The following is a 119,880-nucleotide window of genomic DNA, read 5'->3' on the forward strand; positions in this document are numbered from 1 at the left end:
AGGTATATATATTATAATTAATAATTTTATAAGTTATAATTTTTTAACATTAATACAAAATAGAAAGTAAATATGTTTATGTATTTAAACTATATATATTGAAAATATATATAATAATTATATTTTTATAAATTAATACAATATATAGAGCATATATATTAAAAGATATTATAAATTAATTAATAATCATAGTTTTATGAATTAATTTAATTAATAATATAAATTTATCTTTAATTGCATAAAATTAAAAAAAAAACATAATTGGATTTGGGTACCTAAGAGGTGATACTCGAATTCTACTCGAACTTGATACGGGTAGTGATATTATTACTTGAACTTAATTATAGGATACCCTAACCTTATATAATCGAGTTGAGTATCTACTGGTACCCTATAACAGGATACCTATTACTATCCTTACTTCTGATGCGATGACCCTTGGTTTTATATTTACTAATATCCATCCTAACTTTTACTAATATGGGATTTGTAACATTCTATTCTACTCAATTATGAAATTCCTTCATTGCGCTAGCTCTTTGCCCATAATGGAGAGAAACTCTTACACTGGTTTGAGTCTACCTCGACCCTTATAAATAAGAGAAACTCTTACACTAGTTTGAGTTTATCTCGACCCTTATATCTCTCATGGTTAGTGAGGATTTGAATCTGCTTTTATACTAACTATCACGAACCCATATATTCAATTCAAAAAAATACTTGATAAGTAAAGGAAAACCCATGTCTATATACTCAAAACTTACTTATCTTTTACTGACGTGAGATCTATGTCATTTAACTTAAGCAATTACTCCTTATACTCTATCAAAGTATCGAATTTAGTCATTGAATAATAATTTGTTTAAATCAAAGTTTATACTTTTCCAAATTAACAATATTATGTAATCGCGAAATAATGTTAAAATTTGATTAAGTTGACTTAACATTTTACTAATGCGACGTTGAATGTAGTAACATGATATTTTACTAATAATGTAATTTTGGTGCTAACTTAGTATTGACGTTATTTTTATTTGACATTTACATGACATTGATTTGATTTGATCAATACAATAATTTTATTTTTTCTCTCCTCTCATTTTTGTTCTCTCTCCTAATCCCTTTAATAGTTGAATCTAGCCAATTGACGATCTAATTTTTTTGATCAAGGTCGATGTCAATGTCAGTTTGGGAACAAACTTTGACGTGAACAACTCAAATTTGCCTCAAACACTTGAACTACATTAATAACTATTCATAGAAATGACATAAATTAAATTAATTAAAAATAATTAGTTAATTTATTGACTGTAAAACTGTATTTGATTTAAAATAAAAATAAACGAATTTAATTAAATATAATAAATAATTAAATAATTAAATAATTTTTTTAAAAAATTAAGTATTATGCCGTGATTGTTTTATTATTGTTACACTCCACACATTCATTATGTGGGTGGAAGAGAAACAAAAATGGTTTTTTGAAATAGTGAGACCAATAGAGAGAAGGAAAGAAAAAAAAGGAAAAAATTAAAAACAGAATTATTTTTCAAAAGATTAAAACTTTTATTTTAGAAATTTTGCTTTTTTTTTTATTTTTAAAAAATAGTTTTTTTAACCAATGAGATTGTGCCAAAATTTTTTTTCCGTTCTTGTTACTTGCTCTGAAATTAACCATGTCAGACGATTTCGAAACTTGTTGCCATGCATGGGATGTCGACTGGGAAGCCCCCGAGGATGAGTCATTCCCTTGTGCTACGTTTAGCATCAACATCCAGGCCAGGTTCACATCGGTTTCCGTCGACGACGACGACCACGAAGAAGAAGAAGACCACGAACCCTGTTTTACGGAACCTGAAAGTGTTGTCTTTGAGAAGACAGAGGAGGTGAGTGTCGACCGTTTGATGAACGAGAACGACAACGTCTCCACCGTGAGAGACATGCTCGTCTCCATGGATGTTCCTGTTCACGATTTCATGGTGGATAAGATCTTGGCCTGCGCTCACCGTATGGCGACGGCTCAACGGTACAGGACTCGAAAGGTTTTGAGAATGCGTGTGGAGATCGAGGCTGTCGTCGATGAACTCCCGGATCATGATGATGATGACGAAGTAGAAGAATACGAATCAGAAGAATCAGAAACGGCGGCATTAGTGGCGGAGATGCTGAGGAAAGTTGTGGTTGACAGGCCAAATAGTTGTTGCACAATCTGCCTGGAAGATTTCTTGGTGGGTTCGGAAGCCACAAGCATGCCTTGCTCTCATGTTTTCCATCATCACTGCATTCTGCCATGGCTATGCAAGAAAAAGCTTTGCCCGTTGTGTCGTTCTTGGTTATTTTAGTTGAATTAGGATTTTTTTATTTATATTTTATTTCTAGTCGAATTAAGATTTTTTTCTTTTTATTTATAAATATTTTTATATACCATGAAAAAGCAAATAAACTTATTACATCATTTTAGATCAAAAAAATATCCATACTGTCTGTAAATAAAATTACATTAATACTAATTAATAGAGAGTACTTTTATTTATATTTTATTTTTTGAAATTGTTAATATTTCTTGATAAAGATTTAATGAAAAACAAAAGATAACTTTATGGAGAGTAAATTATAGTAGCAAATTGATATATGTTTATTGAAATAAACACTTACAAAGAAATAAGGAAAATATATTTAAAATTAAAAATTAAAGTTAATTTGATTTAAAATAAATTGAATTGTAACTTATTAAAGACAATAATATTGGACATTTAAAAGAGAATAAATGTAATTAATTTAGACAAAATAAATGTAATTAATTAACTTATTAAAGTTTATCTTTTATATTAAAGTAAATGCTCCTAATTAAATTTGATATCACAAGTTAAGTATCGTAAATTCAAGTAATAAAATTATAAAAAAAAGTAAAATAGTAATTATAAATACTATAAAATTAAAAATACTTACAATGTCCTTTTATCTATTTTCTACAAGTCATATTTTTATTTAAAAAATTACTCATATTTTTATGAGTTTATATTTGATACAAAATTAGTGTATGAATTTTATACACTATTCGTGAATTAAATGTTATTGTCTTAGTAATAAATAAAATTAAAAAATTAAAAATTTTCAAAAATAAATATTTATAATTTAAAAAGACTTATTTTAGTTTTTTTAAACTTTTACTTTACATATTTTTAAAATGACATTATGTGATTAAATGATAGTTTATAAATATTATACATGGACAATATACTAAATATAAATAATTTTTATTTATAATTTCTCTCTCTTTTTTCTTTTAATGTAATATATTTTAATGTAATCGCTTAACTACGAAATATCACTTTTCATAAATGCATAAAAATAAAAATTTAAAACTTTCAAAATAACTTTTGTAAAAAAATTTTAATTTTTAAATTTATTTATTAATGAAATAACTATATATTAATATGTAAAATTTATGATAATGCAGCAAATATAAATTATTTTTCTAATAGTTTTATTTTTTTTCTCTTACATCATGCCGGTGGGTTCCACCGAGAAGCTTTGTTTGTTGTACACCTGGTTTAATGCGAAACTCCGTCCGTATAAAATCCTCGAAGAAAGAAACAGAGGAAAGGCTCTGTTTTTCTCTGTCTGTGTCTCTGTCTCAGGTTGAAAACCAACATGTTTAGGAAGTATTATTTCAAAAGAAACAAGGAAGGAAGAGTTTATTTTGTTTGGCGCAGGGCAGCAGCGATAGTTTTTAAGACAAACTAGCTGTACATGAAATGTAATGGCGGATTTCACCAAGAATTTGATAATGTCACGGTGTTCTCAATCTGTTCCCCTCTCCGAATCTGCTGCCCTTTCGGTGCTTCCTCAAAACTCCTTCCTCTTCTCCTTTACCTCCCTTCCTCTTCTTTCTCCTTCTCTTCTTCACCATGAGCTCTCCCCAACCACCTTCTCAGGTACTTTCTCTCTGCTTTGGGACTCAACTTCGCTACACTGACTTTGCTTCTTACTTCTTTTGTTAATTGTTGAAGTAAGATAATATATGTTAAATTTGGTGTTAGCATTTTGTTCATTTGTTCATTTTAAGTTAACTGTATTGGTATTATTAATTACTCTTGTTTGTGAAATGTTTGAATCCCGATTATGTTGATCTAGAGGTTAAACCATACTATGTGGTGATAATAATATGATGTTTTAGCTTAGTGATTGCAAAAAAGTTTTGGGTTTTTTACTTGCATGATATAGAGATTTGTACACCTAATGATTTGGAGTTTTTAATTAAAAGGATTAGAGATGGAGCAATTTTGATTTATTGGAGTCAATCTCCATGTGAAGAGCCTAAGTTAATCTTAGACTCTTCATGTCATGAATCTTAAACCTTCAGTGGGGGATGAAATTAAAGATCTAAACATCTCCTTAACTGCTCTTTCCTTTTTCCCAGGTAGATTTTTTTCTATGTTATAAATTCTAATTATTTGCTTTTGGCTCACAGGAATCATATATTCGTGCCCCAGAGAACCCTTACGTCAATGGCCTGTTAGTAAAAGATGGTGCTTTAACGGACAAATCTTCTAACTTAGAGTTTGGAGGAATTTTTGATATCCAGAAGATTTCTCGGTCTACATCAGATATTGGTAACTCAAGGCACAAAAACATTGATTTGGATGTATCTGAAAAGTCCATGGGATCACCATTAGATGACTCAGTCTCTGATGTTATTCATCAACCATCAAGCCAGGTGTCATATGAGATTTGGTCAAATGTTGTAAAACCAACTGCATCTGCATTCCCAAACATTCAGCCAGAGTCAAGCTCTGATTTCAGTGATCCAAGTGATTCAATCAAGGACTCCAGCACCAGGACCTCTGAAATGGCTGATTCTTACCATTCTTTACCTTCTCTGATGAGACCTGGAATTGAAAAATCATATAGGGTTAACAAAACGAAAACAAGCTTGTCTAGAATTCCACTTCCTGAGTCTGCAGCTTCATTTTATAATGGACACTCACCACGAATGGAAATTGTAGAATCATGTGAAATCATTAAGAGTCTTAATATGTTTCTGAAGTCAAAAAGGGATGAGGTCGATGCTGGTGTTCCAGGAAGATTCCTTCATACTGTTATTGGGCAAGATGTCTCTGGTAATCTCTGTGGTCTGCTCTCATCACGATAATTAAACAAAGTTTTTGAGTCTTAATGTCTCATTTCTTTGTTTGATGCCTATTACTTTTTCCACTTTATTTGCTTCTAACCAAAGACTCTGATTGAAGTAATTTTACTGCCTGTTTGATTTGTTAAGCCTAATCCTAATACTTTATTATGTGCATGAAGCAGTAGGTGATCATGTAACATAAGCTTAGGCCTCAAACATTCTTTGGCATCATTGTTCTTGTGACTGCTTTTAAAGTGGTTTCCATTCTTCACCCATATTTGAAGGTCCCAAATTTCTGTGAGAATTAATTAATGAATTATTGTTATTATTATTAATGTTAAAAAAATATTTGGCAAATTCATTAGGATACAGTATTTTTTCAGTGTCAAGAAATTTAAACTTTTGGAATGAGTAGAAAATTTGACTTCCACGATCGTATTCATCTTCTTCTTGTCATGAATGTCCTGAAATTCTTTTCACAGATAGCACCAACTTAAGGTGCAAGTTGGTTTATCATTGTGCCAATTTGCAAGCAGCATTTAATTCATAAATGATGCCAACTTTTCAAGATTATAGAACCACTGGTATAGATTTATCCTAAACCGTATAAATTTTCCAAATATGTAAAGCATCCATAATTTACATAACTTCTTTTATTTGCCATTTAAGTACTTATTTTACAAGTTTAAGAATAAAATCTTTGTCTTGGTAAAGAAACTGAAAAGTCAGAATATTATTATGATAAAGATGCTTGGGTTCTAAGTATGATTGGCAACCAAGTTGCAAATGGTCTATAGTGAATTCACTAGTCTAATTTCATATTTTTCAATTTCAGATGTTGGATCTGTTGCAGCGGTGATCATGTATGCCTTCTACTTGAATGGAATGCTTGAAAGTCAGCAATTCTGCACTGTGCCTGTCATCAACATGAAGAGGACAGAGCTGAATTCACATGCTGAACTAAAATGGTTGCTGGATGTGTGTCAAATTGATCAGTCATCCTTAATCTTTATTAATGAAGTATGTTAGATTCGACTTGTGAAACTCCTAGATTAACATTGATCTGCTTCAAATTTGATGGCTTTTAGAAAAACTTAATTAATTAATTCTCAATATCTAATCTGCTCAATTGGATAAAATATCATATCTCACATTTAGTTTATATAATTCCTATGACTGGCCCAAAAATGAGTGCATAAAACGTTTCTTACAAGTGCTAACAGCTATTAGATGCATAGGTTAAAATATCTGAGTAAATGGTTTTATTCTTTCATCTGTAGATCATGTCAGGCATACCTGGAATTTAATATAACTACTATAGACTAGAGTTGTAAAAATTTCAAAATATGATTAAAGTTTAATTGTCAGCTTTAACTGAGAATTTCTTTCTTTTGATGGTGAAATCCTGAGCAGATTGATCTATCATATTATGACTTGTTTGGGAGTCTTAAGTTAGTTCTATTAAATGGTCCCAAGCTCCCGACTAAACAAGAGGTAACATTTCTTCCAAAAGTAACTTTTACCTGTTGACCATCAGAAATGATGTATTTAGCTTCCTTGTACAGGCACTAAAAGAATCCGTAATTGAAATCTTTAATTGCCCAAAGGTACATAGACAACTCAGTTTGGTTAACATTTCATGCCTTCTTTTTTTTCTGCAAATTTGAAAAAAATCGAATAATATAGATTTCACTTCTATTTACAGGGTGAACGTGTGTATTCTTGGGTTGAGAAAGTTACTGCAGGGCAGGTATGCCATGAGAATTTACATTGGGTTGTTTTTTAAAGTAATTATTATTTATTCATATTTTATCCGGATCAATTTCTGGGAATAAGTATTGATGCCCTTTCATTTTCTTGATTTGTCATACCCATGTTCTTGAGTTTTGTGATGTCATATTATGATGTTCCTGGGATGTGGCTTTGAATATGGAGAATTACTAGAAGCTGTTACTAGACTTTAGTATACAATGTTCTTTTCTAGTTATCGAACTCGCCAATTTGATTAGAATGGAACATTTGTTCTACCTGTGATCTCTTGAAGTCATATCTGGTCAAGAAATGGATATAAACATAAAAAGGAAAAAAAAGAGAAGGAAAAAGGAAAAAAAAAAACAAATGATATTTCTCAGATATGTGGAACAAATGTAAAGATTGCTTACAACAATAATTGGAACAATTTTAACTTTCAACTGTAAAGATTGAGTTGCATTAATCATTTATCTGAATTGAGAGTTGGCTCATGGCTGGACATGTTTAGATTGTTGTGTTGCCTTTTGGAATTATTATTTAATTAAAATTCTTTAAGTGTTGCATAATTTATACATGAATGGAGTTTTGAATTTTTTTTTTAATTTTTATTTTAGAAAAGTAACAATTCTAGAAGTTTAAAGCTGATGACAATGAGATGTTAAAACCTAGAGTTAGGGGTTCCTATGTGCAGCTGGATTTATAGGATATCTAGTAAAGTTACTATAGTATCATTGAGATAGCATGCATTCAAACTATATTTGATTCATATGAGGCCTTATTGCAGATGTTAAAACATAAAGACACCTTTTGCACATACATTCAGTTCAAAATGTTGTTAATATTACCTGTTATTTATAATGATCTTGTTTTTTGGAGTGTCATCATGTTGTCAGTATTTATTGAAACCTGCACCTGCTGTTCATAGTGTTGTACATTTGAGTCCATTGTTCCCTTAAGTGTTATAAGGATTCTATTTCCTTCTTCTCCTTCCCCTTCCATGTGGAAACTAATGCTAGGAAGGATTCTTCTATACTTGAATGCTCTGGAAAGCATGGCGCAATTGGAGCTTATTGATCCAATCAGTTCACCCAAGTTTATAATAGCTTGCTTGGTTAACTCTCTTCAAGAAGGATTTTGTCAATAAATTGCAGTTTACGGTCCTGGTCAAAACATTGTCATCCAAATCCATCTTGTCAAGAATGTGCTTTCCAATCTCCACTGTTAACTATGCATCATCTGAAACTCATGTTGTACCATGCTAAAAGAGAGTTAGGTATGAAAGAGGACAAACAATGGATCTTTTTATAGTCTTGCCAGTTTTCTATGTTTATCTTTTTTTACCCCTTTTTTGCTTTGTTTTCAAATCTTGTTAGTAAAGAACAAAATTGTTATGGAATTGTCTCATAAGTCTTAAAGTACAAAACTAACGAAATACATCTAGCAAATCAGGCATTTTGGAACAAAAAATAACAGAGCATAAGAATATATTAATTGTAAAGATAAATACAATGCATTATTTTTGAACTATGAAAAATATAATGTACTTTTCATTCATGCATTCATAATGTATTAACTATAACTTATAAAATATAATTTTTATTTTGTAACTTTATAAAATTTATAAGTAGCTGTTGCCTTTTTGGTTTTTTATATATTTAAATAATTTTTATATCATATTAGTTAGTCTATATCCACTTTTTATTTTTATGCTGTATTTAAATTACATAATTATATTGGTTGAAAATACCTATTATGTATATTATCTCTTCTTTTATAATCATGTTTTATTATATAATTGTATGTTTTATTTCATGTAAGTATTTGTTATTATAAAAGAAAAGTATTCACAAGAATAAAACTGCTTATATTCAAGCATCATTTAGTCTCTTTCGAATTGTGTAAGGGTGGAAATATCCTTTTTGAAAGCAAAACAGTAGAAGTTCTTGTTTCCAGTGATATCCTTTTCCTTCTTAAAACAAAAACACATTATCAAACACATTTGTTGATGTTAAAGAATGCGTGAAAAACAGAAATTAAGAACATAAACCTCTCAAAACAACACCTAAGAAGTTGGTTTTTTTTTTTCCTTGTCAATCATCATTGAGCACACCTAAGAAGTTGGTTTTTGTAATCTGTCGTATATGTATTCATATAAAGTTTCTTTTTTCTTAACTTTTAAATCTATTCTGTGGTTATGAAATAGTCATGGGATCTTGTTGTTTTACACATGCATGTGTGCAGGAGTGCTCACCTTGTACACTTATTGCTGAAAAGTTTGCAATGACCTCGCCTGAGATTTTGGCAGGACAAGGATTCAGCCGACTTTTGGTACTTACTGCTATTACTCCTGAATTTTCAAAATTCTTACTTCTTTTTCCTCTCTTTGCCTTTATGGTTTGCTATATGCTATTAACTAATCTTTTCCTATTTATGTGTCAAATGATTCAAGAGTGATATACTTATTATGAAAGCAACTAGCATGTATAAATAGAGCATCCACTTGCACTTTGCAAGCAGTTAAATAAAATGTTGCCTATTATTTCTGGTTAACATAATTAGCCGTAAATATTTAATTTCTAAGTTACTTTTTAATAAAACTAAAATGTGAAAGTTAAAATAACATTAAGCACTGAAAATGAAAATGTCATCAAACAAAGTCAAATGATAAGCAGCTGAAAATTCAATTGCATTACCTTTTCAATTTTTTGTGCAGTTAGCTGGCATCCTGCTAGACACTGGGAATTTATCAAGCCCTCAATGTACTTCCAAGGATAAATACATGGCTACATTGTTGATTAATGGTGCTGGTCGTTTTGGATGCAATGGCCTGTACCAGATATGTAAGTGCCTTTTTGTCAATTTATCCATGTACTCCCTCTCTCTCCTAAAAAAAAAAACGTTATTCCACTCCATTCCCTATTCCAGGTGTTCTTTACTCTTGTAGGCTAATATTTGGATCTACAATTCATGATTTGCAGTGCGATATAAACTATATGATGTCTCTGAGCTGAGAGTAGCTGATATTTTGGGAAAAGATTTCAAGAAGTGGACAAGAGTAGGTGTGCACTTGCCTTTTAACTAAATTTATTTGAATTTTTTCCACAAAGTTTTCTTAGAGACTCTTGGTATTCAGCTATAGTTTTTAAGTATCAATAGTACAGAGTGAGAAAATGTTCTAAAGGTACACTAATGGAGTCATCATAAAGCTTAAGCTTCTGAGCAGTTTTACCTTACTGAGGAAGAAGATATTATATATTAGGGCATTTATTTTTTGAGGTAAATTAGGACAATTTAATGGTCAGGAATTAGAGAATTGATTTACAGGACTCTAGTAGGACTGATAACATAAGTAAGTTAATCTTTATTTCTAGTTGAGCAAAGTTTGGGTTTCAATTTTTCAAGTTTTTTTTTTTTAAAAAAAAGAGTTTTGCCTGTGTGTACTTGCATGCAGATGATATAGCTTGCAAAAGGCCCATTCACAAAAAACAGGCATTTGCATAAGCTGTTAAGCCCTTTTTTCAAAAAATAAAAATGAAATAATCCTACAAACACCCTCATGAATTTGGAATTAAGAATGACAAAGACAATCAAAAGATTAAGAAAATCATGAATAAAGATCAAAAGTATCTGGAACTGTTGTCTTTGTTTAATGTTAATTGTCCTTTGGACAAGGCTAAAATAGCTATATCAAGTTGTCAAGAAGTATTATATGATGTAGACAAATTTGAGGAAGTACATCTACTTTAGATTCTAGTGGGTTAGGGCTAGAAAATTTGGGACTTTGGTGCTTCTGGATGAGGTAGAGATTGGGATAGGGTTTGGGAATTAGCATAAAGTAGGGTTTGATTCAATTGAGAATTAATCTAAAAAGAGGGCTGGAATTTTTTTGTTGATGAAGAACGCATAACCTTAGCCTTTGGCTTCTAAAGAGGTCAACTTTATCCAATCTGTTGATGCATCATCACTAAAATGCTCCTAATTGCTCACATGTTGCAAGCATATTTGTTTTTACAGTGCACATGGAGTTATACATGTAAATTTAGTTCTACCTGTTGCTTGGCTTTTCCTTGAAATACATAATATTTTTTGAGAATATATTCCTTTTGGATACATGGAGCTTTGTCCTGTATTACCCATTCAATTGGTTTTTGCTAATTTGGAGTTATTAAGCCAGGCAAGCTAGACAATGCTGGTTCAAGGTTAACGGTTTCACATGTTGGGATGAGTTCTATTGGCATTTCAGTGCAGCAGCTTCTTGCACATGGCAATGCCTCAACTCGGGAAATAAAACTTTTTCAGCGTGAGTTATTAAATATGAAATCAATACTAATTTACATTTTTGGTTGCAAGAACATTATATTTGATACAGTCTTTACTGCTTGGCTGCTACCACTTTGGGAACTTGAGGGTCTTTACTTCAAGATTCTAGGTTTAATAACTTGCTTTTAACTAAACCTCTGAGGAACCTGTCATTGCTGATTCCATCTCAGATTTTTTTCGACAAAAACATTTAAGCATCTACATTTTCCCTTCATTGTTTTTAGTGTGGAAAAGACCTCTAACCTTTTTTAAATCCTTGCCATGAAATCTCAGAGATGGAGAAACTTCGTCTGCTCATGATTGTTTCAGGCTATTATGATCAACAGAAGAATTTCAAGGTTTGGATTCTTGTAAAATCATTTCTTTATTAAACTTTTTCTAGAGAGTTATTTTATTGGCAAGCTGTCACTCTATATCTTGAAATTGGAAAATTTTAACCTATAGTTAAGAATTTGTGAGAGATGTTTTTGAGTATTATGATCTACTGGAGAAGTTCAACTTCCAAAGATATTCATACAAATAATGTGTTTAATTAATTAGATTGGCCAGGTAGTATTTCCAACAGATCAGTTAATGTGACTGCTGGTTGAGAGCTGCAATGGTTTAACTCCTTATGGACTATGCTAGAAATTTGCAGATATTTGTCTGACTGAACTGGTATGCAAATACTACCATTAGCAAAATAACAATGACTGATCAGATACAGTTGTTAACTTTACAAATATAGCCATGATCAGATATTTGATCAAGATCTTATGGTGGTTGGGATTCTTTTCAGATTAGAGGGTACAAATAATCTTTATGATAACGATAACATGCAGAAACATCTTGGGTCCAATACTTTTCATGCCTACTATTGTTGCCCTTTAAGTCTTGATTTGAGAGTTCATTCGTGCAAGTCTCCATCCTTAATTATGAGGAAAGTGGCTTTACTTAACTATAGCTTATGTCTGGTTAATCTAGAGAGAAATACTAGTCTCAACCGAATCTGTGGAGGTCATGAAGAACTTACTTTTCTTCCTCAATTCGAATGCTTCACAACTGCCTCTCAAAGTTCTTCATCAACCAGGTCAGTTTTGCTGCAAAAAACGCTCTATTCCAATGAATTTTTACAAGACTATTAGCATAATGACTCACATATAAACAAGACTATTGGTGTATTCTTAGTTCTATCTCCTTAATAAGTCTTTAATTTGTGGACCAGCAACCTAACCTACTTGCAGACAACACACAATTGAAATATCTTTAAGGTGATGCTTCATCGGTTTTGGACAATACAATAACATGACCTTGACACAGAGCAGACGATTGTTCTTATATCAGACTAATTCGATTTCAGCATGCTGTACTTTGATAGAACATGCACAATAAGCTTAAGCTGCATCTATTGAATATTGATGCTTATTTTTCTCTTTTTCCCAACTTCTTCCTTGTGGCCATGCAGAACTTGGAGAAGACATGAGGGCCTTTGAGATTGACAAGGTTACTTCAAGGAAGACCATAGAGCGCCTCCTGCAAGAGTTTGGGGGCACAGCCAAAGTTAATGTAGCTTCACGACCAAAAGAACATGAATATTATGGAGATTGAAGGGTACAAAAAAGGCAAACCTTGACTGGAAAACAGAAAAAAGGGGCATGAAATTCAAAACAACAAAGATCAAAGGTGCATTTGGACACTTACTTTGGAGGCAAGGAATTTTGATTTCAAATTTAATTTAAATTGTGCAAGAACTGAACAAACATCAAGTTTAAAGATTCTCTTAAATTCATAGATTCTTTCGAGTGTCTCCCCACATTCTTAGATCATGAAATTACTATCTAAAATAACTTTCCAATGTGTTAGCAATCCAAGAAAAAAAGTGATTGGGTTTGAAATGTTGTTATTAAATATAAGAGGTTCTTCTGATAAAAGAAGAGGAAATGCACTGAACACGATAGAAGAAAAGATAGTAGCAGTCTACTTTGTGGCAAGAGGTGAGGGATACAAGTTAGGAAACGGGTAGAGAAAATGTACGGTATAGCACGATGGGAAGAACTTAGAAAAAGCTTATAGAGAGGAATTTCGTGAAATTTTAATTTTTTTTCCTTTGTAAGAAAGCTTTCTTAAGAGCAGTAATTATGCAAAGCAAAGAGATTATAAAATAATTAATCATTCATTCCATAAATTTTGTGTGTGGAATATGATATTAATACTAACATACAACAGCAATAGGTTTTTGTCCAATACCAACAACACAAAACAAGAAAACGACACCGCTTTTCTGATTTGATTCTATTTAACTCCATGTATACACACGGTCACCAACAAACTAAAAATTTGTCTAACTATACAAATAATACAAGCTCTTCCCACCCACCAACCACTCCAAAAATAACAAAAGAAAAAAAAAACTCCAATAATAATAATAATTATTATATAATTAGAGTTTACAGCTCAGCTCGGACAGCACATCGACAATTTTATAATTTATCTCGAGCGGCAGCGAATGAATTCCGTAAATAAAAATCTTCTGTCTTCATTTGAGGTTGCTTTTCATAATTTTAAGGTAAGTAAAATTATGAAAGAGATATCGAATAAGACAGGGAATTGAGGGTGTCAGCATGAGGATTGTGTTGACACGGTGGTGGCGGAGGCCGATGATGTTCTTGGTGAGGATGATGCTTGCGGTTGTTTCAACACCACCGTCGGCAGGATGCTTGTTTTCCTCCTTTCTTGCTCCTTGATCAACTCACCGCCGACAATCTCTATTCTCTCCAAGTTGGTCACCTCACTCATCTTCTTCCCCTGGAATAGGACTGACTCCACGTTTCTCTGTGCCAGCATCTCTTTGGCAATGCTGCTCAATGCCTCCCCAGTTGCACTGCTTTTGGGGATGACCCCATTTCCCTGGATCCTCACATAGTTGCTCTTTCGGTATTGTCCGAATGCCATGGAGACTGCTTGATCAACCTGTAAGTTTAACAATGGAATGAATTAGCCCCACAGTGGATAACTAGAAGTGGCAAACTGTAAAAGGTGATAATTAGAGAGGAATTACTCACCATATCGGAAGCTCCTTCGCCGGCTATTCGAAGGAAGCTCCTCTGCCGCGGAGGAGTAAGATTGCCGGAACCGAAATCCGACTCTCCGTTCCCCAAAGACAGCACCAAGAGATCCTCCACGCCATTGCAGAACGGAAACTCCTGCTTATTGTTCAGCACGTGTGTCATCGCTGCTGCCGTTGGGTTGTTCATTGCCACCCCGCCTTCAACGGCAACGATCTTCGTCCTCTGGTCCACCGATCTCATTTCTACCGGCCCTGCCACCGTCGGTTCAGCCGACGTAGCGAAACAGACGTCCTTCATCTTGAAATCGTAGCCGTCCATTTCCAATGCATCAGCGCGGGAAAACAAGAATGGCGCATGGGTGGAGAGATCGTAGCAGGGAATCAGAACCGGCTTCAACGTGTCTTTCAACGTGAGCTCCCCGAATGTTTTGCTCAGCAGTTTCTCCACCTTTGATGGACGGAAAATTCGACCGAATATTCCTTGAGACGATGTCGGAAAAAGTTTCCGACGATTTTTTACAAGGAAATCAAGAGCTTCGTGAGCAGAAAAAATCGGAGAGCCATTTTTACCGCGAGTAAACAAAAATGCTGCAAGGATTCCACCGGCTCCGGAGCCTGCAACGACATCGAAATAATGGGCGACGTTGGCATTTGGATTTCCTGATTTCCGACGAAGAAAGTTCTCGAGACGAACCAGGGATTGGGCTGCCAATATCCCATCGGAAAAGCTGCCGCTGTCGATGGAAAGGATTCTAACCTTCCCAGTCACATGTTTCCCAGATTTCATTTCTTGGAGTTGAATGCTTTGATGGGGTTTTGGTTCATCGGCATCGACATTGTCGTACCCAAACAGAAACCTGTTTTCCAGGATGGAGAAGATTTGGTTAGTGAGGCTGTCGTCGACTTCCTTCAAAAGAGCCATTGATTCTCTCAAACTATCACTCTGATGGAAAACGAAACCTGCTCGCCACAAATCACAGAATCAAGAAATGAACAAAGGGTTTCGTTGGATTGGGATTGTGAACAGAAAAGAGAGAATGGAGTGGGAATTGGAACTAGAATTGGATGGCGACGAAAAGGTGACTGGAGAGCTAAGGTATATATAGAGACAGAATAATAAAAGTAAATTAAATTAATAAATAAAATGTGAATTCGATAAGAAGAGAGTTAGGAATTCGTGCATGCGATTATTATTAAATTAAATTAAATTTCATGAACACTTCAGGAACATTCTCTATGCCATTGCTGACGATTAATCGTCAGACAGGAGACGAGTTTTTGCATCCATAAATTAATAAATTACTTTATTTCAAATACTGCTAGTCTGTTTTGTTAGTACTGCCTACAGTTCTGTCCGATTTTAAATTGAAAATTTTGTGCGTTGCATTTGGACTGTGCTTGTGGTCACAGCTCGGCGGGCCACATCGCCAAATCCTTGCCATTTACTTTTTCTTTTCTCTTCAATTTATTCTCTTTTTCTCCCCTTTCTTTTGGTACTATTATTTCTACCTTTCTTTCATTCAATTCCCCCTCCCGCCCACATTCAATTAGTACTATTAAAGTCTTATCCATAGATTAAGTTATTAACCTTTTCCTTTTGGTATCCATAATTCGAATTTCAGAATCTGAGTCTTTTTTTTATTAGGGATAAGATTTGCCTGATCTAATTTGAAAATTTTATGTTTAAATGATTTTAACATTGACGCGTAGAGTAAAAAATATAACGTAATTATATTATCGTTCATTATGATATATTAATCCACTATATCAATTATAAATAAAATTGAGATTTCACGTTTGATGACAAAATAATATTTATAAAATAATTATACTATAAATTTAATATTTATAAAGATAAAATTTAAAAATTATAAAAAATTAAGTATAAAATATAAAAATTTAAAACTTATGGAGGGCAAGGGCATATTAAGCTCTTTCCCTTTCACCAGTCAACGTCATTTAATATATAATAATAAATAATATTTTAATTAATAATATTTAATTAATTATTAAAATTTATTTAATTTAAAATAAAATTATAAAAGTTTGATTAAATGTAATAAAATATAAAAAATTTAAAATCATTTTAGATATTATACTTAAATTTTAACTAACAACCTTACAATTTTACATAATAAACTTCATTTAAATCTTATTTCATATGTCGAAACATTTAATTCAGTACTCGTTTTGACAATTTTCCTTTTTACCATAAATTTATTTCAAGTGATCAAGGACTACCCCATGGGCATAGGTGAGATATTAAAGGATCGTACCCTACAAAGTTAAGGCAGTGGTGGTCAAGAGAAAATCCGAGTAGGGCCATGGAAGATGTGGCGGTCTAACCCAAAGTGTAAGGCTTTTCCCATTTTGCTTTTCCATCTTCACATTTCCTTTTGGTCGAGCAAAGATCATCTGATGGTGCATGCGGGTGCCATGTACGGTTGTACCGACACTTTCTTACTATCCAAATTACAAATAAAATATTAATATAAATATCTCGTATTGTCGATTTTCCAGTTGTCAATAAATCGATACGATAGAGATATCATATATAATTGTTAATTTAATGTAAATATGGCTCATAGCTGTAGCCAAGACCACAGGTTTGACCCTTCCTTTGTCTTTGGATACATTCATATCTTAATTTTTTTATTTATATAAACAAATGTGAATACATTTATGATTTTTTGTCCATGTGCAAATTAAAACATTATCCATAGATATGTCATGTACATTTTTAGTAATAATAATATTTAAAAATTACAGTGTACGTTAATAAATATCTTAATGCTTTCGTGTATAAAGATTCGGACGTTATGTTTGCGATTTTATTTTTGAACAATTTGTTAATTTCAAATTTAATGTAAAAAAATTGAGTACAATTAAGAAAGAGTCATTAAATAAATGAAAAGCTTTATTTGAGACAAAAGCTTTAACAATATTATAAATTCATAACATAAATAAATTAGGGGGGAGAAACCCTCAAATTATATTTAAAATCACATTTAACTTCTTTGAAGTATGAAATTATCGTTTCAAACAAAAAAAAAGTTTGCAATTATAAAACATGTAGCATTTCCTAGATACTCAAGACTCACTTTTCAATTGTAAAATAATATAAATAAATAGATGTTGCTGTCACGAGCCTTACTCGTAAACTCAAGATACATTCCATTCCATCTCTTACTAATATGAGATATGTGACATTCTCTTTAACTCAACTGTATAGCACTCTTATTATACCGGGCTCTTTTCAGTAACAAGCTAATCCACCGTTGTCGTAAACCTAGAAGCTGATATTAGTGTGACAAAAACAGCAAATTTAATGGTTTAATTCAAATAAAAATCTCGATTAAACAAAAATAATATTTTTATAGGAGTGATGGATCATATGACATTCGGTATACTTTAACCTCCATTCGAAAAATGCTTACAACATTGTACATATTGAATCACTCATATTCATTGTGAAGGCAACTAAAACTGTAGACTTTCTTACCGACCAGGGCCATTCACATCAAGGAATTTAAGGTATTCTTCAATGCGGAAAGTGGGCTGAATGGTATTCTAAAATTAGAAAGAATTAATTTACCTCGTGTTAGATTTAAACATATAAAAAGGAGTAGTTCATGTCTTCATAGACATTACGCAAAGGAAATAGTACTTCCAATAAAACTACTTTCTTATCTCCTTCATGTAATTTTAAAGGTAAAGTTTATGTTTCCTCCTTAATGTACTTGACGTTTCTATATTTTAATCAAACTTGAACAAAGTAAAAACAATACTTTGGAGAGTCAATAAGATACAAAAGAAACCACATCTACTAAAAAGCCTACACATCCTTTTAACTTGATAATAGACAAAAGAATGGGTATTTAATACTAGTAGGTTAAATTTGGGGTCAAATGCAATAAATAAAATTGAAAGAATTCAATCAACATTCTCTTTTGGACCCAAAAAATAAAAAAAAATTGATAAAAAAAATCTTTAATTGAAGCATGCAATAATAATAAATGAGAAGTGGTCCTCTTCCTACTCTTACTCCTCACACCTGCATTATTCCTCAGCTGCTCTTCTCCTCTTTTATTTATTTATTTATTTATTTATTTTCTCAGACGCACTCCCACTCCCGCCGAAGGGTCCCAAAATCCAATGGCCCCCGAAAGCAAAAGGGAAAAGGAAAAATCTAAAACTCGGCGATCTAAACACACTTTCGTCGCTGCTTCTTGGCAGTTCCACCGACGCTAAGGTTCATGCTCCTTAACAATTTTCTATATGCAAATAAGCTTTAATACTATCTCTCATCCCTATATTTTACTCTATATAATCTTTTTGGTCCTTATAATTTCAAGCATTACACTCTTATCCTCGTGGTGTCTTTTTTTTTTTTAAAATTTTTTTGTTAATTGAGCCGGGTAATAAGGGTGTCATCGAGTCAACTTGGTCTAATGTAGAACTCAATCCGATTAGATTTGATTATCATTAATTTAAGAAAAAAGTTAAAATTCTATTTGAATTTAAATTAAAATTCAAATTATAAATTTAAATAAAAAAATATAATTCACAAAGTATTCAAATTGGATATTATAAAACTTAAACTCAATTCAACTTATTACTCGAGCAATTTGAACTCGAACCTGTCTCAACTATGATTAAGTTGAACTTGAGTATGTATTATGTTGAATGCAAACTTACGAACTAACGGTATAGACGGAAATCCAAACATTACAAATGCCATCAACTAATAAGTTATTGACAGAATAAAAGGATATATTTGATAGAAACTGAAAGTTTGAGGGAAGAAATGGTATTTAATAAAAAGTTGGAGGGGTGATGTAAATTTACTAAAAAAAAGGCCAATTAAAAGGGAATCAGCAGGCAATATTTGTGTAGGGGCGAGTAGGGACACCGCCAAATGAAGCGGTTGGTGAGATATATAGAAGCAAACATTGGTGCCAACCACTGTGGTCGGACCACTCTTCCATTACCAAACAGTTTACCCATTAATTTACTTACAAGACATGCTCTGCTTATTTTAATCCTGTCTTTTAATGTCTTTAATCATTTAGGTTAGCATTATTAAATAATACGGTAAACTCCTTCTTCTATGTCTTTTTTTTCTCTATTAGTCCTTTATGGATTTCATTTTTTTAATTAGCATATTGTAAACAATTTTTATTCTCGAATTAAACGGTTAAATTTACTTAACAAAATTATGAAAATATCTTTCAGTATGAACAAATGAATTAACTTTGAATCAAAAGATTTTAATTATTTTATCGAGTTAAATTAATAATCTAATTTTCTTATGAAATCGAAGCTATTTGCACAAGAAACTGCTTCCCTTGTGATTCAACTTTTTTGATATTGTATCTCATATTTATGTAAATAATTTTTATCCTCATCAAAAATTATATTTTTATTTTTATAATTGAAGGAATAAAAATTCGAAATCTACTATTTAAATAAAAAATTAGATACCAATTGTATTTGGAATTACAAAAATATCTTTCAATGATTTTTGTACTGGAAGATGGGGTTCATGATTTTAAAAACAAAGGTCGGTTTTGTCTCATTGTGTGGACAGTCAACTGTTGTTGGGTGATAGTAATCTTAAACCTAAATTTGTGCTAATTATTGTTCCTTTTTGAGATGAGTTGTCTGATTTTGATCTTGTCAGTGGTGTTGTATACATGTAAGTAAGACCATTAAATACTTCTTAATTTATTTAATTACACGTTAAATAAATTATTTTCTCTCTGCAAAATTGGATGGGTCGCTAGTTGGCCTTAACAAGAGACCAAAACAAATCTTTAATTATCAATAAGTTTTGTACGGTTGTCGTTTAAGAGAATAGGGTTTTTTTTTAAACAATAAAAATGCTAACTAATCATGACATTTTATCTGAATTATTTAATTAATAATGATTATGTTTAGGTCAAAATAATGTGTTTTCATTCATATTTTGTGTGCTTGTAGGCTATTGTATCGTGTCTTGTATTGGTTTTCATCATACTTAATAAAATAATTATCTTTGATTGAAAAAAAAAATAAAAGATCAAAACTTTAAGTAAAGAATTGTACTCCTTTTTTTTTTTTGATTTAACGGCTCATAAAAAATTTATATGAAACAAAAAATTCAAACTTTATATAAAAAATTATAAAGTAATAACAAAAATTTAAAATTAGGGATACAATGGTTTCACATGTATTTAAAAAAAAAAAACACTAACAATTAATCACATAATTTTTTAAATTTTCTTCCATTAAAAAAATCATCAAAGGCGAATTATTATATGACATGTTAGCAAAAAAATAAGTGTAACCTCGAACTTAAATCCTATTTTTAAGCAAAAAATCATTCATGAAATTCTAATTTAATTATATAATAGATTGATTAAATTTGGTGTATTAAGTGATACTAACTCAATTTATTTAAAAGTTAAAAATAAAGTAATAAAAATATTAGAAAATTAGAATTTTTTTTTCTAAAAAAAATTAGCCGCTAATCACGTCGTAACCAATTCAACCCACCAATCTTTTTTATTTTATTTTTCTTTAGTGTCAAAATGTAATGATAATAACGTGTTACAAAAATTAAAATGTAAGTGAACAAGGCGTGTGGGAACATTCATTGTGGTACTGAAAGCACAAGAATCGGAAAGAAGATTTTAATAGGACCAAAAACGGATAACACCCGACAAAGTACAACTCATGTTTGCCTTTTTTAATCTAAGTCAAAATCTTACTCCTCGTCACCACAGGAGATTTCAAAGGAGTCAGAGAGCCCGTGCAAGTCTCTCATACTGGGCTAATGGATTTAACTTTCAGTAATTTTTTATTATTTTTTGTTTTTAATAAATTGAATAAAATAAAAATTATCATTTGTAATTTTATTTATGATTTTATGTTTATATAAAATTAACATAAATTTAATAAATAAAAAAAATTACATAATTATATTATCATGTCACATTAATATATTACATCATTATTTATTATGATATATCAATGGACTACATTAACATCACGTAATATCAAATAACAAGTAATATGATAAAAATTTATTTAATTTAAAATAAAAATATATAGATTTGATTTAACATAATAAAAATAAATTTTTAAAAAGTTTTTAAGATAATTGAAGAACTATTTAGATATTATGCTTTTATTTAATATCATTCGGATTAACCAAGATATAAAACAAGTAATCTAAAAAGATAATATTAATACAATAAATTTGGATTTTAGTTATATTTTTTAGGTAATATATTTTTTTATTTAATGAATTTTATAAAGTTAAACTATTTAATTTTTTACTTATTATTATTTTTTTCATATTTAGTAGCAATATTAAAAGCAATAGCACGACAGAAGTTAAGGGCAAAATTCAAAGAGTAAGAGGGGGAGAGCTTTCACTTCTGTAGAGAACAGCAAGACAGTTTCATGGGGGAAAGCCTAGAATTGTTGACTATTATTAGAACTCTCATAAAAGCAATACTGGTTTAAAGTTAAGGACACCCCCATTTTTCCATAGCCTAACCACATAGAGTGATACAAGGCATAAATGATTGGAACTCGACTCGGAGAGAGTTCTTCCATCATAGCTTCCTATGTTTAGTAGTTCAAAGTGCAATCATTGTAAGGTAAGGTGCAAGGGTGGAGCTTTTATCAGGGTCCATGTTGTAAAACTACGGAAAATCATCAGTACGGTGGTTGATGTTCCATCCGATGATGCCGATGATGCAGAGTTCAATGAGAAGCACTCGTCCAACTCTAAACCAAGGTCATGAACATGCTACATATTGTGTTATGAATGCCAAGGATGTTAACAAGATGTCATCTAGTTCAACAACCAAAAAGAGACGGGGACATATTGGAAGCTTAGGACATGCAAGACATTCTATTTGAAGGGGGAACAATCCAGTAAAAAGCACATTGCAAACAAATGCCCTCAACTCTAAGAAGTCTAAGAAGAAGAAAGAAAGAGCAAACACAACTATAATGAGTGATGGCTACCCTTAATCTTTTCCAAATGGTGGTTTGGATGATGACATTAATCACCACGGAAACTATTCATGGATGGCTCCATTAAAACCTAAATAAACTACATAGTATAGAAGGGGAAAAGAAGAAAACCAAAACATAAAAGATTGTTTAGACAATTTCTGTGGATGCAGCATAATCTTTTACCATCAAAATCTCGCCACATAACTTCCGAGGCACTTGGTCTAGTTTTTTACCTTCCTGCCATGCTTGCCCCACCAAAACACCAGGGCCGATATGACGAATGTATATCACAACCTGATCACTGAAAGGATATGGATGTTTCACTGCAAAAAAAAGAGACATGTTAATAAATTAATAGTAAGTGTTGTCCATGTTACACTGCCTGAAACAAAAAAATATAAGTGGCAAAAGATAATATAGAGTGTTCTCATAGCCTCTATTTCTGAGGAAAAGCACTAAAATACTAACAAAAATTAAATCCAAACCCTTAAAATAAATATAATCTCAACCGTCCACAAATTTTTCTTTGAACACCACTCATGAGATGTTTATAAGGTCTAAAAGATCAAATGTTGAAACAAGACAATGAAAATTTTATGAACATCAGACATTCATTTGTCTAATTCCCATACTTAAAACAAACTGCAGAATTTACTGTGACTCATCAACCAGGAAATAGGAACAAAGACAATACAAATTTCATCAGATAAAGGAGATGTTTTAGCAAGATATGACCAAATTCAACTCTCAAATTGATCATCATAATTAGCAACATAAATAATCTTCACCTGGTCTTGGGAATCCAGCTGGACATTCATGGAGATCTAAAAGGCCATCCCCAAATTCATACCCAAAATCACAGGGCTGTTCAGTTGACATTACTTCCTTAAGCTGAGTCACCTCAAAATACAAGGGACTAAAGCAATTTGCAAACTGAGCCACAATTGATCCGCCTAAAAAATCACAGGGTTACATTAGATTAACCTCTACAAAGGAAAAAGAGTGACAGACTATAACCAACAAGGAAGAAAATTTTCACCTTTATTCCTTCTATTTATAAATAAAAAGTCAAGTATCACATAATTTTCTTCAAACATAGCATTCAACCATCAAAGCAGGAATCAAGTACAGAATCTAATTTAGCCTTCTTAAACTTGGTTAAAGTAAATCAGAACAAAGCCTTCTTAGTTGAGAGTGAATGTTCTAGTAAGAAATGGCTTAAATACTAAGATTTCAACATTCCTAATCAACCCATGCAAGATAACCTAATAGTAAAGATGAAAAACCTCTTTTACAGTTGAGAATGAATCTTCATATATAGATGACAAAAATACTAAATTAATTATATCTTCCTAACTACCCCATGTGAGATTGTGAACAGGGAAGATTTAAAACAAATACTTCCTTTAAACAGACAAGTTTAAACAATAAAGAGAATTTCACACATAGACAGATATTTCATTTGAGATGAACATACTTACCAATAAAACGTCCATATGTCTTCCCATTACTGCCACAAAATATAGTCTGATAAGAGATCAGGCAATTCAGACAGTTTATGTTAGCAACAACGTTGCAGAGTGAGAGAGAGAGAGAGTATAAAAATATAAAGAAATAAGAAAGATTAGTATGGATTTAAGATTCTCATCATGAGTGTAGAACTGACCTTCTTGAAGATATTGATCCAAGCAATTGGCAATGGGCCTAGTTGAGAGGGTCATACTATTAAATCTTCGAAAATTAGCCCAGCCTTAACATTTATTATTGTTATTTTTTAACAAATAAGAGAGAAGACATTTTCAAGAAAATACTTATGAAAGACAAAAGGGGACAAAAACACCATCATGCTATCATATAACAAAAACAACATATAACCATGATTACAGGGTAGCACTTTGTGAAATTGAACAGAAAGGGATAACTTGACAATCTTATAAAAGCAAGATAAAATCTGAAATGAAAATAAAAATGACAGTTGTAACATGCATTAGGCTGAATAGTGGAGGTTGGGCTCCACTTTGGGCGTACTTAATATCTTAATGGGAGAGCCTTATATTAATGGAATTCACTTTAAGAAGAAGAAAACCCATTTAATCACCAAGAAGCTTACTTAAAAATGTGACATGGAAACAAGCAAAGTTCACTACTTGATTGCTCTTCAGAGGGTTCAAAACAAAATGTTGGAAAGTCAGACCATATGAGTCAAGAAGGTTTTTCTAAAAAATTAAATAATTAAACAAATAAGCAGACTATATGCTTTAAGATGATAACCAGTGAAACATACCCATCAAAACTTCTCTAAAGGAGTTCCAAACTTTCAGCGACTCTTGATGCATACTCAATTAAGAAATGGAAAATAAGACTTGGGAATTAACATTGCTTCCGTATAAATAGTGTTATAATGTGTAATGTGTTGCAATTGTAGTGTCATCTTTTGTACCTTAAGCATAAATGCAGGAGGCTACAATAGGGTTAGGTAGGTCTCATGTTCCTCCAGTCTATTCTAACTGTCTGCTTTGGCAAATAGGATACTTCAACTCCCATTCAAAACGATAAACTCAAGTAAAAGCCAAACCAGAGCCTGACACTCCACATATACGCTTCACCTCATTGCTCTCATCTTGCTTACAGAAACTACCTACTTCATAACTATCAGACAAACTGGATGGGCAAATGAGGTTCACAGGTTTATGATGCAAGAGTTTGTCAAATACACAATACCAATCATATTACATTTAATTGTAACAATCACATTTTAAACACTCTGTACCATATGAAAGTGAAAATTTCAGCTGCAACATGTAAAATATTGATTCTTATTATTGAAATATACTAAACATTGATCTCATAAAAAGACAATGCACTCGAAATTATTTTTATTTCTATGTATAATAAGAGATCCTTATGGTCTCTTAGGAATTCAGAATTTGATTAGGAACTTGGCTTTTTCTATTTTTTAGAACTTAAAAAGTATTAAGTGACACCAAGCTATTAGCCATAACTCAAACAAATTACCTCCACTCGTTCTGCAGTTATAAAATTCAGAGGGAATTTCACCATCTTTATTTGACAGCAAGTTTGATGCACTTTTCTTCACCAATTTAGGGTCATCGTATCGTGTGCCAGCTATCTCCCAAGCTCTTGATATAAGCCTGCATTAAGTTCATGCCCGCATATCAAATATTTCCTCTAATTCAACCCATAATGAGAAATTTTCTGGGGAAGCACTTTAAACTATTTGTACAGCTGACCTCTTTCTTTCTTTTCTCTCCCTATATATCTTTTTCGTTATGGTTAGAAAAATAAAGAGAATTATGTGGCAATGCTGCATTTTTTGAAGATAACTCAATCAATAAGCTTTTAAAAACTTGAGACGGAAGAAATAACCTAGGATTGAGCGATTGCAGCAACCGATGACGCCTTTCCTCAGGAACATCTCCAATCTTTTTCCTGAAGAACAAAAGAAAATATTGTTTTAAAAAAAATATAGTAACAATTAGTATCAGTATTATAATGAAGGCTTAAATAATAGAAAAGTCCCTCAACTATGTCGATTTATGCAGCTACACCTCCATTTTTTTATTGTACTCAAACAAATTCTTAATCTTAACGAAAAATTAACAACCATCAGACCTAGTTTCAGCTTGTATTTTCTATTCAAGAGGTATATGATGTGGCTATGCGATCCATCAGCTCACATTATTATTAATTTTCCATTCAGAGTTAAGAACTTGTGCAATACAAATTAAAGGGTAAGTGCTTGTTTAGATATAATAAAAGAATAGGGCCTTAGTAACGTAAATGGATATGCTTCATAAGCTTATAATAAACAAGCATCCTTGAATTCTATCTAACAATTGAAATCAAAGGGTTTACAAATCCATAGCATGCTGAGATGGATGAAAATCAAAAACAAAAAGCAATTGATGAATGATAAGATATACTTAAAATACTCTTACTAATAAATAAAATGGAGAGAAGAGAGAGCAGAGTGACCAGAGATAGGCAGCTGGATTATAAGAAGTAGGGTCTAAAGGAATCAACTCCTTGGGAGGATGAAGAAATGTGATGATATCCATTTCATCCAAGTAGGCCTTTTCCCCATTGGGAAGTACTTCGAAGGGCTTCTCATCCCACGCCGACGCCGTCCCTGAACCATGCGGTCTCTCCCCTCCATAAACCTCTCTGATTTCACAACAACCACAATTAGTAGAAGACCTTGCTCCTGCTGCAAGTGCAAACAGAAACCTCTCACTCTACCATCTACTAACTCTGATTAAAGGCTCTAGCTTCAGCAAGTAATTGAAAGAATTGAATTGACCTGGATAAGTAGAACGGTGTAGTCCGAGAGCAGCCGGCGGCGGGAAGCTGATTCGGCACCGTGAGTTTGATTGAAAGCAGCAGCGAGTAGCAAGCGTTGGAAGAAGAGTCTTAGGATAATTACCATAATTATTCGTATAGCAATAGCTTCCTGGCCCCATCTCCAAATTGGCAATGGCAACCAGTTTGGTCCTAATCTAAATTTGCTTGACTGTAACTCCTTCTGCTACGTACTTATGCTTGTTTGGATGCCCATGGAAATGGAGTTCTAAAAGTTCAAAACCAGAGAAAGACTACAAATAGTAATCGCAACCGAAGGGGCAAGGCATATAGCCAAATGCATTTAATAATATAAGTCAAATTTTATATTTAGTTTTTTATGTTCCATCAATAACATTAAATTTAAGTTTTAATATATTTCATGTTAATCAAATTTATATATTTTTGAAATTTATTAATATCAATACCATCATTAACATCATTAAATTTTTTCGTTAAAATTATTAATTTAGTATTAATCATAATAGCATGACATTAATTAAAATCAACGTCATAATAATAATAATTATGACGTACTTAATGGGAAGTTTTCCCCACAAAATGTAAGTGAGTCGTTGGACAATGACTCACCTCTTTTGGACTGTCAAGGCCCAAGACAGAATGGTTGAGTCGGGTCCAAAAGAGTAAGGCTCGAGTTGGGCGTGTGAGTCGGGTCCAAAAGAGTAAGGCACGATTAGTTGGTGAAACGTTATTGGGAAGGACGCTTTCAAAACGACGACGTGAGAATTGATTTCAATGATGGAGAAAATGGATATTCCCTTCCCCCCCAAATTTTGTAGCTTAAAGCAAACTAGATTCTTCCTTGATAATGATTGAAACATATAACTGTACGACATTTAAGAAGACAATGGCCACGTGGATTCCGTCCCAATTAATGATTTATATTCTTTTTATAATTATAATAATAATAGTTTATAATAAAAGAATTGATAAAAAAAATGTAACAAAAAAGTTTGAGATTTTTATGCATTTTAGAATATGTAATCAATTAACAAAAAAGTTCACATATCATGCCACATGATTAATAGTTGACCATATCATTTAATTTAATAATTAAATAATCACATTATTAAGGGTTAACGTAGTTTTTAAATAAAACTTTAAATGAGTTTTATTTTGTTATTATGATTATTTGAGTTTTTATATTTTTAATTTAATTTAAATAAATTTTTATAATTAATGATTAATACCATATTATTAGTCAAAACACTTTCATACATTTCATGTCATAATGTAACATTAACATATAATAAAAAAAAATTATATAATTATATTATTATATCATTAATATCATTATTTATTATCATATATCAATATTATATTAAATAAAATAATAAACACTATTATATATTTCATATTATAAATATATAATATAAAAAATATTACATAATTATATCCTTATGTCATTAACATCATCTGTTATTATTACATGTCAGCTTACCCAATTAATAACATATAATATAAAATAATAAAAAGTTTTTAATTAGATAATTAATTATTATTTATAAAAATTATTTAATTTAAAATAAAAAAATAAAATTTATTTAAATAATTTAAAGATACTTTTAGATATTAAAAGTAGATTAAAGTTACTTTAACCAGGTAAAAATCTAGCTACGCCGCCCCCAAGGACTCTTTTTTTTTTCTCTTTTCTTTGCACCCACCTGCTGCCTTCCCACCAACTGTGGTTCCATGGCTGGACTCGTCTAAAATTCCCAAGCTGCCCTTAGATCCATTTTCCTTTTCTCACTTTCTCCATTTCAATCCCAATAATTGCCTTTGCCTGCCCTAAAGCCTCATTTTCCGATCTGATTTCAGTTGACGGCAACATAAGACCCAAGAGGAAAGAGGAAGAGAAATGGCGACGGCGAAAACGGGACGGTCCACGCGAGCGACGGCGGGAGCTGCGAAAGAAAACGGCGCTAAAATCGAGGAAGGCCTGAACGTTTTCAAATCCGATAAGTTTGACGCCGATGCTTTTGTTCAGTCCAAGTGTTCTCTCAACGACAAGGTTTCTCGCCATTTCTTTCTTCTTCTTCTAATCTATTTATTTACTACTTTTTAAGTTTTTTTAATTCAAAATTTGAATGTTAAACTCTGATTAATGATTTAATTCTGAATAGGAAATAAGGCAATTATGTTCTTATCTATTGGATTTGAAGAGAGCTTCTGCTGAAGAAATGCGTAAAAGTGTATATGCTAATTATTCCGCGTTTATACGGTAACGTTTTGGCCTTCCTCTAGTCCACTATATTTGTTGTTGTCGTTGCTAATTAATTAGTTAATTGTTGTTTAATCATGATTATGGAAACTTGAAAAAGGAAAATAATAAATTTATTCGATCATTTGCATTTCCTCTACCTAGTAGTTTGTCCAATGCTAAATACTAACCTCAGCCATTAGCATTTGGTCATAGTGATTGCCTGTTTAGGGTATACGATCTCCGTTGTAATGTTCATAATTAGTGGTTCTTATTGACCCAATTTCATTTGATTCTTGCTTATTGCATTTCAATTAAGGATTCGTCTCACTACATCTTGTGAAAACAAGAAAAATGTCCTTCCCACCAAAGATGAAATCAGAAATTCTATGTGCATCAAATGAAGCACAAAACCATTGGTGGATAAACCATGCGGGCTTTATCTTGTTTTGCTACTTGCTTTTCTTGTGTGCGTTTTACTTCCACCAAATTTTCTACAAAGTAGAAGCAAAGAGTGCTAGGCATAATTTTATTTGATTGAAAGTGAACATATGGCTCAAATGTAATGTTGTTCAAACATAATTTTCTTATGCAAATAAAAGATCATGCATTTATGTTATCTATGAAAGTTAAATTTTTGTTTTAATTCTTCAAACATATTGGTTGCTTTTGAATCCAAATGTACTTATTGCTTTGTTAGTTGAAGCAATAAAGCTAGCAGCAAAAGTAACAACCAGACAGAACTTTAAATCTTAAGCTTTGGAGTTTGGGCCAAAGACTGGCTGAGCAAGTAATAATTAAACCTTTGCAGAAGTACACCCTGGATTGAGTGCAGAGGAGAGAAGTCCTTTGCGTATATGATAAAGTCACTCCATTATTGCATCTTCAGCTGGTTTTCTATGCATTTTAATTGTGAGAAAAATCATGGAAAGTATTATTGAGTTATCTGGTGTGAGTATCCTGGTCTGTACTGCATATGCGCCTGATGTGTTGTATGCTTGCTAGGCTGGATCAAGAATATGCAAAAATGTAAATTTACTAGTAAACTGGAAATTGGAAGCAGAAAGGTTGTTTTCTATCACCCTACCATTTGTTTTGAAATCCTACTTAATGCTATGGTATTTGATAGAATTCCATAGATCTAAGAACCTCACATCAAAGGACAGACAGAAGTGTAATTCCACAAGAGGTATGTGCTTTAGAAGTGAGCACATGGATTTCAGTTTCTTGAAACTCAGACTACAGATATATTATTTGCACATGGATTTCATTTTTCTAGGGGTTGCTGGAGGTGCTTATGTGGTAATGGCCTAATACTAACTTTAAACACAATGTGTAGGAACTATGTTTGAAATAAATTTATGTAGTCTGTGGCCTTTTTTCCTTTTAAAAAAGGGAAACTATATGCTAAATCAAGTTTGAAGCTTTATCAATTCTGTTGGCTTTGTCTGTATGAAGAAGAAAGTTTTCCAAAATTTTTTCTTCTCATTATTTGCTATATTATGTTGTTTTCTGTTGGTTAAACGAGAATCATTGTTTTGTCAGCATTGCATTTGTTTTTATATTCTCTCTCTCACTGAAAATTGTTCTGTTAGCTGAAATTCAGTGCCTATTGTGGACACTTCATTTTATACTCTTTATTTTTGTCCAAAGGGATGCAGTTTATAGATGTAGAGGTTGCCATTGATTTTATTGAGATTACTAGAAAAAGGTATTGAAGACAGTGTTTGAATGTTTGTTGCATCTAGCAACTAATTAGTTTTTTTTTTTTTTTCTTTCTGTTTGAATTTATGCGGATTTTTATGTGTTCTCAGTATTAAGAGACCAGTAATTTGTTTACATTCATAGAAGTTGTAGAGGTCTGAAACTTCAGGATCCAAGTGGGGTTGGGGAGTTGTAAACGTAGAGGTGTTGAAAGTAAAACTTCTTTGTTGTTGCCCCCGGAAGGGAAGGGGGATGGGGTGTTGATAAATTTACCTGCTATTGATGATATTAGTCTTTAGAAGCCGCTGTCATTGTTTAAAAACTAGATGGATTTTGGATTTTAAGACATGTGGGCTTTGTTCTTGCAGCACGTCTAAAGAAATATCCGATTTAGAAGGAGAGCTTTCATCTATAAGAAAGCTGCTTTCGACGCAGGCAACATTAATTCATGGTTTGGCTGAGGGAGTTCATATAGATTCATTGTCCCCCAAAGCTTCTGAAGGCCCTACTGCTAATGGCTTGTTGAATATTGAAGATAGTGAACCTTCAGATCTGGAGAAATGGTCAGCTGAATTCCCTGATCTCCTGGATGTTTTGTTAGCTGAGAAGAGAGTAGATGAAGCTCTGGCAGCCCTTGATGAAGGAGAACGTGCAGTTGCTGAAGCAAGGGAAACAAATTCATTGAGTCCTTTGGCACTTACATCTCTAGAGTCTGCTATTATAGAGCGCAAGCAAAAGTTGGCTGACCAACTCGCTGAAGCTGCTTGTCAACCTTCTACACGCGGTGCTGAACTTCGTGCATCAATATTGGCTCTTAAAAAGCTAGGTGATGGACCACGTGCTCATACTTTACTCCTTAATGCACACTTCCAAAGATATCAATATAACATGCTTAGCCTTCGCCCATCAAGCACCTCATATGGAGGAGCATATACTGCTGCCCTTTCACAGTTGGTGTTCTCTGCTATTGCTCAAGCTGCTAGTGATTCCTTGGCTATTTTTGGCAAGGAACCAGCTTATAGTTCAGAGCTTGTAATGTGGGCAACAAAGCAAACGGAGGCTTTTGCCCATCTTGTTAAAAGACATGCATTGGCTTCTTCAGCAGCTGCTGGTGGTCTAAGGGCAGCTGCAGAGTGTGTTCAGATAGCTTTAGGTCATTGCTCATTGTTGGAAGCTCGTGGTTTGGCACTTTGTCCTGTGCTCTTGAAACTCTTTAGGCCTAGTGTTGAGCAAGCGCTTGATGCTAATCTGAAAAGAATTGAAGAAAGCACTGCAGCTCTGGCTGCTGCTGATGATTGGGTGCTAACATATCCCCCAGGTGGTACTCGTCAATCTGGCTGGCCCTCTAGTGCATCCCTTGGTAATACAACAGCATTTCAGCATAAACTAACAAGTAGTGCTCATCGATTCAATTCAATGGTCCAGGTGAACAGTTTAATTTGATAGAAATGTATCTTGTCTTTGTTATGTGTGTATACTTGCACATGCATATCTGACTGACCTGTTTGTGCTTTTTTTTTCCTTTTTTTTTTTTGAATTTGATCTTGTTATCTACCTTCACTTTTTGATAAATCATGGATGAAGGGAATAACTTTTCTTAAAGTGGTTCTTTAGCCTGATAATTGGATTCCAAATTGCAAGGCAAATCTTGTGGTTAAGATACTAGCAATTTGATACCTAATTTAGCATACTTTTTTTTGGTTCTGCAGGTTTTGAAACTACTTTTGTTTAAATATTCAGGGTGCCTTTTTTAGTTGGTCCCAATTAGTCTTTTCACTCATAAATCTTTTGGCATTTCATCTATTCAAATTCACTGTTCCAAATTTGTGTTCTCCAATGGTGTCAGGATCCTTTGGGCTTAGGGAGCTCACAAGTGTTGATGGGGCTTTATGGAATGTTTTTGGTTAGATTAAATAGGTTGAAATATGGAAAAGAGTAGGTTCAGTGGGTTGTAGCCAGAGAAATTCTAGTTGTTCGTCTGTGAAGGAAAATTAGAGGTGGATGGCATTTGTTTGTAAGATCATTGGTGGAGATTGGACATAGCCACATAGGAAATTGTGGATGGCATTTGTTTGTAGATTGATGTTTTATGCATCTCTCTTGGTTCATTTTGTTATGTAATGGCATTATATTCTTTGACTTATTGTGATGTCTACTCTGCTTGCACTTATAGGAGTTCTTTGAGGATGTTGGACCACTATTAAGCATGCAGTTGGGAGGGCAAACACTGGAAGGGTTGTTTCAGGTGTTTAACTCATATGTAAACATGCTCATAAAAGCATTACCTGGTTCAATGGATGAAGATGCAACCTTTGAAGGTACTGGAAATAAAATTGTGCGAATGGCTGAGACTGAGGCCCAACAAATTGCTTTGCTAGCGAATGCATCATTATTGGCAGATGAACTTCTCCCACGTGCAGCCATGAAGCTTTCCCCAAATCAGGCTAGTTACAAGGATGACCACCGTAGAAGAACTTCAGAAAGGCAAAACCGTCATCCTGAGCAACGAGAATGGAAGAGGCGCCTTGTGAGTTCAGTTGAGAGACTAAAGAATACATTTTGTCAACAACATGCCCTAGATCTCATTTTCACGGAAGAGGGTGATAGCCATCTTACTGCAGAAATGTACATTAATATGGATGGTACTGCAGATGAGGTGGAGTGGTTTCCATCTCTAATATTTCAGGTGATTTTACCATTCTTTTATATATATTTCATTATACCTGGTTCTCTTGGTAGTTGGAATATTGTTTCCTTTAATTGTTGTTTGTGGCTCAAAGCCACCTAGTTTAAACAGGTGTGTTTTACTTTAACCATTGTCTTCGCATTTAACATCTCATAGTATCTTGTTTGTAAGGTTATAATTCTTATTTCGCACTTCAGATTCAGATTTCTTCCTCGATGCATGGATGCTTGGAGTCTCATGCATGCTCATTCTACCTGTTTATATATTATTCTTTGCTTTCTATTTACAGCATAGGTTTTGGGTGTTTAATGGGCTTTCATTCATTTTTTATGTGATATTTTACTTTAATTTTCTCTATGCTATGTGGTTTGAGAATTCTGACCACGTTGTCATGATATGTTTTTACAATTCAGGAACTCTTTGCAAAACTAAACAGGATGGCTAGCCTGGCAGCAGATATGTTTGTAGGAAGGGAAAGATTTGCTACATTGCTATTGATGCGACTTACAGAAACTGTCATCATATGGCTCTCAGAAGATCAAAGCTTTTGGGATGATATTGAGGAAGGACCAAGGCCTTTAGGTCCACTTGGTTTACAACAGGCATGTAAACTTGTTATCATTCCTTTTGTGCTTTTGCATTTGTATTGGATTGTTAAAATTGAACTATTTCTTGTCTATTTGCAGTTTTATCTGGATATAAAATTTGTCATATGCTTTGCTTCCCAAGGCCGGTACCTATCAAGGAATTTGCATAGAGTTGTCAATGAAATAATAGCTAAAGCCATGGCTGCATTTGCTGCTACAGGGATGGATCCTTATAGGTATGTTATGATAGTTCTTTTGTTATTATTATTATTATCATTATTAAATTTATAAGCTGTTTCTCATAAATTATACGCATCCTTAGGCTTCCCAACTCTAGAATGCTTGTCTATTCTACATGGCTGCATAATATTGGTACAACCAATTTCATAGTTCACTTTTTTTTTTTTTTTTGAAATTTCATGGTATATTGAAAACAGAGGTAAGTAAAAACTTTACCCCTCGGAAGGAACAAAGTGATTCATGTCTGTTACTCTCTAAAGTTAAGAATAACTGCCTAGAATCTTCACCAAATTCTCTCCCACATACTATTCAAAAGATCTAGTGACTGGAGACCAGACACATTAATGACCCCTGCAACCTCCATCAACATAAGGCTATCCCCTTGCCTCATTCCCCACTATACCAAAAAAGTCATACGGTTCATCCAAAACTCAAAGCATCAATGAACCCGACATTAAGGACACAAGAGAGAGCAAATTCAACAGCACTAGGAAACAGCTGGAACACAATTCCTGACCAATGGGGTCTCATTTGCAAGTATTGAGTTCCCATCACAATAGGCTTACACCAAGGATCTGTTTTATGCCTTTACCTTTTCTGTACCAGTTCTTGATGAACCTTAGTTATCTTTTTTGTTAATATTGCATTTTACGCGCTGCTTTATGCCTTTACCTTTTATGTACCGATTCTTTCTTTTTTTTTTTACTGTGTTGGCATAAAAAGTGAAGTTTTTGGGTTTTTTTTTTTAGAATTTTCCTATTAGGGTCTTATAACTTCTGATCTTTGTAGAAAGAGCAAGACATAGAAAAAGAGTGAGGGTGAGCTGCCGAGCTTAATAAGGTTTTTCTGGGTTTTAGGCGTTTTTAGATGGGGAAAACTGCGGTTCTTGTTGATACCGTGTATTTAACATTGTTGGATTGAACAGGAAGATGGGAATCCCATACTGAAAAATTGTTAGATGCACGTACAAGTGTCGGAAATTCGCATGAATTGCTGTATACTTAATAGCTTGACCCCCTCCCCCCAGTTTTTTTTTCTCTTCCAATAGACGTTAGTTGGTTTTTCTGTTAGTAAATTTCGGCAAATATATGGTATTGCCATTGAAGCATTTGGTTTTCATTTTTTTTCTGTCAGCGTGCTGCCTGATGATGACTGGTTCAACGACGTTTGTCAAGATGCAATAGAAAGATTAAGCGGAAAGCCAAAAGCTGACCGGGATCTAAATAGCCCTACTGCCTCCGTTTCAGCACAATCAATGTCATCTGTCAGATCGCATGGGAGTTCCTAGGCATAAGTTTCCACCTTTGTATATTTGACAGCTAACAGAATTGGTAAATGGATCTCCCCAGGCAGATCCCTGTATTCATAGTAAGGCATTTAAATTTTTTTTTTTCACAGTTAATTCTTCTTTTAACCTTCCTTATTCTTTTCCTAGGGTTGATGTATGCATGAATCATGGTCATAAAGTTAGGATTCAGCGAATCCTACGGTCCTCCCCCTTCCCTTCCCTTCTTCTTTGCAGTTACCTTATATTTTGGTTTGAGTGAGTCGTGATTATGTAAATGTTGATTGCTTTATTTTTTTTTATTAATTTCCGGGAACTAATCATGTATAATTCTTTGATAATATGGTTTAAATCGTTCGTCTATTCATTTAATTATGTATTCAAATTAAAATCTTGTGTCGTTCATTTATTATTATTATTTGAGTACGAGATATCTCTATCTGAAGTCTTTCCTGCTTGCTCTTATCGCTTGAGTTAAGTCGGTTAAAATATGTTTTCAAAATTTATATTTAATGTATTGTTAATGTATAATATTTATATATTATTATTTAATTAGAGTATAAGATTATAAATATTTATTGGTTAAGATTTTTCATTTTTAAATTTATTGTATTAACAAGATGATAACATTTGATTGGTTGATAAGATAGCATGTATTAAATATAAATCTTATTTGATTTGGTTTTGGAAAGGCAAACATATACTCAACAATTAGATGGGCTTGAACCCATGCAATTTTAGTATTCTTTTTTGATAAACAAGGACATAATAAGGTCTCTGTAATAGGCTTCTGAGTTGGTCTTTAACAACGGCCATCACTTTTCTAGGAAAAAAGTTTCAGTGGGCAGTGGCCATCCCTTCAAACTTTAAGGTGATATGAGTTAAGACAGCAAGGGAAAAAGGCTTGCCTGCATGATTCAATTAAACCTATAAAAATAATGACACTGAATGCACATAAGATGGCAGAAAACCAGGCTACAAAATTTATGCTGCTGTCTACATTCAAGAAACCGAAGCTAATGTTTGCTTCTCTCAGTGATATTTGAGTTTAACAGTTGCCTCACTACACCTCTCATTGTAGGTCTTTTGCTTGGTTCCTTTTCAGTACATCTCAAAGCTACCAAAAGCACATCAATTACCTGATACCTGATCTCTGATTCAGTAAACTCATCCATCAGGCCTGAATCAGCAATCCTATTTATATCTTCTGTGGGGCTCCAAACAGACCTAATCCACCCCACAATATCTGTCTCTCCCTTGAATGATGGATCCAATGCCCTCTTTCTGGTTATCAGCTCAAGCAAAACAACCCCATAGCTATATACATCCGACTCCTTGCTCCGGGTAGCTGTAAATGCATTCTCTGTCAAAAGCCATGTAATTTTAGTAAGCTTAACGAATAAAAGAGAAAAAATCGTAATTTACCAAGGTTTTGCAGAGGAAGAATTACCTGGAGCAATGTATCCAATAGTGCCCACAAGCAAGGTAGATGGTTCTGAAGGAGCAGACTGATCCAGAAGCTTAGCAATTCCGAAATCAGAGATATGAGGCTCCATGTCGGAGTCCAGGAGGATGTTTTCCGGCTTGATGTCTCGATGAACTATAGCAGGATCACAGTCATAATGGAGATATTCTAATCCATGCGCCGTTCCAACTGCAATCCTATAGCGGACACTCCAGTCCAGGATTCGTGCAGGATTAATTGCATGTAAAACGTCATGAAGGCTCCCATTCTGCATGTACCTGTATAAGATTAAACCATAATCTTTTCTTAACCAAAAGTCTTCCAACCTGATCAGGTTTCGGTGCTTAACTTTCCCTATGGTTTGAATCTCTCTGACCATACTTAGGCTCCCTCGTTTATGCTTTGTCAGCATAATCTTTTTAACAGCAAAATCATTCCCTGGACTCAGTGATGCCCTATAAACAACTCCATGTGCCCCTCTGCCTATCATATACCTGTCATTGAGATTCTCAGTAGCCTCCATCACTTTGTTGAGTAAGGCAGACGGGCCTTCTTCAGCATAGACCCCGAGTTCTTGCTTTCTTTTTCTGCAGAAAACGAACATCAAAACGACAAGAAGAAGCACTACCACGACCAGAGAGGAACCAAGGGCTATCATTGCAACTTCCACTTTGCTAAGGCCCTTCTGACTCCTCAATCGATTATTACAACGATTAAGATAGTTGTTTCCAGGGCAAGTCCTGCTGCCTGATGCACCTGATGGTTGACAATCGATGCATAAGCCGGGATTGCCCAGGAAAGATGATGGAGATGAGTTCACAAAATTCATCAGTGTTCCTGGTAGTGGACCAGTGAAGTGATTGTAAGAAATGTTAACGTCAACCAAGGAATCCATTCCATCAAGAACTGTTAAAGTTCCTGTCAAATTATTACGAGAAATATCCAAACTGACAAGCTTGAACAAATTTCCTAGCTCTGAAGGAATTTCACCAGTCACTCCATTACTGCTGAGATTTAAGGCGTAAATCAAATTCTTCATTGCTCCAATAGATGAGGGAATCTTGCCACCAAAGGGGTTTCCACCGAGCTGTAGCTCTGAAACCATTTCAAATTCTGACAAGAAAGACGGAATGCCTCCGGTAAAATGATTTTCGCTTAAAATCAGAGTGGACAAATGTTTCCAGCTTGTAAAAGCATGCGGAACTGAACCATTCAGTGCATTGAAACTCACATCAAACTTTTCCAATTTGCTGCAATTTGACAACTGAGATGGCAAAGAACCTTCTAAAAGGTTGTGGGAAATATAGAGAGTCTGAAGATCTGCCAGATTTCCTAACTCCGAAGGTATAAATCCTGTGAGCTGATTCATGGACAAATTTATGGAAGTGAGATTTCTACAGTTCCCCAAGCTCGAGGGAACTGCACCAGTGATCTTATTTTCACTGATGTCCATGTGTGCAAGGTTTGGATTTTCTGCAAATACTGGGAGCACACCCGTGAGATTATTCTGCTTAAGGATCAATCTCCAGAGAGTTTTACAGCCTCCAATATCAGCAGTTACACTACCATGAAGCTGATTTTGACCCAAATTAAGCACCCTAAGTTTCTTCCGAGAGCAAAGATTTGGAGGAATTGCACCAGTGAACTTGTTATTAGTGAAATCCAACTGCTGTAAGCTAGCATTGATTCCCAGATTTTGAGGTATGACCCCAAAGAACTGATTGTCATATAATGAAATGTTTTTCAGTAGCTTGAGCTCAGTGAGCACTGAAGGCAACTCCCCGGTAAGATTGTTACTATATACAAGGAGATACTCTAAGCTTGGAATCCTCCAAATGCTAATTGGAATCTCACCAGTCAAATGATTGATAAACAGTTCAAGGTCATGCAATTCACTTAGCATACCCAATTCATTTGGAATTTCCCCCTCGAGTTGGTTGTCATACAATAGCAGTCTTTGCAGAGACTTGCATTTCCCAAGTTCAGGTGGAATTTTCCCTGACAAACGATTTTCAGAAAGGTCAAGTTTCACTAGCCGATCCAGGAAGCCTAAGGAAGAGGGAATAACACCTGTTAAGTTACTATGCACAGCAACCAACTCTGTCAAGCTACTACAATTGGCTAACCCAGGTGGAAGACCCCCACTAAAGCTGTTGAATGACAAATCCAAAACACTCAAATTCTTGCAGTTGCCGGAACCTAAGGGAATGACGCCCTGGAACTTGTTTAGGCTGACATCTAAATAGATGAGGTTTTGAAGATTGTTAAGACTGTGGGGCAAAACCCCCACCAACTGATTCCCACCCAAATAAAGTTCTTGCAGTTTAGTACAATTCCCTAAAGACTCAGGAATGGTACCCGACAACCTATTATTAAATAAATAGAGAACCACAACCTTACTCAAGTTGCCAACATTCATAGGAATGAAACCACTTAAGTTGTTATCATTCAAATACACATACTCCAAACATGTAAGTTGAAACAATGATTCTGGTATTGCACCGCTCAAGGAGTTAGAATACAAGTTTAGGAAGCTCAACTTTTGCAAGTAGTTGAAGCTGTCAGGAATGGGTCCAGTAAACCCATTTACGGACAAATCCAAATGAACAAGGGAAGAGCAGCTGGCCAAACCTGAAGGTATAGCACCAGAGAAATTATTACTGCTCAAATCAAGGGTTCTCAATCGGCTCAAACCAGCAATCTGAGGACCCAGTTGGCCAGAAATGGCTAAACCGGTAAGGTTAAGAGTGAGGACATGGTTGGTATTGTCACAAGCAATCCCAAGCCATTTGCATGGATTTGGGTGAGAAGCATTCCATGTGGAGGTTATGGAAGAAGGCACGGATGACCAGTGGGAGAGTAGAGACAAGAGAGTTTCCCCATCAGAATTCAACCCAAAAACAGTACTACTGTTTTGTATTGAAAAGCAGCAGCATAACAACAATAACAGGAGACACTTATTATTGATCATTTTTTTCCAAAACTCTAACTCTTAACAACAGGAGAGATTGTTACCTTCCAGTTCCACCTTGCTAGTTCGAGCTCAAGACTGTAAGTTGATGAGAGCTGAAAACACCCCAGCAAGCATTACTTGGAAGTAACCCAGTAACCCTCCCTGAGAGAGAGAGAGAAAGAGAGGAGAATGAACAAGTATACGAAGAAAAGAAGAAAACTCAGGTTCTTGCAGTGATTTGGTAATGAATATAAATAGAGACGGTGGATTGGGTGCTGGGTGTGAATCTAAACTCTACCATTTTCAACGCGGCTTCTGCAACAGGTGGGAATGCAGGTATTTAGTTAAAGAGTTACAGAAGCTGCTTCCTGATTTTGCTTTGGGACCAAAAAAATAAAGTGAGAAAGGAGAATGAAAGAATGATAAGGACATGTGAGAGTGTGTGGTACCATTTCCAATTCCAATACTTACCTCGAGGGACTGTAACTCAACTTCTCCTGTCCTTCATGTTTCACTTTCTCACAGACATTACCTATCCTTTTCCCTTTTCTTTCTGACACATTTCCTTCATTATCTCTCAGCCCCATTAAGCTTGAAAAGGAGTGGGTTTAGTGCAATCATCAGCACCATGATTATTGTATTGACTATAACTTCTAACTGCCATAAGGACGACCTTGAATTTATCCATTAAATGATTTACAACCATTAATATTTTATTTTGTTTAACTTATGTGCAAATAAAATAAATTAAAATATTAATTAAGAAAAAAAATCCAAGATATGTTAAAATAAAATAAAATAAAATAATAAAAAAGAATTAGGTAAAATTCATGGTTAATTAATTAATTAATTAAAATCTTGGGAAATTGTCCCTTAGTGATGATGTGAGAGTACTAGGGCAGAAGACAAATGAGAAGTAGGACTCCACTTCCAACTCAAAACCTCTTATTTATTTATTTAGTAATAAAAACAAAAGGGAATGAGTGCTTGGCGTGCTTTAATATTAAATTTAATAAATTAAATCTAAAATTAAATAAATGCTTCGGCTTTGGCTTTGGCTTTCGTTAGTCAACAGTTTCACACTTGAGACTTCCCAACTATGTAAACCAGGTTTTGCATTGTCTCATTCACATTGACTCCCACTCCTCTAAATTCTTACCCATTTAAATTAAATATATTTAATATTTGTATTCATAATTATTTTTATATTAGCTTTATAATTTATATTAGCATTATTTTAAAAACATTAAAATACATTCTTATATACCGAGTGCTTTGTTGTATTTACATTTCTTGTGCATCACACATATTCAAAACTAGTCATTGTAGTTATTATACTTAGTTTTGATAGCATGCGAGATATAAACAAAATATATATAAGAAATAATTTTAGAAGAAGAAAAAATAAAAAAAAAATAAATTATGTATAATTGAGAAATTACATATACTACATAAATATAAATTTTTAGAAAACGGAGATGTCAAGGAGCCCTATTTCATTTTCTTTAGCTCTCTTAGGGGTCACGTCTAGCGCTTCAATTTAAAATCGAGTTTGAATTGATAAAGAAATTTTTAAAAAACTTATAAGCGATGATGCTGCATATCCTATCAAATTAATCGTTTAAAGAAAGAGTAATGGTCGCACGTAGCACCATCCCTATTTTGGTTATGTTATTAGCTTGATGGTTTTCTTTCTTGACTTCAAAATAGATATTCTAATAATCCTTTTGGTAAAAGAAAGGGACTCAGGTCATCCCATTGCTTCCCCTGGTGTAAATGATGCTCCACCAGCAATGGTAACTTACCAGTAGATCAAGGGGGTGTTCTCTGTTTCCTATGCTCCTACAAACACGACCTGCTACATGCTAGGATGCATCTTGCAGCTGTTGCATGCCATCCATTTTCATTGTCAACATCAGCATTAGCATCTCTTTCTCATGTGTTTCATGAACACACCATTTGCTCACGTTGTATCAATTTACCTAAGACATGCATTTGTCTGCAGCATGCGTTATGGCAGGTTAACTCTCTATAGGGTTTGAGATAACTTTTATCATTTGTAGAAGAAGCACATTATCTACAGTTTTGGTTATTTTGCGTGCTATTCTACCTCATATTCAACATTGACCATACCATGATGCTGGACTACTGTTGTCCTATATTAGGTTCAACCCCATCACGCACATACATCTGGAGTTTGATTTAAATACATTACATTAAGAACATGACATGACATTCAAAGAACACCATGGCAGTATTTCGATTTAAAGAACGTAGAAAATGATACCATTTTTCATTCTGTAGGTGAAACTGTTAGAACTATTGCGGTAGCCATAGACACTATTCGATGTCCAGTCAAGTGAAAAAAAATGATTACCATGTTTTCAACATATCAGGGTCTTCAAAGCATAATTAAAGGAACAATTTGGGAAAGATGTAAGAGAAAAAAGCTTGCATGGATGATTCAATTAAAATTATGGAAGTGTTGTTCAAATAATGACGTTCAATGCAAAATTTATGCTGCTGACTACACTCAGGTGATATTTGAGTTTAACAGTTGCCTCACTGCATCTCTCATTGTAGGTCTTTTCCTTGGTTCCTTGTCTACATCATAAATCCTGTGAGCTGAAATTTATGGAAGTGAGATTTCTACAGTTCCACAAGCTCGATGGAACTGCACCAGTGATCTTATTTTCACTGATGTCCATGCGTGCAAAATTTGAATTGTAATTTCTGCAAATGCTGGGAGCACACTCGTGAGATTATTCTGCTGAAGGAACAATATCCAGCAATAGAAGTAGTTAAGAGAAAGAATAGAAATGCAGGTTCTTGAGTTGGATGATGGGTGTGAGTCGAAATTCCACCATTTTCAACGCGGGTTCCTGCAACAGGTGGGGAATGCAGGTTTTTAGTTTAAAAAGTTTTACAACTTTCATTATTTTGCTTTTGAAGAAACGGAGGGAGAAAAGAGAACGAGATAAGGACATGTTTTGTCTTAGTTGGTAGTACCCATTTCCAATAGGGACTGTAACTTGTCCCTGTCTTTTCCATGTTTTACTTTAAATAATTAATATAATTAAAAAATAATAAAATAATTTTACAAATTTCATCCAATTTTATTCAAATTTTTAAATCTTTAAATTTCTCCGCCAATCTTTCCCTCTTTTCTTTTCTGTTTTTTGTTATGAAATTATAAAATGGTAAAGTTTTTATTTAATTTTTTTATTTATATTATTATTATTTATGTTTTTCAATTATATTCTATTTACTCATATATTTTAAGTTTCTATAAATTTTTTTTAAAATTTATATGAATCATGAACCATTTTTTTTTGTGATTTATAGATTATATTTCCTATTTGTCATTGTTTTTTTTTTCTGTTATATGGATTTATTTTTAGTGATTTTAATTTTTAAAATTTAAAAAATTATTATTTATATAATTCTCAAATATAAGTTCTAGTGTTGCATTATTGGTTGTTGTTTAAAATTTCATTAATATATTTTTTTATTAATTCTAATTATATAAAAAAAATTATCTTGAGTATATATTTTTAATACGCTTTATATTTTATATTTAGTTAAAAAAATTATCTTGAATATAAAAAAAAATTATTAATTCTGTATATCATATTTAACTATTTCTATTTTATGCATTATAGTTTAATATTTAGTGTTATAAACTTAAATATAATAAAATAAAAATATTGATGTTGACTACATTAATTTTTTAGTTGATTATATTGAGAAAGATAAGATTTAGAAATAAAATAAATGATAAGTTTTTTATAAATAATTTAATTATTTATATTAAAAAAATATTATGATTGTCAAATAAAATTTTTCTAAAGTACTATTATCTATTATAAGTTTTTTTTTTCTTTTGATTTACATGTTATATAAAATTATTGTTTATTATAAATTTTTTGATTATTAATGATTAAATTTAATATATTAATTTTAAAAAATTTAATTTTTAATTTTTTTAATTTTTAACTTTTTAATAAAAATTGATTAACTCCTCCCTTACTTTTTTCTTTATGATAGATTTCATCTCTCCGCTTCATAAGGTTGAAAGAAGGAATCAGCAGCGCCATGATTTTGTGCTGATTTATACCTTTTAACTGCCATAGTAACTACGTTAATGGATACATTTCACTTACACTCTCTGGACACCTGAAGCTGGAACGTGATGGAGAAGGCTTTTTATTTTTTTGGAGAATATTTTGATAATTTTTTTGAATAAAAATTAATAATTTATTATGTTTATAAACAAAAATTTTTCATAAAATATTAATTAAGAATAAAGAGGATATCCGTAATATGTTAATTAAAAAAATAATGAAATGACACGTTAAACAGATTAAGAAAATAATTAAAAAACAGGTTTAGATAAAATTCACACTTAACTAATTAAATTTTAATTCGTTGGAGATTGTCCCTTCTTGTTGTCTTGTTGTTGATGCGAGAATAAGCCAGGGAAGACCAAGACTCTTCTTGCTTTCTGCCTTTTAAAAGGGAAACAATGGAAAGAGTGCGGAGGCTGGAACGTGAGGACACAGACTGGACCAGTTCATAGCAGTCCACTTCAACTGAAAAGCTCAAATTTATTCAGTAAAAACAAAGGGGAATGAGTGTTTGGCGTGCTATATTTTCCAATTTAATTAGTTTAATATGAAAATCAATAAATGCTTTCGCTTTGCTCTCATCAGTCAACCGTTTCACACTTCTTATTGCGTCCGACTCCTCTTTATATATATATATATACAGAGAGAGAGAGAGAGAGAGAGAATTTTAATATTTGTAAATATATTTTAAATTTAAATTATATGTTGCTTGTAAAATTCGGTCGGCCCCATTCTATTACCTATTCTACATTAATCCTTTTTTCTTTTATGAATAATCATAATTTAAATTTTTCAACAATAAACGTAATTTATAAATTCAATAAATCGAGATAAGTCTCATTTGAAATACCCTTTCCTCTTGTATTTAGGGAATAGAATGCAATAAAATAATATAAAATTAATATTCTATAAAAATAAAATAAAAATATTATTATATAATTTGATTAACAAAATAAAATAAAAATTACTATAATGATTTATTACAATATTTGATTGATAAGAATAATTTTAAAAAATAAATAATAAATAATAAAAATACCTTTTATAATAACATATAATTATCTATTTTTATTTTATTTTTAAAATATTAGTAATTTAGAACTTATTTAAAATAGATCTTTTAAATTTTAATATTTATCTACAGTTTAATCATTACTATGATTAAATATTGATAAATTTAAATAATTTTTAAATTTAAACTATTAATTTTTATAACATATAATTAAAAAATTAATCTTTTTCATTTATTTTTTTTTGTTTTTTTATAAACAGAATTTTTATCTTATCAATTATTCCCCCACCCATGGTATAGCAAATTTTGTGCTAGAGAGGTTGGGATTAACTAACCTTTGATATCGAGTGATTCTGGGAATAAAGATTACAAGTAACAATTCCTTGATCAAACAAAGGAACAAATGTTTCTTCAAAATAGAGCCATTCCCCAACCAAACATACTGTTGAGTCCCAATTTAACATTTCTTAGTCAAAATTTTTCTATATTTAATTAAAATAACCTTTGTGGGTTATAAAGCGAGAGCAGAGCTGACCCCCTTAAAACTTAGAAGGCAAGACTAAGGTCAGAGCCGCAGGATTAACCTCTCCCATCCATAAGGGAGGGGAGGTGGGACTAACCACTCTGCCAATAGCTCTGGCCGACTTCACTATTGTAATAATAATAATGGCTAAGTATGTTGCTATGAAAAATGGAACAGCTCAGCTAGATCCACACTAAGTCAAAAACCACCATAAATAGTTAGAAGTATTAGGTTAATTAGTCTATAACTGAAGGATTCAAAACAAACCAGTCAATCACTGTTAGAAAATTGTTTTCATTCACTGCAAGTGCAAAACATTAACTGTCCCATGTCCTTTTTACCATTTTTCCCATTTCTTTTCACCCTACTACACTATGCTTGCGCCCTGTGCACACAACTCCTTTAACCCACAGCATCATCAAGTACCATTTACAAAGAAGAAGGTAGAAGAGAGACCCAAGAGTTCTTCCAAAATAAAGAGCAATGGAAAACTGGCAGTTAGAACATAGAACAACCTCGACACACGTTGCAACCTAAGAGCTGTCAACTGAACATCCACATGGGGATGTTTCGACTCTTGACTACCACTAAAACATTACCTGAAACAATCATATCAGCTGAAGTACTCTTCACCTCAACGCTCATACAGAGTAGCTTATCCTGCATATAAATCACAGCGGCATACATCTTTCTAATGCCCTTAAAATTATGCTTTGAAGACCTTACAAATAAATGCTAGCAAGATGGTAATCGTCCTTTCACTTGACTGGAAGCATATGGTGTGCCTAAGGCTATGGCTATGGTGATAATACTTCCTCATAATAAATGAGCAATGCTATGCTTTCCTACCGCTTTTTCAGATCATCGTAGTGTAATGATATGAAAATTAGGATTATCTTACAATGTCATGTTATTAATGTAATGTATTTAGATCACAGTGGCATACATCTTTCCAAATTGTTCCTATAGTTATGCTTTGAAGACCCTAATATGGTAAAAACATGGTAATCATTTTTTTCCACTTGACTGGAACGAATAGTGTCTATGGCTACGGCAATGGCTCTAACAACTAAACGTACAGAGAATGAAAAATGGTATGATTTTCTACGCTTTTTAAATCAAAATACTGCCATGAAATGAAGCTGAGGATTATCTTTGAATGTCATGTTAGTAATGTAATGTATTTAAATCAAACTTCAGATGTATGCTGCGTGATGCGGTTGAACCTAATATAGGACAACAGTAGTCCGGCATCATGGTATGGTCAATGTTTAATATGAGGTAGAATAGCACGCAAAATAACCAAAACTGTAGATAATGTGCTACTTCTACAAATGTTAAAAGTTATCTCAAACCCTATAAAGTTAACCTGCCATAACGCATGCTGCAGACAAATGCATGTCTTAGGTAAATTGATATAACATGAGCAAATGGTGTGTTCATGAAACAACTATGTGCATTCAAACACATGAGAAGAGATGCTAATGCTGATGTTGACAATGAGATGGATGCATGCAACAGCTGCAAGATGCATCCTAGCATGTAACAGTTGTATTTGTCGGAGCACAGAAAACAGAGAACATCCCCTTGATCTACTGGTAAGTCATTGCTGGTGGAGCACCATTTGCACCAGGGGAAGCAATTGGATGACCAGAGTCCTTCCTTTTACCAAAAGGATTCTTAGAATATCTATTTTGAAGTCAAGAAAGAAAACCATCTTCAAATAGGCCTTCATATTACAAAAGTTATGAATGAAATATGTAAGCTAATAACATCACCAAAACAAGGATGGTGCCAGGGGGGTAAGGGAGTGGAATGGAGCCCCCTGGCTTCTTACAAACTCTTATTTAGCCCCATGGAAGTTTTTTCACTTTTCTTATTTAGTTTAACTTGGCCCCCTTGATTTTCTTAATTTCTTTTATTAGCATTCAACATTTTTAAAATTCTTCTTTCAAAAAAACCAATATTTACGTAATGCTTTACTTTCCAAAAAACTAGATTTACATGATATATACAATTTTTCAACTATGCATACTTTATTTTTTTTTATTTTTTCTCCTTCTAAAGTGATTTCTTATATATAATTTGTTTATATCTTGCACATTATCAAAACAAAGTATAATAAGTACAATGACTAGTTTTGAATATGTGTGATGCACAAGAAATGTAAATACAACAAAGCATTCAGTATATAAGAATGTATTTTAATGTTTTAAAATAATACATAATTGACTATAAATTGATCTTTTTCACACACATCACAATAAAAGATAACTTGTAATTCAATTATTAATTTCTGATGACTAAATATATGAATTATAAAGCTAATATAAAAAAATTATGAGAAATTATAAGTTTATCACCCCAACCCTTCTTAAAAGGACCGAAAGCATAGATTGAAGTTCTTAGAATAAAAATTCGACATTAAAAACATATCGTGTTCATCTAAAATGGAGATGTTCGTGGAATGTCATCTTCTAACCTACACTGAGATTAACAAGAAGCAGTACAAGGGGTAATTATTAGGTAGACAACCTGTCGGATTGTCACATTGAAGACACATTCCCATGAAATAGCACATGCACACAGCACCGATAAATATGCAACAGTTGACAGAATAAAGAAAGCGAAAACAAGATTATTTAAAACAGTAAAGCCATGACATAATGCAAAAAGGATACTGTATTCGCATGCCAACAGAACCAGAACTAGGGATCACAGCACCCTGTAAATTGTGGTGCACATTGGTTGCAGTATTGACATCCTGCAAGTTGGGGAAACAAACTCTAAGCTTACGGAAATACCCAAGAAATTTTCATTCCATGAATAATCGATTGCATCCAAGTAGATTAAGAGAAGAAACTTACTTCAAACTCTATAAAGCAAACAGTATGCCTTTCTTGTCTCAAGATCTTCATTTGCTTAAAACCAGGTTGACTGCATGTACAGCAGAAGTATGAAATCAGTGAGCAACTGAAAAGTTACATAAGAAATAAAACAGCTCATAAACTAGCCAGGGATTAAGACATTCTTACACACTGAATAGGCCCCTTAGTTCTTCCTCATTAATATTCTCTCCAAGATTGCCAATAAATAAGGTATTGCAAGGAGGGTTATCTTTGGTATTCTGCCAACAAAAAATTTGTTAAAAACAAAATAACGAAGAACCTGTAAAATTTACTTGGTTACTCATTTGACAACCAACTGCTGGATGTATCATAATAGGAAAAATAATCATACCACTTCAAACTATATGAAATAAAAATACCCTACTTATAACAAGGATTGGAAACTTGAGACTTGAGAGAATCAAACAGCCATAGAAGAAAATGCCCTTGTTATAGCAATATATTACCCTAATACACAATCAAACAGCTATGATACGCCAGCTAAGGTATTTCTTCAAGTTCAGCTCAGGCATGTTCCTCTATTAGAAAATTCTTCTCCAAGAAAATTTCAGAAAATGCAGCAAATCTGAACCTCATCAAATTTGTCAATCTCTTCTACAGAATATAAATTCTTTACTACTGCAATTATTACATCCACATTGGAGCCCTCCCCATCCCCTTTCCTTTCTAAAACATAAAAAAAGGCAGGTTGCAAGCTAGGGGTGTCAGAATATTGGCCAAGACAAAGAGGAAATATTTTCAGGATAGAAGAGTCTTAAAAGGAGGATCTTTCTTGCATATGCAGAATTTGAAGAAACACATTCACCCTTGGTTGTTAGAAATGCATAACGAAAATTTTAAGCCTTGCGAAATGCAAAGCCTGGATGTTTCATAATCTAAGATCCAACTTGTACTAATAATCATAGAAAATATCTTCCAAGATCAAAAACGATAGCTTAGTCTAGCGAAACATATTAGGTAGTGATGATAGAATGATAACAGTTCTATCCGTTAAAAATGAGATTTAAAAAAGAAAAATATATTAAGGACAAAAAGGCTAGCCAATAGTGGACAATAAAATTGATATCATTTGTATATACTTGGACATGCAACACGTACAATATACCAACAACCATAAGGAAAACTTAATAACAGATGACTGGTGGACACAGACACAAGTAGCACACTAAGAGCCTGTTGGTTCCAGTGAAAAATCAGGGGTCCAGGGCAGTGAGGAGCCCTCCCACCACAGTACTCCATGCTACTAAACAGGCCTTAACCAAACAAGGGAAGTCCAACATCGCAACTGCCAGAAATTCATAAACAGAAAACATGGCTGCATAAAAGTATTTTTGATGATTTTAAATGTTCTTTTGGTACATAATGATCTATAATGGTGAGTATGTATATTTAAGTATGAATTAGTTTTCATTGGCTTCCAGGGAAAACTGCACATGATGGATGCTGCATGTCAGTTTCTCAGAAAGAATGAATAGCATCCTCATAAGTTGCAAGCTCTCCGTTGACTAACAATTATCCACAAAAGCATTGGGCACAAGGGTCATATCTCCAGTGTCCAACAAGCCAACTTTTCAGTTGAAGTTCATTATAAAGCCAGGTATATGATAATGAACTAATATTTTTCATCAAAGTCAATTATTATTAAATAAATAGTAAAAACGTGCCATTTACATAATTTAGAAGGACCTAAAGGGACAATCAAAATTGACACAAAATCTAAGCCATGGAAGAAATGGCATGTGGCACATAGAAATTACCTGAACAGGCACGTAACTGCTAGGAGCTGGTACAGGAGCAGGGGTTGGCATTGGTACTGGAGGAACAGGATAACCTCCATATGGATCATATGGAGGAGGAGTTGGAGCCATATACCTAAGCCAAATACACCAAATGTTTAACTTATAAGAAATGCAGTAACTACAGCTGAAATTATTTTCGGCTAAGCAAACTTTGACCATAGCAGTATCCAACATTCTGGCATAGCTTCTTACCCGTGTGGTCCCCAAACAGGAGCAGGAGGAGGGTGAAAAGGAGATGGAGTTGTATAAGCACTGTGCGAATAATCACCACCAGTTCGCAATCGTTTGCTTTGATCATATGCATTAGAATCTGCTACTATACCTACAGAATAAACATCACAAAATAAAAGTATGATCTTGATTTAGCACAATTTGCATTGAAATTTTATCAGATTACTACGCCTATCCCTCTCACTCACTCATGCACACCGCACACACATTCCCACCTATTAAGTGGTCAATAACCAAAGGCCAATATTATATCATAAAGGCTTTTCAAAGTAAAAGGATATTCCACTATTTATATTAGGATTTTGAAAACAAGAACTAAGTACAGAAATCCTGGAAGCAAATAATTAATTAACCAGTAGTCAATGAGTATTGGGAACTACAATATGACATTTTAAAAATAGGAATTATTCATGTGCATCAAAATAATAAGCTGGAACAGTCAACTAAAGATCTAATTCCTGTGGGGATAAATAAACTTCAGAAGACGATATTAGGACTCTTCAATGTGAAACTTCAAACCGTACAGACCTTAATCAATAAAATCAAATTTCAACATAGAAAAAAAAAGCCCAAATAAAAATCCAAACAAGTGACAACTGAAAAACTTCTTCCTGCCATTTGGCCCACGATTTCCAGAATTCTAGCTCCTTTTTGTCAAAACTTATGATATTGCTCCACATTACCATAGGGAAAACAAAGAAAAAGGCCAGAAAATTAAGAAATAGAAAAAGAAAAATATTGGTTGAAAAAATCAGCTACCTAAATGGAATTTTTCCAATTTTGGATTAGTTCCCAAGAGAGAATAGCTGTTTTAGAATAAAACATTCAACTTCATTGGTGCATAGATCGGACGAGTAAGCTACAAACAAACCAAAAATAATCATTACAATAAAACGCTAACAAATATTTATTTACTTCTTTTACTATTCCCAATTTTCTTTATTGACTGAATTTTAACACTACAGATCAAAAATATCAGAAGAATCTCCAAAGCATACATCTAAAATCAATCCTGTAACTAAAAAGTATTGACAATATTTCAGTCACATTCAAACCAATAAATGCACTACTTTCAAATTTCCTCAAATTTCCTTTCTCAGTCCTCTTCTGTTCTTTGAACCATCATCTCATTGTCTTTCATTTTTCAGGATTACTTCAAACCAATTTATATGTTTTGCACGAATTTATCTCCAGAATAAAACAATCTGTCTATATGTTTCTTGATAACTAAGCAAAGTCTTTTTCACTCTGGCATTGAGGCCAAGGTGTTAAATGATGACTCACCTCTTTTAACAAATAGATTCTTCTTGGCCATCTCTATGTGCAATACTGACTTTGACTCAGCATCAAAAACCATGTCCTAATACCCCCAGAATCAAACACAATCAGTGCTTCCAAAAAGAAGGATTGTATCAGATGGTTAAAATAAAAACGCCAATTAAATAATTTATAACACCTGAAGGGAATCTTTTGCAGCAACTGCAAGTTGTGCACTTGAGAAGAGAGCAAAACCCATGGGCTTTTCTCCCTTGTAGTTCACTTGCGAAGCCTCATAACCCGGAAGCCATCTCAGCAAATTCTGTAGCTCTCTCTCTTTAACATCTTCAGGAAGACCCGTAATGAAGATAGTCCGAACCTGAACTCAGAACAAAATTTTCTTTTAGCTTTCCAATATCGAAGGAAAGTCCAAAGAACTTGTACATGTAAACAAAAAATAAGTCCTCCAAAAGTATTTGCACACGTACATAAACGTGCACATTTCTACACAAAAATAAGGCTCTATTTTGTTGTTACTTCTTCAAAAGTTGCTAACAAGCAAGCCAAAAACATTCATTCACTTAAACACGAACAAATAATTACACTGTAATGCACATTAAAATAGAAGCGTGTCGCAGCTATAAAAACCAAATCATAGATTAGCATAAATATTCATTTTTAATTATTAAAAAATATTATTTTAATTTTCGAAAAGAAAAAAGCAAATACAAATTGGAACCTCAATATCCATGTGAACTCACCTATATACAAACGATTTGAAAGAGAAAAGAAATGGCATCTACAAAGCTAAGCTGAGCGGAAAGAAACTATTATATTTCTAATCACTTATAAATAAGGTCCGATTACCATCAAATCCTACAATTCAGACTCAAATCTATGGCCTGAATGGAGTAAATCGAGTGAGAGAAAGGGAGTTGACCTCGTCATGAGAGGGAGCAGGTGGAGGAGGATGATGGACAGAAGGAGGTGGTGGAGGAGCGGCTGCTGCTGCGGCTGGTGGGGGCGGAGGTGCTGGTGCCGGCGGCCATTGCTGGTGATATGGGTGGATTCCAGCACCCGCCATGTCAAGATCTCGATTGAAACCCTAAACCAAAACTCGAGGTCGAGAGGAGCATGAAAATAGAGAAATAAGAGGACGAGAAACTAACAATAAAAAGGTAAATGAAATGACAGAGACGATAAAATTAAGTAAATGGACCTAAGCCTGCCTGCTCCATCGTTAGTTGGTAGGACGGAGCGGCTACCCGTGTAGCACTTGGGTCTGGTCCGACTTAAACCGGGTCCTAAATATAATTTTTAGGCTAAATTATTTAAAATTATTAAAATATCAATGTAAAAATTATTTTTTTAACATACTAATAATAAACTTAAATTGATAGATCCAGTTGGGTGCTTGCATTTTAAGCCATCAAATTGGATTTGATTCGATTTATGAATATGTGTTTTTTTCATTTTAGTCGTTTTTATTTTTTTAATTATGAAAAATTAAAATTTAGTAATTACTTTTTTTATGTCATAATATCTATAAAAAGTTTAAATTATTCAATAAAATTCAAATAAGATTTTATTTTTTTATTAATTTAATCAAATTTATGCATTTTTATTTTAAAGTAAAATACCTTAACACTTTAAGTTTTAACTAAAATTACATAAAAAATTATTAATTATAAAAATATACACTTCACCCCAAAAATCTTAACATCATTAATGAAAAGTAAAAAAACTAAAATACTCTTTTTTCTTTCTCTCATCTTTTCCTTTTATTTAGACATTGCCCGAATGGCGATGCTTCTTTACTATCACTAGTCATCCCATGATTAGATCAAACACTCTTCGACGTCGAGGAGCGCCAAATTTAGAGTGTGCAATCTGACGCAATCAAGAGCTCCAAATCTAGCGTGATCTTAAGCATAAAATCTAGCCCCTTTCTACAAAAACTCCCTTAGTAAGGAGCGTGCTAGATTGATTGGATCTGGCGAGGGAAGAAAGCAAGTTTTTTTTTTAAATAAAAAAAATTAAAAATAAAAGTTTATATAATGTTATAATTTTTGACTTGTTTGAAGGTAAAATTATTTAAAAAATATTGTCACATTAATAAACTAATAAAATTCTTAACGGTTGAATTTACGTGTCTAATAACAAATATTGTTTTAAGATAGAATGTCTATTTTTTAAATTAATAGACTTTTGTGTAATTTTGATCAAAATTTATGATGTCTTGATATTTTATTATTTATTTTAACTCAAATAAATTTTTATATTTTTATTTTGAATCAAATAAATCATTAACTTAGTCAAATATAAAAAGATAAAATACATTAACACTCTCAAACTTTAATCTTAATTTCACTAGAGTTTATTAGTTTTCAAATTAAACACCGAATCTCAAACATGTAAATTATATTAATAAATTAAATATAAAATTACTAAAATATTTATTTTTTATTTTTATTTTTTTTCTCTTTGACCAATCGTTGTAAGGGAATACACCTATCAATCACCTCATGATCGAATCTAATCATTAAAATACCAAATCCGATCAGATCTCTCGATGCTCCCCAGATCAAGAAAGCAAAACCTAATCTTCTAGTGCTCCCTCAATCAAGTGAACACCATGCTCTCGCGTAGGTGCTCCCCCAAGATCTGGACGAATCTGGCACTCTTCATCCAAATTCTATTGCGAGGTAACCAACTACGGGGTGACAATTGGTGATAGGGAGGTGGAAGAGATTTTTTTTTAGAAAAATTATAATTTGGTAATTTTAAAAATTAATGAAGGATAAAATTAATTTTTTAATATCATCACGTCATTAAACAAAAGAAAATATTAACGATTGATTAACAGTTAAATTTATATGTTCAATGAAAAATATTATTTTGAAGTGGAGTATTTATTTTGAAAATTAATAAATTAATATAAAATTATGATTAAAATTTAAAAATATTAATGTATATTACTTAACGTAAAATAATAAATAATATTTTGAGTAATTACAATTAATTACCCATCAGTGAATAAATATATTTTTTGTTTCACATGCATTTATAAAATACTTATTCGCTCTTGTAAATAAAACAACAAAGATGATATTTAAGAATATTATTGAATTATTTACAAAAATTAAAATAAGTTTTTATTCATTTATTTCATTCAATTAAGGTTATTACTTTTATTAAACTAAATTATCTTTCATTATTAATGGTTGATTAATTATTATTAGTTAAACCGTCACTTATTAATTTTATACTACTTAATATTAATATGACATATTAACATATTATAATATATAATGATATGGTATGATGATATGATCATATAATATTTTTACTTTTCATATCGAGATCACATCAATCGTCACATGAATATAAAATAATAATTAATTATTAATTATAAAAATATATTTATTTGAAAATGAAAATATAAAAACTTGATTAAATATTATAAAAATAAAAATGTATTTAAAATTTATTGAAAATAATAAAAGAATTATTCTTTAATGTGAAAAAAGAAAACTTTTCTAATGGGCTAAAATGGGCCGTTGGGCTGTGATGAAAGGTCTACACTTTGCCTGCTAACCTAAAGAATTAGCAGTCAAGGGGAAAGGAAGAACAGGCAAGTACGTGAGAATAGCGAGGGTTCACCATTTGGCTTCCGAGGCGCAGTCAGCAGAGAAGAAGACCGAAGAAGAAGAAGAAGAAAAGAGAAGAGGCGAGCGGAACACACCATGGCCAGCACCAAAGTCCAACGTATCATGACCCAGCCCATTGTACTTCTCTTTCTTCCCTTATCTTCTTTCCTTTCTCCACATGCATTTTAGGTATTTCTCTCGTTAGACATATTGTTTAATTTTTTTTAATTAATTTCTGGTGATTGCAGAATCTGATTTTCAGATTTCTCCAAAGCGTAAGTCTCTCTCTTTCTCTTATTTTTTTGCAAATTATGTGTAAATATATATATATTTTAAATTGGTGGATTTTGCTAACAATTTCTATTGGATTATGGCAGAAAGCTCGCATTCAGATTTGGCTTTTCGAACAGAAGGATTTGAGAATCGAAGGACGTATCATTGTATGTTTAATTATTGTAACAACTGCTATCTTTTTTTTTATTATTTAATTTTGTTTATATTTTGTAGAAAAGGAATATTTATTTGTTGATTTTTGGATAGTAACTTTGCCAAAGACTGAATTTGGATGGCAAAAGAAAGAATCCCTATGTTTTAATTAGTGTTTCTTTTTAATTATTTGATAATTTTTATTCAAATATAGTGGTGCTTTTTAAACTATTTTATGATAAATTTGAGAAAATAACTTGCAAACAGTGTAAATCAAGTGGGTAAACTAAAAGTTTACTAGAGCTTTTAAACTGAAAATGTTTACGGCCGTTGTTGCTAATGCTATCTGTGGATTTTCCAAAGTGCAGATGTTTTAGGACCTTGTTTTTGCTCTTAAAAGTCAGAAACTAGGAACATAGAAACTGTTTCTTTTGTTCTTGGCATTCAGTAGAAACTGTTTCGTTTGGTCTACATATTCTTCTTCCTTTAGAGATGTGGTACATGTAAACTTAATGAGATTGCAAGTTCTTTGGTCCCGTAAATAGCGTGGGCAACATGGAAAGTATGCAAATTAAAATATAACAGGCACGGATTGTTTTTGCTTTAAAATGTTGCATGTAACATTTGCTATCATTTGTCTTCTGTTTCACTTGTAAGTTGTGGATTCCCAAGTATATATTGTAATAGGAGATAAATATCCTTTCTTTTTTTTTGGAGGAAGGGGGATTCAAACTCAGCTCTTTGAGCAGGGCCATTGACCTAAATGCTCAGATGTCGGAAATAAAAAGTCTTATGTATGCATGAAGTGGCTGGCAATTAAAGTGCCCCCTCTTCCCCTCATAAAATTTCAATTTCCCATCTCTTAAAAAGGAACAAGTCATGAAAAGTTATTATTGAATTTGCTGTTAATGTGACCAGATGAAAGCAGATTGATACTTTATTCTTCTGCACACTGGTGCAAAAATACAAGAATTCGTATCTTCTTGACCTATCTCATCAATTTGCATTATAAGCAATGTATAAATAGTTTTTATGTGTGCACTTGCTTTCCTTCCTCTGTGATTTGAAGATTAAATCATGCTTCTTTTCATTTGTTTCAGGGGTTTGATGAGTATATGAATTTGGTTTTGGATGATGCTGAAGAAGTCAGCATTAAGAAGAAAAGTAGAAAGTCACTAGGTAGTTACAAAACATTATATTCTTCAGTTTTCAAATGTTTTCTCTTTCTTAGGTTTTTACATTTTCCTGTGACATTATTAATTTAATCTTTGGCTTTGCTCAGGGAGGATCCTGCTAAAAGGGGACAACATAACTTTGATGATGAATGCGTATGTTGATGCTCTCTCTCTCTCTCTCGCTCTCTCTCTCTCACAGTTTATTCCCCTACATTCTTTCCAATTTGTAGGCATAACTTTCATTTCTTCTCTAGAATGTTTTGTTTCCTCCTTTTTATTTATTTATTTATTTTTTACGTCCAGGGGAAAGTAAGGAACAAGTTCAAGGCCACAGTGCAATTTGGTTCTCCTTGCAGCTATTACTATAATGGATATGCTGCTCTATTGTAGTAGTTTAAATGGTGTATCCTCTGTTGCAGTAGATTTTATGAGAGTGGAAATGCAATTTAGGCATAACCAAACTGCTAACCTTTTGTATTGTATCATAGCGAGAACAGCTTGATACCTTATAATTATTAGATCTGTTGAGATTTCAGCATCTACATCTATGTCCAACTTGATACCTATTAAGTAGTTTTTCTTTTCCGCCCCTCCTTCGCCTCTAAATTCTCCATATTTATAATGTTTCTTCTTTTGCATTGCATAGCCATCCTGGGTAGATTTTCATACCTTTATGCTTCCGCATCCCAGGCATTGGAGTTGGCGGAATCGTTTATATTCTGTTGCTGGAGTTGTATGACCTTTTTGCTATTGATTGTGATGCATGTGGTTATTGGAGGGTGTAGCAGTGATGACAATTATACAAGTCTGGGTAGTAGCTGATGTGGTTGCTGATGGTGAAAGATACTTTACACCATTAATTGAGCTTTGAAGTTAAGGCTTTGTTAGAATTTGAGGGAAAGGCGGGGAAATAAAAGTTATGTTCAAAGCCATGTGTGGGGGTCTACACCAAATTGTAGGGTATTGCTTGTTTTTGGTTTATTGGGCTTCACGGTTTTATTTTACAGAAGGCGACACACAAGATGAAGATGTTGCGAACATTTAAATACTTTAACGTGAAAAACATGACCCTGGTATGAGATCGTATCACCTTACATCATGGTATTTACATGTATCTAAGTCTTTTAATTTATGTGTTAGTTTAGATTTTTGAGAGTAATGGTCTCGTGATATCAGTTTGTACACGTGGAACTAATTTTGCGCTTCATTGCCTAATGGTCATGTTTGTTAAGCAAATATGATAATTAGCAAGGGAAAGTTAGATCAATAGCATAGAAGTAACTTTCATTATCAAGGATTGCAGATTTGAAAGCTTTTCACACACTAGAAAAACAAAAGGAAGCTCAAGAAGAAATACTAATGATGCCCTTTGCCCGTAACCAGCAGTGTTGTGGCATAAATGACACCTCCTGACTACGACCTAAAAAAATAAAAACAGAAGCACCTTTGCTTTCTGACACATCTCTGGGACAAAACATTATTATGATATAAAGGAAGAAAACAGGACAGACTGCTGCTTTAATTTGATAGCCAGGTTTTATTCTCAACTTGCAAAGCTGCAGAACCTGTATTGGTTTACTTAACCCTCCAAATAGAATACATTTCTCCTAAACCAAGCCATTGGTGTTGTTATCTTTCACTATAGATTGAGGAACACAAACTCTTCAATAGCTGGTACTGTTCCTATCTTCCTGAGGGCTTCCTTGTCAGGTTCTTCATCTACTCCAATTGCCATGATGGCCTTGTTCCTTCTCACTGTCCTCCCCACACTCATGAAGCTCACGTTTATGTTACCTTGACCAAGTATGTTCCCAACCTGGCCAATCATGCCTGGTTGGTCGATTTGCCTGCACAAGATGAGGTTTCCTTCTAGGCTCACATCCACTTCAAAGGATCCTACACGAGTCAAATGTGGTACCCCATATTTCACTCTTCCTTCAATGCTGATTTCCCCATTTTCTGACACAGCACTGGCAAACTTGGAGTCAACATTGGATATTAGCACCTGGATTGAATGGACAGGGAACTCAGGGGATGTATCGACAACCACACGTTCCTCACTGATCCGTAGCCCTTTTTCCTTGGCTGTGAAATCTGCATTGACCAGGTTGATGAATGAGGATGATATTGGCTCGATGATACCTTTTGTGATCATGGCTCGCAGAAGCCTTGTATCCAAGTCATCAGGGTCTCGCGCAGATTGGTAAACCACCTTCACAGATTTGATTCCCCTGCCCCCAGCCACCAGCTGCACAGCTAACCTACCCAGTTTCTCAGCTAAGACAACATATGGAGCCAACTCTGTCATAACTTCCTGAGGAACCATGGGAGCATTGACAGCAGTTGCTGAAAGTTCTCCTTTCAATGCTCCAACTACAGCCTCTGCAATTTCGATTGCAACACCCTCCTAACAAATTGTATTGGATGCCAACGCATTCAAAGAGTTAGAAAAATGTATGCAAAGGTGAAGGCATTTGGCAAAGAGAAGAAATAATTGTACCTGTGCTTCCTTGGTGCTAGCACCCAGATGAGGTGTGACAGTGACATTCTCATGCTGCACTAATTTGCTGTCTTTGGCTGGAGGCTCCTCTGTGAACACATCAAGTGCTGCCTGTGCCAAACCATTGTAAGAGATTATCAGTCAACGAAGTAAGAAAGGATTGCTATTTGCATGGGGAAGAAGCTGTCATCTGAAGTTAGAACTCGATTTGATCAGACAAAATTTCTTTATAGTATTTATGATTGATATTGAACAACATGAGACTGTAAGGATTAAATAAAGGTTGCTTAAGTTATCCCATCGAGCTTATAGCAGTGTTCAACAGAATCAAGTTGCAAGGCAATTAAACATGAAGCAGGAAAGCTTACCTGTGCCACTTTTCCACTATCAAGGGCCCTCACCAATGCTTCTTCATCAATGACTCCGCCTCTGGCAACATTGACAATGCGTACACCCTTCTTCATCTTCCCAAAAGTGTCATCATTGAATATCTTTGAAGTAGTGGCAGTGAGCGGCATATGCAAAGAGATGAAATCCGCAGTGGAGATGGCCTGATCAAAGGAGACCAGATCCACACCAATAGCTCGGGCTTTATCAGCTGGGGCATATGGATCATGAGCAATAACATGCATTCCCAACCCTTTTGCCCGTCTTGCAACCTCTGATCCAACTTTTCCAAACCCCATCACTGCTAGTGTCTTTCCAACCAAAGATACACCCACATACTTGCTTCTTTGCCATTTCCCTGTCAAATTGCACCCAATCAGTCATAGCTATGTCACACACACGGAAACAACTAATTCCTCAAACATTTTTACCAATTTATCATTCAAAGTTAGAACAAAGATCTAGCTTTGTTTAGAATTATTGTGCAAGAAAAGCTTTTTTCTGAAACCCCAAAATCAGCATATAGTACTTGTAAAAGAATGTTCTTACTCTATGGATAGTGACTGAAGCAAGGCTTTCACCAAATTATGTCAGGAAAACAACATGCCTAGAAATCAAACATCAGCAATTTAATTTTGTCTAATTGCATCATTAATTTTCTTCCCTTGGATCAGAAGAAAAAGGTTGATGATCCCACATTCCTTGCATGCTAAACTAGTACTTCCTGTGTCTCACCAATAATTGTGTTGTCACTTTCAATTCTAAAACTACATGATTAAGCTACTTAACAATTTACAAACACATGCATCATGCATGCATGTGTTTGACTCTGTATGCATGCATGCATACATGTATGTACCTCTAATAAATGTAAACTAATTATGTGTATGAATGGCATTAGCCATGTGAACCAACTACCCACTAGACCCCGGTCGGTAGAAAAGTATCCCATGATATTTTTCTTCTTCTTTATTGTCTGGTACACAGACAATAATGTTTCTTCTTGGAAAGCAACAAATGTTACGGATCCACAAATCCATTCAAAGACCCAAAAGAATCCTCCACAAAAATACAAAAAGACCCAGAAATGTTGGCACAAGGTAGGCGGAAAATCGACCTTGTCAAGCTGCAACTAGGCCATTACTACTATACAATAATAGTATTACTAACTTCAACCAAAACCATAAGTACTTCATCGTTTCACTATGACAGCAGATATCGTAAGAGCAGATCTGAAACAATTAATTAAGATGATATCACGGGAGTAGATAGGGTGCTTCAATCTCATCTCCGGTGGGTGTAGGATTCTGAAAAGCTTATAAACCTGAGTAGTGTGCACCTATCAGTTAGCTTTCCGGAAAGAGAGTAATGGTCACATCACATATAACAAAGAATGAAATAATTTCAAGGAAAAATGAAGAGAAAAATATTAGAAAGAGCCAAATCTTTCATCATGGAAAAACTTAATTGATTTCCAGCTCTAACCTCTTTGTTTCTTTCTGATCCCATAAATTCCAGACAGGCAAGCAGAAAGAGGAAAAAAAGATCAAAAAAGTTGAAAACAAGAATAAATTAAGGCACCCTTTACCAGCTTTCATGGAGGCGTCAGCCTGGGCAACGTTTCGCGCCATGGCAGCAATCAACGCAATACCATGCTCGGCTGCTGCAACGGTGTTAGCTGTGGGAGCATTGACCACAAGACAACCGAACTCGGTTGCAGCTTGCAGATCAACGTTGTCAATGCCAACGCCAGCTCTGCCCACCACTTTCAAACGCCCTTTGGCCGCTTCGAGAACTTGCCTCGTCACTTTGGTCCCACTCCTCACGATCAACGCATCGCACGACGAGATCTTCTCACAGAGTTGTTCAGGGGAGAGATCGTAGGAGCAGTCCACGTCGCCGAAGCTACGTAGAAGCTGAAGACCCGCTTCTCCAAGTTTCTCGGAGACCAAGATGGTCGGTCTTGTCCCTGAAGAAGAGACACCCTCCGCCGCCAACAACGTGCTGGTCTCACGAGATGACTCTGCTGTTTTCAAGGCGCTGCTGGTGATATTGGCTGCTAAACAACGAGACAATGATTGCTTAGAATCATACTGACAACCCCAAGAACAAGCAGCAGCAGAGAACTTCAAATCAACAATGGGTCCCGCTGGGTTGTTGCTGTGGAGGAAGGAAAGAAGCTGAGAGGGTCTTGAGGAAGAAGACTTTGGCTGCGCCCGAGAGGTGGTGATGATGGAACAAGGGTTGAAAACGGAGGTGGCCATTGCCTTTGAAAACATTTGATGATTGATGTTTCTCTCGTCCTAGGCCTGTCCGTATGTCTTCTCCAAAAGTTTATGAGGAAATGGAGGGGAGTTTGCTATATTTAACAGAGCTTTTTGACCGCCAAGTTTGGGATATTACTATATATGGATTTTACCTTTGCCACCTTCCTTCCTCTTTCTCTTTTTTACTCCTATCCCATCTCTAATCAATTAATTTATTACCATTTTTAGTATATAATTCAAGAGATTTTTCTACCTGAGGTCAAAATTTTTGCTTCTCTCAAAAGTTCTATACGTAAAATTATTTTGTTTGTACCTACCTAAAATTAAATAGTCTCATTATGAATAGATAATACAAAAATAAGATTATCATAATTGATTCACGTAATAATTTGTTTAAAGTTTTGGGTTAAGTTGTTAAAGTATTAGAATTAATGTGATATTTTTTATTTTTATTTAATGTATTTTTTTCAAAGAAATTTTAGGGTTTAAGTAAAAAAATTGACAAAACAATCATTGAATAGTATGCAGGAAATTAAATTTAATATGATTTTAAATATAGTTTTAAAAAGTCCATAGATAATTTATAAAAGTCAATAAAAGACGCGGTTGGTTAGTCACAAGGATCAAGAGCTATGTCAATAAGTTAAATCAATTTGATTGTCGCCTTGATTTGAACGTAACTACAGACGAAAAGAAATTAACAACAAATTTTTTAAGGTTTTTTTTTAAATAAAAAGTTATCTCTTTGCAGGAAAGTTATTTCACTTAAAAGTTATATCATATAATACGTTATAATATAACTATTGAATTACAAGTGAATTTTTCATATGAATAATTATATCTTTTGGTTAAGTGACATATTAGATATTAGATAAATATTTTGAAATTTAAAAATTACGAGACAAATGAAAAACATTATAACTTAAAAAATTGGTTACGAAAAGTTATCTTTTTATATTATAATTTAAAAGATTATATTTTATGAAACGAATGATTAAAATAATATCCTTATACAAAAATTTTGTCATGTAATTTGTAAAGATATCTTTAAAACATAAAGATACCTTAACAAAAGAATTACGTTGCAAATTTATATAAAAGTTTTATTATCAATCATTTTGACACATAAAAAATAAATAAGACAAAGAGTAAAATAATCAAGAACAAGAAAAATATTATGTTCTAAAAATAAGCATAAATACTGGACTTTTCAACATCTATTAAAAAAGTTTAAATTTTTTTATAATTTATTTGCCACATAAAGTAAGTCATAATGTTGAACAACTTTACAAACTTTCTAATATATTTAGTGATTTATCATTTGTAAAGTGTAAAGTGAAATTAGACGTCGGTTTCATTATATTTTAAAATTATTTGTATAATTTTCCTATTACATATGGAGTGATGAACGTAAAATAAATCTTAAAAAACGTCTCACGTCTTAAAATTAATTTTTATCAATTCATTAAATTTCAACTAAACTCTATTTACACCAATAAATTTATAAATTTTATTTCTTATAAATAATTGAACAATTGAACCCAGAAGATTCAAACATTTTAATATTTTTCTTAAATTAAGTCGTCAACATCAATTAGAAATATTTTTCCCTATAATGATAGCCATTTTAAATGTCAAACAAGTAACTATCTCATTAAATAATAATGAAATATTAGATAGTACTCCACTTTCGAGGGTAGTCAATTTCTTTGGGGTTGGTACCAATTCTGATTTATCCTTTTCCTAGTTTATTTAGTAGTAATACAAAATATTTCTGTTGACAAGGAGGCTAAACTTTGATTAGCCAGTTGATCATAATTTACTTTCATAAAAAAAAAGTTAAGATATAACAAGATAAAGATAAATTAAAAATATTGCAATTTCAAATATCAACCAAAATAAAAATTACAGCTAGAAATTTTGACCCATTTAGAATATAATAATAAAACTTAATATTGAACTACAGTGTAATAACAAATTTGACTATAACTTATATACGTATAATTAATTATACAAAAAACATGTATGATTTGATTTAACTAACACCGATATGGAAAACATTATACGGAAAGTAGTTAAATTAAATAAACAAAATAATAATAATTTTTTTCTATATTAAAAATTATAATGAATTAAGTAATCTTCCGTGATTGAGTATTTAATTTGAATAAATATTTTATTTAAAAAAAATTAATTGGGAATCTCTCTTTCCCTTATTTTATTAAAAAAAAATAGACTAGCGGTCAAGCTATCATGATGTAGACGATTTAGTCTTTTTCAACCATTATATAAGAGAATGATGGAACGGTATCACCCACCATGGTGGGAGGGCCGAATTGCAATTTTGATAATGTAAATAAATAATAAATAAATAAATCCAAAACTATAGGAATTATATAATATTAACCAAATTTATTTTTTTTTCTCCTAAGTTTTGGGTTGTGCCATGTGCGCCTTTTGGATCTTCATATTTCTCTGTCGGATCACACTTACACTTTGTTCTTTAATTTTATTCGCTCGTCCTTCATTTAGAACAAAAATCTTTTGTCCTATAGTAGGGATGTTGAATAATAAAGTACTAGGTACTCTAGCTCGAATTATATTATTTGATAAAACACTTGTACTCTACGAATATATGATAATTTTTAAATTATTAATCAAATTTATATCCAAATATTCTAAACATCACTTGTTAAATAATTGTACTAGTTAAACAATCAATTAAAATTAAATTTTATGTGTAGTACAATGAAAATTAAATTAATAAATTAAAAATAATTCATAAAAAATAAATGAAAATATAAAATCATTTTTAAAATAATTAATGAATTTTAAGTGAGTATTACATTAATTATAAAAAATTTATAAACAAAAAATAATATATATTTATTATTTATAATTGAGTTCAATAGTCGATATTTTATGAACATTATTTTAACCCTACTTGAACAGATAACTATAATAATTTTACCCTTCAAACTCTTCTCTAACTTAATTATAAAATACTTTAATCGTATTTAAATGGGTCAAATAATATAGAGTATCAATTAAAAGCCGCCCTACATCTGCCCCATTTACAAGGATTAACCTGTTAGCTTTACTGTTAAAAGTGAATGGAGATGGGTAAGTAGGTAAACCATACACCAAGTGGCCATCTCATCATGAGACAGGGACTTATCCATACGCCTGGCGGCTTGAGTTGAAGCCTCATGTACGTTGGGAATCTCCCCTTTTAAGTTGCCTAGAAAGAAGAAGGAAAGGAAGCATTTATATGATCAAGAACAAACTCACCTGAATGAGGCCGGACAGAAAAGAAACTGAAACATTTATCATCACATGAAGTGCATTCATCGTAAAAAGCCCATCACATGATGGAACAGATGGTTGTATTTGGTTCATAAACCATTTTATGGTATAAGGTACGCTGTGAACACTTACAACAACTTCATGAAGTGAATTTGTAGATTTCTTTTCGTTTCCTTTGGCTTCTCCCACAGCAATTATGGTGGCATACCCAAGCTTTTTCCTGAATAAACAGGTCAAGTATGCTGAATCAATTCCTTCTCCAGCCATGGCAACCTGATCTTTTGTCTTTTCTTGCTATCTCCACCAAGCACACACCTGTCAGAGAAAACAAGGATTAGAATTCAGAAGAACATTGAACAAATGAGTATTTAGATAAATTAATTTATTCAAACGATGCAATATATACCATCTGCTACAGCAGCAATCCTCATGGCCTTGTTTCAGCAATTGTCACAATGCAGCAAGAGACCAGAAATCCTTGATTTTGACAGGAGTTGTATTTTGGATTCAGAACCTCGACCTAGTAGCTAAGCCCAGACAGCCACCCAGTTAGGAGGAAAAATAGCAAACTGTTGGCAAGCTAGTTGAAGACATTCCTCCACATATGAAGGAGGTTCTACCTCCTGATCAAGTCTTCAACGTCCTCGATTCTAAAGAGGGGTTGTAGCTAGTTGAAGGGTTTTCCTTGGTTTGAGGTATACAAGGCGCAACAATTCTTTGCATGTAAGTAGTGATCTGAGTTGTTATTGAGCAATGCGTATTCTGCGCTGGAAAGTGATTGAAGCTGCTGCTGTTTCAATGATTTGATGTGCACTTCGGTTAGTAAGCTGCTGTGCCGAGTTGCTATTTATTATTGCTGCCTTCATGTATGGACAATACCTTGATGCCTTTATGTTCATTTGAGTTATTAGGTGCAGAACCCGATGCCATTTACTGTTACACTTTTAAGGCATGGGTAGGCAGTGTGTTTTGCATTGAGGTGCTGTTATTGTAGGGACAATGCTGAGGCAAACAGACTCTGCTTGGGTCTGCTCTCTTCACGCTGGTTCCCACTAGCTTTCCTCAACTTGGGATGAGTAATAAAATTAACTTGGACTGAGAAAAAAAGAATACACCACAATTGAGTAGGACTGCAGGGTATTTTGTTCAACTGTAAGGGAAGATTCAAGTTATCATCATATAACTTGGAATGATTTACAGCAAGCTGCTTATGTTTCTGGTTTGACAATGTACTGAAATTTTGATGAGTCTTGCTACAAATCACATGACAGTGTAGCAGAATACTATAAAGATTAATAACTTGGCAAATGAGTAGAAGCCTGGACAGAATTAGTATTGATTATTAGAATGCATGGTACTAGAAATTAATGCTCAGCTTAACTGTTTTGCTTCAAACTGATATTCTCAAACAACAATGACCTTTCACCAATCAAAAGGTTGACCTTTCAAATTGACGACCCTAGAGAGGAAACTGCACACAAAGAGGGAATACATGCACAACAATAACTACAAGAAGTAAACAGTGACAACATAGTCATAAGACTCACCACTGTAAGTTATAACTCCTCATTAATATTGACAAGAAAACTGTAATAGCAGCAACAATTCTCTTTCATATGTCTTTTGGGGCTGGTACACTAATCAAAACAGAGAAATCCATGACAGCAAACTCTAGTGCCTAACAAATGATGGAACCAAGTCACTTTAATGATAGCTACTAAAAAATTACAGCAAATTTCTTTGACAGCACATATATTAACTGGTTTAACAGCACTGGCTTAGGAGCATACAACGAGCCTCGGCACTAGGCTTTTAATCTTGCAATGCCGTCTTCTTTAATCTTTTCAGTTGCTTCAACCTCTTGGCTATCCTTTGGTGGGAGTCTCCTTGCACTTGGGGTTTAGCATGAGTTTCTGGATTGTACTTAGATTGGGGACGTACCAAATATACAAACGAAGTCGGTTCTGGCCTTGTAACAGGTTGCCTTGAAGAAGATGGTTGGGAACTTAGCTTCTGCATCTTAGCAATTTTGAAGATCAAATCAGCCTCGATATATTCCACCACTGCCGGGTTGCTCCCAGGCTTTTTCATCACTGGAACATGAATATCATCATCGTTTCTCAAGTCACTGAACCTAGTACTCTTGTTAAATATGATTCGGCTCCATTTGTCAATCAAATCCTTAGCAAGTCTTTTGTTGGAAACTATTTCCTCCTCAAAAAATTACAAATTAATTTTTAATGATTAAAGTTTTGATATTATTAATGTTATTGTTATTTTTTTTTTGTGTTTGATTAAAGTTAGGTTACTAAATTTTGATATATTGTATTAATTAATACATTAAAATGTTCATCCATTATTTTCTAGTTTTATATATTAATTTATGATATATTTGAGAAAAAAAAAGGGGAAAGCTTAGTTTACATATGATACTATTTGTCAATCTTATGTGGTCATATTCATATTCAAAAATTATTAAATAAATAAATTAACCAGCAAATCAACGATATAACTTGTCAAAATTGAATTAAAATTAGACCAAACCCACATTTAACAGTAAACTAATGGTTTGACAATGAACTGAAGTGACTTTGTAAGTGTAAGGTAGAATGTACTTCTTATTTTTCTCAAAAACCCCATCACATGGTAGTTGGATTTGGATCATAAACCATTTTATGGTATAAGGTACACAGTGGACACTGGCATGGGCAACAAAACAAATCAACTAACACAAACAGAAGAGAGGAATGGAATAATAAAGAAAAAGAATCCAATAAAAAATTTGTAACACCCTGAGTGCTAAAATGAAAGGCCATGTTCTGCAATTTACATTCACATGACAAGTACTATCAGTTCATTCTCTCAAAACAGACCACTTCTCATTCTTCTGCACCATTCTTTTTGCCTTTACCAGACATGTTATTCTTACTGAATAAACCAATCAACAGAAAAAAAGTACTCATGTTGAGCCAGACATGTAATCTATTTATAGAGAGAAAAAATTGCAGAAGAACCAATACAAACAGAAAGACATAGCAGGGCAGCAGCATGGTAGAGCCTTTTCATCACCAAAAGGTATCATTTGAGTCGTGTTCGCTCTTTGATTATCTTCAGGCCAAGATATCTGGCAGAACAAAGTAACACAGATTAGATTAGTTAGTCTGTTTTAACTTGGATGGTGAAGACAAACTGAATTGACAGCAAAGCCAACACTAACCTGCCAAGCATCATCAGAGTGGCCTGAGGGTTGGTTCCTGGTGAGACACTAAACGTTGATCCATCAACTACTCTGAGTGCATCAATTCCAATAACATGGTAATTGTTATCGACCACTTTCCCAACAACACAGCCGCCATGGTAATGCCATATGGTGCTGACAGTACGCCGGCAGAAGTCAGCCATCTGTTCGTTGTTCGATTGATCAACAGGCAATGCAGGGCCAACAAATCTGAAATTTCTAGTCCCAAACCATTCGCGGAACTTGAAATAATCCATAGATCGACTCCTCAACAAATCACCAATCCTGCGTGTGCCATTCACACATCTCTCCACATCTATGGGATTGGTGAAGTAATTGAACCGCACGATGGGATTGAGCCGGACATCTGTTGAGGCCAACCTTAATGAGCCAGATGAAAGAGGGCCAACAATCTTCTCCATGATGGTAGCCACAGTTAAAAACAGAGGGGAAGAAGGTGTCCGAATGAACACTGACCGTGCAGGGGATGTAAAAGGGATGACATTTGAAGCTGCCTCGACATAAGCCCCAGCTTCAGTTATCCCCACAACTTGTATCAGCGAGTGCTCCAATGGGACCGGTGGCACAATTGAGATGCCATTCCTGGGATTATCATAGAGGAATTGGCCTACATATGGATGGTGGTATGCAACCGGGATTCCCCAGCTAGACAGGTATGACCTGGGACCAATCCCACTTAACAGCAACAATTGCGGACTTCCAAGAGCTCCAGCACACAGCAGGACCTCACCTTTTTCCTTCACCATTGCGTGGTGATACCTTCCCATTTGGTCTCGAAACACTACCCCTATGGCTGACTGCCTCAGCCTAGTGGTGGCATTTGAAGAAGATAATGATGCTAACAGTACCCTTTCAACACTTGCATAGATTGCTACTTTAATGCTCCCGACTCTTGCATAATTCAGAAGATCAGCAGCGCTATGCCTCTTCCCGGAGCTATCAAAGGTGGAGCCACCGATCTTGGTCCCAACCAAATGGTCCAAACTGAAGCCATTGTAAGGATCAACTCCTGCCTCTACCAACCCATCCCTAACAGCTGATTGCCAGTTCTTTAACTCTGGCCTAAAAACAACCCCCCTCTCAACCCACTCGTAGGACTGGTTAACCAAACTAAGATCCCAATTCACACCTGAGTGCTTATAAAACTCTTGGTCAGCTCGGCTATAGAAACCGGCATTGATGGCACTGCTGCCACCAAGAATGCGGCCGCGGGCGTTTGGGACGCCGTCCTCGGAAGTAAAGGCTTGAGCAGGTGAATCATAGGTGTCGACCTGGGTGAGCGTAGTCAAGAACCCTTCTTGAGTCATCAACTGTTGGTTTCCGTAGGGAACTCCACCTCTTTCCAGGACAAGAACCCGATACGACTGCGACAAAGTTGCGGCTAATGGACAACCTGCGGTTCCTCCTCCAACAATGATGTAGTCGTAGTAGTCTTCTGATGGAAGATCCGTCGCATTCAACACAAAGTTCAAGTAAACTGGGTCTGTACCAAAAACATAAAGCAATCACAAACCCACCAAGAAATTTGTTTTACAACTCATTCTTTGAAGAAAAAAAAGTAGCTAAAACATTGAAATTTTCAGTCATTTTCCAAAGAAAGCAGAGAAACCAAACAGAGGCAAAGAAAAAGAAATTTAAACTGAATTGAACTGAACTGACCGCGTTGAGGAAGTGGTCTTGCAAGAGAAAAAACTGGGTATAATAGCAGCAAGAACGCAACGCATTCAAGGGAAAAAACAAAGAGTCTCCCCATTTTGCTTTTCCTGGAGGAAAGAGAATGTTTCTCTTTGGTGTTTCTTGGAGGAGAGAGAATTTTCTTGGAGAAATAGTAGAGAGAATGAGGGTGAAATTTTCAGTTAAAGATTCAGTTGAAGATGGTTATGTTGATTTGGGCGCCAATCCAAGAGCAAAGGGTCCTCCAACAATCCAACGCTCAAGATTCCTTCATCCATTAAGTTTTTTAACTTTTGTTTTCCTTTATTTTCCATTTCCATTTGCTTTTATCGTCTTTCCTAATGAGAAAAATCAGTAAATAATTTAAAAACTAATTTTTTTAATTTTTAATTTTTATCATAATATTTTGAAAAGTCTATAAACTATTTAAAAATTTTAAATAAATTACTATTTAATTAAATCTTAATATTTTTATGTTAAATTAAATAAATTTTTATAACTCTATCATTAATTAAAATGAAATTATACTTTTTATATTTTTTGTGATGATAATATAAAATATAAAAATATCATGTAATTATATTATCATGCCAAATTATTATTTATTATAATATATACATCAATATTACATGATATAATATAATAAGTGATGTTTTAACTAATAAAAATTAATTAAAAGTTAGTTATAAAAATTAATTTAATTTAAAATAAAATTACAAATATTTATTTTAATATAATAAAATAATAAAAATTTATTTAAAATTTTTAAATATTTTAAAAAGTTTTTTAATTATTACACCTTTTTTTTCTCTTTTTATTTTTTTCTTTTCTTTTCCTGTCTCAAAGGAAAATTTCTTTTGTCAAAAAGGAATATTCTTTATGGATATTTATTAAAAATAATTTATTACTTCTGTTTGGTATCATGAATTATGATTATAATTTTTATTTTATTATAATATTGATATATATCACTTATTTATTTATTATTTATTATAAATTTTTTATGAAGATTTAGATTTTTTGTATAGGTTACAAGATAAAATTAAAAATTAATAAACAATTTTAAATATTATTTTATTCTATTCTTTTACCTTAATATTTTATATTTCGAATTCCCCCTTCCATATGCATTGTTCTCTTACTAAAAATTTTGACTTCTCAACTCTTCTTATTTGTTTTCTAATTCCCCCTTCCATATCCACCATGCACTTACTCATTCTCCCTTACGTGTCCCTACTCACAATTTTTCCGAATTTCTCCCAAATTCTATTCAGGATAATTAAATTTTTATTTAAATAAAATAAACTCTTAATTTTAATAAAAATTAAACATTGTCAAATTGAATGTCAATCGTAAATAAAAAATTACCTTAAATTAATTATTTATATATATTTCTTATAAAATCAATTCATAATTTCTTGAAGACATGTAGTTAAGATTATATATTCGAAAAATCAACCCTCATTATTCCACCATAGCACATGTTGTAAATAAATAATAACTTAAGGTAACTTTTGATATCCATTTTAAGATTATCGTAGTGATTTAATTGTGTTGTGATCTTATTACGATGTGAATACTTTCATTGATAACCTCAAGATCAACATTTTTGTGTATTTTTCACTTAATAATAATTAATCACTGAAAATAAAAAATCACCATATTTGATATCACATAAAAGACAAACATATTTTGTATAAAACGTCAAAATAACCATGTCTTAGATGTTAATAAATTGATAAGTTATGATTAATTAAATCAATAAACAAATATGAAAAATATATATGGCATAATATCTAAAAAGCCTCATAAATTATTTATAAAATTCAAATAAGTCTCTATTCTTTTATAATATTAAATTAAGTTTTCATATTTTTATTTTATATTTAATTTTCATTAATCATGTTTTATTAGTTATAAGTTTTTATGCTACATAATGCTGATGTGGCATATTAAAATATCATAATAGATGATCATGTGCTTAATTGAAAGTAATAAGAGAACACAAACTTTTAAATTTTTTTTGAATAGTTTAACAATTTTTTAAGTATTATGTCATATAATTTTTTTTAATAAGCTAACTTTTAAACTTGGAATGGAATAGTGAATTTAATTAATCAAAATAATATTGAATTTGCTATCAAAACAAAGACTCTATGCATAACCAAAGAAAAAAATGTGGAGAGAAATATGTAATATCATTTGAATTGGTTACAAATTTTTTTTTGAGAGAGTAAGGTGTTGTTTGATAAAATTAAAAAAATTCAGCACTAAAAAAATTAAAATTTTAGTTCTTAAAAAAATTAAGTAGTGAATCTTTATTGCAAAAATCATTCTATGTTCTAATAAAACTTAAATAATAAATATATGTTTTGTTGTTTTTATTTCCAATTATTACATTAGTAAAAGTTAAAATGAAAAATAAACAATTATAAAAAGAAACAATATAAGGTTAATGTAATTAAATATAAAATGAAATTTCTCAAATTGAAGTAAAAATCACCAAATTTTAACAAATATAGTGAAAAAGGAGACTTGGTAATTTTGGACACAACATAGGGTTAAACAAGTTTAGATTTAGCTTTAAGGTATTTCGTGTTTAATTGTTCGGACACGTTTAAGATATGAAAATTTTTATGTCTTAACGTATTATATATGAGTAACACGTCTAATTATTCATGTTATCGTATTTAAGCGGATAAGTGTGTTTAATCGTATCATTGTATTTAAACCTTTATATAAGACACATTTATTAACTTGTTAAAAATTAATAATCAAAAACTATTTCAGTCTTACTTAAATAATTTTAAATAATTATTTTAATAAGTTTTTTAAATTTTATAAAAATAATAATATAATTATGTTATGCCCAAATCTTAATTTTGAACTTTTATTTTGTTATATTTGATGTTATTTTTATTTTATTTTATTATAATTATTTTTTAATTATTATTTTAAATTTAAATAATAAAATTATATTTAGCTATAAAAGTTTTTCCTTAATCATGCTAAATGTCTTATTAATCGTGTTGTGTCATACATTGATACCTTTAACAAACGTGTTAATCGTGTCATGTTATACAGATATTAAACGTATACGTAAACATGTTTTAGATTAAAAATATAAATATTATTTGTATTTTATTCGTGTTTAATCTTAACGTGTTTTGTATTTAATCCTGTTCGATATATTTAAGACACGAAAACAGGAATTGTCAAGACTATAAAAAAGTCCATAAATTTTGTAGAGATTATTACACACTAAATACTAATAAAACATTACATAATACTTGACAAAAAATGTAAACGGTTAAAAAAATTCATATAAATATTTATTTTTAAGTAAAATACTTTTACTTCTTAAATTTTGATTGAAATTGTACGGAGGTCCATTAATTTTTAAAATTGACACCCACTTAAATTTTTTTTGTTAAATATTTAGGTATATTATTAGTCAACTTTCAATGTTTTGATTAATTTGATAATGTGGTAAAAATAAAAAGATAATTTTACTTTTGATTAATTTTTAAAATTATTATTATATAATTTTATTATTTTTAATTAATTAAAAAAAAAACCTCTCAAAACTGGTGCTCCCCTCCCTTGTGAGTAGACCTGTCAATATGGGCCGGCCCGGCCTAACCCGGCACTAACCCTTGTGGGCTGAAAAAATATGGGCAGGGCCGGGCCAGCCCATATTTTATATGGGCTACAAAATGTTTAGCCCAGCCCACCCCTTGCTAGCCCATGGGCCGAGCTGGGCTAGCTCATTTTTTTAAAAAAAATTATTTCTACTACTCATCAATACAAGTATACAACTATACTATGATTTAGTTCATAAATTAAATAATAAAAACATATTACAAACAAATAAATTACATCAAAAATAAATAAGCAAATACATTACATCAAATATAAATAAAATTTCAAATTTTCAATATTTAGCCCACCCCTTGTTAGCTTATGGGTTAGGTTGGGCCAGCCCATTTTTATTTTTTTTTTTAAAAAATTAATTTTTATAATTTTACTTGATAAATTTTTTATTAATAAAATTGTTCTATGATTTAATTCATAAATTGAATAATAAAAACATGTTACAAATAAATAAATTACACCAAATAAAAAAAAAAATAAATTACATAATAAAGTTTAATCTTTAACACAAACTATTATCTTATAAACATAAGTATATAACCAAATAATAAAAATTTATATTTAGCTATAAAAGTTTTTCCTTAATCATGCTAAATGTCTTATTAATCGTGTTGTGTCATACATTGATACCTTTAACAAACGTGTTAATCGTGTCATGTTATACAGATATTAAACGTATACGTAAACATGTTTTAGATTAAAAATATAATATTATTTGTATTTTATTCGTGTTTAATCTTAACGTGTTTTGTATTTAATCCTGTTCGATATATTTAAGACACGAAAACAGGAATTGTCAAGACTAATAAAAAGTCCATAAATTTTGTAGAGATTATTACACACTAAATACTAATAAAACATTACATAATACTTGACAAAAATGTAAACGGTTAAAAAAATTCATATAAATTTTTTTATTTTTAAGTAAAATCTTTTACTTCTTAAATTTTGATTGAAATTGTACGGAGGTCCATTAATTTTTAAAATTGACACCCACTTAAATTTTTTTTGTTAAATATTTAGGTATAATTATTAGTCAACTTTCAATGTTTTGATTAATTTGATAATGTGGTAAAAATAAAAAGATAATTTTACTTTTGATTAATTTTTAAAATTATATTATATAATTTATTTATTTTTAATTAATTAAAAAAAAACCTCTCAAAACTGGTGCTCCCCTCCCTTGTGAGTAGACCTGTCAATATGGGCCGGCCCGGCCTAACCCGGCACTAACCCTTGTGGGCTGAAAAAATATGGGCAGGGCCGGGCCAGCCCATATTTTATATGGGCTACAAAATGTTTAGCCCAGCCCACCCCTTGCTAGCCCATGGGCCGAGCTGGGCTAGCTCATTTTTTTAAAAAAAATTATTTCTACTACTCATCAATACAAGTATACAACTATACTATGATTTAGTTCATAAATTAAATAATAAAAACATATTACAAACAAATAAATTACATCAAAAATAAATAAGCAAATACATTACATCAAATATAATAAAATTTCAAATTTTCAATATTAGCCCACCTTGTTAGCTTATGGGTTAGGTTGGGCCAGCCCATTTTTATTTTTTTTTTAAAAAATTAATTTTATAATTTTACTTGATAAATTTTTATTAATAAAATTGTTCTATGATTTAATTCATAAATTGAATAATAAAAACATGTTACAAATAAATAAATTACACCAAATATAAAAAAAAATAAATTACATAATAAAGTTTAAATCTTTACACAAACTATTATCTATAAACAAAATATATAACCAAATAATAAAAATTTTAAGACTTATTTATATCCTCCTCAATCTTCATTCTCAAGTAAAACATTTAAATCTTATTTAGACAGCAATGATGTCTCAAGGTCTGAATTATTATCAATTTATCATCTAATATTCATTACCATAAAAGAAAAAGAGATAATAAGTTTTAATTTAAATTAAAATTTTTAATTTGACAAGTGAAGATTAAAGATATTGAATATATAAATAAACAATACTATTAGTAACTAAATTATGATTTCATAATTAAATATATAAAATTATTAAATTAATTAAAATTATTTTTTTGCCCATGGGCTGGCCCTGCCCAACCACATCAGCCCACTGATTTGGTGGGCTGGTCCATTTAGGCCCGATTCAAATATGAGCCAAAAAATTTCAACCAAACTCACCCCATATTTAATAAAAAATGAGCCGATCCTATGGGCTCGGCCCATTTTGACAAGTGTACTTGTGAGCACGGATCGGTGCTCCTCTTGGAGAGCATAAATTAATATTTTTTTAAAATATAATAATAATTTTAAAATTAATAAAAAAATATATTTTAGATTTTTTTAATATTTGTTAACGATGTTTGAATTTTTAAGACATAATGTTTATTTTGAAAATTAATAAATTTGATTTTAAATTTCGACTAAAATAAGTGGGGTATTTTATCTTTATTTTTTTCGTTATGTTCAATAAAACCTTTTTATTTATATTTTAAAAATTTAAATTAAATAGACTTTTTATAATTAATAGTTAACTAATTGTCATTAATTAAATTATCAATTATAATTTTATATCTATATAATATTAACATAATATTGATATGAGAAGTAAAAATACCACATGCCATTGTCGTCATGCTATATTATCATTTATTATAACATATTAAAATATCACGTTAACCTTACGTGACATAGAATATTAAGTGATATTTGAACTAATAAAAATTACAAGAATTTAATTCAATATAATAAATAAATAAAAAAATTATTTAAATTTTGCTAAATAATTCATCAATCTTTCTAAATATTATGCAAAGAAACCTTAACATGGGGGAAAAATAAACATGATCGTGAAACTTAAGGAAAAACCAAAAAATAAATCAGAGAGAACAAAAGAATAGAAGAAGCAAACTCAAAAGAACTGAAAAATAACGGTCGGCATCTAACAAAAACTAAATCTGAAAAATAAACGGAAAAAGAAACTTACAAAAAAGACAAACAATCTTGGTCCAAACGAGAGGTTTTTTTCTTTCTTATTTTTTTTTTAAAATCCGAAAGGGTTTTAAACCTTATTTAATTGCATTTATTTTAAATTATTTACATGCTCTTGAGATTTTTCGATTCTTTTAAAAATTATTTTATTACTAAAATTTAATATTTTTTTCGTTGCTGAATAAATTAAAAAAATATTTTATGGTTGGAATCACCATCTAAAAAATATTTTTCACCTAATTTTTTATAATATAATAATATAATTATATAGTTTTGGTAAACCCGGAGCCAACCTGAGGTTGCCTCCTTTTTTACTTGGTTTTTTCTCGTTAATTTTTGAATTTAAAGAAAATAGGTTTTTTAACATCCCTCCCGCAACTACACCTAAGCAAGGGGTGGCGAATATCACGTGTCGAATGGGCGAGTGTTTTGAACGGTCGAATAGTTGAAGGGCAGCTGTCAATATGGAGCCCGAAGTGATGACGTGGAATCAAATGGGACCTGATGGCGCTTGGGGTAGAAGTTGTTTTAAACGTACAATTCAAATAACCTCGTGATAATGATATGCTACGCACAGCACTAGATTTTTAAAAAGTGAAAACACCATTTTGTTTCTTCTCTCGCCGGCACTGGCACTCTGCAGAGAAACAAAAAGCAAAATTCAAAAAAAGAAGAAGAGGAAGGAAGAATCAAGCTCTTTTTTCTTACATCTGGAGCTCGGCAATTAGGGAGATCGATTAGATTGATAGAAGGAAATAGGAATTAAAAATGTCTTCTGAAGAAGAGAAATTATTGAAAGAGGCGAAGAAATTGCCATGGGAAGATCGGTTGTTGCACAAGAATTGGAAAGTAAGGAACGAGGCTAACATTGACTTAGCGTCTCTATGCGATTCCATCACGGATCCGAAGGACTCGAGGCTCCGCGAAATCGGTCAGTTTTTTTTTTAATTTTTTTAAAAATAATTTCCTTAGGTTTTCTTTTTTTAATTTTGAACGGCGTAGATCTGATTACTGAATTGTTTGATGGATCTTCGTGATTTTCAAATGTACAGCTCCGTTTTTCAGAAAGACGGTGGCGGATTCGAATGCGCCGGTGCAGGAGAAGGCGTTGGATGCTTTGATTGCGTTCTTAAAAGCGGCTGATGCTGATGCTGGAAGGTGATGCCGTTTTCTCTTTTGAACTTGTTTTTTGTGCTGAAAATGTGGTTTGTTTTTTGAAATCTACATTTTGTAGGGTTGCTTCCTATTTTTGATCTCTGAGTGTTCCGGTGTTAGGTATGCCAAGGAAGTGTGCGATGCCATCGTGGCGAAATGTCTCACTGGTAGGCCTAAGACAGTCGAGAAAGCTCAGGCAGCCTTCATGCTCTGGGTAGAATTGGAAGCTGTTGATGTTTTCCTGGTATGTTTGATAATGTCTTTGAAAAACTTCTTCTGAAGCTATTGTGTGATCCAAATTTAAAATTTCTTAAATTTTGATAGAGTGAGGAGTAGAGAAAAGGAGGAAAATATCATGAAAAGAAGAGCAATACCTGATCTGTTAGGCTCATTGCTCTGCATTGGTATTATTCATTTATTGTGGGATAGATTAAGATGTGCTCAGGTTTCTTGCCTTACATACAGTGACTTGGATATATTACAACAATGTATAAAAGTACAAACAAATCCTACCTTAATGAGTTAAATGTTATTGGATTGAGGCTGGGTTCTCGTTCTGCCTTCTCCTAAGCATGCTAGAACTCTCTGTTATATAGTTGTTAACTGAAAATGAAAATAGAACTCTCAGTAAAATGTGTTTTGCACTCTCACTTCTTTTGTACTTATCTTGACTTACAGCACGTTTCATATTTGTGGTTTAGGAAAGGGTCTAATGAAGCCAATAGTAAGCCAGATGATTGAAATGTGTATTTTATGAAATGCAGTGCTGAGTCAAATGGCTCGTAAAGTATTTTGCTGGATAGTAAGTGAGCTTCTTTGTAGGTTGCATAAGTAAATTTCGTTAAGGGCTCTTCCGACCTGTTTGAATGGGTCTGCTTCTCTTGAGTCTAGACCATTTTGCTCTTCATTGGTGTTATTTTGTTGGTAAGTGGTTAGCCACATTTGTTTCACTTGGATTTTTGACCCATTATGATGACAGATGATATTGTTGGGAGTTTGAAGTGAGAGTCTAGTAACGCAAATGGTTAGGAAAATAGAGAAGAGAATAGAAGAGACAATTATCCTGTCTATTGTACGGTAAAATAGAATATAGAGTCTGTAGAAGATTCGTGTCATGTTAGTTCTCTGTTATTGTGACTGCTAAAATAGCTTTTAAAGGAAAAGAACTCAAAAAAAATCAGGACTTGTGTCTGTTTTGAGGGGGTTGGGGAAGATTTCTTTCATTCCAAATGCTTTCCAGTTTCTGCCTTACAAGAATGAGAGAGAGAGAAGCTTGAAATTGAAATCAACTCCATTATTTACTTTGCTTCATTCTCTCCAGTGGTCAAAAGATGCTATGAGTGCTTAAGTGAGGATCCGGATCATCTGCTACTGCATTGCTTTGCCTTTGGTTTTTGTGCTGAATTGCTTTCTCTCAAGAAGTTAGTGGTTTGGCTAGAGTAATTTCTTTGGATGAATGCTTTGAAGGATCAAGCTCTGATGGGTTGGTTACCGTTAGGTTAATGCCTTAAACAATCTAGCTTTGCTTATTCCTTTCATATGCTCTCTACTAGCAATTGGACACAGACATATGCATGTGATAATAATTATTTTATAAAACTAATAAATTGAAATATACATTATTAAGCTATACCAAACATAGTTGGGAAAAGTTTGTCTTATCTCATGTTTAGCTTTTAACATAGTTTTGAAAATTAAAATTTTAAAGTTTAATCAATTCTTCAACTAAAAATTTGTTCTTGAGTTTTATTTTGTTGACATAACTCGTAAAACTCATAACAATAAGTAAAGGTAAAATAATGCTAGATTATTGACAAAAAAATTAAAATTGTACCCATCATACATTCTAGAGTAGTTAAAAATGTCAATAGCATTCTCAAATATAGAAACCACCAAACATGTTTAAGGATAATAGAATTAAGAAATGGCAATGTATCTGAAAATTGTGATTTATCTACAAATCTGTTGAAGGATTTACTTACAAGCAAACCGGCCACCATTGGTAAGGGAACAAAAACTCAATCAGTAATTTGATTTAACAAACAACCAATAGTTAAAAAAAGAAAAAAAAAGTGCAATGTAGGATTAACTTAATCACGTGCACAGCGAAAAGTTTGGTGGAAATGGAATAACAGTGCCTGGCTAGAAAAAAATCATTCCATCAGAGATGAGGGAGAAAAAATAGTAAGTAAATGACGAAAAAATAGTAAGTAAATGACAAAAAATTAGCATTCCTTCTTATATGATCTGTTTTTACCGTGCAACAACTTTTACTTTACAATTTTCTCTGCAACTTGACAAAGATTAGCAAAGAATAGGAGAGTGAACAGGGAAATGTTGAAGTCCTCAGTTTAATTATCCTATGGGGAACATTCTAGATGTGGTTTAAGTATATTTGGACTAATTTGTCCTGACAGTTGATTGGTTTTCTTTATTTTTAAGGGCAGTAAAGTACTTTTGTGAACATTTGAAATTTGAAATACGCATCAATTGAGTTAAATGAATGCAAACTCACCTTACATAATGAGAATACTTAGCTAGGGGTGACACCAGACTTAGCAATCAGTATTATCTATATTGTTGTAATTTGTTTACTTGACCGCATTTTACATGATATTATGCTTTTCCAATATTGCATATATGGCATTCAATTTTAATTTTTATTATATATTTTCTTTTATTCATATATTAGTATAGATAGTACTATTATCTATTCTAAGTTGTTTTTATTTAAATTATCTATTCTGAGTTGTTGTTATTCAAAGTTTGCAATATTTTCTAAATATTGTACATATCAGATAACTACTTTATGAAAATAAAATTACTGTTTGCATGCATTTGCATGTGCCCTATTGTTAGTATGCTCTGTACTAATATACCTTCAATAGTAATATGTTCCACCTTCTTCTCCTTCCCCCTTTTCTCTGCAAAGAAAAATTTTTGCCAGGTAGGTAATAGAAAGAAACTAAGCAGATGAAAGCGTTCATAGAATATGATTAGAGATGATTCCTACTGAATGGATCTAAATTGTTTAGAATACTATCTCAAATCAATAGAGTTGATACAATTAAACATACCTGTAACAAACAAGATACATATTATTGGACATTCATTGGAGTATCGAGTGCAAATGAGACTTAACCTTTTTGAGCTACATTTCTTTTTTTCTTTTCCTCATTTTCTCCTCTAAGTAAACATTTAATTTCCTCTCCTCATGTTGGGGCTACGGGGTTATTTTCTATAGTTCTAAACTAAGTTGCTGGGCATTAGGACTCTGTTGTTGGACAAATCTGAAGTTGCTTAATGTGCATCGTTCTATGGAGGTTGAAAGGAACTAGGAAAGGTTTTTTGCCAGGCACTCTGTGATGGATATAATCTTAGTGTTCACATATTTGCAAGTTCTGATATTTCAGTGCGTGATTAGAGCTTCAAGTATGATTTCTTTTCTTCTTTTGTAATTATGCAAAGGTCTGTTGACCTACATTTTGCTTTATCTCTATTTTTCTTGGGTTTCCGTTGGGGCATTTGAAACTGTTTGGTTTCTTTTGCCAAACGAGAGAAATTTAAGCCTATCGTACAGGGGTGGTGAGACGGGTCTCTATACAGCAATGCCCAATGCTTATCTCTCTCATGTATTGGGCCCTAAATATTTCTAGATGTCCTTGTCTTGCTGGAGAAAGTGTTTCATATCTCTGGATTTTGGGTTCTTTAAGCTGTGTTGTTGTCCGAGTCTTTATGCATCTTATTTTTTCTGTAATTGGTTTTATTTTGGTATAGGAGAGATGTTCTTGTGACCCCTTTACATGTTTTTGTGGTAACCATAGGATTCAATGGAGAAGGCCATAAAGAATAAAGTTGCCAAAGCAGTGGTGCCTGCAATAGATGTCATGTTTCAAGCCTTAAGGTTCGTATATGAGATCCCCTCAATGCAAACCATGCATTAAGTCTGTTACTTGTTCCTCTGCAGCTGCTTATTTTCTGTTTGCAATTAGTGAATTTGGAGCCAAAGTTGTCCCTCCTAAAAGAATCCTGAAGATGCTTCCTGAACTTTTTGACCATCAAGACCAAAATGTCCGCGCGTCCTCAAAAGGACTGACTCTTGAGCTCTGTCGTTGGATTGGAAAGGATCCTGTCAAGTCAATATTATTTGAGAAGATGCGTGACACTATGGTACAATAGTATTAAGCTTAATCTGCTCTGCAGATGCCCTTTTCCTGTTATATTGAAATAATTTTTTTTTCTTTCTGCCTTTTAAGAAAAAAGAGCTAGACGCTGAGCTTGTGAATGTAACGGGCACAGCCAGGCCATCACGGAAGATAAGGTAAATTCCTTGTTTAGAAGCCCTTCTCTAATTTTGCACTGTGCTAAATATGCTTGAGTTTAAAATTGTGCTTTGTTGTATTTATGCATGAATTTAGAGAAGTGTTGTGCTTTCATTTCTTTGAGCATGTCTATGAGCTCAGGTGGTATCAGTTTGAGCAAAGGGCAAATGAGGGAAATGAAGAAGAATGAAGTACTGCTTTAATGCAGGATAACTGAATAAAAGTACTTTGAATGAGTCATGTGGCATTTCTGTTAGGTTGTTGAAGTTGCCAAAGCAATCTTAACTCCGGTTGCCATAAACACAAAAAAAAAAAAACAAAAAAATTGCTGCTTATGATGAAAAGACATAAAAATAACGCTTAAACATCAACTAGTAGGGGCCATTTTGAGCTCATAATAAGAATTCAAATATTGAACATGTGGCAAAATAGGGTTCACATATTAGAATGACTTTGGTACAGCTTCAAAATTTTAGAGGTTATTTCCAGGGATTGGTAAAAATGTATTTATCTTTTGAGATATTCAAATAAGTGATTGAATTGTTGGTGATTTTTTACAATTTTATCTGTCACAGTCATAAATGTGCATGAAAATGAGTGAGAAAATTCTATTGGAGAGACACAATTAGAATATTGTAGTGAAGTTTCATGTGTTCTTGTGTCTGAGACAGCTGATTTAACGCATATCCCTACAACAGTTGTATCTGCATGTTTTTAACGATTTATGAGTTTGTAATTTAGTTTACAATGTTTTTTGTCTTATTTTAAGCTCTTCATTATCTTTTTTAGATCTGAGCAAGACAGGGAGCCAGAACATGAAGCTGTTTCTGAAGCTGCAGGCCCTGGCCCTGTAGAAGAATCTGCAGATGATAGTATGTATTTCATTTTGAACTTTGGATTGCATAATTTTTTGATATTTTCTTAATAAGGCTAATATAATACTTTGGCTTGTATATCTGGATTGGCAGCGCCTCAGGAAATAGATGAATATGACCTTGTTGATCCTGTTGATATATTAACTCCTCTGGAGAAGTCTGGATTTTGGGATGGAGTGGTTAGTACTTTCCCTGTATCTGATATTATTTTGACAAACTGTACCACGTATTTAGTTCTTCCCTTCCTTTTGATATTAGTGATTCTCAAATTGAAATTTCTGAGCTGCTGACTATCTCTTCTGTTTATTGAAACTTTGTCTCTGTCTTTTAGAAAGCTACCAAGTGGTCAGAAAGAAAGGAGGCCGTGGCTGAACTAACCAAGCTTGCATCAACTAAAAAGATAGCACCCGGTGATTTTACAGAAGTTTGTCGGACATTGAAAAAGGTTATTAATCCGCTCTTATTTTTTGAAATCCCTTGTAATGGGGCAAGACCAGTTTGCTTCAATCAAAATTCAGTCAAAATAGTAGTTGAACACTGTCTTGGTGTTTTGTCTGCATGAATAATACCATTTTCACTACTTTCCAATCAAAACCCTTTTGTTTGTGTTCCTGTTTTACTACATAAGAGGTTTACTTATCTTTTTTTGTCACATTCAATCATGGTGTCATCATACATGTTTTACTTGTATGAGGATGACATCATGTCTGCTTGAATGCTCTACCATTTTCACTACTTTTTGTCTAAATCCTTTTTCTTTTTCCCTTCGTGTAGGAGGTTCCTTAATCTTTTCTATCCCATTCAGAAGTGGAACCTGGATTCAAATTCTTTTTCTTTTTTTTTTTTTATTTACTTGATGATTAGTGTGACTGCTACCTGTGGTTGTTGAAGCATTTTTGAGTATAGTGTTATCTTGATAGTAATGGATGCATACTATGCCTGTGTGTCTTACCTCTGCATGTCGAACTCTCCTCCAACTTTTAGCCTTTATGTTCTGCTATGCTTTTGGTATTTGATTTGCCTAAGTTATGTTTCTGCCTGCAGCTTGTTACAGATGTGAACATAGCTGTTGCAGTTGAAGCAATCCAAGCTGTTGGGAATCTTGCACAGGGATTGCGAACACATTTTTCTGGCAGTTCACGCTTTTTATTGCCAGTTTTGCTTGTAAGTGCAATCGAACTTAATTATTCATGAATGCATGTAACTCCATACCATGTTTCTTCTTGTCTGTTTTTGAAACTATGCCTTTTTTTGTTTCTTTAAATCCGCTTTACTTGCGTTTGTTTACTCTCTTGCTTCATTTTTATTTTCATCAAGTCATTTGGTTGTGAGATTTTAATTCTTTAGGTGAAACTGACAGTACAATGTTTTTCTGTGCATTAGTTGAGTTGCTTTCCTCCTCTCCTCTGAAAACATGTTGCACTTTTATGTAAAAGTTCATGCTATTAAGGGTCATCAAGCTTGGAAATTGATTTATTGTTTATTTTGTTCCATATATAGATTTGATCATTTATGGATGTAGTAGGGGCTTAAAATAAAGTTATTTCTTGTATGAACATTTTCTTCTTGAACAGGAAAAATTGAAAGAGAAAAAACCTGCTTTGACCGAGTCACTCACACAAACTCTTCAAGCAATGCACAAAGCAGGATGCTTAAATCTGGCAGACATTGTGGAAGGCAAGTTCCTATTTAATCTAATCACTAATTTTTGAAATTGTTGTTATCTGGAAAAAGAACTTATATTGTTTTTTCTACTTCCTATGAAATCACATTTTGATTCTCTTTTTTGAGTTTGTTCCCTGTCTTATGGTGCAGTTTCTGACTATGGTCTACATCTACATTTTGCTTTCAAAATATAATTGTTTACTTACACTGACCCTGGTGAGGTGTTGGCTGTAAATGCTATAATTGTTTAATATATGATGTTTCTTGCAGATGTTAAAACTGCAACAAAAAACAAAGTTCCGCTTGTGCGTTCATTAACTTTGAACTGGGTCACGGTCTGTATTGAAACAAGTAATAAGGCTGTTATTGTGAAGGTGCATAAGGATTATGTCCCAATCTGTATGGAGGTCAGTACAGTGTTCCTTTGAATAATGCATATTCTAGGCTAGAACACTTTAATCCTGACAATTTTCATCTATTTGTGATTCATATTGATCGGAGTCTCCATGTTGCGTCCCTTCCCTTTCCCACTGGGAGAAAAGAAATGTAGAAGGACTTAAGGAAAAAAGAGAAATGCTGAGAACCTTTAGAAGAATTCCATTATGTGATTGTGTACATGTTCAGAGATCTTCTAAATAAAACTTACATGTTTAGTGTTTATGTTAATGCTCTTATAGCTTCTTAACTCTTTATATATTGCTCTAACCATCAGCATTCTATGAAATTGGATTGCAGTGTCTTAATGATGGGACCCCAGATGTGAGAGATGCTGCCTTTTCAGCTTTGGCAGCTGTTGCTAAGGTAATATTTTCACTTATTGTGTTATCTTTTCTTCAATTCCATAAGCTCAGATATTTTACCCCAATATAATTTGTCCCATACTTATTCTCTCTTAGTCTGTCGGTATGAGGCCATTAGAGAGGTCATTGGAGAAACTTGATGATGTTAGAAAAAAGAAGCTCTCTGAAATGATTGCTGGGTCTGGTGCTGCTGTGTCTGCTAATACTAGTTCAGGTGTGTAAGGTTTTCTCTGCATACTGACCATTGCATTTAGTGTTGGAATTCTTGGAATCCTCATTAACAGGTATTATATCTTTGTTTCTTACAATTTATCGTGATTTTCCAGCTGCTGTTCAAAATTTAGGTGGAGGTGTGTCTTCTACGGAGGTGAGTGCACTCTTGATCTAATGTTTAGCATTTTATATGTTTTCTTTATGATTTTTACACATGATACTATCCAGTGTTATTGATTTGCTTTCTGTAACTAAATGAATCATTCTTCCTGACATTAATTAGATCTGTGACCTTAGTGAGCATCAATTTTGCTAGGAGTATATAATAGAAGTTAGGATAAAACCTATTTGTGGCATACTATCTATCATGGCTGGTAAGCCTTGAAGTGTACGCAGAAGATCTTATAAATTTTCACAAAGCAAGATGAAAGTGTTGAGTTTGATGAATGTCAGAAAGGAGTCTTCTGATTTTTGGTTATCACACATGGATGATTGGAAGTATAAAAGCTTAATATTTTCATGGTTAACTTTGCAAAGGCATCTCTGGGCATATTGATCATGTTATTTTTGTACAATTTTTTGTATTACAAAATAAAAGAAATGCTTGATGATGTCTTTTATTGATGAACAGTGACTTAAGTTCTCTTTTACATGCTTCCTTTTGTAATCTGCATGTGGAAGATTGTTCAATTTTACATTCTACAAAGAATGCCAGAAAAGCCAATTATGATGAGAAAAACACCTTAATGACAGTATCGATAAGTTGATCTAAGATGAAAATACTACAAAAGGCTGAAGATACAGTTTATGATGTTTATATTTGATTATTTACTTCTATGTTCTATAAATGCCAGAAAGGTCAACCATAATCAAATGAGAATAAACACCTTACTGCCAGAATAAATAAGTTGATCTGATATTAAAATACTACAAAAGGATGAAGATATGGCTTATGATGTTTATTATTTTAATAAGACTACTAGTTGTGAATTAGGATGATTTATATTGACAATTGCATTTTGCACGATTTATATTCAACTTCTATGTAAATACTATTTCTTATTCTTTTTTTGGTTGTCTTCTCTGTCATGTTAAAGAATTGAGAAAATTCCATCATTGCATCACAAGCTTATGATGTTTTAGTCTATTGTGTCTATGCAGGTTTCAGAAGGCTCATTTGTTAGGAGATCTGCAGCAAGCATGCTTAGTGGGAAGAGACCTGTTCCTGTAGCAGTAAGCTTTAATTATGTAGTTATTGGGTTTCTTAAAAATTGTTCTAGTGTCACACCAATTGAAATTTTGAACTGTTTATCAGCCTGCCAGCAAGAAAGGGGCTTCCGTGAAGTCAGGCAACAATAAAAAGGTGGAAGGAGCTGGACGGCCAGAAACAGCAAAATTGACTGAAGCACCTGAAGACGTTGAGGTATGCTTATCCATTAAAGCTTTTTGTGATTGCCATTACTGTAATAGCTTGAAAGATCTTAATATCTTTATTTTATATTTGTCTGACAATTACAGCCAGCAGAAATGAGTCTTGAAGAGATTGAAAGCAGATTGGGTTCCCTCATACAGGCAGATACTGTTTCTCAATTGAAGAGTGCTGTATGGAAGGAACGTCTTGAAGGTTGGTTTTTTTGTTTGTAACATCCTCTTGACTGCCTGCGTGTCTATAGTTAACAGATTTGATGGTGTATTTGATATGAGATGGAATGTACCGAAGGTTATAGATAGTTGTTACGTTGCCAATTCATAATCATGCAAATCATATATCTATATCTATATATGTTATATATAATATAATTATATCTTATATTATATTTAAATACATATAGAGTCAGCTACTATGTGTAATTAGGAGTGCTCATAAATAATAACTGAAAGCATACTCTTAGATTTTCATTATTAGAAGAGGTGCTTGTATCATATCAATACAGGCAGCTAATGTCTTTTAGTTTCTTTTTCCCCTTTCATTTCTATCCCTTCATATTCTATTAATCATTGAACTTGATGGATTTATTTCTTTTTCTTGTTTCGTTATCATTTCTTGAAATAGAGAAGAGAAAGAATCCAATTTTTTTTAGTCGGGACTATATTGAGCTGTAAGTTTCTTTATAGAGTTTCTTTTAAAACATTAAAAGAATGCTTTAAAAAATTGAATCTTTTGAAAACAATTGGAATGCTATTCATTCAATTAGATAATAACATAGGGAAAAAAAGGGTTCGTATAAGGTTGCTGTATTATTTGCTAGCTAGAATTGCTATTTTTTGTTTCAAAAGATAAATGTCTATATTTTCTCCTCTAATTCTCTCTTTTAACTTGGGTGATAATAGTGCTATTTTACATAAGAAAGTATTATACAAGTTATCTTTGAATTTTAATTGTTGCTTTCTAGTACATTTCTGTGGTTGTCAAACAATTTCAAACTTTTATATTCTAATCGGAGTTTATATCTTCTAGTCTTTAACTTGATTACAACTTTATCATGCTTTTTTTTTTCTTTCTTTTGTTGGGTATTTTTGGATATAGAAGGTGCTTAACTCTATTTTTTAAATTATAATGTTTGTATGCTAAGTGAATAAATAATTTTAAATATATTATCATTTTCTTATTTCAAAATTATTTGAAATAATTAAGCATGTTACTGGTTCAATGATATTTATATTTATGCATTGTTGCTTTTAAATTCACCACTGAAAGTGAGAAGGTTATGATTTTTTCCTACCAGTAACAGTGGTTCTGTACATAGTGTTGGGTCTTTGACTAAAATGTTGTTCTCTAAGATTTGTAAAGAATCTCTAAAATTCTATGACAAGGATGGAGAATATTGCAGCACAAGGTACAATATGGTTCCTCCAGTTGGTTTGGGTCTAACTTGCTAATATGATCTTCAACCATGTAATTCTGAATTTCTTATGTTACTTTTCATTCAACTTGCTAAATTTCTTCAGAATTGCCATCAGGATGAACTCATTTATCATCTGCTTTGCTAGAGGTTTTATTTGAGTTTCTGATTTTCTTAGGCTATTGTGTTTGTTATGAGGTTTATTACATACATGGCATCCAAAAGGAGGTAGATATGGCAAAGATGTGAAGCCCTTGAAGTTAGGACCCATAAATTCCAAATATATGTCTGAAGTGTTGTCTTTTGGTTTTTTGGTTTATGTATTTTTATTGCATGAGTTATTAGTCATGGCCTTTACTAATATAATTTCTTGAGCCGAACGCTTGAAAGGACATTTTAGCTTGCCATGGTCTAGTTAAAATTGGCTACTTTATGGGTTAAGTGCTTCATTGATTGTTTCTTTGGTAATCTCGGAATGGTTTTTTGCTAGTTAGAGTTATTTTATGTCAACTGAATTTTCTGATTGGGGTACCCAAACTTCTCTGATTGCAGCCATATCCTCACTGAAAGAGCGGGTTGAAGGTATACAGGACCTTGATAAGTCCGTGGAGATTTTGATTCGTTTACTTTGTGCTGTTCCTGGTTGGAATGAGAAAAATGTTCAGGTATATCAAAGATATTTGCAGTTTTAGATGGTAGCTTTTCTTCTGTAACTTCTCTATATCTCTCCTCTTTTCTCTTAATAGTGGGAAATATCAAGACTTTTAAATTGAACAATGCAGGTCCAGCAACAAGTTATTGAAATTGTCACTTATCTGGCCTCTACTGCATCAAAATTACCAAAGAAATGTGTTGTGCTTTGCCTTCTTGGTGAGTTTTAGGTTGAGACATGCCCCCATCCCCTTTTTCAAACAACTGGCTTTCAAAATATGTTGTGGTTGTCCTTCTGCTATCAGTTTACTTGTAGGCTTGTTTTTGTGCCTAAATATTTTCTATCTTGTGACCAACTTAAAACTCATTCAGTCTGACATTAGGTTACATGTTTTTATTTTGCCTAATTGACAGGTATAAGTGAAAGAGTGGCAGATATCAAGACTCGTGCTCATGCTATGAAGTGCCTCACCACTTTTTCTGAGTCGGTAGGTCCAGGATTTGTTTTTGAGAGGGTAAGTGAAGTTCAAATAGCATGTTGTGATCATTAGTTCTATTTTGCTATCAGTTCAGTCAATTGAGCATTTACTGAAGCAGAGATTGAGATTACTCTCTTCTGTTACATTTGGTTTCTAATTTTGTTTTGCTGTCACTTGAATAATGTATTAAATAATTACTTTTTGTAGCTTTATAAAATCATGAAAGAGCATAAGAATCCCAAGGTTCTTAGTGAGGGTTTGTTGTGGATGGTCTCTGCTGTTGAGGACTTTGGTGTATCACATCTGAAATTGAAGGTCTTTCACTCATCTGAACTATTTCTTTTTCTTGTCGATCATACTTTTTTATATAACTGTTAAGCGTGGTTTATTTATATGATACTAATTGCATTGCAGGATCTAATTGATTTCTGTAAAGATACGGGACTGCAGTCCAGTGCTGCAGCCACCCGAAATGCTACAATTAAGGTTTTGGGTGCTTTACATAAGTTTGTTGGTCCAGGTGATGACTGATGACCTGGAATTGTCCTGTATAGATTGTCTATCTAACCTTAGTTTATAATTGAACATTCTATGACATTTCCTTTTCTCACAGATATCAAGGGGTTTCTTACGGATGTCAAACCTGCATTACTTAGTGCACTTGATGCTGAATATGAAAAAAATCCATTTGAGGTATGTATACTATAATGTTAAGCCACTGGTTGGTTAAGTTGATAGACCAACAAAATTCTGATGTGGTAATCTTGAATCATTGAATACCATAGTACCCTTAAAATAAATTATTAAAAACGAAATAAAGTTCTGGACAGTAAAGCAATATCCTTTCTATGTGTCTTTCTCTCATTTTTCCCATACTTTTATCTGCTGTTATCCTGTTATCTGTTGGGTATTTTTTGATTAATAATTTGTAAAAAAATGTATGTATGGACACACATGTTGTGCGCGTCTCAAAATTCTACTACATTCCAAGTTTAATGATTAGTGACCAGACACTGATTGTATTTTATGTGTTGCTGTTCAGGGTACTTCTGCCATTCCAAAGAAAACTGTCAAGGCATTGGAATCCACATCTTTGTCAGTTGGTGGACTTGATGGTCTGCCACGTGAAGATATTAGTGGAAAGATCACTCCTACCCTGTTAAAGAGCTTGGAAAGTCCTGATTGGAAGGTACTGCACTATTGCTATCAATATATCGGATCATTTTTGCATTCTCTATTCTTGAGTTTGTAGTGCATGCTGATGCATGATCATTCTTTTAATTTGAATTTATAGTGTTTTACCATGTTGTTTATCCATTCTAGGTTCGTTTGGAGTCTATTGAAGCTGTAAATAAAATTTTGGAAGAAGCTAACAAGCGCATTCAACCTACTGGAACTGGTATGATATGGTTTTGAGAACTTTTCTGGACTAATTGGGGACCCTCTATGTTCTTCATTCTGCTCGAGCATATTTTCTGTTCTGGTAAATATTCTGATCAGTGGGTTATTTGACTACCAGGAGAACTATTTGGTGCTCTTAGGGGGCGATTATATGATAGCAACAAAAATTTGGTTATGGCCACCTTGACTACCATTGGTGGTGTTGCATCTGCATTGGGACCAGCTGTTGAGAAGGCAAGCAAGGTTTGTGGACACTATTTATCAGTTAAAAGATCTTGTTTATGTTTATTGTTTAGAAGAACGAATTTATGCATGAATTTGTTCATTGCAGGGAATTCTATCTGATATTTTGAAATGCCTTGGTGACAATAAGAAGCATATGAGAGAGAGCACTTTGTCTACTTTAGATGCTTGGAATGCTGCTGTTCATTTTGATAAAATGGTAACTGTTTATCTAATTTTATTCTGGTAGTTTTCATTAGGTTTGTTGTTAGGTATCTAAAATAATTTTTTTGTTTTAGGTTCCTTATATCACTTCAGCACTAATAGACATTAAGCTTGGGGCGGAAGGACGTAAAGATCTTTTTGATTGGTCATCTAGGCAACTGTCTGGACTTAGTGAATTTTCTGATGGTGTGCATCTGCTCAAACCAGCTGCCACTGCCATGATGGTAAGTTTTTGTTGAATAGATAAATATTTCGTGTTTCCTCTTCCTATACTTGTTTCCGAGTCATTTTTAACATATCTGCATCGCTGAAATCCATCGTAGGACAAATCATCAGATGTTCGCAAAGCAGCGGAGGGATGCATTGGGGAAATTTTAAGAGTTAGTGGACAGGAAATAGTACGTCTACCTGAATTATGTTGCTGTTTGACTTTAATTTTTTTGTTGTATTTGACTGTTTGATTTTGTTATTCATTTGTGTTTAGATTAATGCCTGAGCATCTTAGCTTTTGCGTATGTCATCTTATCAGATTGAGAAGAATCTTAAAGATATACAAGGGCCAGCTTTAGCTCTTATCCTTGAGCGGGTAAAACCATATGGGTCTTTCCAAGGTGTGCTTTTGTTTGCTTTGCCTTACTTGTTTTTTCCATCTCCCATTCCTCTCCTTCCCAAATCCCAATCTTTCCACATATTAATCTGCTTTTGTATATCTCAGAATCACTTGAATCATCCAAAGGAGTTTCTACTGGACTAGCATCAAAAACCAACGCAAAGGTTGCAAAGTCTACTTCCAATGGTGTCACAAAGCATGGAAATAGAGCTGTAACTTTGGTAGGTTTTGATGGCTTTGGTTAGTTGCTCTTTCATTGGAAGGCTATTAATCATCTTGTTTTTATGTGGCTTTGAAGAGAGCCATCCCAACAAAGGCGTTGAGACCAGAAACCATGTTGTCTGTTCAAGACATAGCTGTCCAGTCCCAGGCTTTGTTGAATGTCAAGGATTCAAATAAGGTAAGGTTGGGTGATTTATTAATTTGATACTTGTTTGGAGCATATGTATATAAGTATTCACACTTATTTGGTGGATAACCATCTACATTCTTATGGTGTTTTCTCTGGCCTTTGTCACAGGAGGAAAGGGAGAGAATGGTGGTAAGAAGGTTTAAGTTTGAAGAGCCTCGGATTGAACAGATCCAAGATCTTGAGGTTTGTTTTTGTAGACCTTTGCTTACAATGATTTGCTTTCCCATTAATTAGTATTGATTTGCAAGTGATGCATGGTATGCCCCTCTTTTGCAGAATGATATGATGAAGTATTTCAGAGAGGATCTACATAGGCGCTTATTGAGCACAGATTTCAAGAAGCAAGTTGATGGTCTTGAGATGTTACAGAAGGTTTTTCCATAATTACATTCTTGTTAAAAGCTATTCTTGGGGTTATGTGAATATTTTTCTTATCTCAATCTTCTCAAAATAATTGCAGGCACTCCCTTCCATTGGGAAGGAAATAATTGAAGTTCTGGACATACTTTTGAGGTGGTTTGTTTTGCAGTTTTGTAAATCTAACACAACATGCCTGTTGAAGGTAAATTTTGTTTTCTTTCTTTCCTAATGCTTCCTTTTCTTTATTTCTCCTGTAGAGTTGATAAATGATGGGCAGTTTGTGATAGAATGATGTTTTGGTTTGCATTTAATAGGTGTTGGAGTTTCTTCCAGAACTTTTTGAATCATTGAAGGGTGAGGCATATGCTTTGACTGAGTCAGAAGCTGCTATATTTCTTCCATGCTTGATAGAGAAGGTCTTGTTCAGTATCTTCAGTTACTTGAATTTTTCTATCTGTAGATTTCTGCATTTCAAAGAATGTTGCTTGGTGGTGATTTAAATTCTTTTGAGAAGCATATGGCACTTTGGTGTAAGTGAGCCAAGCGTGTTTGTGAGCTTTTTGGACTCAAATCATTGAATACTTAAAACTCAACTGTTTCACTGTCAAGTTGAGCTGGCCAAGTTTGAGTATTGTAATACCGGGCTTGAGCAGCTTGCCAGCCTACTTGAGCTTTTGACTGACTAATATTCAAATAGTATGTTTTATATCTAATATGCAAATATATAAACAAAACATAAAGTCAAGCTTCTTTGTGCTCTTATATCCATGATAATGGAGCCAAATATAGTTCAGAGTGAGTAGCTAGATTTTTTCTCTGTGTTGACCTCAAGTTTGAAAAATGAAGCTTGGCTGAGATCAAGCTGTGTTTCAAGCTTTCGGTCAATCAAGCTCAAGAATTTTCTAGTTTTGGTTTGGGTAAATAATACTCTCATAAGGGACTGTTATCTGCATGTTGGGCAAATATATTGATTTCTAAGTATGATTGCAGGTGGGACATAACATTGAGAAAGTTCGAGAGAAAATGCGGGAGCTGGCAAAACAAATAGTTCAAATGTATTCAGCCTCAAAAAGTTACCCTTATATTTTGGAGGGTCTTCGTTCTAAGAACAACCGTACTCGGATAGAGTGTGTCGATCTTGTTGGTTTCTTGATTGATCATCATGGAGCTGAGGTTAGAGAACTGAACTCTCTCTGGCTCATACATTCTTTCTTACAGTATAATTAACTCTTTTTGCCTCTTAACAACAGATAAGTGGTCAATTGAAATCATTGCAAATTGTTGCAAGCTTGACAGCAGAACGAGATGGTGAAATTAGGAAAGCTGCCCTAAATACACTAGCTACTGGATATAAGATTCTTGGTATGCCATATCATAATGTTGTATTGCACAAAAACATGTTAATTTTAAGAGTTCTCTTTTGTAGTTATTTCTTGTGCTGGTTATTCAACACATTTCAGTTTAGAATTCCTCCTATGCTTCTTGCTTCTGCTATGTGATTGTTGAAGTGCTTTTTCATCTGTGTAGGTGAGGACATATGGAGATATGTAGGGAAGCTAACAGATGCTCAAAAAAGCATGCTAGATGATAGATTTAAGTGGAAGGTCAGTGCATATTTTGCTTTTATATGTTTCTGTTTCATCCTTTTCAACATAATCTGATATATCAGGTTCGAGAGATGGAAAAAAGGAGGGAAGGCCGGCCTGGTGAAGCAAGAGCTGCTCTAAGGCGTTCTGTAAGGGAAAATGCGTGAGTATCTTTCTGCTATTCTTTTGATTTGAGGATTTACCTCACAGCTCCTTGATTCTTTTGTTCTTTTATTTTTATGATATGATGATTAAATTAGAAGAGTAACATTAGGCTGTTTCTATTGTCAAAGTTTATGAATAATGTCTACTAGTTTCTGCTCTATGAGTCTTGAGCTGTTGGTTAGGGTCAATCATTTGTTTAATCCTCTGAAAAACATTTTGATGGTCCAACATACTCTTATTTTGTTTTGTCTTGTGTAATGTGGTGCCATGTTCTACAATTTCTGGTATAGTTTCTGTAAAAGCAGATGAGTGTATTGTGGCTGTCAATATTAATTTGAACAGTCATTTTAATTCTGAACCTGTTGAATTATCTTTGTAAGAACTGATGAGAAATTATTTGGTAAGCCTTCCTATAAAGTTAGCTGTATGCCCAAATTAGTCTGTTTGCGACACGTTATTGAAAATGGTCATGTCAATTTAATGTTGGACTACCGCTTAATGGCAAAAACTGTCAGATTAGTGAAAGGTATCTCCCCCCCATTTCGTTTTACATGACAATTCTTTTAGTGCCTATAGCTGACATGGTAAATACTAGATAGGCCCTCCTAACAGTTTCTTAGTTGCTGAATGTTTTAAAGATCTTGTAGTTTACTTCAATTATTCAACTTTTAATCCTTATATCCTTTTGTTTGCCAGGCCTGACGTAGCTGAGCAGAGTGGTGAAGTTTCACAATCTGTTTCTGGGTCAATATTTGCAAGGTTTTATTGATTTTTAGCACATTTTGTGTCATCTTTATGATCATGGATTTTGGTTTCAATGTGATGGATTTACTAACGTCGATCTCCTTACTTGCATTGTTTTGAATGTCTTTAAAAACTCAGGAAAAACTATGGGCAGCCTGACCTTAACACGGAGAGACATTTAATGCCTCGTGTGCTTGGTGGTGTCACTGGCCCCACAAACTGGAATGAAGCTTTGGATATCATTTCTTTTGGTTCCCCTGAGCAGGTTCCTAAGTTTGTCTAATGTTAATCTTTTTTCTCTTTCCTAATATGATGTCTATCCAGCAGATGTGGAGAAAGTCTTGATTTGAAAATTATGTGTGCTAACACTAGTTTTTGAGAATGGAATTCACAATGTTGCATTAATTTGTTGAGTTTGTGAATAATTCCTTTCCATATTAAACATTCATTGCTCGAGATGTTCCATCAAAATGAAGAAAAATCTAGGTTTGAAATGGTTGGACATATAATTAAGGAATGTGTTTAATGGGAATGAATTATCAAATAATTAGTGTCTCTGATGGCTATTTCATAGAGCCTGGATCTTCTTTTATGTTTGTTAGTGTTAAGCATTGGTTTTCATATTTCTGATTCTAATTAGTAGGATGCCTTTGACATAACCTTAGACTTAGAATCAGATGAAGTCTCTTGAGTAGGTTGGTACACTTTTCTTGTTTGAGTTATGGAAGATTACTTTTAATATATTTTCTGTGGTTTGTCGATGTAATCTGGTTGGTTATGGAGATACTGACCTCATTTTTAATTGCCGCCTTTAACTGTACACCATCTTTCATGTGCTCATTTTACCTCCGCCGGATCTGTATTGCAAAATCAACATTTACATTCTTCTATCATGTTATTTTGAAGCACACTTGACATGGTTTTTCATTATTTTGAGTTATTACTGGTTTGAAGTCCATTTTTGTGTTCCAAATTTTGAATGAGAGCCATGTTCTGAGCTTCAGATACATTTTTGCAGTCTGTTGAAGGAATGAAAGTTGTCTGCCATGAGTTAACACAGGCCACCAATGACCCAGAAGGCAGTTTGATGGATGAACTAGTAAAGGATGCAGATAGACTCGTTTCATGCTTGGCAAATAAGGCAATCCAACTTTGTAGTTTCATTGTGATATGATTATTAATTTTCCTCAACCATTCAGTTCCTTGTGTGTATGATTAAATAGTTTACTTTTGTTAGTAACACTTTTTTCCTCCTTCGTTAATTCCTTTCCTTTGTCTCTCTTAATGTAATAGGTAGCCAAAACATTTGACTTCAGTTTGACTGGAGCATCGTCAAGATCTTGCAAATATGTCCTAAACACACTTATGCAGGTAAATTTACGATCTAAAGTACTAGTAATTTTTCTTTTTTAGCCTTTTAATAGAATCTGATTTGTGGTTGGGGGATCTTATCTTATCTTTCTTTATTTTTTTTTTCTACCTTCCTAAAAGAAGTTGTTTCTATTGCTCTGTTCTAAGTAGTTAGATAAATTAATTTATCTTGTTTTTTTGGTGAAGAAACTTGGTGTTACTGGATGTTTTGTTGCAAAATACTGATTCTTTTGAGGTTTTTGCAGACATTTCAAAATAAGAGACTTGCACATGCTGTCAAGGAAAGCACACTTGACAATCTTATCACAGAACTGCTACTATGGCTTTTGGATGAAAGAGTTCCCCATATGGATGATGGCAGCCAACTTCTGAAAGCTTTGAATGTCTTGATGCTTAAAATTCTGGTCGAACTGCTTTAAAATGCTTATGTTTTTACTTCAAATTTATGTATCTTCCTCCTTATGTTCTAACTGATGGTTGTACATTCAGGATAATGCCGATCGAACCTCATCCTTTGTTGTCCTTATTAATCTCTTGCGTCCTCTAGATCCCTCAAGATGGCCTTCACCTGCATCAAATGAAACTTTTGCTGCAAGAAATCAGAAGTTCTCTGATCTGGTTGTCAAATGTCTTATCAAACTCACAAAGGTAGCAATCATTCTTGTTTCTTCTAGGAACATTCATAGTCTGAAAGAATTCATGAATAGAGTGCCAATGCTTCAAGCTGCCAGAGAGTGATTATCCACAAAAGCGACATAATTTCCCCTTGAGTTCTTGTTTTTGTTGACAAATTAATTTGTTCAAGAATATTTCTTCAGGTAGCCATATGTGTATTGACAATTAAATGGTTGGGGTTTTCCTTCTTTCTTTCTTTTTTGTTTTTTGGATCAATCTGATGTCCTAGAAAATTTTGAACAAGATTTCTTGCCGCAAACACTACTAGCATTCACCAACTTAGTAATCCATCAAACAAGAGTTTTGTCATATCACTTGTGCAACACATATACTTGATAGGAGACCATTTGCATTGTGTGTGATGTTAAACTAGAAGGTCATCTACGTATTCATTTTCTGATGTTAAACCTAGACGGATTGCTAAAACTTTTTACTTTGTAATCGATGATGAAATATGAGAACTTGGGCTTGAAGACAAAGAGAAAATTTATATATACTCATCAGTATCGAGAGACTGAATGAAATCATCAGGGTACAGACACTTAAACTGATAAGAAAAATTCCTTCTAATTGTTGCTTTTGTTGGAGAAATTCTATCATTTTCTGCTATAGCCATTCGTGTTTTCATCTGTACATGTGTGAATTTGGTTGTTCTCTAGTTGAATGTCATGATATCATCAATTGCATTCTCTGGGATTCAGGTTCTTCAAAGCACTATCTATGATGTTGATCTTGACCGCATCCTTCAAAGCATCCATGTGTACTTGCAAGAATTGGGGATGGAAGAAATCCGGAGAAGGCATGTCTTAAACTCAATATTTTTCTTTTTTGTTTCCTCTGTGTTGAATGTTGTTAATTTTTATCTTGGTCTTGAATTGATAAATTTATTTCTGTTCTCTGATTTTTCTGCCTTCATGATTCTGATTAAAGAGCTGGAGCTGATGATAAACCATTGCGAATGGTGAAAACTGTTCTACATGAACTTGTCAAGCTTCGTGGAGCTGCAATAAAGGGTCACCTATCTTTGGTGCCCATAGACATGAAGCCTCAACCAATTATTCTTGCCTATATTGATCTCAATCTTGAGGTAGTAGTAAATTTAATAAATGAACGATTCCTACTTTCTTAATTTTGTGTATGACAACGCCTTTTTTAAACTACCCCATATTTTTAATTTAACAGACTTTGGCCGCGGCAAGAATGTTGACATCAACTAGCCCCGGTCAAACTCATTGGGGTGATTCTGGAGCCAACAATCCAGCACCTGCCACAAATTCTGCCGATGTCCAGTTGAAAGTATTGTTATTATTTTCAATACTTGATATTTGTCTATTACTAAAGCTGTGATTGTCCTTGATGTTTATTAAAATTCATTATTCCTTCTTTAAATCTATTTTCTCCCTTTGAATTCAACAATTGTCTTCTTACAGCAAGAACTTGCTGCAATATTCAAGAAAATTGGTGACAAGCAAACATGCACTATTGGTCTCTATGAGCTTTATCGCATCACTCAGCTATACCCGAAGGTAAATAATGTAGTTTCTATTTTTTATCTCGAACGTAACTAAGATTACCATGGACACTGATTTTTTTTATATTTGTTTTAGGTTGATATATTTGCTCAGCTCCAAAATGCCAGTGAGGCATTCCGCACTTATATTAGAGATGGCTTAGCTCAGGTTTGTACTGTTGTTACCCTTGCCGAGTAAAATTTACTAGTCAGATGTTATGCTTGCTAATGCATTTGACTTGCATTGCAGATGGAGAAGAATGCTGCAGCAGGAAGGACTCCTTCGAGTTTGCCAATATCAACCCCTCCCCCTGCTTCTCTTAGTGCTTCATCGCCTGAATTTGGCCCTCTTTCCCCAGTACATACAAACTCTGCAAATGATTCTAAATCATTAAATACAAAATCTGACCCAACAAATTTCACTTTGCCACCATCATATACTGAAGATAACAGGGCTGGTAATGCCATAAATACAAGAGTTCTTGGCTCGGAAAATGCATTGGCAGACCAGAGAAATGAGAGAGTTATAAGTGGGGGTAATTTGCCGTTGCCTTTCCTTTGATTGTCGTTTGTTCATATACTTTGAAAGAAGGATTTACCTGGGCATCTATTGTTGGAACTGCAGTAACCAGTGGCACATTGGATGCAATCAGGGAGAGGATGAAGAGTATGCAACTAGCAGCAGCTGCTGGGAACATAGATTACGGAACCCGGCCCTTGATGTCCGTGAATGACAGCTTAAATCTCGGACTCTCTACTCAGACTCGTCCACTAGATCATCCCGGTATCGAGAATCCGACACAAGGTGGCGTACTTCCCATGGACGAGAAGGCATTGTCCGGGCTTCAAGCGCGGATGGAAAGACTAAAAAGCGGAGCACTCGAACCTCTTTAGAAACAAGGTGAGATATACAAAAACTCTCCTTTTGTGCATTTTTCTGCAACCTGTCATCAAAAGCCATTGTTGTAAATGAAAAAGGGGAAAAGAAAATATACAGTGCAACAAACCTCAGAAATGCACATGTACAGTGTTACCTGCGGCATCTGTATATTTTGTATTGTTCAGCCCTGTTGCCTTCTAGAATATAATTTAGTTGTAGCTGTACCTTTTTTATTTTATTTTTAATTCACTTAAATTTAGAAGGTGCTATTTTGGGGTTTTTCGTGAACTCTGTATCTGACTGTAATATCAGGCACAGGCATATTTGATAAGAGTAAAATTTTGTTGCTGAGAGAGTTGGATGGGGTGGAGCCATTGGGTTAAGAATGTTTATAACTATTTAATTGAATACTTCATTTTCCTTTAAAATTTCAATTGGATTCCAATGTGTCCTACTAGCTGAATTTGTCTTCAAAAAATAGTAAATTTTAACTTAAAACTATGTTCTAGTTTGATCGAATTTTAGGTTTCTTCTAATTCAAATTATGTTTGGAAAAATAATAAAAATTCTAGTCATATGAATTTAACTTAATTATGTTAAAATATCATCAATTGTTGTGAAAATTTCGACATTTAAATTAAATCTCAAATTCAAAACTTAAATATGTAAATAAATATGATATTTCATTTGTCTAAAATATTTGCTAAAAACTCAATTAGGTCACAATTTGCTTGAATCGACTATTAAAACAATTTAAATCAAGTGTCAAAAAATTCAACTCGTTATTCAAATAGTTTTGAATGAAATTTTAATAATTCCATAATTCATGGTAAAGCATCAAACGTTAAATTATTAAATTATTTATCATGTGCCCAAATTCAGAGATGCAAAGCCCCATGGGAAAATTTGTTCGTAAAGTTTTGCCTGATTGCAAAAGAGTTGGGGAATGGGTCCAGACTCCAGAGCCGAAGCAGAGAGGGCCTAGCATTTTTGCCTTTAAAAAAATTTCCCAGTACACGAGGTACCCCATGTCTGCCCATTGGCTCAAGCCCCCATTTCCTTCCCTCCCATTGGATCAGTAAACTCACTCTCCATCAAAGCGCGTGAGACAACCTTTTTCATTTTCTTTTTTTGTTTTTTACTTCTATAATCTCGATTCCCTTGCTTCCCCTTTCTATTATTTATTTACTCCTTTTCCCTTTTTTTTTAATTTAATTTAAAAATAAATAAATGAAAATAAAAAAGATTTGGCTGTCTTGTCGTCTGGCTCCCTTCAATTTCAAAGCTTTATAACAAATCAAAGGGACAAATCTTTCTCTCTTTACCTCTCTATTCCTTTGCCCTTTTGGTATTCTTAGTATTTTCCTCTCCTCCTTCTCCTCCTCTTCCTCCTCCCCCACCAAGAAGCTTCCTTCCTTCTTCTCCCCTGAAGAATAAAGAGCAGAGCAAAACAGACTCTTTCCCCCATTGACTTCCTTCTTCCCTTTCTCTCCTGAGAATCTGTATCCAAGAATAAGGAAGGAAGGAAGGAAAGAAGAAAGAAAGGGAAACCCAGAATCAAGAATCGAGGATTGAAGCAAGAGAAATAGAAAGGGGAAAGAGAGAAGTTGGATGAGAAGAAGGGAGATATGAGACCGAATAATCAACAACCACCACCACCGGCAGGTGGGTTTGCCTCCAACTTCTCCTCATCATCGTCATCATCATCAGCCAATAGGAGTCGTCCACGTAGAAGAGCCGACCTAACCCTACCGCTTCCCCAACGCGACCCTGCTTTCGCCGTCCCTCTTCCGCTTCCGCCGTCCAACAACTCCGCTACATCGACCTCCAACGCGAACGCGACAGCGGTTCAGCAAGTCAACTTCTCGGAACTCGACCGGGTCAACCGGGTAGGGAGCGGCACGGGGGGCACTGTCTACAAAGTCATCCACCGCCCTTCGTCTCGCTCTTTTGCCCTCAAGGTCATCTACGGAAACCATGAAGAGTCCGTTCGGCGTCAGATCCGTAGGGAGATCGAGATCCTTCGTGACGTGGACCACCCCAACGTGGTCAAATGCCACGAAATGTACGATCACAACGGCGAAATCCAGGTTCTTTTGGAATTCATGGACGGCGGATCTTTAGAAGGGACCCACATATCTCACGAGTCCAACTTATCAGATCTAGCCCGACAAATCTTGAGCGGGCTCAACTACCTTCACCGGCGACGCATAGTCCACCGCGACATAAAACCCTCGAATCTGTTAATCAACTCCAAGAAGAAGGTGAAAATCGCTGATTTTGGGGTGAGCCGAATCTTGGATCAAACCATGGACCCATGTAATTCATCGGTTGGGACTATAGCCTACATGAGTCCGGAAAGGATCAACACGGATTTGAACCATGGGCGGTACGATGGACACGCTGGGGATATTTGGAGTTTGGGTGTCAGCATATTGGAATTCTATTTGGGGAGGTTCCCTTTTGCGGTTGGTAGACAAGGGGATTGGGCTAGTCTTATGTGTGCTATTTGTATGTCTCAGCCGCCGGAGGCGCCGCCCACTGCTTCCTATGAGTTTAGGCATTTTATCTCTTGTTGTTTGCAGAGGGATCCCGCCAGGAGATGGACGGCGGCCCAGTTGTTGCAGCATCCTTTTATAGTCAGAGGACTGCCAGGCCAGAATCATGCTGCTCAGAATCTACACCAGTTATTGCCTCCTCCACCTCCTCTTTCTACTTAGTAGCGTTTGCTTTGTTCTTTTTGGTTTCTTTTCCTTTTTCTCTCTGAAAAAAATTTTTCTGTAAGTTTTGGTATAATGAGGCAATGTTCCTTCTTCTTTTTCTTTTCTTTCTTATGTTTCCATTAATCAATCTCCTTCTTTCTTTTTTCTCTTTTTCTTATGATAAAAAAGATAGTGATCTTTACAATATTAGAAAGAAAAGGAAAACTGTCTGATATGATTTGCCTTCCCTGGTTTTGGTTTTGTTTACTTATTCTTATGCTTTTCATCTGCTTATTATTATTATTATTACTATTATTATTATTATTATTATTATTATTATTATTATTATTATTATATGAATGAGTTGCAATGCAATTTATGGGTTTTGGTTAAAACTTTTGGAAATGACTTGTTGATAATGGTTAGATACAAAGAGAAGGTTTAGATTTTGCGATGGTCATCAATTGTATTAAACAAAAGGGAATGGATGTCTTATCTCTCTGTCTGTCCATTATGATTATCTACCCTGGTGGTGGAGGCAAATTATAAAAGGGGAAGTCCCATATCTTGGATTGGATGCAATGCTTATTATTCTTTGGAATTCTTGTGTTGTTTTCGGATACCCTTTTTTTGGGTGACAAAATTGTGCGTCAGTGGCCCCTCTATTTTTTGTAAAGACAATGCTTATGTCTTTAACTCTTTAGTATAGCTGTGTATGCAAACGGGAAACCAGGATTAATTGGGTGGAATCAAAAGGTTTTTCTTGTTGATGATGTAAGGTTGTTCTATATCTGGAAAGATATGCTAGTCCCTTTGTTTTCTCACTTTTAGATTGTCTAATTTCGAGTGCCTTCGTTCGTTGGCTTTTTTTAGGGCTTATTACTTTACATAGAAAGTGATTAGTCGTATTGTGATGCTTTTCAGATTGGGATAATTCTTACACTTGCTTATTATTCTCTTTTGTCAATTCATATACACCATGATGGATCATTATAAGATGCTTTGTGTGATTGGAACAATGGGACTGAGGCAGAGCAAATGCTGCAAATAGCATTTGTCTGTGTGTTTGATTGAGATTATTATTGTTGGTAGGACTTTTGAGAATGTTATGTTTTAACCTAACCCGCTCAGTGGAAGTCATTCTTATTCTGGAAAGTATGTCCTGAAGTGGTGGTTTGAGTTTGTGTATGGTTTTCATTGAGAGACTCTTTTGCTGTTCCAAAATTGGGCCAGCCTGTCTGTGTAGTGTATTCTCTTGATTAAGGAAAAAGGGACAATAATGATAAATCAAAGTTTGTTCTGACGATTGTATGTGCATGCCAGTGGAGAAAAAGGTTCTTGTGGTTATTGTATATTGCTGAAAAATGGCCTTTGCCAGAGTGCCTGCCTGCCTCTTGCTTAGCTAAAATGAGTTGGGGTCGCAAATTTTAGGAGATTGATTGAGTTGGGGTATCTAGCCATCATAATTTCATGATAAATTCAAGTGAAGTTCTCTTTTTCTTCTTCTTCTTCTTCTTCATGTGATTTGGGAAAATGAAGTCAATAATTTTTAACTTATGGTTCAATGTCACAAGAAAGTTTGGGGTATAAGATGTGAGAAACTTTATCTAAAGTTTCATTCTTGTATTAGAAAGCAGCTAGTATAGATCTTACCTTCATTTTTAAGGGCCAGGGAGGTGGGAGTTGGGACCCCTGGATCCCATCTTGCCTTCATGCTGGAATGTTTGAGATGTTGTCCAGCCATGCAAAAGCAAAGGCTCTTCTTATCCTGAAAAGAAAAATTAAAAATAAAAAACTCTAGGCCATAAACATAAGTTACACATATGGTAGTAGATTATTTGGGTAAAGAAGAAATTCTTTCGCATTATTTTAATGTAATCTTTTACCGTCGTCTCTTATTACTTTCCTATTTTTATTGTCCTTTCCACCTGTTATTTCCTTTCCTTTCCTTATCGTTTTTTAAGCTCTTTAAATAAGAAATGTACCCCCTGGTTTTCCCATCACCCTTTCCATCCTTTCTCCTAGTGGTTCTCCTTGGTTTGAGTTCTCTTCCTAGGGCTGTCCGTGGATTTCTTTGACAGAAACAACACAATAAGAGAATGAGATGGAAAGTATGCGAGAATATGTGTCCAATTTTGATGTCCTAAATCAATAGGCCCCAAGTTCCATTAGGCCATAAGGCCAAGATCAAAAAGCAATACCAAAGGAAAAATAATTATAATAATAATAATGTTAATAATAAAACCTTACCTGACATATCCATCCACCCCCTTTTTGAGTTCACCGAAATCCAATTTTCTGAAAGAAAACTTAGGTAGAAATTTTGCATTTTCATGTGATGCTTCTACCTCATGAATCGAGTATTCATTGGAAAAATTACCATATCCAACCCTAGTAACCTAGTTAATGTTCCATAACACCAACAGCTTCACCACCTACCTACAAAACCTGAGTGCATCCCCTGTCAAGTGCAAGTCTTAGTCCTCACTAGAACCAGCCAACTTCCACAGCATAGGAGTCTGAAGAAACTAGGAGTCTACAAAACCCACAACGAATGATGACCCAAAGCTTTTATGGCCTTTTATTGCCTACTTTTATAAAAGAAAATGTTAGGAAAGGCAAAAGGCAGCCAAATGAATGCAAGTGATCAATACATTCGTAACCCAGTGTCTAGTGCAAGAGAGAAATTCCATTGCATCGAATCTATGGCAGATGGATATACAGAAACAAGTAAATGAACAAACAAGATTCATTCAAATAGCAGTGTTCAGTGTTCACCATATACCATAAATATTTATCATACAATTATCGAATCCTCGAGTAACAGAGTTCAAAGCTTAAAAAAGTTCCAAGGTTGGATGCACATCAATTTTTAATGTGCCAGCAAAATAGTTGGGTAAATGATTCCCAGCAGCAAGTTGATGCAAATTACTGCCTTGTTCCTTACATAAACTCTTAATTTTTTTGGCTAACAAAAAATCTCATACAATTTGTTAGTAAACAAACTTCATCACCTTCAATGTAACATTTGGATATTTACCTAATGGAAAAATGTGTTTAGAGAAGTGGAGCTATATAATGATCTAATTTCTCCACAGACATCGCAAGGAAATTTCAGACTTGATTGTTCAAAGGCTTATCATAACCATGAGATGAAACGAATCTAAAGTGTTTGTTGTGTGTTTTCATCAGACAGTGAGGGATGCACCATTGTCTGCTGCTGTAAGATTGAGGATCATTGTCGCTGCCTTCAAAGACCTGATTAAAAGGTACCCAATGACAAACATTTCAACTTCTCAAACCATAAGGCAAAATAACATGAACAAGACAGTTAAAGGAGAAAAAGTAATGTAAGCATTTTGCAATGTATTGGTAAAGTCAACCTACTTATTAGAATATTAACTTTTATGCCTAGGCTATGTTGTAAAGGAAGTTTGACAGTTTTAACATTCGTACAAACCTAAATAATGTTTTATTAAATAAATTCTGTTATTCCTTTAATTTTACAGATCTTCTAATGAAATGTGTGCAACGTGTGCGACCTTCAAAATTCAAACTACTTATTAAACATCTTTATCTCATTATTTGACATATAAAAGTAATTCACATGGATACCAATAATCTTAGCACAATAATCTAAACAAAAATAAATGTCGCTAACTAATTACTAAGTATAGTTTACCAAGAAAAGTTATTGGATTTAAACTGATATATAGAGATACCAATTAAAATCAGTCACATCCCAAAGTCAAAGGATCATAGTCAAGGGTTGAATTGGCCCCAAATATGGTTAGCAGGAAAAAAGCACAATCCCAAATCTAGAGATGTGCCAGATAGATCAACATAATTAGTAATAAAAGACTCTACTTCTCTTTTTATTTTGTCAAGGTTTAGTTCCTTACAAACCACTCCATAATACATGTCACTCTCTTTATGTCCTGCTTAGTATCAATTTGGATCCTTGTTATATTTTAGTGTTCCAGTGGTGTAGCTCCTTTTGATTGAATGAGATACATGGAAGTCCCCCATTGATAAGTAGACTGCTTGCTAGAACACTCAAATCATCCATTTGAGATTTTTTATTCTTATTTTGATACTATAAGACCTTCTCCCTACAGTTTCTTTCCATCAAATTGAAATTTCCCCATATAACCACATTTCAGATTCCATTCCACTTTCTAACCCCTTCCCCTGATATCCTCCTCTACCTAAATTTATGTCTCCAATCCACTATCTTACCAGCATTAGTTTTACATCTTGTGTTCCTTATTGCTTGGCTTCAAGTCCCTCAGTATTGTTTGGATCTCCTTGCCAGATCCTCTCTATCATTACAGCAATCTAGTGCAACACTAATCCAATTCTAAATAAAATTAATGCAGGTGAAAGGGAAGATGAAGGATGGGAATATGCTAGTTGAGGGAGTAAATCTAGGACTTTATTTTATATTTTACAGGTTTGAGTTGTAACTTTTAGAAATATGTAGGCTATTTTAGATTATTTTGTAATAATCAGTGTTTTACCTTTTTCGAAGTATTGTGATTTAGGGTTATATTTGATATTTTGCATTTTATTAGGGTTAAGAGTATAGTTATAAATGCACCCGAGTATTTGGCTCATTGGTTGGTGCATTATCCCCCCCTAAAGAGCAAGGTTCGAATCCTCTCTCCCCCAATTATAAAAAAAAAAAAAGAGTATAGTTATAAATACTTATTTTAATTTGGAGTAGGTTTGATTGTTGATACATTTGACATTGAGATTTTGAATTGAGAAAGACTTCACATTAGAATTAATGCAATTGAGATTTTCAAACTACTATTGAATGTTATAATTCCGGATTATCTGTTCTACATCGCAGATTCTACCAAACAATAGAACTAATTGAAAAATAATAAAAACCTATATGGACTGATATAAACTTCAGGTTTAATAATCCAGCAAGGTTCAAGTCTGTTGTGTGCATGGCTAAAGTTAAAATTAAAAGCTATGCCAAAAACAGTTACAATCAAGGCTTTGAAAGTGGTGAAATATGCTTTTATAGGGAAAACGCCACAAAGAGACCGCTGTCATTTCACCATAGAAATTATGCACTGCAAATAGCGGATTCAAATTCTTGGCATGTAGCAGCTCCTATTTAAAACTCTGGTCACAGGTAGCCTACTCTGTAATTTGTTTTGACTAGAAATTCTTTCAAGCTTCTAATCTGCTAAAGCAATCTACAGTACTCACTATGTAACAAAAGCAACAGTTTTGAAAGTGGGAATTAAAGCAAAGGTATTCGCCACTATATTGTTCTTTTGCATCTGCCATGATGCATCCATTATATATCCCAACTCTTAATAGAGCTAAAATCTATTTTGTAATGGTTAGGGTTAGAGAGAGCATATTTGAAATGTTTGCAATGGCGATCTTAGAGGAATTTATCTTCCGATGAATTGAATTAAGAGACTAGATTTTAAAAACAATTGCAATGGATTAGAATTTACAAGTTGTTAATGCATTTGACATGAAGAGCGAGATATTTTAGCTCAATTTATCCTGCTTTCTATAGGATTCCGAAATATAATAAAATTGATATCACTTAAATGCACAACTGCATAAACTGACAAAAATAAATAAGTCTTAATAAAACTTATAGGAAAACTCTGCATACCATGCTTCAGGTGTCTGATATACTGAGGCTGAACTTCCAAAGCAAGATTGAAGCATCTCAGTATTTATCACACCTGGACTAAGTGCCACAACAGCAAACCCATCAGGCATTTCCTTTGCCACCGCTCTACTTAAACCCTCAACAGCCCACTTTGATGCACAGTATGGTGCAACCTGTTGAGATACAAGGATGTTTCAAATTTGGTTCACTATTACTACAAAAGGTTTAATTCAGCTTTAAAAAGTGCAAATAACTGCCTATAAATTCACTTCTATTGTTTTCACCAATGGTTCCTTCATTTCAGATAAACAACTGTGAATTTTCGGTTGGGCTAATCATAGCATTTAATATAGGACAATAAATCAAAATATATGAAATGTGAAAAAGATGAAATCCTGAATTTACCAGGGCAGCGCCTGATCTTCCCCATCCAGAAGACATATTAACAATTATCCCTTGCCTTTTTGGAATCATCAAAGGGATAAAGTGACGCATCACATTTGCAACCCCTTTAACATTTGTATCAATCACAGTATCAAACTCTTCTGCAGGAACCTCCCAAATTCTGTTGTTTTTGTTGATTGTACCTGCACTATTTACTGCCAATACCTTAAACGTTAGCAAAGTAAAGACTGAAAGAGCAGAAGCTACATGGATTTCAGCTTAGCATAAAATGCGCTCTAAAGCTATTGATTTATACTCACTCCAATTTTAGACAAAGAAACAGACATAACGCAAAACAAGACAATTGCCCTATCTTTATTTTTGTTCGATTAATAGTGGTTTTTCAAAATTAATGTGACTATGGAGAGTATGACTTGATTAACGAATCATAAACCAAAGCTTCGCTAATGACTATGTACTCGGATTGAGTATAGTTGAAGAGATGCCTAAACATTTTCGACTAATCGGGCAGATACTTCATTTTCTCATAATTATGTCAAACTAAGGGCATGTGTTTTTGACTTGTACGAAATGAGGTAACCTAGAACTGTTCCAGAAGCACTTAAACAGAGCTTAATTTCAAATCTAACGTTCTTCTTTTTGGGACAAGAATTGGAAACTAGAATAAAAACCTAAAAGGCTAAAGCGAACAGCATTACCGATTATGTCTGGAACAACCTTCTTTTCCATTACTAACCGAGCTAGCTCCTCGACGCTGCTATTCGACCTCTGCAAATTCAAACGAAAAAAGAACAAAAAAATCATTTCACTAGCTAAAAAACAGAGCAGCCTGTAGAAAGAGCACAGAAATGGAGTGGCGAATAGGGGGCGAACCACGTCGACATTGAGGAGAAGGTGACGGTCGGGGGCGGCGAGCTCCGATTGGAGGGAGTTGAGTTTTTCCTGGGAGCGGGAACACCCGATAACCGTGTGGCCTCTCTTGGAAAGCTCGAGGGCTAAGGCTCTCCCCAGCCCTTTGCTCACTCCAGTTACCATAACCGTCTTAGCGGCTCCGTTCGACCGGCTAAACGACGCCGTCGTCATTCTTCACTCTTTTGCTCCTCCTCTCCAAGGACAGAAACAAACAAACGAAATGGTTATGATCCTTTTTGGATTCAAATTTTGAAACCTGAAAAGCGCTGATGTAAATTGAAGAGCAGTTGCCGTTGCCACCGCCTTTGATGGATATAAAATAGCGTCTAAAAGTAACGGTGGAAATGAAGTTCAATCGCACGTATCACGAGATTAGATATAATTCAAATAATATCTATAATTATAAATAATATTATTAAGTATTAGACATATATTCAAACGAACTTTAATAAAATTTTTTATTATGTTTAACTATTATAAAATTATAAAAATTATTTTTATTATCATTTTATAAATTAATAATAATTTTTAACTTTTCATTATCGTTTTCATTCAAAGGTAAATTCAAATATTATAATTGATTTTTTACCATAAACATCAGTGCTAATTCTACAGTGATATAATCGATTATTTAAAAAATATACATTGTCATTTGAATTTAACCTAAATAATAAAAATATGATAAATTTAGATAAAATTACTAATATTTTGTATTTGTGAAAATTTTTAACATTTCTTTAAATAAAATATACATGAACTTATTATTGAATCAAATAATCTGAGTACAAAATTTCTAAATAAACAACCCGCCGGTAACCCGGCTTGATTCTCTTCTAGATTATTAAGCTCCTGCTGAAATGTACTATTTGTTTGCCCTGAAAAGAAAAGGAAAGGGTGATGCTAAAGAAAGACTTCCATTGAGGAAACAATAAGAATAAAACAAAGAAACATAACCCATTAGTCCCTGGCATTCATAGCAGGTGCATGAATGCTATCAAAGCAAGCAACTAAAAAACAACTATTCCATTTGTAATTCGCAGGCTATTGGGGACACTCATCCAAATTCATCAAATATTGCATGAATAAATAGATTGCATCGACGATAATCGGATATAGGTTATGCCATCCGTACTCTTGATTCTTAACAACTCATCAATCTGCTATACTTACGAATATAGAAGGAACACTGTTGACTTATACTATCGCATACAAGCTTAAACATTATCGATAGTTTACAAAATAAATATTTGTTCTTAGTATTTAGTGTCAAAGGGATGAATAAAACTGGCAAGGCTGAGAGTTCTTCAGCCCGATTTAGCACAAATAATTGCTTTCATGCAGATTTTGCCACCAGCAGCACCCATATGTTTTGTTGCTAGGTTGAGAATACTTTGCCACAGAAAAGGGCATACAGCACCTTTTTCCATGTGCACATTCAGCTTAAAACGTGCAGTACCCTTTTCCATGTGTACATTCTGCTTAAAACCTGCCTAAAATCATTTTAAGACCATGTTTTGCTCTTTCAATAAAAATAGCCAAAAGTTCTCAAAAAGCAGCCAAAGGATGCCGACAAAGAGACTCAAGCAAGAGATTCAAGGAATTATATAACATAATTTTTTGCAGGGAAAATAGAACATTGAAATTCACCTGCCAAGGAAAGAATCATCTTCAGTACTGATAATTATTTCTTCACCTGTTTCGAGATAAGGTGGTACCTGAGGAAGTCATAAATTAGGTAAAGAAAAACACAACGTTTTTCAAATTGGCTGAAAAGATTAAAGGACATCAGAGCATCAGAATCCATAAGTAGAAATGCAGAGAAAGCTTATAACTAGATGCCCTATAAAATTATTATGAGCAAAGTCAACAATTAAGAAATAAATTCTTCTTAGTATACAGTCCATGTATTTCAACCCAATCCTGTCCAGCATCCAGCCATTGAAAGAAGTTTTGTTGGCCCATTCTATTTGGTTAAATCAGATATGTAGATGATATAACATGTGGGTTTTAGATTCCATACACTTAAGGTACATAAATTCATTAGCAAGCAATATACTATGACAGTGTTGTCCTTTATAGTTGAGCACAACGAAATTATAAGCCCCCACCAAAGCCCTCCCTTCACTAGCAATTTCTTTGTCCGATAGGCATAACAATCTACATGCACAAGGATGTAAAATGCTTAAGGCTAAAATTTTATAGATAATTCAAAGAAATAGAAATCAATTGCATGTTTAACTTACTTGAACAGTGAGGCCATTGTCCAGCAAAGCCTTTTTATACCTGCAGCAAGGAGAAGTATAAAGACAAAATCCCAAGTCAAAAGGCCTACAAGTGATTTACCAAGCAGAATTCTTCGACAGAGCACATTGCCATTATCTAACAAAATATATTATGATGTAATATGCAGAGACATGACATTTGGAATTACCACAAGCAATCATTTACTAATTTCTTAAGATGAAGTAAAATTAGGAAAAAACCATTAACAAAGAAAATGATTAACAACATTATCATACTGAAGTTTGGTTGAGAAAAAGAAACTAACATATCTTATTATCAGGGCAGAGAGAGAGAGAGAGAGGGAGGTAGATATTGTTTGTGCTGTTGTTGAAAAGGAATTGCGGAAATCTACTCTGATCACTGAAGTCAGAGAGAGAAATCACATGGATAGGGAGAGAGAGCAGATATGTTACAATGAGCAGAAACTAGGAAGCAGACTGGATTCTAAAGTTTTAGAGGTGCAACGGATTGTGAAGCTTTTAAAATCCTAAATGGATTTCGCCCAAATTCAAATTTGGCTTCTTTAAATCACTTCCTAAACTATGAATTTGAATTTATGTCTGAGTTCAACTCAAAATATACATTCATCTTCAACACACATGTCAGATGCACATCAGAAGCAATCACATTCATAACACAAGTCACATATTCACAAATTGTTTTTTTCTTTTGGCACATGGACGCCCATTAGGCATAAGGCTACAGAAAGGGAGGCAGCCTTTTTCCGTTTCATAAATCCCAAGATTCAAACTAGAGACCTGCAAGTTGGAGTCCAAGGTTCTAAATGCTGGGGTGTCCCCATGGGGACAAATACAGAAATTGGTGCCCATTGTTCACCATCTCAAAAAATAAAAGAACACGTGTATATAAGCAATATTAAATCATGGATACTCTAAAGATCCAAACGATAATCATTATTGACTTCCCAACTCTAGAGCAAGGGTCATATAACTTTTTCTCACTTCAAACGCCAAAAAATATACACTTATACATGTCCTTAATAATGCATGCAGACAGGACAACCCATGAAGGTATAGCAAGTGCTATTGTTTGGATATTTAGTGTAATCTTTTCAGCAGCTTATCAAATACATATCTATCATGACCATAATAACTGGAACAAGTTCATGCAAAAATTTAATTAAGCAGCATTTCTCAGAAAATATTCTGAGGCATAAACAGGTTAAAATGACATAGACATCAGTATAGTTAAGGATATAATGAGCATTTATAAAATGGAAAACATACCGAGGGGTGGATGTAATACCCTTCATTGGAGCTTGTGTTTCCTTAATAGTACATGTTACACGCTTTGGAACTGATGCGCTCAAAGGTCTTCCATCATATAACTGCAATCTAACTTTCATTTCCTCTGTTATGCAAGACATAATATTTAGCAAGACAATAGGAGTTCAATCAAGACAGCTAACAACCATGGAGCATAAATTGCAATTGCAATCAAAGAAAATGCTGATCATCAGCAGCAGAGAGGCACGAAAGAAATCCACATCTTTAGAGGGAAAAAAAGGAAACTAAATAACATTCTAGGACACTAAGGCTCAAAGCTTTTAATCAAGTCATTGAAACTAGTGGAGCACCCCAGGCAAAAAAGAATAAACTGATGGATTACTCCAGCAGCAGCCTCCAAGAGTGTTTAGGAGGCTTGAATGGTTCTAATGCCAAGCCCTAATTTAGCGCATATCCAATGATGAGAAGCTAAGATGGGAGCTTGCGTAGGCATTTTTAGTTGTTTTTTAGTACATAGAGTTATGCTCTTATTTTAATTTTCTGTTTTACGATTAAATTGTATTTTCATGATTTTCTTGTTCAGATTTTGATCTAGGCTCTTGATCTGTGTTTTCCTTATTCCTTACCCTATTGCATTTGTTTTATTTGGAGTTTGAGTATTAGTTAAAATACTAACTGGAAAAGGAGTTCTGTTTCTTTTAGCATTAGAGACAATAGGAGTCTATATGTATCAATTATCAATGTACTCTAGCTATTGAGATATAAAGTGATATCAGATAATTTCCAGTATTATTGCTTTGTGATTGTACAATGCAATCAATCTAAGGCATGACTCATAACGAATTCTAGGTGTAAAGCTTAGGAAACCCTTTTTCTCTCCCTTTCTCTTATTTCAATTTTTCCTGTTTTCCTCAAGTATTGAAATCCGAAAACAGCCATAAACCCTAACCACCTAGCTGTCCTACATCAGAAAACCTAATGAAACGCAAAAATGATACGTATAAAGGTAAGAAGCAAGACAAAGATAGTGATATATCAACAATAAAGATATGTATGAAACTAATAGTTGATTTTTATTTATGGAAATCAATTCATTAAAAACTACATACAAGAACTATAATACTACTGCAATATCCATTTATTTTAACTAACTGCAGAATGATTCCCTCCAAATGGTTGTCTTTCCTAAGAAGAGAAGACAGGTAGCCATTAGGTCACAACAGCTTCAAATATAAGTGGGTATAATTTGAAAAGGCTACTTTGAATAAAACAACTGCCCCACAGGTCCCAACTAGAAGTAGCATTCACTAGTAGATGACAGCTAGAAAAGGAGGTTTAAAGAATGGTAGGTCAAGTTGCCTGTTTTGATGGCACTGTAACAGGGATGGTGATAGCACAATACTGTGGCTAAAGCAACAGGAAGATCATTATGCATGTCGTGGTAAGTATGGTGAAAGTGACAGTAAAAGAGGGAGTCAATTGAACTACAGAGTTAATTAGAGGTAGCAATGGCATAACAGAAAACAGAGGTGCTTGTTATAGAAGATGAATTACAATTACTTCCAGCAAACCAAGTACACAACCATTACACAAACCAGTCTTAATGTTGATCAACCTTTTAGGTATGCAGCAGACTTTCCAAATAAGTCCAATGGTACTTGCAGTTGGTCAAATGTCTCAGGCCTGACAAGCAATACAAAAGAAAGAAAACTCATTGATTTTGTAGAAATTTTTTTTTTCACGGTAAATGCAAAATGTTTAAAAAGTTACTCTTGGAAATGGATGGCAAACCAAATCAAACTCACTCAATCAGAAATGCAGTGTTCTTTTCAGTGTACAAACATGAGAAAGACTTCTCCTCAACAAATACTTCTGCAACAAATAATATATAATTAAGCTAACCAAGACAAAGTGATGGATCCTAAGTCATATCAAGTCTTCAAACTCAATGCAATACCATAGCCCACAAATCCTCAAACTTAAACAAACCGGTAAGTTAAGATGCATACTTTCAACAGGCTCCTCAGTGCCGAACCGTAAACTTACTTTGTTTCCATTGTCAACATCACGAAGCTCCAGCTGAGTTTTTGGAGAATAAAGAAAAGAAGAAATTGACATTATGAATGTTTGGAAAATAAATTAAGCAAAACTTTTATACTAAAAAAAAAAGTTAACCAATAATACATTTTTCTCAAACTTATTTCAAGATACTATACAATTTTTTATACACTTTAGCAATTTGCTTACACTTTCTCCCTTCATTAAATGTGTTTTATCACTATTTCAAGGCAAGTGTGCATTCTGAAAATAGGCAAAAAAAAAAAAATCTGAGATTCTAATCAGCACCCAACAACCGAATAAATCATAAGATTACATAAGGGAACCTGCATCATTGCACCCCCTCTACCTCGCTGCTTATGCTCTGATTCTACTACCTACAAACAAGTTATATAAACAAATGTCAAACTACAGCACTACGTAGCCTAAAAACAATCTTCAAGCAACAACCAAGGCATCTTTGATGGGACAAAGGGCAAATAAGTACCTGGTAGACACGTCCTGAGGCAGTCATAGATTAAAAGTAGCATTTGTTAGCAGGCATATTATTTCATGGGGAAAAAACAAAAGGATTTAAAATAAATTTTGGGTTATGAAGTTAAAAGCAAACCCGATTTTTCAATTACATTGCCAGGCCGAAGCTGCAGCACAATCAGGAGTGACCACAATTCACAAAGAAAAGCTTGTTAATTAAACAAAAACAAAACCGACAAAGAAAAAGTATTAGCTATGCAAATATGGCAAGAGTACAGTGAGAAAGAGAAAAGAGAGAAGTTTTACGAGTGAATGTGATTATACATGAAGATGAAAGGGCAAAAAAGATATGGATAGCATTGACTTTGACACCGCGGTCTTGAGAGGCTGACCACGGAGCTAAGAAGAGAGTGATGGGAAGATGGGCAAAGCGAAACGAGAGTTGGATTTGCAGCATTGGGTTTGAGAAGGAACGATAGGGATGCACAGAGTCTCCTGCCAACTTCAAAAGCCTTCATTTTTACACACTGCCCGTGTTTGTGTTTATGCTTATCCTAAGTCATTATAAATAAATATATATATATATATATATAATATATATATTGTCACATTGATTGGAATTGAGTACCTATCCGATATGCCTGTATATCGAAAAAGTGGTCATATTTAAAATAATTATGATTAATTAATTTCATAATTGTTAAATATATCTTGACATAATATTTAAAAACAATTATAATTATTTAAAATTTTTATAAATTATTATTTTTTTACATTTAATCAATTTTTTATATTTTATTTAATATTAATTAATTATTATCTATAAAAATATTATCATTTTATGTCACGTAACTTAATTTAGTATTTTAATATGAAATAATGACATGATCATTAATTTTTTCTCTCTCTACTCAACATGTTAGATTGATAATTTTGGATACGATACGAAAAGACATAAGGTTAAACAGGTTTAGGTTTAATTTAACGTTTTTTCGTGTTTAATCGTATCTGACGTGCTAAGACACGAATAATACGTTTAAACATATTTAATTAATTATGTTATCGTGTTTAAACTTATTATCGTGTTTAATAGTGTATATGTGACGCGTTTATCAATTTATTAAAAATTAATAGTCAAAAACTATTTTAACCTTGCTTAAATAATTTTGGTTTAGGAGTTTAGAACTATTCATGATTAATGAGATTTATTTAATTGTAGATGAAAATTATGAATGATATTAGATATTATTAGTATTTTAAAGTTAGATGTTAATGAGGGATTTTATCATATTGCATGATAATGAATTTTATGTATATTATTTATGTTAAATTTTATTATATTTGATGTTATTATTAATTTGTTTTGTTATAATTATTTTTATAATTATTGATTTTAAATTCAAATAATAAAATTATATTTAATTGTAAATACTTTTTGTTTAATCCTGTTAAATGTATTAATCTGTAAATGTGTCAAGTATCGTGTCGTGTTACACAGTTATTAAACGTATATGTTTATGTGTTTCGGATTTAAAACACGAATATTATTCGTGTCGTGTTCATGTTTAACCTTAACATATTTCGTGTCTAATCGTATATAACACGTTTAAAATACGAAAACATGAATTGTCAAGTCTAAACATAATTAACGTCATGTTAATATTATGTAGATATAAAATGAAACATAACATGACATTTGACTAATGTGGTTTATATAAGAAATAATTAAAAGACAATCATAGGATCAAAATATGTATTCTGTATAATAATAAAAATAAATTAAAAAGTGAAGGGTGGTGCCATCATTTTCGACTTGGACAATTAATCAACACGGATCTATTTAATGCAAAATAAAAATAAGAAATTTAATTGGATGTAATGAAAAATAAAAACTTATTTTAATTTTCTTAAATAATTTAAAGAGTTTTTTAAAACATTATGTATTTTATTTTTGAATATCAAATTTCTTAAAATATAATAAAAAATTAAAATTAATTATAAATAATATATATAAATAAATAATCTAAAAGTATTGTATTTATTAAAAAATTAAAAATATATGATGTAAATGTCACTTAGTGTTCATTTGTCTTGGCTTATATTTAGCTTATTTACTGTTTAAAAATAGAAGCTAGGCCAAACAAAATTTAGTAAAAAGCTCTTAAAGAAAATAACTTTTTTAAAAGAATAAAATCTAAACAAAAATATTAAAAAAAAGCTCCAATTAAGTGCTTTCTCTTCTCTTTTTTTTTTAAAAAAAAAACATACTAGCTTATTAGGAGAGCTACTTGTTAAGCCTGTCTTCTACTAAGCTTATGTTAAACTTGGTCTGGTGCTGAGCTTGCTGTATGTACCCTTTACATGCTCCGCAAGCTCGTGGAGACACCATTTACGTCAATCTTGGATCTTAAGAACAAAAACCTTTGTTGAGCTAGATGCTTTGTGAGTAGGATTAGCGTTATATATATTCAACTTCTCTTCATCTTGTTCCCTCTCGATCCAATATATAGTTGAAAATTGGTTATTTTTAATTAAAAATTCATAGCCATAATTCTTCAATTTTCAAGCCACAATCTCTAACAAGCCAACCCCTAACACACCCTAACCATTGCTAAATTGAAAGTGAACTGCACAAATTCAGGGCAATTCTTAAGGAATAGGAAAAATTTATAAACCATGATTTGGGTTGGAACCATGAGACAAGAACCATTGAAGCTGATGCCACATGGTAGGAAACGAAAATAAGAGTAAGTATTTTAAATTTTATATGTTTCATCTACTATGAATTATTACATATGTACCTCGTTTAAAAGTTTCTTTCTCTTTGATGTTTGTGTAGGTTAATCCAAAATATGCCAGATTTCGATATCAAGGGTTGAAACATGTTGATGAATTGAAATTTATATTTAGGGATACAGTAGCCATTAGTCAAAATGCATGGACACTAACGATGGGTGTACCAATTGAAGATAATGTCAAATTTATAAATCTAACTTCGTTACAAGACAATGTTGAATTTGATGCTGAAATATTCAATTGTAATGAAGGTGATGTCTTTATAGTAAACACTCTAATCAAGAGGAAAAAAATGATGCCAGAAGAAATGAGAAAAAAAGTGGCAAAGGGTAAGGCAAAAATTGGGATTGCAGCAAGCTTACAAAGAACATTGGAATGATTGTGCGAAGCAGCAAAAAGTCATAACGCAGATGAAAGTGCTGAAATTTCAATATCATCACAAGCCACAGGACAATATAGTATTCCGGAGTATATTCGATTAATGAAATCTTTACAAAATGAAGAGAGATTGAGTGCAGATGAATTTAATTTTGCACTACAATTGATTAAAAAGGAAGAAACTAGACTTATTTTTATTTCTTTGTCAGATTTAAGTGATAAGCTAAACTGAATTCAATATGAGCATAATCTATCAAAAAATTATGGTGGGACTAGCTGATTAGTTTATTTTAGGTTGATGTTGAACTTTAAACTACTTTCTTTTTGTATTTGTGTTACTTGTTATGTTTAATTAAATTAGTGTTTGAAAGAATTTGCCATTATCCATGTTATATTAATTTGAATTGTTATTTTTACCATTTGATTTGTTTCAAATAATATTTATTTTTTAATTGATATACTTGGATTTCTACTTATTTATTTTGATATTGTTAAACAGATGTTTTATAATGAAGTCAGAGCATCAATACAAGTTGCAAAGAGAAGAAAATGTGCAGGGTTTTATCAAAACATGTATGGAGGAGTTACTATTGCAATTGTATATCACATGAAATACTTAATGAAACAAGAAAACAGATTCAATTATTCTGATGAATAGAATTGGGTACGTGAAACTTTACAAACTCTATGTGAAAGTTATAGAATATTTAAGATGGAATCACATGTTGTATTGCAACTTACAGATACATTGATAAATAAGAGATGGTTACATCCATCTAAAAACATTACAGCATTAGAGGCGGCTGCTATATTTCTTTAGACTTGTGCACACAGCGAAACAAATCGTAATGTCCAAAATAAATTTGAAAAATTAAAAAAGATTGTAAGTAGGAAGTTCGGTGAAGTGT

General features: G+C 33.3%; 14 protein-coding genes across 18 annotated transcripts; 6 read left to right on the forward strand and 8 right to left on the reverse strand.

The window, feature by feature from the left end:
* Nucleotides 1–1,676: 1,676 nt before the first annotated feature.
* On the forward strand, nucleotides 1,677–2,342 carry LOC110427315 (uncharacterized). Its single transcript, XM_021442808.1, has one exon. The coding sequence runs from the start codon at nucleotides 1,677–1,679 to the stop codon at nucleotides 2,340–2,342; it is 666 nt and encodes a 221-aa protein (XP_021298483.1).
* A 1,254-nt stretch (nucleotides 2,343–3,596) lies between these two features.
* On the forward strand, nucleotides 3,597–12,946 carry LOC110427182 (uncharacterized). 2 transcript variants are annotated; one of them, XM_021442628.1, is made up of 13 exons: nucleotides 3,597–3,938; nucleotides 4,475–5,123; nucleotides 5,970–6,154; nucleotides 6,548–6,628; nucleotides 6,700–6,741; nucleotides 6,840–6,884; nucleotides 9,128–9,214; nucleotides 9,600–9,726; nucleotides 9,865–9,945; nucleotides 11,061–11,186; nucleotides 11,480–11,544; nucleotides 12,170–12,275; nucleotides 12,651–12,946. In XM_021442628.1, the coding sequence occupies exons 1-13, from the start codon at nucleotides 3,912–3,914 to the stop codon at nucleotides 12,791–12,793; spliced, it is 1,764 nt and encodes a 587-aa protein (XP_021298303.1). In that variant the 5' UTR covers nucleotides 3,597–3,911; the 3' UTR covers nucleotides 12,794–12,946. The 2 variants fall into 2 exon arrangements, with proteins under 2 accessions (XP_021298303.1, XP_021298304.1); XM_021442629.1 differs by lacking the exon at nucleotides 6,548–6,628.
* Nucleotides 12,947–13,442: 496 nt separating this feature from the next.
* LOC110427142 (patatin-like protein 6) lies at nucleotides 13,443–15,372 on the reverse strand. The gene is made up of 2 exons (XM_021442567.2): nucleotides 14,248–15,372; nucleotides 13,443–14,155 (listed from the first exon to the last, which is right to left on the reverse strand). The coding sequence occupies exons 1-2, from the start codon at nucleotides 15,172–15,174 to the stop codon at nucleotides 13,802–13,804; spliced, it is 1,281 nt and encodes a 426-aa protein (XP_021298242.1). The 5' UTR covers nucleotides 15,175–15,372; the 3' UTR covers nucleotides 13,443–13,801.
* A 6,881-nt stretch (nucleotides 15,373–22,253) lies between these two features.
* LOC110427283 (WD repeat protein) lies at nucleotides 22,254–26,906 on the reverse strand. Of its 2 annotated transcripts, none has more exons than XM_021442773.2 (8): nucleotides 26,587–26,906; nucleotides 26,262–26,490; nucleotides 25,653–25,715; nucleotides 25,281–25,417; nucleotides 23,932–23,969; nucleotides 23,747–23,792; nucleotides 23,054–23,218; nucleotides 22,254–22,588 (listed from the first exon to the last, which is right to left on the reverse strand). In XM_021442773.2, exons 1-8 carry the CDS (start codon nucleotides 26,744–26,746, stop codon nucleotides 22,413–22,415), a joined length of 1,014 nt encoding a protein of 337 aa, XP_021298448.1. In that variant the 5' UTR covers nucleotides 26,747–26,906; the 3' UTR covers nucleotides 22,254–22,412. The 2 variants fall into 2 exon arrangements, with proteins under 2 accessions (XP_021298448.1, XP_021298447.1); XM_021442772.2 differs by having other exon boundaries at nucleotides 26,262–26,493.
* Nucleotides 26,907–28,265: 1,359 nt separating this feature from the next.
* On the forward strand, nucleotides 28,266–35,719 carry EXO84B (exocyst complex component 84B). Its single transcript, XM_021442588.1, has 7 exons — nucleotides 28,266–28,656; nucleotides 28,769–28,866; nucleotides 30,918–31,974; nucleotides 32,723–33,235; nucleotides 33,649–33,837; nucleotides 33,922–34,058; nucleotides 35,197–35,719. The coding sequence occupies exons 1-7, from the start codon at nucleotides 28,504–28,506 to the stop codon at nucleotides 35,348–35,350; spliced, it is 2,301 nt and encodes a 766-aa protein (XP_021298263.1). The 5' UTR covers nucleotides 28,266–28,503; the 3' UTR covers nucleotides 35,351–35,719.
* Nucleotides 35,720–36,096: 377 nt separating this feature from the next.
* LOC110427356 (uncharacterized) lies at nucleotides 36,097–40,130 on the reverse strand. Of its 2 annotated transcripts, XM_021442844.1 has the most exons (3): nucleotides 40,064–40,130; nucleotides 36,798–39,927; nucleotides 36,097–36,710 (listed from the first exon to the last, which is right to left on the reverse strand). In XM_021442844.1, exons 2-3 carry the CDS (start codon nucleotides 39,781–39,783, stop codon nucleotides 36,364–36,366), a joined length of 3,333 nt encoding a protein of 1,110 aa, XP_021298519.1. In that variant the 5' UTR covers nucleotides 39,784–39,927; nucleotides 40,064–40,130; the 3' UTR covers nucleotides 36,097–36,363. The 2 variants fall into 2 exon arrangements, with proteins under 2 accessions (XP_021298519.1, XP_021298518.1); XM_021442843.2 differs by having other exon boundaries at nucleotides 36,798–40,119.
* Nucleotides 40,131–46,719: 6,589 nt separating this feature from the next.
* LOC110427233 (RNA-binding (RRM/RBD/RNP motifs) family protein) lies at nucleotides 46,720–52,811 on the reverse strand. Its single transcript, XM_021442709.2, has 9 exons — nucleotides 52,564–52,811; nucleotides 51,823–52,002; nucleotides 51,651–51,726; nucleotides 50,328–50,457; nucleotides 50,094–50,208; nucleotides 48,463–48,554; nucleotides 48,295–48,364; nucleotides 48,109–48,191; nucleotides 46,720–47,116 (listed from the first exon to the last, which is right to left on the reverse strand). The coding sequence occupies exons 1-9, from the start codon at nucleotides 52,705–52,707 to the stop codon at nucleotides 47,020–47,022; spliced, it is 987 nt and encodes a 328-aa protein (XP_021298384.1). The 5' UTR covers nucleotides 52,708–52,811; the 3' UTR covers nucleotides 46,720–47,019.
* A 2,411-nt stretch (nucleotides 52,812–55,222) lies between these two features.
* Nucleotides 55,223–57,480, forward strand: LOC110427191 (uncharacterized). Its single transcript, XM_021442644.1, has 6 exons — nucleotides 55,223–55,411; nucleotides 55,522–55,548; nucleotides 55,651–55,713; nucleotides 56,800–56,878; nucleotides 56,982–57,027; nucleotides 57,178–57,480. Exons 1-6 carry the CDS (start codon nucleotides 55,370–55,372, stop codon nucleotides 57,185–57,187), a joined length of 267 nt encoding a protein of 88 aa, XP_021298319.1. The 5' UTR covers nucleotides 55,223–55,369; the 3' UTR covers nucleotides 57,188–57,480.
* A 652-nt stretch (nucleotides 57,481–58,132) lies between these two features.
* Nucleotides 58,133–62,109, reverse strand: LOC110427257 (D-3-phosphoglycerate dehydrogenase 1, chloroplastic-like). The gene is made up of 4 exons (XM_021442736.2): nucleotides 61,350–62,109; nucleotides 59,743–60,119; nucleotides 59,375–59,485; nucleotides 58,133–59,281 (listed from the first exon to the last, which is right to left on the reverse strand). Exons 1-4 carry the CDS (start codon nucleotides 62,038–62,040, stop codon nucleotides 58,514–58,516), a joined length of 1,947 nt encoding a protein of 648 aa, XP_021298411.1. The 5' UTR covers nucleotides 62,041–62,109; the 3' UTR covers nucleotides 58,133–58,513.
* A 6,078-nt stretch (nucleotides 62,110–68,187) lies between these two features.
* Nucleotides 68,188–70,346, reverse strand: LOC110427248 (Glucose-methanol-choline (GMC) oxidoreductase family protein). Its single transcript, XM_021442727.1, has 3 exons — nucleotides 70,253–70,346; nucleotides 68,552–70,076; nucleotides 68,188–68,458 (listed from the first exon to the last, which is right to left on the reverse strand). Exons 1-3 carry the CDS (start codon nucleotides 70,344–70,346, stop codon nucleotides 68,413–68,415), a joined length of 1,665 nt encoding a protein of 554 aa, XP_021298402.1. The 3' UTR covers nucleotides 68,188–68,412.
* A 7,142-nt stretch (nucleotides 70,347–77,488) lies between these two features.
* MOR1 (ARM repeat superfamily protein) lies at nucleotides 77,489–100,501 on the forward strand. Of its 2 annotated transcripts, none has more exons than XM_021442507.2 (54): nucleotides 77,489–77,834; nucleotides 77,956–78,061; nucleotides 78,179–78,302; nucleotides 81,883–81,962; nucleotides 82,051–82,228; nucleotides 82,315–82,379; nucleotides 83,170–83,252; nucleotides 83,349–83,434; nucleotides 83,587–83,700; nucleotides 84,300–84,419; nucleotides 84,830–84,932; nucleotides 85,191–85,327; nucleotides 85,656–85,721; nucleotides 85,817–85,934; nucleotides 86,047–86,087; nucleotides 87,095–87,166; nucleotides 87,249–87,356; nucleotides 87,452–87,557; nucleotides 89,329–89,441; nucleotides 89,559–89,646; nucleotides 89,842–89,942; nucleotides 90,114–90,221; nucleotides 90,321–90,426; nucleotides 90,520–90,599; nucleotides 90,949–91,095; nucleotides 91,230–91,305; nucleotides 91,426–91,550; nucleotides 91,639–91,749; nucleotides 91,829–91,978; nucleotides 92,078–92,152; nucleotides 92,284–92,365; nucleotides 92,470–92,585; nucleotides 92,663–92,764; nucleotides 92,885–92,959; nucleotides 93,053–93,148; nucleotides 93,237–93,338; nucleotides 93,451–93,552; nucleotides 94,127–94,309; nucleotides 94,387–94,498; nucleotides 94,664–94,740; nucleotides 94,806–94,885; nucleotides 95,584–95,646; nucleotides 95,770–95,896; nucleotides 96,650–96,772; nucleotides 96,925–97,002; nucleotides 97,248–97,406; nucleotides 97,492–97,650; nucleotides 98,379–98,476; nucleotides 98,608–98,767; nucleotides 98,860–98,973; nucleotides 99,108–99,203; nucleotides 99,285–99,356; nucleotides 99,438–99,723; nucleotides 99,813–100,501. In XM_021442507.2, the coding sequence occupies exons 1-54, from the start codon at nucleotides 77,672–77,674 to the stop codon at nucleotides 100,079–100,081; spliced, it is 6,081 nt and encodes a 2,026-aa protein (XP_021298182.1). In that variant the 5' UTR covers nucleotides 77,489–77,671; the 3' UTR covers nucleotides 100,082–100,501. The 2 variants fall into 2 exon arrangements, with proteins under 2 accessions (XP_021298182.1, XP_021298183.1); XM_021442508.2 differs by having other exon boundaries at nucleotides 98,608–98,764.
* An 853-nt stretch (nucleotides 100,502–101,354) lies between these two features.
* MKK5 (MAP kinase kinase 5) lies at nucleotides 101,355–102,934 on the forward strand. Its single transcript, XM_021442531.2, has one exon. The coding sequence runs from the start codon at nucleotides 101,696–101,698 to the stop codon at nucleotides 102,785–102,787; it is 1,092 nt and encodes a 363-aa protein (XP_021298206.1). The 5' UTR covers nucleotides 101,355–101,695; the 3' UTR covers nucleotides 102,788–102,934.
* A 2,583-nt stretch (nucleotides 102,935–105,517) lies between these two features.
* LOC110427106 (NAD(P)-binding Rossmann-fold superfamily protein) lies at nucleotides 105,518–110,167 on the reverse strand. The gene is made up of 5 exons (XM_021442519.1): nucleotides 109,698–110,167; nucleotides 109,523–109,592; nucleotides 108,825–109,018; nucleotides 108,420–108,592; nucleotides 105,518–106,027 (listed from the first exon to the last, which is right to left on the reverse strand). The coding sequence occupies exons 1-5, from the start codon at nucleotides 109,905–109,907 to the stop codon at nucleotides 105,958–105,960; spliced, it is 717 nt and encodes a 238-aa protein (XP_021298194.1). The 5' UTR covers nucleotides 109,908–110,167; the 3' UTR covers nucleotides 105,518–105,957.
* A 196-nt stretch (nucleotides 110,168–110,363) lies between these two features.
* Nucleotides 110,364–116,347, reverse strand: LOC110427107 (elongation factor P (EF-P) family protein). Its single transcript, XM_021442520.2, is given in 12 exon segments — nucleotides 110,364–110,611; nucleotides 111,384–111,451; nucleotides 111,980–112,019; nucleotides 113,267–113,390; nucleotides 114,882–114,949; nucleotides 115,072–115,138; nucleotides 115,276–115,345; nucleotides 115,651–115,701; nucleotides 115,812–115,825; nucleotides 115,935–115,965; nucleotides 116,148–116,193; nucleotides 116,195–116,347. Coding segments are annotated over 12 exon segments (714 nt in total). The 5' UTR covers nucleotides 116,317–116,347; the 3' UTR covers nucleotides 110,364–110,598.
* Nucleotides 116,348–119,880: the final 3,533 nt, after the last annotated feature.

Source organism: Theobroma umbraticum, unplaced genomic scaffold, assembly GCF_002168275.2.
Source record: "Theobroma umbraticum cultivar Fairchild unplaced genomic scaffold, ASM216827v3 scaffold_228.0, whole genome shotgun sequence".
Lineage (NCBI taxonomy): Eukaryota > Viridiplantae > Streptophyta > Magnoliopsida > Malvales > Malvaceae > Theobroma > Theobroma umbraticum.

Excerpts from the sequence above, each read along its gene's own strand:
- LOC110427283 (XM_021442772.2), bottom strand. The coding sequence starts at position 26,746 with ATGGGGCCAGGAAGCTATTGCTATACGAATAATTATGGTAATTATCCT. Across the intron at positions 25,716-26,261 it reads AATCCAGCTGCCTATCTCTG|GAAAAAGATTGGAGATGTTC; the intron begins GTCACTCTGCTC and ends TTTGTTCTTCAG. Across the intron at positions 22,589-23,053 it reads AGCTGGATTCCCAAGACCAG|TGAAACATCCATATCCTTTC; the intron begins GTGAAGATTATT and ends TTTTTTTTGCAG.
- LOC110427106 (XM_021442519.1), bottom strand. The coding sequence starts at position 109,907 with ATGACGACGGCGTCGTTTAGCCGGTCGAACGGAGCCGCTAAGACGGTT. Across the intron at positions 109,019-109,522 it reads GGTTGTTCCAGACATAATCG|TAAATAGTGCAGGTACAATC; the intron begins GTAATGCTGTTC and ends AGGTATTGGCAG. Across the intron at positions 108,593-108,824 it reads GAAGATCAGGCGCTGCCCTG|GTTGCACCATACTGTGCATC; the intron begins GTAAATTCAGGA and ends GTATCTCAACAG.
- LOC110427257 (XM_021442736.2), bottom strand. The coding sequence starts at position 62,040 with ATGTTTTCAAAGGCAATGGCCACCTCCGTTTTCAACCCTTGTTCCATC. Across the intron at positions 60,120-61,349 it reads TGACGCCTCCATGAAAGCTG|GGAAATGGCAAAGAAGCAAG; the intron begins GTAAAGGGTGCC and ends GCAATTTGACAG. Across the intron at positions 59,282-59,374 it reads CTAGCACCAAGGAAGCACAG|GAGGGTGTTGCAATCGAAAT; the intron begins GTACAATTATTT and ends ACAATTTGTTAG.
- LOC110427248 (XM_021442727.1), bottom strand. The coding sequence starts at position 70,346 with ATGGGGAGACTCTTTGTTTTTTCCCTTGAATGCGTTGCGTTCTTGCTG. Across the intron at positions 70,077-70,252 it reads AAGACCACTTCCTCAACGCG|ACCCAGTTTACTTGAACTTT; the intron begins GTCAGTTCAGTT and ends TTTTTGGTACAG. Across the intron at positions 68,459-68,551 it reads ACTCTGATGATGCTTGGCAG|ATATCTTGGCCTGAAGATAA; the intron begins GTTAGTGTTGGC and ends TTGTTCTGCCAG.
- LOC110427356 (XM_021442844.1), bottom strand. The coding sequence starts at position 39,783 with ATGATCAATAATAAGTGTCTCCTGTTATTGTTGTTATGCTGCTGCTTT. Across the intron at positions 36,711-36,797 it reads TATTGGATACATTGCTCCAG|AGAATGCATTTACAGCTACC; the intron begins GTAATTCTTCCT and ends GGCTTTTGACAG.
- LOC110427182 (XM_021442628.1), top strand. The coding sequence starts at position 3,912 with ATGAGCTCTCCCCAACCACCTTCTCAG. Across the intron at positions 9,215-9,599 it reads AAGGATTCAGCCGACTTTTG|TTAGCTGGCATCCTGCTAGA; the intron begins GTACTTACTGCT and ends TTTTTTGTGCAG. Across the intron at positions 12,276-12,650 it reads CAAAGTTCTTCATCAACCAG|AACTTGGAGAAGACATGAGG; the intron begins GTCAGTTTTGCT and ends GTGGCCATGCAG.
- LOC110427191 (XM_021442644.1), top strand. The coding sequence starts at position 55,370 with ATGGCCAGCACCAAAGTCCAACGTATCATGACCCAGCCCATT. Across the intron at positions 55,714-56,799 it reads GAATCGAAGGACGTATCATT|GGGTTTGATGAGTATATGAA; the intron begins GTATGTTTAATT and ends CATTTGTTTCAG. Across the intron at positions 56,879-56,981 it reads GAAAAGTAGAAAGTCACTAG|GGAGGATCCTGCTAAAAGGG; the intron begins GTAGTTACAAAA and ends GGCTTTGCTCAG.
- EXO84B (XM_021442588.1), top strand. The coding sequence starts at position 28,504 with ATGGCGACGGCGAAAACGGGACGGTCCACGCGAGCGACGGCGGGAGCT. Across the intron at positions 28,867-30,917 it reads AATTATTCCGCGTTTATACG|CACGTCTAAAGAAATATCCG; the intron begins GTAACGTTTTGG and ends TTGTTCTTGCAG. Across the intron at positions 33,838-33,921 it reads GTCCACTTGGTTTACAACAG|TTTTATCTGGATATAAAATT; the intron begins GCATGTAAACTT and ends GTCTATTTGCAG.
- MKK5 (XM_021442531.2), top strand. The coding sequence starts at position 101,696 with ATGAGACCGAATAATCAACAACCACCACCACCGGCAGGTGGGTTTGCC.
- LOC110427142 (XM_021442567.2), bottom strand. The coding sequence starts at position 15,174 with ATGGCTCTTTTGAAGGAAGTCGACGACAGCCTCACTAACCAAATCTTC. Across the intron at positions 14,156-14,247 it reads GCGAAGGAGCTTCCGATATG|GTTGATCAAGCAGTCTCCAT; the intron begins GTGAGTAATTCC and ends TTAAACTTACAG.
- LOC110427315 (XM_021442808.1), top strand. The coding sequence starts at position 1,677 with ATGTCAGACGATTTCGAAACTTGTTGCCATGCATGGGATGTCGACTGG.
- MOR1 (XM_021442507.2), top strand. The coding sequence starts at position 77,672 with ATGTCTTCTGAAGAAGAGAAATTATTGAAAGAGGCGAAGAAATTGCCA. Across the intron at positions 78,303-81,882 it reads AAGCTGTTGATGTTTTCCTG|GATTCAATGGAGAAGGCCAT; the intron begins GTATGTTTGATA and ends TGGTAACCATAG. Across the intron at positions 92,765-92,884 it reads ATGTCAAGGATTCAAATAAG|GAGGAAAGGGAGAGAATGGT; the intron begins GTAAGGTTGGGT and ends CCTTTGTCACAG.
- LOC110427233 (XM_021442709.2), bottom strand. The coding sequence starts at position 52,707 with ATGGCGGGTGCTGGAATCCACCCATATCACCAGCAATGGCCGCCGGCA. Across the intron at positions 48,192-48,294 it reads TTTGCTTTATAGAGTTTGAA|GATGTCAATACTGCAACCAA; the intron begins GTAAGTTTCTTC and ends CCCAACTTGCAG. Across the intron at positions 47,117-48,108 it reads TCTGTTGGCATGCGAATACA|ATATTCTAAGAATCCTTTTG; the intron begins GTATCCTTTTTG and ends ACTTCAAAATAG.